General features: G+C 40.9%; 12 protein-coding genes across 19 annotated transcripts; 9 read left to right on the top strand and 3 right to left on the bottom strand.

Annotated features, from left to right (window-relative positions):
• The first annotated feature begins 3,336 nt into the window (after positions 1–3,336).
• On the top strand, positions 3,337–4,789 carry LOC115666522 (probable xyloglucan galactosyltransferase GT17). Its single transcript, XM_030588233.2, has one exon. The coding sequence runs from the start codon at positions 3,337–3,339 to the stop codon at positions 4,741–4,743; it is 1,407 nt and encodes a 468-aa protein (XP_030444093.2). The 3' UTR covers positions 4,744–4,789.
• Positions 4,790–20,398: 15,609 nt separating this feature from the next.
• On the top strand, positions 20,399–22,355 carry LOC115681279 (probable transcription factor PosF21). The gene is made up of 5 exons (XM_030605181.2): positions 20,399–20,919; positions 20,974–21,156; positions 21,324–21,456; positions 21,642–21,726; positions 21,884–22,355. The coding sequence occupies exons 1-5, from the start codon at positions 20,399–20,401 to the stop codon at positions 22,240–22,242; spliced, it is 1,281 nt and encodes a 426-aa protein (XP_030461041.1). The 3' UTR covers positions 22,243–22,355.
• Positions 22,356–26,427: 4,072 nt separating this feature from the next.
• LOC115681479 (electron transfer flavoprotein-ubiquinone oxidoreductase, mitochondrial) lies at positions 26,428–45,998 on the bottom strand. 4 transcript variants are annotated; one of them, XM_056313593.1, is made up of 19 exons: positions 45,878–45,998; positions 45,432–45,760; positions 45,196–45,272; positions 44,317–44,423; positions 43,598–43,679; positions 43,417–43,525; positions 42,225–42,271; positions 42,058–42,132; positions 41,753–41,869; positions 40,373–40,441; positions 38,458–38,550; positions 37,658–37,760; positions 36,771–36,895; positions 35,629–35,678; positions 35,473–35,539; positions 28,597–28,676; positions 27,465–27,593; positions 27,315–27,381; positions 26,428–26,680 (listed from the first exon to the last, which is right to left on the bottom strand). In XM_056313593.1, the coding sequence occupies exons 2-19, from the start codon at positions 45,757–45,759 to the stop codon at positions 26,597–26,599; spliced, it is 1,809 nt and encodes a 602-aa protein (XP_056169568.1). In that variant the 5' UTR covers position 45,760; positions 45,878–45,998; the 3' UTR covers positions 26,428–26,596. The 4 variants fall into 4 exon arrangements, 3 of the variants coding, with proteins under 3 accessions (XP_056169568.1, XP_030461310.1, XP_056169572.1); XM_030605450.2 differs by having other exon boundaries at positions 45,432–45,967; XM_056313597.1 differs by lacking the exons at positions 26,428–26,680; positions 27,315–27,381 and having other exon boundaries at positions 27,461–27,593; positions 45,432–45,968.
• Positions 45,999–58,646: 12,648 nt separating this feature from the next.
• Positions 58,647–66,820, top strand: LOC115681273 (disease resistance protein RUN1-like). Of its 3 annotated transcripts, none has more exons than XM_056318775.1 (4): positions 58,647–58,753; positions 63,790–64,857; positions 65,124–65,612; positions 65,692–66,820. In XM_056318775.1, the coding sequence occupies exons 1-4, from the start codon at positions 58,736–58,738 to the stop codon at positions 66,658–66,660; spliced, it is 2,544 nt and encodes an 847-aa protein (XP_056174750.1). In that variant the 5' UTR covers positions 58,647–58,735; the 3' UTR covers positions 66,661–66,820. The 3 variants fall into 3 exon arrangements, with proteins under 3 accessions (XP_056174750.1, XP_030461029.2, XP_056174747.1); XM_030605169.2 differs by lacking the exon at positions 58,647–58,753 and adding an exon at positions 61,902–62,537 and having other exon boundaries at positions 63,768–64,857; XM_056318772.1 differs by lacking the exon at positions 58,647–58,753 and adding an exon at positions 62,372–62,537.
• Positions 66,821–69,501: 2,681 nt separating this feature from the next.
• On the top strand, positions 69,502–71,742 carry LOC130137652 (disease resistance protein RUN1-like; the record flags this gene model as incomplete). The annotated part of the gene is made up of 2 exons (XM_056309414.1): positions 69,502–70,043; positions 70,815–71,742. Coding segments are annotated over exons 1-2 (1,431 nt in total), but the record flags the coding sequence as incomplete, so codon positions are not given.
• A 19-nt stretch (positions 71,743–71,761) lies between these two features.
• LOC130138021 (serine/threonine-protein kinase-like protein CCR4) lies at positions 71,762–74,055 on the top strand. Its single transcript, XM_056310904.1, has 3 exons — positions 71,762–71,904; positions 72,176–72,688; positions 72,767–74,055. The coding sequence occupies exons 1-3, from the start codon at positions 71,782–71,784 to the stop codon at positions 73,766–73,768; spliced, it is 1,638 nt and encodes a 545-aa protein (XP_056166879.1). The 5' UTR covers positions 71,762–71,781; the 3' UTR covers positions 73,769–74,055.
• A 3,239-nt stretch (positions 74,056–77,294) lies between these two features.
• On the top strand, positions 77,295–78,792 carry LOC115681266 (disease resistance protein RUN1-like). The gene is made up of 2 exons (XM_056319592.1): positions 77,295–77,921; positions 78,437–78,792. The coding sequence occupies exons 1-2, from the start codon at positions 77,350–77,352 to the stop codon at positions 78,594–78,596; spliced, it is 732 nt and encodes a 243-aa protein (XP_056175567.1). The 5' UTR covers positions 77,295–77,349; the 3' UTR covers positions 78,597–78,792.
• Positions 78,793–83,667: 4,875 nt separating this feature from the next.
• On the top strand, positions 83,668–91,530 carry LOC115681999 (disease resistance protein RUN1-like). The gene is made up of 4 exons (XM_056309408.1): positions 83,668–84,266; positions 88,524–89,613; positions 89,885–90,397; positions 90,476–91,530. Exons 1-4 carry the CDS (start codon positions 83,758–83,760, stop codon positions 91,385–91,387), a joined length of 3,024 nt encoding a protein of 1,007 aa, XP_056165383.1. The 5' UTR covers positions 83,668–83,757; the 3' UTR covers positions 91,388–91,530.
• A 3,980-nt stretch (positions 91,531–95,510) lies between these two features.
• On the top strand, positions 95,511–98,266 carry LOC115682107 (B-box zinc finger protein 24-like). The gene is made up of 3 exons (XM_030606247.2): positions 95,511–95,865; positions 96,966–97,268; positions 97,809–98,266. The coding sequence occupies exons 1-3, from the start codon at positions 95,683–95,685 to the stop codon at positions 98,037–98,039; spliced, it is 717 nt and encodes a 238-aa protein (XP_030462107.1). The 5' UTR covers positions 95,511–95,682; the 3' UTR covers positions 98,040–98,266.
• A 1,312-nt stretch (positions 98,267–99,578) lies between these two features.
• Positions 99,579–104,741, bottom strand: LOC115682006 (uncharacterized). The gene is made up of 5 exons (XM_030606143.2): positions 104,585–104,741; positions 102,171–102,346; positions 101,122–101,220; positions 100,878–101,029; positions 99,579–100,084 (listed from the first exon to the last, which is right to left on the bottom strand). Exons 2-5 carry the CDS (start codon positions 102,342–102,344, stop codon positions 99,697–99,699), a joined length of 813 nt encoding a protein of 270 aa, XP_030462003.1. The 5' UTR covers positions 102,345–102,346; positions 104,585–104,741; the 3' UTR covers positions 99,579–99,696.
• Positions 104,742–106,599: 1,858 nt separating this feature from the next.
• On the top strand, positions 106,600–112,576 carry LOC115683007 (uncharacterized). 3 transcript variants are annotated; one of them, XM_030607405.2, is made up of 8 exons: positions 106,600–106,722; positions 106,862–106,971; positions 107,534–107,683; positions 107,814–108,052; positions 108,504–108,614; positions 109,668–109,715; positions 110,481–110,649; positions 112,189–112,576. In XM_030607405.2, exons 1-7 carry the CDS (start codon positions 106,614–106,616, stop codon positions 110,638–110,640), a joined length of 927 nt encoding a protein of 308 aa, XP_030463265.1. In that variant the 5' UTR covers positions 106,600–106,613; the 3' UTR covers positions 110,641–110,649; positions 112,189–112,576. The 3 variants fall into 3 exon arrangements, with proteins under 3 accessions (XP_030463265.1, XP_030463250.1, XP_056165630.1); XM_030607390.2 differs by having other exon boundaries at positions 112,144–112,576; XM_056309655.1 differs by having other exon boundaries at positions 112,136–112,576.
• A 666-nt stretch (positions 112,577–113,242) lies between these two features.
• Positions 113,243–114,480, bottom strand: LOC115683032 (calmodulin-like protein 3). The gene has a single exon (XM_030607416.2). It carries the CDS (start codon positions 114,269–114,271, stop codon positions 113,636–113,638), a length of 636 nt encoding a protein of 211 aa, XP_030463276.1. The 5' UTR covers positions 114,272–114,480; the 3' UTR covers positions 113,243–113,635.
• Between the last annotated feature and the right edge of the window lie 1,288 nt (positions 114,481–115,768).

Raw genomic sequence — 115,768 nt, 5'->3', positions numbered from 1 at the left:
AATTAGAAATTTTTTTTAAAAAGTAAAAATTATCTACATTAGCGTCGGCCGTGATATGTAAGACGATCGGCGTCCATGTCAATGATTTTCGGCCAAAATTGATTGGAAATATTATATTGACAAATCGTCAAAAGATTTAGAACTAAATTGCACAAATTAAAAAATTTATGATTAAATTGACATTCATATAATAGATTTAAGGCTTTTATTTTTTGATAATTAACCCAAGTTCCCTTTTTGTAAAGCCAAGTTTTTCACCAGTTTCTCTTATATTCACGAAGACATGCACAATTTTGTGTTGCATTTCTTTCCTCGCACGAGTGCGTGCTTCATTTACTCTTCATCTGAGAAGAGCGTGCTGGTGATCGGGTCCAAAATATTTGCCGACGTGGATGCCTGCCGGCCGGAGGCCGGTCACCGGCGCAGACGTGGACAACTTTAATAATATTTTAATATTTTTTTGAATTTTTATTTTTTTTCCTTTTTTTCTTTTTTTTTCCACTTTTTTTTTTTTGGTCTCTCTCCCTCCTTCCTCTGGCCGGTCGCCGGTCCGGCGACCGGCCAGAGGCCGACGAGGTCGCTGGGCGAGGCTTGAGCCCTCGCCGGAGGCCGTGGCGAGGGCGAGCCTCACCATGGTCGGGCGAGCCTCGCCATGGTCAGGCGAGGCCCGACCTCGACGGATCTGGTGAGGTCGAGCCTCGCCCAGCGACCTCGCCGGAGGCCGCGGCGAGGGCGAGCCTCGCCTTGGTCGGGCGAGGCTCGAGCCCTTGCCGGAGGTCGCGGCTCGGGCGAGCCTCGCCATGGTCGGGTGTGGCCCGACCTCGCCGGATCTGGCGAGGTCGGGCCTCGCCCGGCGACCTCACTGGAGGCCGCGGCGAGGGCGAGCCTCACCTTGGTCGAGTGAGGCTCGACCTCGCCAGATCCGGCGAGGTCGGCCAGCAAGGCCCGACCTCGCCCGGATCCGGCGAGGTCGGCAGGCGAGGCCCGACCTCGCCGGATCCGGTGAGGTCGGGCCTCGCCCGACCATGGCGAGGCTCGCCCTCGCCGCGGCCTCCGGCGAGGGCTCAAGCCTCGCCCGGCGACCTCGCCGGGAGGCCGCGGCGAGGCCACCCTCGCCAGTGGCCAGCGAGGTCGAGCTCGCCGGCCTCTGGCCTCTGGCCGGTTGCCGGATCGGTGACCGGCCAGAGGAAGGAGGGAGAGAGACCAAAAAAAAAAAAGTGGAAAAAAAAAAGGAAAAAAAAATAAAAATTCAAAAAAAAATTAAAATATTATTAAAGTTGTCCACGTCGGCGCCACGTCGGTGCCAGTGACCGACTGCCGGCCGGAAGGCGTCCACGTCGGCAAATTCCGATCAAAATTGGCCGGAAGGACTAAATTGGCACAAAAACAAAAGGTTTAGGACTGAATTGGCACCAATTTAAAAGGTTTAGGACTTAATTGGCACAAAAAAAAGATTTAGGACTAAATTGGCACCAATGCAAAAGGTTTAAGACTGAATTGGTACCAAAGAAAGGTTTAGGACTAAATTGGCACTAATGCAAAATGTTTAGGACTTTTTTGGCACTTTTCCCGATATTTTCCTATTAAAAATTCGTCGATTTTCAAGTAATACACAGTTAAAATTTATATCAATATGGCAAATGAGTTCCCATGATATAATCTTTGGGCATGATGCCAATTGAGCTTGCTTTTGGTCAATGGCCATGCCACCATACTTGCATGCACGAGCTGCTTAAAAAAAGGTTGTGAAAGAGATCTTTTGTTTCTTAACTAGAAATTAGAATAAGCCAGGTCGTCTATATTGTCCATGGTAAAAACTAACGACAGATGGGATATGTAGATTCGAAAAGGGAAGGTAGGGAAATGAAGATACTAATGATTATGAGAATGCTGCCTTCGAAGCACGTACATCATAAGGCGACGAAGTTGTGGAAGCTTGTACTGTCTTTGTTAAATGCGAGATTAGGTATGCACTGTGGCAGGAAAGGGAAAGGAAAATGAAAAACAAAAGAGGGTACCCTAACATAAATTAGGCATTTTGTATCTCAATACATATTAATGTGTATTTGGAAAAAAATCTGAGCATAGATGTGCAAAAATTGCCTAACAAAGCGTGGTACATACAAGTAAAGTTTGCATACATCCCATCATAGTTGTTCATTGTCTAAATCCATACCAAAAAATTCATTCACTTTCTACACCTGAATGAGCCTAGACACGTCAACCTTTGACATTCCAACGAATCCTTTGTTGGGAATTTTAATCCTGACCCAAGCATCCTACCAAACATACCGCATATTAAATTGGGGAGAATAAGGAAATTTGATTCTTTATTGGCAATTATTGTCGGTTGACATAAATAGAGCCCCACCCAGTTGGAAGGATTACGAGACACTGCTTCATCAATTGATTGATTACTACGGATAGTTCTAAAACAGAGGAAGATATTGGCTGAATCTTGCTGGGGGAGGTATACTTCAGTGACAATGCCAAGACAACTGATTTTCCCTGTTCTCCTATTGCAATAACTGAACGTGGTTCTCCACACATTGACGTGCGCTGAATTTGAAGTGATCGTTCGATTTAGAGGACATAAAAAGTAATGAGTAGTTATATCATCAGATTGATCTTCGCCTAGTTATTACTTGGAGCATGTGATTGAATTTACCTCATCATGTACTGGGACGGATTACTCGAAGAATGCACAGGCTAAAATGGTCAGCAAGAACATCAAAAGTGTATTCACACTTTCACAGCCTTTTCTTAGCTTATGGCACATTCAATTTACTGGTAACTTTTATGCAATTTACTTGGAAATTGGTGGTACACGGCTGAATGAGCAAATTATGCCCGGAAATACTATCAGACTTAAAAGCGTATGCCACTCGAAGTGTTGGGAAATGTACACAAATGTATGATTGGTTCAAACATGATATGATCAATATGTATAGCTATGCGCTTATCGATCTTCTGAATGGTGTATCGTATTATACCAATATGATAAGATCAATATAAGAATATTCAGGATTTTCTATCAAAATTACCTCGTATTTTCATTAAGAGAATATAACAATAGCCCCTAATTTATTTTTCTGTCATGTCTTCTCTCTCTCTCTCTCTCTCTGGGTTTTCGTCAAAGTCGCAGGTTGGAAGCAACGTCTCGCACTTTCTCATGGTCGAATAGTGTGATCCCCAGTTCTGCTCTTCAATTCGCAGTTGACTCTCCTCTGTTTTCTTGCGCTTATTACCACCTTCCTGTTTTCTGTTCTCTCACGCCTCCTCCTCCATAACAACCCACACCCCACCCCGCTCTCTCTTTCTCTAGCGGCTCCAGCCATGTTGACCAAGAAGCACAGCAAGTTCTTGAACAGCAAACAGTTCCACAATCTCAAGTCCACCGTCATCAACCACAGATACAGTTGCGTCACCCTCTCCCTCTTCCTCTTCATCCTCTTCTGGTTCTCTTCTTTCCTCTTCTCCTTTCGGATCGGGAAGCAGCCGCTCTCCACCACCACCCAGAGCACTAATCACAACGTTGTTGCCGTCTCGACGCCTCCCGCAGCGTGCCGCACAGGGGTCTTGGTCTACATCTACGACCTGCCGCCCGAGTTCAACCTCGGGCTCCTCGAGGACTGCCAGCACCTGAACCGGTTCACCAACATGTGCCCGCACGTGGCTAACCGTGGCCTCGGCCAGCCCCTCCCTTCCTTGGGCCGTGGCTGGTTCGCCACCAACCAGTTCACTTCAGAGATGCTCTTCCACGCGCGCCTCGAGAGCCATCCGTGCCGCACCCGCGACCCCTCCCGCGCTGGCCTCTTCTATGTCCCCTTCTATGGGGGGCTCCACATGTCGAGCCGGTACCGTGAGCCCGATCCTGTGGTGAGGGATGTGCTGGCCTTGCGGATGGTGGAGCTCGTCGTCAGATTATCGCCATGGTGGCAGCGGCGTCACGGGAGGGATCACTTCATCACCCTTGGGAGGACTGCGTGGGACTTCTTGCGTGAATCGAACGGAGGCCCGGACTTTGGGGCCAATGCGCTTCTCGACATGCCGGCTGTCAAGAACATGTCGGTGCTCGTGGTGGAGCGCCAGCCGTGGACCGGGATGAACCATCATGGGCTTCCCTACCCATCGTACTTTCACCCCACCACCTGGGGCGAAATGCTGACATGGCAGGACAAGATGCAGCGCTCGAAGCGGCCCTACTTGTTCTCCTTCATAGGCGGGGCTCGGACGGGCGGGGGAGCCAACGCCGCCATAAGGAACGAGATGATGAGGCAATGCGGGGCATCGCCCCGATGCGAGCTAGTGAACTGTGCGGCCAACGGGAGCAAGTGCCACAACCCGGAGAAGGTGCTCGGGGTCATGACGAGGTCCGAGTTCTGCCTGCAAACTCCAGGTGACTCGTTCACTCGGCGGTCGACCTTCGACGCGGTGCTGGCGGGCTGCATCCCCGTGTTCTTCTCGCGCCACACCTGCTACACTCAGTACGCCTGGTTCCTTCCTCAGGACTGGAGATCCTACTCGGTCTTCATAGAAGCCGAGGGCTTGACTCCGAAGAAGATGAAGAAGATAGAGGATGAGCTTATGAAGATAACAACGGAGAGAAGAGAGAAGATGAGGTCCAAAGTCATAGGTTTGATCCCTAGAGTCACGTACGCACATCCTAATGGCACAACATTAGGGTTTCGCGACGCTGTCGACGTAGCACTTGAGGCATTGGGCAAGCATATTGTTAATTAGTCCATATGATCATGGGAAGATTTTGCATTTATAAATACAAATTCGATGGGTGTGTAGTGTACTGCGTGATACGTGCTTGATGGGAGGAGGGTTTTAGACATTGTAGCAAAATGGAAAAAATTAATTTTTTTATTTCATTAATCGAAGGATTGCCTTAGTTGCAATCGTGGTTAGAATGATCCAATTAGCTTGATTTTGTCTCTTTGGCTTTTGGGCTTCAGCTTCATTGGTTACCTCGATTTTCCAATTTATTATTAGTCCATTAATCACAAGAATTTCAAGATGTATTCACATGTACACATACCCGTTGTATCGATTTTTACGTATGTAACATAAGATGGTACTATATCTCAATCTCAATTTTCTCGTGCATCATATTTTCTTAGTGATTTCAATTTAGGATCTCCTTCCGTCAATTCGCCATCCTCGCTCCCCCATGATCTCACCTAGATCCTTCGGTCTGATTATTCCGATGCTCTCATCCCACCCTCACGTTGCTAGAAAATTGTACTTAAAATCTTAAATCTATTGCATTTTTGCCATTTCAGTCCTAAACTTTTCAACTGTGCTAATTGAGTCTTAAATCTTTTAAGAATAAGAATTTGCAAATGTAGTCCATTCGGCTAAGTTTGGCCGGAAATCACTGATGTGGATGCCGACCATCCTTCGTGACACAGCCGGTGCTGACGTAGATAAATTTTATTAATTTTTAATTTCTTTTTTTTTTCTCCTTCTTTTTCTGCTGATTGCTCAGCCTCAGCGATGGCTGGAGACCAGTCAGAGGCTACAACCTGTGAGGTTCACCCTCACCGACCTTGAGCTAGATCACTCTCGTTAGGATCTGGCAAGGGGCGAGGAGGTGAGGTCGCCCTCACCAAATCCAACGAGGTCAAGCCTCACTAAAGGCCAGCGAGGGTCAACCTTGCTGGGATTGGTGAGGGCCTGGGATTTGGCGAGGGACGATCTTGCCAGCCTTGGGCGAGGCTTGCCCTCGTTGGTTATAGCCTTTGGCCGGTTGCCGACCATTGAGATTGGGCAACAGGCAAAGGAAGAAGGAGAAAAAAAAAGAAAGAAAAGAAAAGAAAAAATAAATTAAAATAAAAAAATTGAAAATATAATAAAATTTGTCAATGTTAGTGCCGGCCATGCCACGTAGGACGATCAACATCCACATTACTGATTTTCAGTCAAAATTGGCCTGATGGACTACATTGGCAAATTCTTAAAAAGTTTAGAACTCAATTGACACGATTGAAATGTTTAAAACAAAATTGACAAAAGTACAATATGTTTAAAACTTTTTGAACAATTTTCCCCTCACGTTGCCCTTAAGTGCTACTACTTATTGCCATTCGGTTCGTCATTGTCGCTCCACAATGATGTCCTCCGGCGTGACAATCTCGATGCTCTCGTCCTCTATCCTCACATTGTTCTCAAGTGCTACTACTCACTCTAAGCATGTCTCCTCTTTCATGCGTATCTGAAAATCATATTTTATTGGTTGCGCACCCATATGGATTCTAATTATTTCACGTCAATTGCTGAGCAAATTTTGCAACATCTTATAATATAATTGTCAACACTTAAATACGAGCAACTTTTTGTTATTATCGACAAGTAACAAATTGAGTTGACAAAGACACATTGGTTGGAACAGTCGACAACTCGAAGAGAATTGATAACTGTCCAATAAAGTTATCGACAACAAAGATTAGTTATTGACGAGAACCTTCATCGGGGATGAAGTCGTTAACACCGGTATGTAATTACCATGTAGCAATATTTTCTTGTAGATAAATGTTGCTTAGTAATAGGAGATTGCAGAGTAACTTCTAGTAAAGGAAAATTGTCCAAAAAGTCCTAAACATATTGCACTTTTGCCAATTTAGTCTTAAACCTTTCTTGCCAATTGAGTCCATTCAATCAATTTTGGCCAAAAAATCGCTGACGTGGACGCTGGGTGGCCACGTGGCGCTGACGTAGACATTTTTATATAATATTTTAATAGTTTCTAAACTTTTTAATGTTTTTTTTCGCTGGATTTTAAAGCTAGGGTTGGCGAGAGTGGCTGACCAAGAGAGAGCACGCGAGCCCTCACCCAGATCCGGCGAGGGCCGCAACGGCCTCACCCATATCTGGCTAGGCAAGGCCCTCGCCAGCCCCATGCGAGGGCGTGGGGCCGATGAGGCCGCCAAGCGCCTTGCTTGGGGCCAGCGAGGGCCGCCAAGCCCTCTCCTAGCCAAATCTGGGCAAGAGCTCGCGCGCCCTTGCTTGGCCGATGAGGGCGTCACTGCCCTCGCCCAGAGCCAGCAGGGTCGGCCGGCCCTTGCCTAGAGCCGGTGAGGGTCAAACGGCCACCCTCGCCGGCTCTAACTTCAAAATCCAGAAAAAAAGAAAAACGGAAAAAAAGAAGAAAAAAAACATAAAAATGTTCAGAAATTATTAAAATATTATATAAAAATGTCAACGTCAGTGCCACGTGGCTATCTGGCATCCACATCGAGCGATTTCCGGCCAAAATTGGTTAGATGGACTCAATTGGCAAGAAATGATAATGTTTAGGACTCTATTGGTAAAGTTAAAAGGTTTATGACTGAATTGGTAAAAGTGCAATAGGTTTAGGACTTTTTGGACAGTTTTCCCCTTCTTGTAACCGCCAATAGGATTGAGAAGTTATTTGTTATTTCAAATTTATTACCGTTGTATATAATCACCAAATGTAACTAGCAATGGAGGTTATAAATACCCCAAGTTTATTCATTGTAAATGACTCCAATCAATCACATAACTCAACGTTTTTCCACAAATTTATTTTTTATTTTTACTTTCTTGCGTTTTACATCACAGACAGTGATTGTTCCCATGTTGTACTTTTAAATTCCTTGTCATTTATTTTTTCGGTCCAAAATTAACAAAGGACCCTTCACAACCTTTGTCGAGTCATATCATTAATTCATATTTTTAAAGGATATTTAATCATTTTTTGTGAAACATCTTTTTGGCATGCTCAGTTGAACACATTTTGTTGACTCGAGGAGATTACAATGGCAAGAATTAGAAATCAATAAGAGTCCAATAATGCTAATGGTAGAAACAACTTATTACCACAAACTGATAATGAGATGATAATGCATCCATTCATATATTTAAGGGAAAAAACCACCAAAAACCCCAAACTTTGCCATCTGTGACACATTTACCCGAACTTTTTTTTGTGACACCAAAAACCCCGAACTTTACTTTTTGTGACACATTTACCCCAATGTATTTAGTCCATGGGCATTTTCGTCTTTTTTGTTTTTTCTTTTTTTTTTCTTTTTTTTTTCCTTTCCTGCGAGGGGGGCCCTCGCCGGCGTCGAGCGAGGGCGGCCCTCGCCAGATCCGGCGAGGGCGGCCCTCGCCGGCGTCGGGCGAGGTTCGCCTCGCCGGCGTCGGGCGAGGTGCGCCTCGCCGGCGTCGGCGAGGTCTGCCGCTCGCACAGGCGAGCGGCCTCGCCCGATCTGGCAAGGTCGACCATCGCCGGCGTCCGAGCGAGCGGCGGCCCTCGCCGGCGTCGGGCGAGATCGCCTCGCCCGGGCGAGCGAGGGCGGCCGCTCGCCGACGCCGGCGAGCGGCGGCCTCGCCAGCGGCGAGGGCGACCCTCGCTCGACGCCGGCGAGGGTCGCCCGGCCCGATCTCGGCGAGGGCCGCCTCGGCGGCGTCGGGCGAGGGCCGCCCTCGCTCGCCCGGGCGAGGCGGACCTCGCCCGGCGCCGGCGAGGGTCGCCTCGCCCGGGCGAGCGAGGCGGCCTCGCCCGGCTCAGCGAGGTCGACCCTTGCCGACGCCGGCGAGGGTCGACCTCGCTGAGTCGGGCGAGGGCCCCTCGCGGATCCGGCGATGGGCGACCTCACGGAAAGGAAAAAAAAAAAAAACAAAAGAAAAAGCAAAAAAGACGAAAATGCCCATGGACTAAATACATTGGGGTAAATGTGTCACAAAAAGCAAAGTTCGGGGTTTTTGGTGTCACAAAAAAAGTTTGGGGTAAATGTGTCACAGATGGCAAAGTTTGGGGTTTTTGGTGGTGTTTTCCCTATATTTAAAGGATATTTCATAAATTTTTGTGGAACATCTTTTTGGCATGTTCAGTCAAACACATTTTGTTAATTTAAGGAGACTACAATGACAAGAGTTAGAACTTAGGGTTATTACCACGAAAAACTCTAAACTAGTACACATGTGACAGATTTACTCTAAACTAATTTTTTGACTATCGAAAACCCCAAACTGGTATACTTGTGATAAATTTACCCTCCATTAGTTTCCATTAAATTTTACTGTCAAATTATTTAGTTAAATGACACATGACAGTTAACGAATGTACCGATTTTTGGATTTTACCCTTCGTTTGTCATAGGTGTACTAGATTGTGATGTTTTTGTATTAATTTAATTTAATGAAGGGTAAATTTGTCACAAATGTACTAGTATATGATTTTTGGTGGTCAAAAAATTAGTTTGGGGTAAATTTGTTACGGGTGTACCAATTTGAGGTTTTTATGGTAAAAATATTAGTTTGGGGTAAATTTGTCACAGGTATATCAGTTTGGGATTTTTCGTAGTATTAACCCTAAAACATAACAAGAGTCTAATGCTACTAGAAACAATAACTTATTACCACAAATTGATAATGAGATGGTCGAGATACTTTAGCCGCTAGGAGAGTGGCAGAAGATAATCGACATGAGCAAGTTGATCTTCTAATGTATTACACTAAAGAGCAGTTAAGAGATCTTGCTCCAAATTCCAAAACAGTCTCAACTACATCACATGTTAGACGTGATCAAGTTGATCATTACCATTGTTGTGAATGACGCCCTATTGATGCCAGGATCATCCAACGGATACGTTCCTAGTCCTTCTCCATTTATTGATGCTAATAATGTTAGTCAGAGTAGTTAGCCCCCTATAAGAATTATGCAAAGGATTGAATCTTCTAATCAAGGTTAGAATAACGGGAATAATCAGGCTAATGTTGGTAAAAAATTGATGTTGGCTATTAGTATTACCTAAAAGGAGGCAAATATGTGATTTCAAGAAACTTAACTAAATATTGTGGAATTTAAAGCGTCAAGTTTGATATGAGCGTAATATTGGATATAAGTAAGCAGTTGATATACGCAGGACCAGGTTATATCAAGTGGTATAGTGCATTTCTATCAGGCAATAATGAATATAAACAGAAGGACAGAGAATGATACACTCAGAGTTTTATAATGGTTCGACTTGGTGTAAGCCTACGTCCACTCTCTTAGACTAACAGACTATTGGTAGTATTCTAAAGCTGTTGTTGCTTATACTCGAGCAAATAGATCTCACTATCATACATTTAAGCACAAATTGTATCACTGACAACACTTCTCAAGAGATTACAATTTCAGTGCACGTTAAATACAGTATAAAATCTAAAGCTTTCTTTGGATTTGGATTGGTTGTCACTCTGGATCTCTCTCTCTCTCTCTCTCTTCGGTGTCCTTTTGATCTCCTTTTATACTCCTTAGCATCCAATCTTTCAATTGGACAATCTTTACGAGGATCGATCTCCAAGCTAGTCGTTGGACAATTATTGAATAGATCAATTTAGCCGTTAAAGTCAATCAATCGGAGTTTCCATAAATTTGGTCGCCCATACAATCAAATCTTTGGTTTCTAAAAATAGATTAGATCAGCTATGGAAAGTGACTTGTCTTCAGCAAGATTATCAATCAATCAAGATGTCACGCATAATTGATATCTTCCGCATAGATATCCTTGAGATTGATGATTAATCACTTTCTTCTAAATTAGTAATCCATATCAGATCACAAACTATCAAATGATAAAATAACTTATCTCGAGATATTATCCTTTGAGTATGTAACAAGGTTGTTGTCCCAGGTAGTGTAGCTGCTCCGCTTATATTAGCAGTCTCCGGTTATATCTAGCTTCCCGGTGACATCAAACTCCTGCTTATATCAAGCTTCTGGTGATATCGAACTCCGGTTACGTCAAGTTTTCCGGTTATATCCAACTGTGTCTCGTTAGATACTTCGAGTGTCACGCCCCGAATCTCAACGGGCTTGCGACACCCCTACGACGGTCGTATCAAACGCGACGTCTCAGGACGTGTCGTCGACCCAAATGAGACACCCACATGTATATGCAAGCGGAAGCGAAATATAACAATCTAGACAATAGACAATGACGAAGGGATAGTAATAGCACAAAACAATAATTTCATAACAATGGAAAACAGTCACTTACAACATTCGGCCAGACAATCAGACATTAGGCTCCTAGGGTTAACATCCACCATTATCATAAAAAAAGGGACAAGTTGCAGGGTAGACTAGCTGGTTACACAAAAGGGGCTCTACCAAAAGCTTGTAAGCCCAGTACCCAAACACTCCTAAGGCGTCCAATCTGAATCAGACCTTGAAGACTTCGACTCTGTGTCAGAGTTAATCTCGATCGGCTCTTCCTCGTTACCCGGCTCCTCCTCGGGCTCGGACGCCATGGGCTCTGGCACAGGCTCGGGCTCTTCAAATTCCTCTTTTAGCTCGAGATCCGCAGGCGCTACAGGTTCTGGTACGGGCTCGGGTTCGGGACCAGGGTTCTCCGGGGGATCTTCGGAGTCCAGAATCTCAACATCAGGAGCATACACGTCCCTGGGCTCCCAATCCACGGCATCCTCATTGCCGTCCTGCTGTCCCTCAAAACCCCGGATTAGGCCAACTAACTCCAACCCATCATGATAAAACCAGGTCAAGTAAGTGTGACGCTGCAAGTCGTCTAGGCCTACGTCTACCCAGACCGTAGTGAGGTGCCTAATATAAGTTTGATGTGGACCTACTGGATACTCGGTCTCCTTATGCACCGTATGCATAGGGACCCCAAAACGCCGAGGTGGCGGCATGATCAAGGTCAGGGTCGAGGATCTGAAATGCTTTGCATTACAGTAATGAGAATAAATCTCAATAAGCAGACAATCTAAACTCCACCTAGGCCAATGCGTAACCAGACGAGTCCCAACATGCAATCTAGCAATCGACACAATATAATTCTCGTGCATACTTACCTCACCTCAAATCACACGCCAACTTCGCTCATTAGTCAAATCACAAAAATGCAATAATAGCTCAAGAACATAACATAAATACTCGAGCGCCACAACCACGTACATGCACCCAATTCAACCAAACACATTTCACATGCGTGTCCAACCAACTAACCACGACCCGCGTCAACACGCCTCAGGTCCAGCTCTCCGATCAATCCGGGCTCAGTCCCGCGTAATCACGCCTCAGGACATTTCTCTCGACCAGCGTAACCATGACTCAAGTCGTTTCTTGCCTTTCTAGCCACACCCGCGTAACCACGCCTCAAGTTGGCAGCCATCCGATCAATCCGGGCTCAGTCCTGCGTAACCACGCCTCAGGACATTTCTCTCAACCCGCGTAACCACGCCTCAGGTCATTTCTTGCCTTTCTAGCCACACTGGCGTAACCACACCTTAGGTTGGTTGCTCTCCGATCAATTTGGGTTTAGTCTCGCGTAATCACGCCTCAGGTCATTTCTTGCCTTTCTAGCCACACCCGCGTAACCACGCCTCAGGTTGGCAGCCCTCCGATCAATCCGGGCATAGTCCCGCGTAACCACGTCTCAGGACATTCCTCATGCACATACGCCACACATAATTCGCCAATACCAATCTAACACGTCATATTATTCAAATTCAAGTTATGCTCGCCACATTAGCCCACCAACCCAACCTTCAAGTCGGCCACAGTCAAGCATTGATTTCCCCCACAAACGCCAAAAAACCCGATCATAGAACCCATCTCAATCAATCACTTATTTAGCCACAAAAATCACCACCACATAATCTATAAACCAATCACATTCAAATAACTAATCCATACCTAACTTAGTCACTAAACCAACACTCATCAACCCCTAAACAAGTCTAATAATACCCAAAATACTAAGTAGGGTTTAAAAAGTCACTTACCTAGGTTTTGGCCCAAGGAAAACCGATAAGGGGGCCAAATGGCCGGTCGGGGTAGTGACGGGCTCGGCGCGAGGAGGGCACAACGGGCAAGCAGCTCGGCTACGGCCCGGCGAGCGGCCAGGTGTGCAAGCGAACGGCTGGACGAGCTCGGCCACGGCCGGGATGGCGGCCAGGTGCGCAGGCGATGGGCTCAGCGCTCGGCACGAGCAAGGGTAGCGGCTGGGCTGCTTGGCCATGGCCGGGGTAGCGGCCAAGCAAGCGGCGACAGTGACGAGTGACGGTGGTGGCGATGGGTGGACGAGCAGGCGTGCGGCTCGGCTGGCTGGGTGGCAGCGACAGTGGTGGCGACAGGCTCGGCCAGGCAAGCTGCGAACTGGCGGGCGGCGAGCAATGGCGACGGCGAGTAGTGGCTGGGCGACGAGATGCGCGGCGGTGGCGACAAGCTCGGCCAGGCGAGCCGCAAGCTGGCGGGCGGTGAGCTGTGAGCTGGCGAGCGTTGGCAATGGCGAGCGGTGGCTGGGCGGCGAGACGCGAAGTGGTGGCGACAGGCTCGGCCAGGCGAGCCGCGAGCAGGCATGCGGCGAGCTGGCGAGTGACGGCGACGGTGAGCGGTGTCTGGGCGGCGAGACGAGCGGCTGGGGGCGGCGCAAGGTGGACGGCCAGCGAGCAGCGGCTAGGATGAATAGTGGTCGAGCAGAAAGGGGGCAGGGGCAACGGCGAAGGGAAAGGAGGAAGAAGAAGAAGAAGAAAGGAAGAAGAAGGAAGAAAGAAGAAGAAGAAGAAGGAAAAAGGATGAGAGAGAGAGGGAGGGGTCTGCATGGGGCAGAGGGAGGGGACGTGAGAGAGAGAGAGAGAGAGAGAGAGAGAGAGAGAGAGAGAGAGAGAGAGAGAGAGAGTCAACTCCATCGAGTGCGATCCAACGGCCATGTTCAAACTCGAAGTCGATCAGACGGTCCACGAAAAATCCTAATTTATAAATTAGGAAAAATGGCTAAAAACACTAACTAAAATACACTAAAAGGGAGGTCTACTAGTCAAAATCTCCACCCGGCCCAAATTTTACTTTTCACCAATTTCGGGTAATATCGATACTGTCCAATTAAATTCGTCATGAAACTCCGAGAAATTCGGCACCAAAGTTCGGGCTCTAAATAACGGCCAAATTCGATCGAGTGCGATTTTAGCGAAATCTCATATTTAAAAATAACCCGAGAGTGATTAGTTCTGGGCGAGATTTAACTATAAGCGCACCGACGAAATACACGTTTTATAAATCCCAAAAACGGATCGAAATTCAGAATGTCACATCGAGTACGATGGTGATTTAGATCTTGTAGACTGTTCACATTGATACCTCTAAGTCTTTATGAACTCTATATTCTTCTAGACTTGTTTACGTAGGTTCTTCTAGCTATTTCGAATCTTTTTACTTTATACTTCTAAGTTCCTTTTACATGGATATTACTTGAAACGTAAACAACTCTTGCATATATCAAGCTCGTAAGGAAACATGGATTATTTTATCAACTTCAAAATATATTAGGTTCCTTTCTCAATAAAAATTCCCAAATCGGTAACAATAATTTGGCAAATCAAACTGTTCGACAGGCCGATCAACTACCAAATATTGAAAATGTAAGGCCAATGGCTCTATTGGTATTACCCAATGTGAATATTCTTGTTAGGCTTAACATCCCGATTAATGTAGATAATCTGGCAAGACCAGCATCACAGCCTAAGGCGCAAGATGGCCAACAAAATCCACACTTGAACCCTATACAAAATTTCGACAATGCTTGGGGTTTGACAAGACTGTTATTAGGGGTGAACATGGTTCCATGTTCAAAAAATTGGAGTACCGATTTCGACAAGTAAGTTTCAGGTTTCAAGCGGAACAAGTCTTTGTTTTTTTCCTGTTCCATGTCTTCGCCCAATCCTGCAGCATTCTATAGCATTCGACTATAAGTGTGTAATCTTACACCATTAGTCCGAGCTTCCATTTCCGGCGATATCCATGATTGAGACTTTTACTTTGTTAATGTTTTATATTCTTCGTGTGTCTAAATATGAGCTGTGGTCAATGGATTGTAGCAGTAAATGGTGCTTATTAAAGGTGATGATTCACTGCAATCGTTCAATTAAAGTTACCTATGGAACCTAGGTATGCCTTAGAATAGACCTTGGAAACTGTGATAAGGTAGGTTGCAGAGTATGCAGGGTAGGTTGCAAGTTCCAAAAATTTGGACGTGTAAGTTCTAGATTCCAAGTGGAATCTGGACGGACCTTAAAATTGCTTACCCCTAACTATTATCATATCTGCATATAAGAAACAACATTCTGAAGGTCGATAATCAATCTTTTCCAAGAGACTTCAAAATCCCCCCACTTTACCATTTTTACTGGCGCAAATGAACAATCAACCATTAAACAGATTGTTCATTTATGGCCCATTGTGGGTACATAGGGATAGCTGAGTTTTTAAGACTTAAGTTATTTCCTTTATCTCTGTCGAAAACTACTTTCATTTGGTACACTAACTGACCACCCAATTATGTTGGTAAATAGGCTGTGATGGACAAACAATTTCATTCTCAATCTTATAGAACGATACTTGAAGTATTGGTCAATGATTTGATTGGATTTTATCAATATAATTGCAAGTTAGTCGATCAATTTATTATTCTATTTAAGAAGCTAAAATAGATGCCTCACTTTGCTTTTAGATAAAAAAAAAATTCAAGAATTTGTCTTTTAATGGGTTAAAATTTAACCTGTGAGAAAGATTGGAAGGCCAAGACTTTTCTGATTTATTTCAATTGGTAACGAGAGTGTTGAAGTACGAGCTATTGCTAAAAGACAGAGATGATGGGCCACATGAATACTTTGTACATAAAGTGGCTTTAATGGAAATATATGAGTTGGATAATTAATCTAACCAAGAGGAAAATATTGAAATAGTTGTGGCGAAAATTTGTGCTTAACAAGAAGATTAGTAAACAAAAGGTATTGCAAATGGCGCCATTTACAGAACTATAACATGGCCAATTGTATTGTTTTTAGGAAAACAATTCAGGAGGCAATTCGTTAGGGAAAAAATCAAATTTGCCAATGACTCGAGGGCATACGATGACTCTTGGTTATCTAATTTAAAAGAATGAAATCATTGATGAATTATTCAATTCTTTTAAATGAGGCATATGTTGATACCAAAAAATAATCAACTTTTGGTTATTATCAACAAGTAACAAAATGTTGATAAAGACGGTTTAGTTAGAATAATCAACAATTTGAAGAGAATTGACAACTCTCCAATAAAGTTGTCAGGGAACAAACGCCAGTTATCGACGTGAACTTTCATTGGGGATGAAGTCATTGACACCATCATGTAATTGCCTAAACAACGTTACTTTTAGATATGTAAATTCTTGAAAATAAGTGTTGCTTAATAATAGAATACTGCGGAGTAACTTCTTGTAATTGTGAATATGATTAAAAAGTTATTTGTTCTTTCAAATTTAGTAACTGTTGTGTGTGACTACTATATGTAACCATAAGAAGAGGGTTATAAAATACCTCAATTGTATTCATGGAAAACGACCTCCAGTCAATCACATAACTCAACATTCTTTTAGATTTTTTTTTTACTTTCTTGCATTTTACATCATTGGCAATGATTGTTCCCATTGTTGTACTTTTCAATTTCTTGTCATTTACTTTCCTATCCAAAATTAACAAAATACCTTTCACAACCTTTGTTAATTCATATCTCCATTCAAATTCTTAAAAGATATTTCATCATTTTTATTGAAACAATAATATGGAGAGTTGATGATTCCTTTCATAGTATTCATTTATAATAACGGTTAATACCACAAAAAACCCCAAACTGGTACACTTATGACAAATTTACTCTAAAATAATTTTTTGATCACACAAAATCCCAAACTGTTACACTTGTGACAAATTTACCCTTCGTTGGTTTCTGTTAAATTTTACCGCCAATTTGCTAAGTTGGATGGCACATGACAATTAACGGATATGCCAGTTTAGGGTTTTACTCTTCTGTCAGTGTTTGTCACAGATTTACCAGTTTGTAGTTTTTTGTGATATTAATTCAATTTAATAGATGATATATTTGTCACAGATGTACCAGTTTTGGGTTTTGGTGGTCAAAAAATTAGTTTGAGATATTTTTGTCAAAGGTGTATCAGTTTGGGGTTTTTTGTGGTCAAAAAATTAGTTTGAAGTAAATTTGTCACAAGTGTATTAGTTTTGGGTTTTTCGTGGTATTAACCCTTGTAATAATTATGTTCCCTCCGAGTATATTCAAGTTTGGAAATATTAGACAGAATTCAGAATCATCGGACTCTATCGTGAAAGTTAAAATAAAAATAAAACCGACACGATTCTTAAAAACAATGGAATATAGTTTTGACTTAACAAACACATTTTTAGCAACGGTTAACACCAATCATTATATATGATGAAATCCTAAACAAACCGATTTCATATCATATAGAGGTACCGTCTCAATTTGTTTCATCTCCTCGTGCTCTTCATAGCAAACCTAATTATATGAAATGCGAATTTGTTTTCAACTTGTAATCGATAATAATGTATTAATGAGAGATTTAGTCCCATAGAAAATCATGCCTTCCATGAGCAAATCAGATTGTAGCCTAATTGTATGTCCTCTTGCACCTTGAATTGCATCATCAAAGTTGTCGATATATCTTAACTGAGAATATCCTCTCTCTTTTTCTCACATTAAACTTTGAAGTTTAGACAATTTTAGTACATTGGCACATACCTTATGCTTTAGCTATGGTTACCATTAAGTATTAATTTCATGCAAAAAAATTTTCAACTATTAGAGAAAAGGGAGTTGAGGTAACAATACCAATCAAATATATTTTGAATAAGTATCTGCATTAATTTACTTTAGCACAAAGTACTTTCAGTTTAGATGATTCGATGAACGAACAAGAACCTCGATTTAAACCAAGTATGAAGTGGTAAAATAAAAAATCAAGCATTCAAGAAATAAATAGAAAGCCCCAACGGTATCTTTTTCTCTAATCACTAGTTAATTAGATGGGTAAATTTCTTGTACATCACATCTAATTTAGTGAAATTCGATGGATACTCTTTACTTTCTAACAAAAAAATTTCCTTAATTAAATAATATGAATTATAAGCACAAAATACTACTTCAACAAAAATTGGTCCATTTATAATTTATACGTATTTTTAAAATTTCTCATTACGCGAAAACCATTTTAGGTATACCTATCGGCCATTGAATACCCTACTAACTTCGGGCTAGGAATATCTAAGGCAAAATCCGGTATGGTCCAAAAAATGGCTTATGAAAGTCTGACGCAGATTCCAAAAAAACTTATTTCTAAGTATGAACTTTGACATAACAAGATAGCCAAGAATCTCAACTGTACCAATGCACGGCCGACGCGCGGAATTGACCATGGAAAAGTTAATCTACCAAATGTTGCAATTTTGTGCTTTATAGAGAAGGTCTTTCCTGTACATAATAAATGCCTGACACGGCACGCACTTTGCACGTGACACGAATATACATCTGTACCTATAAATATGGCCATGTCTCAATACAAACTCACGCATTCAAGGGTTCTCTGGTTTTGGTCTTTGAGACTTCTGAGTTCACGTCTCTTACGATAAACCCAATCGTAAGTTCGTATCATTCTCATTCTTCGCCCTTTCAATTGAAGTATCTTTTTCCTTTTACACATTCACTAGATTTTGTCCTCTATTGTATACTTCCATCCTTTTTTTTTTTTTTATTATGATAGGCACTTTCACCTTAACAATTACGATGTTGATTGATAATTTGCATGATTTTGAGAAGATCGAGAGCAACATAATCATTCGAAGAATTTTTTCTTTGTTTTTTTTTTTTTGGTTGCTAGTTCTCTTTGGCCTTTCATTTGTTAGCATGATGGTAAATTAGATCCACGCACAAAAATTTATATATAAATATGTTTTCATTTTTGTATTCTTATAAAATGATTAAAATGACGGGTAATAGGTGCCGTATGGACAAATCCAAATTCGGCACATTTACAAGTCATCTCATGTTGAAATTTAATTTTAATTTTATCCTTTTGGATATAAATTCGATCGAGCACACAATTGACGCAACCATTTCAACCCATATTCAACCCCTCAATTGCTACCTGTGGTAGAAATTGGAGATTTGACTTTGGTTAATTTGCAGGATGGAACATCAACAGTGGAAATTGCAGGTCGCATTGAAGATCCGGAAAGCTTATGGACACATCAATGGTCTTGTTGGTGCTTATGATTATCACTATAATGTTGACCTCGTTAAGGTAATTAAGCAATGATTAGCCCATCCTATTTATTTACTTGTCTTAATTCTCTCTCTTTTTGCGATGCTTGCTATGGATCTTTTTCTATATATGTTCAGTGCATTTAGTGAGAAAATCCTATATGGATTTACATTAGACAACATACACACTCTAATTAGAGAAGTCATCGTGGTTTTCTATTTGATTTTACAGCATAGATTTTATTTTATTTTTATTTAAAAAAAATTGATCCTACTTATATTTTTTTTTTGTTTTGATATTTTTGCAACATTTTTCCATAATTGGTTTGGTTTTTTATTTTTCTTGATATTATTGAATGATCATATTGCACTTGCAAACTAAACAATTTATGTATTCTTTCTGGCCAAAAAAGGAAAAATTTGTGTTCTTAGATTTGATTACATTCTCCTAATTGTTAGTATAGACACCGAGACAGCGTTTTTGGAAATATATACGTGTTTGGTGTAATGTATGATTAACCTCATATTTTTATCAAATATTCACTTTTTTTGTTAACTTATCACATACATATTTATATACACACACGCTAAAAAGATTTTAAATTTCTACCATTATTAATCTGCATAGACAACCTCATTAGCATGACCCTTGTCATGATTTTTCTTTATATTATCAATTTTTACGAATTCTTTTCCGTTATGAGGATGCCATCTAAACATGTTTAAACTTACATCCTTCGACTTAAATTTCTTACCCATTTTGTCAATTGCGAAAAGGGTGATACAACTTAGATATTGCTTTTTTTATTTTTTATTTTTTATGGTTCCAAAGACGCTAAAAATGGGGAAGTGGCATTAACTTACTTGCCAATTAAAACGCTTTATCCTTGGCATTAATTAAATTTCCAATTTCAGAACGAAAGAGAACCTCGTTTCGAGTTGCCATATTTACAGGTCAGTTTCAGCTGTCTCGCATGCTTATTGATCTTACTCACTTACCAAATGCACAACTCTTGCCTACTATGTCTTTCGATATTATCCCAATTAAACTCGTCCAACACAGTCTAGCACTGCCGTATTAATTACTTACTCACTTTGGTCACACATGCAATACATTATGCCTTGTCAAGTTTCCTATATATACGGTGGGATGATTAGCACCTTATGAATGCCCTACCAACTCATAATCTTTTCCATAGGTAAAACTTTGGTTTATGCTTTTTGTAATGGTGTAGACTTTCTTCATATTCTCGCGGGTAATAGAAGTTTGAGTTGGTCGGGTTACTAGCGAGTCTAGTGTTCATGGATAATGAGATGTCCCATGTTCATGGTGGTGGAATACCATCTCCATCTGGTTGGTCCACCGGTTTTTCTCAAACTAATGATCCCTTCGATGATAATTCGGAACAACAATCGAGTTCGACGTTTCCCCAAATGATCCCCGCTCCGAATTTCGTCCCTGAGCCCTGTATTATTGGGCAGGGTGGAGGGCAAACTGATAGTAACCAGTTCGGCCCTGAGATGAGCCAAATGCTAGATGACCCGTTTAGGAATCTCGGCCATCGACGCGCCCATTCCGAGATTCTGACCCGTGCTCACAATGGCATCAACTTCGATGGTGATCTCAGTGCTCTGGGGGGCGGTTTCCAGCCTTTCTTTTGTGATGAGAACGAGGAGCCCGACTTGTATGGCATATACTTGGATATGAATAGACTTAATACATCGTCTGCTATGCCACCTATGTTTCAGGTGGGAGAACCATCCTCTGCGGCTGCTGCTGTTCTCCCTCCTCCTCTTCCTCCTCCTTCTGCTGTTGCTGCACCGTTAGCTGCAGCTACCGGATCGGCATTGGGGCTTGGGTCAGGTTCTGCTGACAGTTCAGCAGGCGAGAGACCCAGGGTGAGGCACCACTACAGTCAGTCGGTGGATGGGTTGATGACTATCAACCCGGAAATGCTCGCTTCAAGCTCCGAGGGGCCCTCAGGAGTGGAGAGAAAGAAGGCTCTTTCGTCTGCTAAGCTCGCCGAGCTGGCCTTGGTCGACCCGAGGCGTGCCAAGAGGTGTAGTTATCTCTCTTGAACCCTGTAGCTGTATTAGATACTCTTCGTTCATGTTCCAACGAATATTTTCATGTGGTTTCACTTCTATATAATGGAATAAAAATGGTTTTCTTTAGGTTATTGTATCATATCTTCAGATATTATAGTAATGGCTTTGGTGGTCTTAGGATCCTGTCGAACAGGCAGTCGGCTGCGAGGTCGAAGGAGCGGAAGTTGCGTTACATTGCGGAGCTCGAAAGGAAGGTGCAGACCCTGCAGACTCAAGCCACATCACTGTCTTCTCAGTTGACCCTCTTGCAGGTACACTCTAGTCAACTTGGTTAATTACTATACGTTTAATTATAGATAATTGATGGTGCAACATATTAATAACATTGTAATGCTTGGTCTTCTAATTTGTTCAGTGACCTTATTCTCTTTAGGATATGGATCTTTCCCAAACTATTTTGGATTATAACATTGACAATCATGTCCTTTTATTACAGAGAGACACAACCGGTCTGAGCAGCGAAAACCATGAGCTGAAGTACCGGTTGCAAACTATGGAGCAACAGGTTCAATTGCAAGACGGTAAGCATCGCCGTGTCATACCTCAACTCTGAACGGCCCTTTATGATGCTTAGGGCTTCGTTGGATTTCTTACATAACGTTTACAATTTCTAGTGGAACTTTTCCTCCCACTATATACCTAACTAGATATTGTATGTTCCCGTTGTTTTCTCAACAGCACTGAACGATGCGCTGAAGGACGAGATCGAACATCTGAAGGTGCTGACTGGCCAGGCCATGCCCAACGGTGCACCAGCCATGATGCATTTGGCTCCTTTTGCACCACGCCCGCTGTTTTATCCTCCTAACAACAGTGAGCCGCGCCCTGTTATGGCTGCGCAGCAGCTTCAGCAGCTGCAGATTGAGCCATCGGAGCTGCAGCGTCCATTTCAGGTTCAGTATCATCAGCTGCCTCTTCAACTTCAGCCGCCACAGCTGCAACAACCAACCGGTGACTTCAGCTTTCGTGGGCCCGTGCACTTGGCGATCCAGGGTGACAACCATGCTGCGGATAATTCTTCTACTATGAGGAACTGAGCAAAAGCCCATGGCGCTACAGCACATTCAAAGACTCGATATTTTTCTTTGTGGCGCTGTAGCACGTACAAAGACTCAATAATTTTCTGTCGTTATTTTCGGATATTATCGTACTTTCCATTTGGACATTGTTGTCTTTTCATGTCGGGTGTTGTGGTACTTTTAATTGGACATTTCTCCTGCCATTTCTAGTTCCCCGTTTCCGATATTATCATACTTTTTATTGGTTATCCTATTTTGTTATGGGTATGGTTCAAAGTCGGAACTTTCACAGGTCCATATAGTTCTATGTTGTTATTTCCTGATATTATCTTGCTTTCTATTTGACATTGTTCTCTGTTGTAATTTCAAGTACTATCGTACTCTCAGTTGGACACTTCTTCTGCACTTTCTAGTTTTTCCCTCTGGGGGAACTCTTTTCCCGTAATCCCATAATTTTAGACCCATCAATCTGCTATTATTTATTGTTTTGGTTGTCCGATTTCGTTATCGTCATGGTCTGAAATCGAAATTGTTACTGTCGTGGATGTGCCTAATAACGTCCCAATTGTATGGTTGTTTTTACCAACCTTAGGTAGTGACTGAAGTTATCTCTTTTTCTCCACAGTTCATCACACCGATTGATACTTGTCAAGCTATTACGTTGTTGACTTATCTTGGAAGACATGTGGTTCCTTCACATTCCTCTTCATTCTGCAGATGCTTTGGTGGTTGTTGAAGTTGTGTTGCAGTGCCAAATAACTTCCTTTACTATATATATTGCAACTTCATCTCCTGTATCAGATTGCAAACCGAGTTGTAAAATTACTTCCATATGGTAGTTTTGTTCCTTGGAACTTTGAAAAGTTACAACTAAACATGTGGCAAAACTAATAATCACTGCTTTGAGAAAACTTATTGTTGTTCTACAGAAGTATAACTATTTACTTTGATGGTTACAATTTAGAGAAGGGGGAAGGTTTTATCAAAGATCTCCCGTCGGCAAGGACTTTTATACCCGAGTACCGGCACTCTGGGAACTTTGCTACTCCATTTCCAAGCAGAGTAATTCCTCATCGGATATTCATTCGAGTATCTTGAGCATACGAAGCTACTTCCGATAGTAAATTGGAACTTCCTATATGAAATATACTAAGTCTAAATGTACATCCCAAAAACAACTAGAAAAAGAGATGACACAGCCGTCTTTTCACAAGAACGACGCAACCTCAAATATAATCAACGACCTGTTATATATATATATATCTCAAACCACATATATTTCAGATAAACTAGCATATTGGTTACAATATCAGAGTTTCTATAATCCACAAGAAAAGAATATATATAACTAGAACTCAGCCAACGCCCAAAAACTATACCCAAAATCTAACTCCCAAAAATCCCCGTGATAGCGTTCACGTATTAACAGCAGCTAGCCGAGAAACTTGGAAAAACATGAAAGATGAGCAATCACTATGCATGTATTCAAAGTAATACCAAAACTTCAAAACCCAAAATCACGGTATGAAATATATATCAAATCACATATGAGTTGTTTCATTTCAATAAAGTTTTATACAAGTCTGAAATACTCATTTAAATCCATCATTACAATTCAAATATCAACGGTCAAGTCCATCGATAAATCTCTATGAAAACCATGTTAATGGTCCATTCCATTGACTAATAGTTTGCTCAATATACTACCATGGTCACGACACAACACATTGTGACAAGGTGATCAAGATTCCCTCCTTGGCAAGGTCTCCCCTACAAAACTAGTGCCTCGGCCCATAAATATATTCTAAACTGGTATACATACCTCGAAACCCCTACCTAGGTTCACAACCAAATCGAGCATTAAACAATCATTTTCCAATAATCTACAATTCCAAATCCATAAACCATTTCATAAATCATAATATGTTTTCATAACTATTTCATAATCCATTTCATAAATCACGTTCACAAATTAATACATATACGTAAACTGTCACAACACATTTCATAACATGTTTTCTAAACCATTCTCAAATAACCGAAAGGTAGTGAATACTCGATCCCGTTTTATGCAACAAAAATGCACTTTTAAGTTCAATATATACAAAATCATTATTACTTGAAGGCATGAGTTTTACAAAGGTAGAGATAGCAACACTTACCTGAGAATACCCAAAACTGACAACACGCAACTAAACGAGTTGACGATCTTGTAATCCTAACAATTAAACAAGAATCGACGCCAAAATCAACTAAAATACTACAATAACTATGAATGGTTATAATAAGCTTAAACGCTAACAAAACGACTCCTTAATCGAACCTTGTAGTTCAAAATTCACAAAGCCTCAAACTTGTGCCTTAACCCCAAATATTACTAGTAGATGAACAAAGGGTGTGAGCATTTACCGTGCATTGCAAATCGAAGTTGAATCAGTTTGGTGAGGTCCCTGTGGTGAGAACTCCCTTTTCTTTCTTCCTTTCCTTTCCTCTCTCTCTCTCTCCTTTCATTTTCTTATGTTTTTCCCGAGCTCTCGGCTCTTATATAAGCTAAAGAGTCCAACTTTTTGCTTATTTTTATTTTTATTTTTTAAAAGTGGGTTCCGTCACTAACCTTTTAACCTGGTCAAAAAAGGTACAAATATTACACTAAAAGTTATTAACTTTAGGTAATTTTGAAAAATCGCTATTATCTCGACAAGTTACTTAACAAAGTGGTAAAATGACAGATCACTGATAAGAGAAATTGCTACCTCTATGTTGGAAAGGCCTTTTTTTCGCTTTGCTAGGAACTATTAGAGAGAGCTGCTTGTCAATGTAAATATATTACTGTCAGGTTTATTACTTATTATTCTATAGTTTCAGAAAGTTGGGTTTATATATGTAAGCCTCGTCTATAAATACTTCTTTTGATCTCAATAATAGAGATTTTCTCTTTTACCAACAACAATTACAACTAATAATCCTACAGGCCTAATACCTTAAAACCCCCAAACTTTAAGTTCGGTTCCAATTCTAACCTAATTTTTTTTTGTCCCATAAAAAACCCCAAACTTTATATCAAGTCTCAATTCTACCTTGAACCTTTTTTTGTTTCATGAAAACCCTCAACTTTAGGTCATGTCCAATTTTAACCTATTTTTTTAAGTCTCATAAATAACCATCAACTTTTACTTGAATCACAAATCTGATTCCGTTAATTGTCCCTCCAAAATTTCTCATTAACATCCGAGATATGGAAAACTCCCACGCACGAGTTATTTGAGTGTCTCGAGCCTAGTGTCCCGAGCTCAAGCTCTTCGACCACTAGAGATAGAACAATCACAAGCACGAGAGATTGCATACCAAGTGCAAAATCGAAGATTCCCGAATGAGATGGAAGGAAGACTTTCTTAAGGGGAAAAGTGTTAAAAAAAGGCATAAACCTTTTTTTGGTGCCAATTCAGTCATAAACTTTTTGCATTTGTGCCAATTCAGTCATAAACCTTTTTTTGGTGCCAATTCAGTCCTAAACCTTTTATATTTGTGTCAAATCAGTCCTTCGACATGTGAATAGTTATTAGCCAGAAGGACTGAATTGGCATTAATGCACAAGTTTAGGACTGAATTGACACAAATGCAAAAGGTTTAGGACTGAATTAGTACAAAAAAAAATTTAGGACTAAATTGACACAAATACAAAAGGTTTAGGACTTTTTTGACACTTTTCTCCTTTCTTAAGAGTAAGTGCAATTGAAGAAAACCAACCCTAATTGCTCTAGTCTTTACCCAAGTTTCAGATCCAAGAGGACGTCGTTTGAGCTTATGTGGAAATTCACTTCCAAAAGACGTCTTCTTGGGTTTGGAAGAAAACTAGAGCAATGACATTGAAATGCCACGTAGAATCACAAAAGGCACATTTAATCGGAGGGTTAATGAGGATAGATTTAAGACTCATATAAAAGTTTGTGATTTTTTATGAGATAAAAAAATGATTTTTTTTAGGGCATTAGGCCAATCCTACGTGGTAACTTAATAATATCGCTATGAACTTACGGACTTCTGCTTGGGATACACTCATTGTAACAATTTGAGACAATAACAGAATTTGGCTCGTCCGGAAATAAGCTACCCGCTCATTGCTCGATTATGATTGACGAAAACCCAAATGTAAACTGCTTAGTTATTACGTAAAAGCAGTAAAAGGTTAGACGAGAATACATGTCGACTAATGTTTTTAAATTTATTTGCTTCCAATATAATTGGTTGTATGAGTTTGTATAGAAAGAGAAAAAGGCGGCACAAGTCCTGTAACTATGACATAAAAGTTACTCTACAAGTATCAATCAAGGTCAAGTTGACATAGCATATTTACGATGGATTATATGCGAAACTACATCACTGAGTAGCCGGGACCGCCGCCTCCTTCTGGGACAGTCCATTCAATGTTCTGTTTCAGGTCTTTGATATCGCACGCCTGCAAAATATACACAGCAGGCACCATGATTTTATTGGAAGACAGCACGAGAGAGCGCAGAGATGTTCTTGAGGAAAACCCGGACTAGATATAAAAGCAAAGAAAGCTTGAACACCACTTGCATCCCAAAATAGATATAAACGCGCAAGATTTTTGTCACGACAAAGTTCAATGTTCATAGGAGTTGGAGGACTATAAGAGGCGATGCACACTTAAGCGACCATCACAAAAACAATGCATGCAAAATTGAATGCCGAAACGATTGAAAGAAATTACCATCATCACCATCTAGACTTTGCCTGGACTTACAAATTAATGAAAAAATTGTCGTAATTTTAATGCCAAAAAGCGAAAAAAAAAACGTAAGGTTATGGATTTACAAAAGTGGATTACACACAGGCACAAAGAAATTACCATCATCACCATCTAGACTTTGCCTGGACTTGCAAATTATGAAAAAATTGTCGTAATTTTAATGCCAAAAAGCGAAAAAAAAAGTAAGGTTATGGATTTACAAAAGCAGTAACAATCTTCTCTACACAGTTTGGAAGATTATGATACAAACTACATGCATGCTCAAAGTAGATGAATCTATACAAGGTAACAAGTGTGCAAATGATTATGTGAATCTTACCTTGCAGTGCAAGCAATTTTGAGCATTAATCTGCAACTTCAGTTCTCCCTTTTCATCTGGCACGTATCTACGAAAGAGGATCATAAAGCATATTAAAAGATGTTTCGCATCAATAAATCCTAAAATTATATAGAATATATTTCACATTACTCGTATACACGTGCAGGGCAATATCGCGACTCTGGTCCAGCATATTCTGGCAAATTCACTAACTCCGGGATCATAGGGTCCCTCAATCGAAGATGAGCTGGCTGGTCGTGTTCATGATTTGTGTTGCTCCTACAAAGTGGAAAGATAAGAGTCAAGAAGCATAAATATCCACGGCTAATAATCTTATGTCAAAACAGAAGCAGAATGATGATTCTACTGGGTGATATGTTACAAGGTTGTGGCTTAGTTAATTGCAGCCATAATTAGAAAACGAAAAAGAAAAGAACAATCTAAAGTTTTCTACAGCAATAGAAAATGACAAAGAGAATAACTGGAGTTGATATCTCATGTAAGAACCCCAAGAAGCGAAGTCATTTTAGTTGCATTTCCATGTATAAAAATAGAGGAAAGAAAAAATCATGTGACACCCTTCAACTATGTCACCATTAACTTTTTTGATCAAGTTTCCCTATATTTTGTTTTTTTGACAAACTTAAGAGGCTAACTGCAGCAAAAAATACCACCCGCCTGGGTGGCGCTGCTGGAGCGCGCACTCTTCCTCTCGCAAAAGGTTGAGTGTTCGAATCCCGGGTGCCGCAGGGTGACTTAACCGGTGCACGTGTGTGGTGGCTAGCACGTGTCGCCCCCAGGGTTTACCTCCCGGCTGTCGGCCGTGCGGGGGTTCCCTGGGTCATCAAAAAAAAAAAAAAAAAAAAAACTGCAGCAAAATAAACTCTGCAGGTCACAGAGTGGATTGTAACTATTTTTGCTTATTCCAGAAGAGGCAATCCTCAAAAATCAATATGTCAAAAAGGAACCGAGTCCATTAGGGATCAGCATGCGTCATGTGTCCAGTGCATTGACTTATATGATCAGCCACTAAAAGGCAGATTAAAAAGAGGCAATAGTGGGGATATCTCTCCCTTTCGCTGGTTTTCTGCTTATACCAGTATTTTATCAACTTATAAACTTTAAGCTTTTCATCTCTTAGAATTCTTCCGAGATGTGGGACTAAAACTTGGTTCAGTTTCTCATCATTTAAAGTTGGAAGGATGTCATGCAACTTATCCTTTCAGTGTACACCACAAAATTTAGAACTGCCAAACTACCAGATGAAAGCATGATTTAATACCTGTGTAATGATGTGGGCACATCAAAAGACAGAATACCATCAGCCCTTGGGTAATCAATAGGAGTGTGTAACTTTGCCACCTGCAAATGTTGAAGCAAAATGTATCAAAATCCATAGTGAAGCAGAGAAGAGGGATCCTTACTTTCTAGCATACTCAGTAATTTCATGGTTTTTAGTATCGCTGGCAAACACAGTCAGCCAGTCAATAATGCCCTTCATGTTCCAATTATTTAACATTATTTTGCAGGTTATCTATGAATAACAGTTCATTGCTACGCCCTGGTACTGTTCATTAGGAACTGTTCAGGTTTCTCTCTTGAAGGGCAGGCGATTGGGCACTGTTCATCCGCCTGGTTCTTTCACCGATTCTGGTCATTCAGACCAGCGGTTTTGGCTGATTCTTGGTGCTGGCCTTCGCCAGACGCTGTTTAGTCACTCGACTGAAGGATTTCTCCTGCGGTGGCCTCTAGTAATCGGGTGATGCTTTGCCTCTGGGCCGAAGGATTTCTCATGGGGAGGCCCCTGTTAATTGGGTAAGCAGGTTTGGGATTTTCTGTGTGTTTGCTGTTCTTCTGTCCCTGTTCACCCGCCTGGTCCTCCTGCGATTCTGGTCATTCAGACCGGTGATTCTGGTTGATTATGGGAGATGGGCTTGGCCAGTAGCTGTGCTGCCTCTTGACCGGTGGTTTTCTCACGGTGTGGCCCCTGATCGGTTTTGGGATTTTTCTGGGTTCTTGCTGTTCTTCAGTCCTAGTTCACCCGCCTGGTCCTCCTTCGTTTCTGGTCCTTCAGACCGGCGATTCTGGTTGATTGTGGGAGCTGAGCTTGGCCAGCTGCTGTGTTGCCTCTTGTCCGGCGGTATTCTCATGTAGTGGCCCCTGTTCGGGTAAGCAGAATTGAGATCCCTCTGGGTTTCGCTGGTCTTCAGCTCCTGTGCTTTTCTGGGGATTAACTGTGTCTGTTGGTTGAGCTTCGATTAGAACCCGCACCCATATTGCCTGTCACCCCATTCGCCTCCTTCCCCCATTTTTCCTCTCCTCCATGACATGGTAGCCCTGGTATGACGGATCCCACAACTGGAAATCCCATACAAAGGGGCTCACTCTCCACGTCAATGGCACAGAAGGAATTGGCTGTAGCTGTGGGATCTTCGAAAGGTGTTGATCCCCTGGGAAAAAGGCCACAAAGGCGTGGTCGGAGCAGGGGACGTTCTAAGTCCATCACCCCCCACATTGCCCCCACTGCTGCTGTTGGTATAGCCACGGCTGATGTTGGGACTTCCACTCACATTCAAGGTGTGAAACTACCTATCTCTGGACAAGGCAAAGGGCCTATCCAAACAAAACAGCAACTCACTCAGAGATCCTGGGCTACAGTTGCCAAGACGGCGGAAAAGGGGTACGGCCTCTCTTATGTTCCTCCTACCATGGTTGATGGTAAACCAGTTGTCCATATTTCTGAGCCTATCTTGGAAGAGGCAAACCCGAAATGGCAGGAATGCCTGGTTGGGTACTTTGTGGGGAAAAAACTGCCCTTCAAGCTAACTGAGACTGCTGTCAAGAATGTCTGGGGACATAATGTCATTGATGTTCTGGCAAACGTGGATGGATTCTTCTTCTTCCACATTCCGGATGGAGCTTTTCGCAGGAAAGTCCTACACAGGGGTCCAATTACCATTCTTAGAGTGCCGATGATACTGCAAAATGGAACCCCGCCCTCAAGCTTGTAAAGGACCAACACAAGTTCCTTCTGGTTTGGGTAAAACTCAAGGACATTCCTTTTGCCTTATGGTCAGCCCCCGGCATCAGCGCTGTTGCTAGTGCGATAGGAAAACCACTCCATGTGGACCTGCAAACCGAAAGCATGAGGATGATCTCATATGCCAGAGTTTGCATTGAAATAAAGGCTTCTCAGAATCTACTCGACACAATTGATGTTATGCTCAATGGTGAAATCTGGCAGATCAGAGTTGAGTATGAGTGGGGTCCTATATCATGCCGTCCTGTGGCTCTTTTGGACATAGGTGTGCGGTGATCAACAAGGAGCCCTCAGCCCCTGTTAAGATTCTGCCTACACCTTCTATCCCGGATGCTGCTCCCCCTCTCGTGGAAGAGCCTTGGCAAACTGTTATCAAGAAGAATGGGGCTGGGCGTTCCAGGAATGTTAAGGACGCCCACCCTACTCCAGATCCTCCTTCACCGAATCCCTCCCAGGTGAATATGGACATCAGCCCCCTCCTGGCCATTGCTCAGTCATCTCGGCTAGCCTCTCCAGTCTCCTCAGATTCAGAAGAATCTAAAGAAGAATTGGTCAGTAATGTGTCCAGTGACTCAGACTCCCCCCCCTGGGGGGCCTTATGGCCGGATGCTTGCTTCATTGCATAAAAAAGTGGGGACGGCTTCTGGTAGCCAAACTCCTCTTTTTGTCACGCCTATCTTGGATTCCCCTATGGTGGATACTCTCCCTACCCGTCCTGAGAAGGGAGAATGTGTATCTGCCTCGCCGGCTCCGTTTTTGAATGCTCCCATTCTGGAAAGCAGGCCCCCCGCGTCTAATCCGGCCAACCGGAAACCCAGGAAGCGGGATGGCACTAAAAAGCGGTAAGTGCCCCTCCTTTCAACCTATGTTTTTTGTCGTTTGGAATATTAGGGGACTTGTTGACCCCCTCAAAAGGCTGAGATCCGACACCTCGTTAGATCTCATAATATCTCTTGTATTGGCATCCTTGAGACAAAGGTAAAACCGACACTTTTTGGAGAAATTTCTTCTGGATTATTGCCGTGTTGGGTTTGGATGAATAACTATGTCCATTCTCCCCTTGGGAGAATTTGGATTGGATGGAACCCCCAAGACGTGGAACTTGCGGTTCTAGCTACATCTGCGCAGGTCATTCACGGTCATGTCCGTATTTTGACTCTGAATAAAACCTGTTTCTTCTCGGTTGTCTATGGTGAGCACACCTTCGTTGCACGGCGATCTCTATGGGCCGATCTTCTTAGTTCCAGTACTCATTATGAAGCTGAAGCCTGGTTGGTGGCTGGTGATTTTAATGCCATCCGGGATAATTCGGACAGAATGGGCAGCTCAAATACTTGGATCCCTGCGTTTGATGAGTTTGACTCTTGCTTAAACCAGGCTGGCCTTGAGGACCTTCACTATGTTGGGCACAGGTTTTCTTGGTCGACATCCTCTGGTACAACTCGCAAACAAAGGAAGATAGACCGTGTTTTAATTAATGATCAATGGATCAGCTCCTTCTTCTTGGAAGCTACCTTCCTGGCCCCTGGTGTCTCTGACCATTCCCCAATGATCATCAGAATCGCTCCTGTAGCTGCATCCAGGAAGCCATTCAAGTTCTTCAACGGTTGGATGTCTCATCCTTCTTTTCCAGCCATTGTCTCACAGGTTTGTGACTCTCACTGTGATGGCACACCAATGTATATTCTCTGCCGGAAACTGAAGCTCCTTAAAGGTCGCCTCAAGCAACTTAACAGGACTTCCTTTTCGGATATAGCGAATCGTTCTGCTCGGGCCAGGTCAGCGCTCATCGCTACTCAGGATGCCCTCACCTTAGACCCTCTTAATTTGGGGTTAGCTATTCTAGAAAAGGAGCAACTCCAAGAATTCTCGACTCTTCGTCTTCAGGAAGAGTCTTTCTTCAGACAAAAATCCCGTATCAGATGGCTAAATGATGGAGATAGAAACACAAAATATTTCCATCATTTTGTTAAAAAACGGCAACTTCAGAACCGAATCCTCTCAGTTACTGATGATGATGGTGTAATCCTCCCTGATTCTAACTTGGTCCACAATCATATCGTCTCCTATTTTGAGACCTTATTCAAGGCTAGCCCCGACACCTCTCGGCCTGGTGTGGAAGAGATTAAGCCGACGATTGAGCGGTCCCTCAATGATCAGCAAGTTCTCCTCTCTCGGGAGGTCACGGACTTGGAAATTAGGAACTCTATGTTCTCTTTAGCGAAAGGTAAGGCCCCTGGCCCTGATGGATATAATGTTGATTTCTTCATCTCGTCTTGGGATGTGGTTGGTCCCTCAGTCATTCTGGCTGTCAAGGATTTCTTTCGCTCTTCCTTATTGCTAAAGGAGACCAACACCACCATTCTCACTCTTGTTCCGAAGGTTCCTAATGCATCGGCAATGAGTGATTTCCGGCCAATTGCTTGTTGTAATACAGTCTATAAATGCATTACAAAGATATTGGCTAATAGGATTGCTTCTGTCTTGCCCTCCATCATTGGTACTTCCCAGAATGCTTTTGTTAGAGGCCGAAGGATAGGAGACAATATCCTACTTGCCCAAGAGCTCTTTGCTGGGTTTCACCATAACCCCTATCTTCCTAAGTGTGCCATCAAGGTAGACTTTCAGAAAGCTTATGATACGATTGACTGGATATTCTTGGAAAAGATCCTGCAATCCTTTGACTTTCCACAGAAATTCGTTCGGCTCATTATGGAGTGTGTTACCTCCCCCAAATTTTCTGTGGCCATCAATGGGGAACTCCATCGGTTCTTTGCTAGTGGAAGAGGTATCCGTCAAGGTGACCCTCTATCCCCTTACCTATTTACCCTTGTGATGGAAGTGTTCTCTGGGATACTCAATTCCAAGACACGACACCCGAGCTTCAAATTCTTCTGTAGATGCAAATCTTCCTCTATCACACACCTATTCTTTGCCGATGATGTGCTGCTGTTTGTTGAGGCAAATAGGGCTTCTGCAACTCTTATGAAGGAAGGCCTGGGTTTATTTTCTGCTTGGTCCGGACTTATACCGAATGCCAACAAAAGTGAGATTTTTTTCTCAGGTGGATCTAATGAGGTTCGATCCCAAATTCGGCACATTTTCGGATTCAATGAAGGTACCCTCCCCTTTAGATATCTTGGTGTACCTATCATTGCGACTCGACTAAGCAAATCTGACTGCATTTCCTTAGTAAACTCCATTACTGCTAGAGCTCGTTCGTGGTAGCAACGCTTCCTATCTTTTGCGGGTAGGTTACAACTTATTAAATCGGTCCTTCATGCTATCCAAGTTTATTGGGCTTCTGTCTTCTCCCTTCCTCGGTCTATGCTTTCTAAGATTGAAATGATTTTGAGACAATTCTTATGGAGAGGCCCGGACCTGGGAGCCGGAGGGGCTAAAGTGCCATGGAGTATTGTGTGCCTCTCAAAAGTCGAAGGAGGGTTGGGCATTCGTCGGCTCCTTGACTGCAACCGTGCAGCCTTACTCAAACGCATTTGGAACCTTTTCTCTGACAAGGAATCGCTTTGGTGTAAATGGATTCACTCCATTTTTTTGAAGAACAAGAACTTCTGGGTCGCACCTAAGCCAACTGTTTGCTCTTGGACTTGGAAAAAACTCCTTGACCTCTGCCAAGATTTTCAGTTACACTTCTTTTGGCGCCTTGGCAATGGAGCTGACACCTCCTTTTGGTTTGATCATTGGCACACTAGGGGCCCTCTTTATAAACTCTTCTCTGACAGGGACATTTACCGATCAGGAATCCCAAGAAAGTCCTCAGTGAGAGAATTCTACTCCTCGGTATGGCATCAATCCCCAGTTTTGGATACGCTACACTCCTGGCCACTTGGTTTATCCCTAGATGAGGATGGAAAGGACCATCTATCTTGGCAGGGTCATCCCTTAGGTGTTTTCTCCTCATCCAGGGCTTGGGATTTGATTAGAAACAAGGGTCAGGTAGTCCCCTGGAGCTCATTTATCTGGGATTCTTCTATTTCACCCAAATATGGTTTTCTATTGTGGCTTACCACGCTCAATAGGCTTCCCACTCAGGTACTTTTATTGAGCTATCATAGGATTGCGGAAGGGGTTTGTGCCTTTTGTCATTGTAGACCGGACTCCATTGACCACTTATTTTTTGGCTGTAACCTCACGGGCTCCCTTGCCCTCTTTTGGGCATCCAAGTGCGGCCTCTCCTGGCGCAATAGACCGTGGCAAGATAATCTCCGATGGGCCATCTGTTTTATTGGGGGCAACTCTTTTCACCATCGCATCGCTCGGTTTTCCTTCAGTGCTCTCTGTCACATCATTTGGTCAGAAAGGAATCACATCCTTTTCAGAAACAAGAATCTCTTCTTGCCGGCCATTCGTAACCACCTTGTAAAGGTCACAAGAGATAGAGGGCTGTCCTCTAAGCCCGTGGAAGACACTACCCGCAACCGGAGAATCCAAAACAACTGGGGCATCCCAGCAACAATCTTTGAGTGATCTTCCTTTTTAGATTGTCGGTTGCTCTTGTTTTCCCTTAGCCATTGTTTTGGCTATCCTTTGCTCCACTTCGATCGCGTTTAGCTTTGAATAGTCGTACACCTTTTACCCGTTGGAACACCATTGGTGTCCCATTAGGTACGAGGTTTTTGTGTACGACTAACCCCTCTTTGTAAGTGGTGCATTAAAAAGTTAATATACATCTTACCTTACCAAAAAAAAAAAAAAAACAGTTCATTGCTTATGATACAGTCTCGCTGTGTAGACATCTATCCAATACGTCAATATTTAAGATCTGCTTAGCACTATTGAACCAATTCCAGCGTGTAAAGAAATGTAAATTTTCGTACTGTTCCAAAAAAAAGAATCTCTAGTCCTCAAAGAATTGAGGAAACAGGAAAATAAAATAAAAAATATAACAAAACAACAACAAGCCTTATCCCGTTAGTTGGGGTTAGCTATACAACCATTTCAGATATATTTCACGGTTCAGAGATACAGTTTCTCATATTTGTCACCACATGATTAAGTTTGCATTGCTTGAAGATAACATAAGGAAAGAAAAAGAATCTGAAGTTCATGACTAGACTTTCAACAAAATATCACAGTTTCATGGATAATGTTTCTCACATTTGTTGCCTCGTGATCAGGTTTGCCATGCTTGAGGGTGAAGGGCAACCTTCCTTTAAATAGATAGCTACAGAAATCAATCAATTTTGTCACACAGAGATAAGAGCTCTCATATAGGTAAACAAAAATTTATACAAATGAAAGATGAGTTCTTACTGCTCTAGACCACTTATTGCTAGTCCAGGAAGAAGCCCATATTCAAATGCCTATGGGGGGAACAAAAGTATCCATCAGATAGAAGACCAATGTGCCATGAACTGAAGGGAACTCCAACATGTTTGAATTTTTTATCACATTTTTTATTTAATGCCGGATTCTATCTGTTGGGTTAGTGTTTATATTAAGCCCATCACGCCTAACTTCACCTCTGATAGTAAAAGCATGTAAGTAATAGGTATGGCAAGCTGGGACATAACTAAAACTATTTTCAGAATTATACAACACAAGTTTGGTCTCACAAAAACAATAAAGTGAAAATAAACAACAAAGATCGTATAGATTCTTCGGTTTCATTACCATTTGGTATATCAACAAAGAAAGCACCTAGTTAGTTAAACATAGGCTGTGTACATTAATCATTGTAGCACATAAATGAATCTATATCTATAAATGCCAGAAAAGTTTAACTGAACTAAGCATTTGGAAAACATTGTAAAATAGTGGTCTTTGAGGGAATGTGACTAATTGACTGTGTATCTACTCCAGCATTAAAGGAACTAAAAACAAGCAATTTGTTAAACCAAAATAGTTTTATACCACAAACTTGTCCCCCAAAACAGCAAATTTAGTTGGTATCTCAATCTTCCATCCAAAGAAAAAGAAAAGTAGCTCAATCTCAATTTGTCGGACACTTCATCTCTACGAATCTAACTGGAACAAGTTAAGCAGTGAATCAAATTAGTTCTTTCTAGCTATCAGTGTATCCATATCAGATCAATAAAGTATTTATGTCTACCTATGATGGCAACCCATACACCTCTCTGGTTGGCATAGCACCATCCTGACTATTACCGTCCATAAACTTGGTCAAATTACCGTTTTCAAGGTAGGTACTACATGACCAAAAAATAGGTAGATACTTCACAATCATTCTTCATGGCATGCCAGTTTTATTCAGCCTATGAATCCACCAACTAACAACATAGAACTAAAGAAGATAGCATCTACAGCTAAGGAAGCTTTTCTTTGTTTAAGGCTGTGGTTGCCTAAGAAATGCTTAGTCGTCTGCAATGAAGATCACAAAATAGCAAGAGAAATCAAATCCAACAAAAAAAGACAAGTACGAAAGACACACTAACCGGTCGATAGTTGCGAACTTTCTTCAGTTCCTCCCATATCCATGACTTCCTTAGAAAATCCCAATAAACCTCTATGCTTGATCCTTCAGTAAGTACAGAAAATGCAGCCTCTGCAGCTAGCATCCCTGTGAAATCAAGTGTTTTGAGTCTCATTGGTATGATGATTTTTAAGATGGAGAATGCATTAAATATTCCTGAGCTTCCTGAACGTTCCTTTGTACAGCAAAAACATTGTGGAACGCAAAAATTTGTATAGGTTAGTATCATAATCAACGTCATACGGTCTATGTCAATGAAACATTTCAAAAAAAGAGTGACCAGCTCATAGCAACCATATATGAGGACTAATTCAAGAGGGGCAACAGGATGTAGTGCTGACACATGCATTTATGTTCTTAATTGCCTTCTTGTTTTTGCTATAGGATGTAGTGCCCTGACACACATACATTGATGCAATGCAACGTAAACAACCAGACTTCTTAATTGTATCATCTAACGTTTTCATTTGATAGAAAATGTCAATTGATATCGACAATTTAATCATCTTTCTATTGGTAACACGGTGCCAGTATGTCAAACGCATATGAAGATTAGAATAATTATGTAGAGGAATTATTCTGTAAGAAAAGGAAAAGAGGAAAAGATGAGAAGGAAGTTTATTCTTTGCTTGAGATATGGCAACAAATGGAAAGCTGGGCACCATACTGGGTCTTCACTTCTCATCTTTTCCTCTTTTCTGCAATAACCTCAGATATATTATCTAGACTCCACTTTGTAGTTATCTAGATTACCAATAGAATTATGCACAATCACTTCACATTCCAAACACTTCATTAAATACTCATCAAGGTCAAATAGATGTAGTCCATATGATATACTAGTTATACCTGATTTCATTGCGGTGTGTGTTCCCTTTATTTTTGGCACATTTAGAAAGCCAGCTGAGCAACCTACAATCACTCCTCCCGGGAAAACTGGATATGGAATAGACTGAAATTTAACTGGCATCATATTCACATTTGCATAACATGCTATGGTTAAAGTAAAAATGTGCCACATATAACCGGTGAAACAGCAATGAAAAGATTATGTCAAGCCTCCTTCCATCTCTATATCTTCATATCTGAAAGCTAGATACTGAGCAATGCTTAAGTTAATCCTGGAAAATTGTTTCTAGCTGAAATTATGACATGCACAAGGGTCAATTAATGAGAGGCATCAAAACTTAGGTAGACTGCACCTAAACCCCATATCATCAATCTGAACAATCAAAACCTGCACTTTCCATGACAGTTCCATAGACCCCTGACTTTAAACTTCTTGGAATCCCTCATGCACCTCAAACATTTACAACCGTATAAAAAACCTTCCTTTGACTTGTAGTACTACAATGTTCAAACTATCTTCTCGATTTTCACCCTTCCAAGATCGAAACTTGTACGAGCCAGAAAACAGTCTGCTCGTATATATTATACTTGAAATCACAAATTAACTTCAGGGTTACTTTTCTGAAACTTATAAAACCTCAAGTTGTCACATGCAAATAATGCATTCAGGTACCTACACTGTGATTTACCCTTAAAAATTAAAAAATCAAAAGACAGTTTGACTCAAACAACTCTTAACATATTAGATCAGGTTCGCAAAATGCTATGGATTCCTTTCTTTTAATAAGAGGATGTCTCACCTGGAAACCTCCTTCATTCAGCGTGCGAGCCCCATACTGGATAACTGTCCCACCTTCTAGTAATGATTTGATGGCAGGATGATGTTTGAATTTCTATCAAAAGAAATTATCACAAGTTAATGAGATTAATATTAGGAAAATCTCAAATAAAGGCCTAAAGTAGGGTTGTTTTCTCAAAAGAGGGTCCGGATTGGACCTCGTTTCAAATAAGGACCTGAAGTGGCCAACTTCATCTCAAATAAGGGCCCGAACTCCTTGGGCGGCCTTATCTTTAGCAGTCGGCTTCTTCCAACAGCCGGAGCAGGGGCACTTTTGTCCAAAAAAATTCTGGATAAAAAATGGAGGTCTGAAGAGTGAGATGCTCGTGAGGAGTGACTTGCTGTTGGGATAAGCGAGTTTTTTCTCTTCATCCGTGAAATCATTTGAGGAAGAAGACGAGCCGTGGACTCGTTTTTTCCTTTTTTTCTCTTGCTCTGTTTTTTATTCACCCCAAAACCTCTCTGGATGCTTTTCTTTTTTACTCTTTTTCTGCCTCTTCACCTGCACACTCACTCACACATACATCAAACTCTCCTGGACTCTTTCTTTTTTGTTATCTTTTTTCCTTCTTCACCCGCACACTCACTCACATATCCATGAACCTCTCTCTGCCCTCCCACACACTTCAGCACACATGCACGAGCATCACTCTTCAGACCTCCCTTTGTTTTCCACTGCCGACGAGGAGCGTTTTGCTGTGATTTTCTACAACAAAGACGACACTTGTGCGGGTGTATCAGATCAAATCAAGTGTATGGAGATCGTTCAAGAGGGAGAAAACATGAATCGGTGAATTTGATTTGGGGCTTTTTGATTTTTAGGGTTTTGGCCATTCTTCAGTTGGTTAGCATGAACCCTAACTTCTTTTTTTGTTTGGTTGGAGAAGAAGAAGACAAGCCGTGGACTCGTTTTTTTTCTTTTTTCTTTTTTCTCTTGCTCTGTTTTTTATTCACCCCAAAACCTCTCTGGACGCTTTTCTTTTTTACTCTTTTTCTGCCTCTTCACCTGCACACTCACTCACACATACATCAAACTCTCCTGGACTCTTTCTTTTTTGTTCTCTTTTTTTCTTCTTCACCCGCACACTCACTCACACATTTATGAACCTCTCTCTGCCCTCCCGCACACTTCAGCACACATGCATGAGCATCACTCTTCAGACCTCCCTCTGTTTTCCACTGCCGAAGAGGAGCGTTTTGCTGTGATTTTCTAAAACAAAGACGACACTTGTGCAGGTGTATCAGATCAAATCACGTGTATGGAGATCGTTGGAGAGGGAGAAAACATGAACCAGTGAATTTGATTTGGGGCTTTTTGATTTTTAGGGTTTTGGCCATTCTTCAGTTGGTTAGCATGAACCCTTACTTCTTTTTTTGTTTGGTTGGAGAACCCTAACTTCAATTTGGGTAAAATCAAAAAATTTTGAACAAAAGTACCTTGCTCTGGCTGTCAAAAGCTGGCCGGCCAAATTTTCGCCAACTGGAGAGTTAGGGCCCTTATTCGAGACTAAGTTGCCCACTTCAGGCCCTTATTTGAAACAAGGTCCACCTTGTGCCCTCTTTTGAAAGAACGACCCCACTTCAAGCCCTTATTTGAAATTTTCCTTTAATATTACTAAGTCAAAACTCCTCAAAGCAATGACCTATAGGTGATTTCAGTTCTCAGCAATATGTGAGGATGAAAGAAGTATGACATATCTCGCTAATTCTATAGTTTCTGAGATAGGGGATACTGTTGCATACAACAGCCTGTGCCATTGTATTAACATGTTAAACAATCTCAGAAAAGATTTGTGAATTTTATGCATATTTATGGACCTTCAACTGGAAATAAAAAGACTAAGAATAAGAGTGACCAAAAAAGCAACAGAGATTACCTGAAACTCCTCATAGGGGTTTAAGTAAGGGTTTTGATAATTTAAAGCAATCACAAGGCCAATAGAAACCTGCCAAGAATAGAAGCCCAGAAATGTAGATGGTACATAATAGCTCTTACTAGGCACATAATATATCATCGTCATGATATTCCCAACAACAAAATAAATGGTATTGGAGTACCTATAATTAAAAGAAAGTACCTAGAATTATGTAAACCAGTGAATCTGTTAGAATACTAAATACCAACCACCCACCGTTCAGCAAGATTTGTTGCAATGTGTGTTAATTTCAAGAGGCAATTCATAGCCTTGGAAAAGGACGAATAAGGAAAAAGAACCGGCTGCCCCATTGGAAAAGCGACAAGCAATCTTATTTGTATTCTTTGCTTTCATTTAGTTCTTCCTCAGTAAGGTTTGTTTTTCCTCTTTCAACGTACATTTTTAGTAGCCACTGGAACCACCTGAGGAACATTATATTATTTGATGTCAACACAAGGAATTTAAACTCAATGATGCGCATAGGTACTTCGTCGAGACATATTCCTCATTGTAAGTGCACTAGACAAATTACCAAAACTCAGTCGGCCATTTATGGCTTCCAATCTGGTAATTATACAAACTATATTGAGTACTTAGGTATCATGTCCTCCATCTTTTGTTAGCTCATACTATAAGCTTCTAATGCAGTTCACATAATACCTGAAGGTCAAGAACTAACAGGAGAATCTCCTAAGAAGCACATGCTCGAGATAGGAAGTACTATTTGGTGCTTCATAGCTAACAAAAACACTAGGTTCTGTTAAAGTAGTAGAAGGCCAGTAACTGTTCCCTCTCCAAAGCCTTCATCAGGTCAAAAGGCCCATAGTCCTGTCATCTGTAACCAAGTAGAATTGGACTGGTATATGACACCCGCACATGCATAACAGTTTGATACAAACATTAATACCAAGAATATTTTCTGTATACATGAAGAGTCTTTGCCTGACGAAGAGACAAAAAAGAAAAAGGACTATTAAATGCGAGTGTTAGAATAAACCAGACACAAGTCGTCATGTTTGATCCATGAATGATTAGATCACGCAGTATCTTATCCCATTGCATGCTCAATCCAAAAATAATCATATCAACTTGTCAAGCAATGTGAGTTCACGGAAGTAATTTCCCTCTGCGTTGCATAAGCTCTGACTATATTAACAGCTCCAAACGCACGTGTTTTGCGATATATATCTTTAATACTATAAGAGGAGTGTTAAAGTATTACCCTACGTCATTTGACTATTGGGTTCATTAGCCTAACACATGGTCTCCCTACACCTAATAGCTTCAAGCTTTTGGGTTGGACTTTCTAATAATGTGAATTTAGGAAAAGCTTCTACTCACCTGTCTGTCTTTCATGTGGTACAGAAAAGATCCACCGTATGTCTTATGATCTAATGGCCAGCCCAATGTGTGAAGCACAGCACCGGGCTCATGCTTATTCTCATCAATTTCCCAGACCTGCGCATGACAGTGGTTAGAAACATAAATAAGCTGAAAGGAAAAGAAAAAAGGAATACAAGTTTTCAACATGAAGCAGCCACCAAATGCATTTTGTCAGTAACTAATACAGCCATTTGATTAAAGAGAAAGAGGAAGAAGATAACAAAAGAAATAAATAAATATATCTGTCAACATGACTGACATACCTCTTTGATTCCTAAAGCATACGTCTGATGTTGTGCCTGCACCTTTCTCCTTAAGTTGTATTTACTTATAATTTTCTGTTGAACACGAAAACTACAACTCACTTGATTCATCAACACATTGCACATGTAAACTTCAGGCACTAATTGCAGCCATGAGATCTCCTAACCTCGGACAGCGATCCCCGGCAACCCTCAGCAAGCAGCGTTAACTTTCCTGTATTCCTTTCTATAAGTAGTTGCCACTAATATCAACAGACATAAAACACAGTGACATGGAAACTGAAAGTAATGACACTCTCCAAATGACTGTTAAGAGTGGTTGCAGAACATAACAAAATGGATGTGCAACTACCAATGATATTTTCTTCTTTTTCTTTTTTAATAAAAGAGAAACAGTTTAGTGAAAAATGGGAGAGACTCCAAAACCTTTTACGTGTGTTTACCAACTGAAAGGAGAAGAGGAGCATGAGCTAGTAAAAAATACAGCATGCTTCATTATGAGAAACATGGTAAGCTTGTTTACTGAGATTACAAATTCCCCTGGAATGATAATTAAAGGATTATCTAACATCTATTCTAACATGAATTTAGAAAAGTAGGTAGAATGGAGTTTTGTGGTAAGCCACATGTTACATCATGACAAAGCTCCGTTATACTATGACCTTAATTTCGACAAAACAAAATAATTACATTGTACTGGCTCTAACATTAGTCAATCAAGAAAAGAGAAAGAATCCGATAATTTATTTTCATATTCTAAGGTATGGATTTCATAAATCTAGAAGATCCGATATAAATGTTAGTCAAACAAAGTCATCCTATTGAAAATTTATCGTACACCAAAAAGAAAGAAAGAAAATTTAACTTAGGGTGCGTTCGTTTCACGTAAAATGAGTGATTTGGAAAACATTCTCCGAAAAATGATCGCTTGTATTGCTTGCAAAAAATAAATAAATAGAAAATTTTTTCATCCCTAAGAAAATAGTTAGGCATAGATTGTTATCAATGATGGAAACATTTTCCATTGACTAATTTTTCTAAATGATATAAGCATTCATTTTTTGGAAAAGATTTTTCAAATTACTCATTTTCTGTGAAACGAACGCACCCTTAGTTTTCATCTCACAATCTGATAGAAAAATATGCATTCGCACATTGTTGTATAGTAAGGTGGTTTTATGATAAATACAACCGCAATAAAAAATTCCAAAGTCAAAATAGTTTTGAAGTCGTTCGTCAAATGAGACTTCAGCTAGTGAACGCTCTTCAAGGAGCGGATTTTTGTGAGCGGATGGATGCATTGGTGCATGCTTCCTGTGGAGAGAGAGAGAGAGAGAGAGAGAGAGAGAGAGCATATACCCTTCAATTCCACACCATGCTGAAAAGTTTCCTTCTTTGAACCATCTTTCGAGATGCCCATGTCATTAGTACCAATTCCAACAACATTGTCATTTGAATCATAAAGTACCTGAATAACTTTAAAACATCATGGGACGTGGGTGCACGAATTGCTGTTGATAAAACAGGAGAAAAATCATACCTCTCCAGCTGCAAAGCCTGGATATATTTCTACACCAAGTTCTTCAGCTTTCACACCCATCCACCGTGTCAACTGACTCAGACTGCATCAATCATCAAGATAACCATTTTCTTACCAGAAGGCTGATAGGAACTCAATGCTTAGAACCAAAAGGATAAATAGATGAAAGAAGTGCTAGAGGGAAAATGTCAGTATGTTGTGATCCAGATGCTGTAATGGAACAGGTAATTGGTCCAACGGTTTGAGGAACTCTCTATCTCTCTCTCTCTCTCTCTCTCTCTCTCTTCCCCCTTAGAAAAGTCAACTAATGCTCGATGAGAACATTACAGACAGTATCTGAACAAAATTTTGAGAGGCTTAACCACCTGGTTAAGACTAATGTGTCATGCATTTGGTCATGCTCCTTTACTTTGATGACTGAATCATGTTGTAAACTGTAATATTCAGAAATGAATTAATTGAAGGTAAACTGTCGATGCCTGATCTGAAAAGAACGGGCCCAGATTTTTCTTTCAAAAATACTTTACAACCTGATAGCACAAATCTATGATTCACAGGACAGTATCATCTTAACTGTAATGTGGCGGAGAAGAGTCATTGTATCATTGAAACATGATATCAAAGGCACAAAAACATAAGTTGGGTTTCTGGGTATTGACAATCAGTTTCAAATATCAAGAAGCATGTACACAGCCCGAAATAAGAACTGAATTTACTACCTAATAACATAGTTTCCCCTATTCTCAAAAGGGCAAGGAAGTGCAATTGCACGATCCTTTGTGAGGTACCAGAACTTGTCTGATGAAACAGGTACATCAACTGGAGCCTGCAGATATATTTTAAGAAGATACATTAGAACAAAACATGCTCATCATTCTTTTGTAAAGCACCATGAGTTTACTGTTCCTTTTTCAATATTAACTTTTAAGAGCCATGATTGGAGCAATAAATCTTCTAAACTACCCTTCTGTCAAAAAATAGTTTATATTCATCAATTTTGAATCAGAGTACTATGTCATTTCCTAGGAGAGAATATCAGTTACCATTAGCAGTTACTAGGAGCAGCAAAACCTATCCTTGTATTTAAAATTTCACCCCAAAATTCTTATAAAAGCACAAATCATGTCAAAGTTCCCTTCAGCCAACAACAGCTGCCCATGTTATACATGTTAAAAATTGGCAAAAGTTCCGTTGAAATCCGAAAATCAGCTGGCAGCCTAGAAACACAACAGCCCACTACGGCTGAACAAGCCTAACAGCTAACTAGTTGCATGGAAGAAACATTTGGAAGAGACCAAAGATACGGAAAGAGCACTAGCCTGCATTCTGAAATTTGAGTTAAGAGTGCAGACCACAAGTAGAGGAGCTTTCAAATTTCTAATCCAGCATTACCATTTCATGCAGTCATCCGGTAATTGCAATTATACCAAAGAATGGCAACAATTTTCTGAAGGAAAAAGCCTACAAGAAATCGACGTACATGGGAGGACTCAATCGAACACCAGAATTCACGTAAAAGCCAAGGTTTTTCTTCAGATATCCACTAATACAAATATGTACTGGACCACGGATAATATAGTACGAGAATCAAGTTCAACCTCTTCATTCCTCCAGTCAGGGAGAAGTTCATTGAGTGCCCGAGGCTCGAAAACATTTCCAGATAGGACGTGAGCACCTAAAATCACCCAACAACCATCAAAAGAGTGGGCAAAGCATGCCCTCTTCATAGCACTATACCACAAATCAAACACACTCAGCATCTGAAAGCCAAGAAAAGAGGCCCAAAGGATTCTGAAACTCGATTGCAACTCGAAGCAATGGGTAAAAAGCATACCAACTTGGGCTCCTTTCTCCACAACGCACACCGACAAATCGAAGTCTCGCTCCCGGCACAATTGCTTCAACCTTATCGCCGCCGACAAACCAGCAGGTCCAGCTCCGACGATGACGACGTCGTACTCGATCGATTCGCTCCCGCCGGTCTCGCTGCTGAAGCTCTTCGCTCCGCCCAAAAACCACGGAGCTCTCAACAACCCACTTCCCGATACTCCCGGTATGTGACCCGGATTGCGAAAAGGCGAACACCCATTTGGAGAGACGAACCGGGAGCGGCTCGCTCTGCTCCTCGAAGCCCAAATGATTCCCGATAATAGCCTCCCCATGCTGATTCGAAGACGAGAGAGAGAGGAGTAATTGGCAAACGCTACTGCGAATATGATCACGGAGTGATATGTATGGAATGCGGTGCGACAGGGTGCTGATGCGGCAAGCTCATCCCACCTACGATCGTCCTCGCCGTCCTCGCCGTCGCGTCAGTGGAACGCAGCTGGAGCTGGAGCTCTTATCTCGCCGCCGCCAAATGCCCAAGGAATCATTAAAACGAAGAGACATTGCTAGCGTTTGCACGTGCACATTTTGCTCCGGTCTCACCGGAATTTTTCTGTTCGAAATTTTTTTTTTAAAAAAGTTGTACGAAAAATTAAAATGAGAAGGGTTTAATATTATGAAAAACTTCAAATTGACGTATTTATGATAAATTTATCCCGAATCAATTTTTTACGATAATTAAAAATTTCAAACTGATATATTTGTAACAAATTTATCATTTGTTACTTTCCGTTAAATTTGATTAATACCACGAAAAATCACAAACTGTAAGAAAAATCCCCAAAATTGTACGTTCATCAACTATCACGTATTATCCAACTCTGCAATGTGACGGTAAAATTTTAACAGAAACTAATGGAAGGTAAATTAGTCACAAATGTATCAGTTTGAGGTTTTTTACGGTCACAAACTTAGTTTGGGATAAAATTACTATAAATATATTAGTTTGGGATTTTTCGTGATATTAACCAAAATGAAAAACAAACTCTAGAGATAGAGGGAAGAGAGGCAAGGAGAGAGAGAGAGAGGTCAGGTCGAAAGAGAAGGCTGAGTGGCTGTGCTTCCAGACCTAGAATCGGTAAGAATCCGATGTCCCACGCTTGGCTAAGGCACATAGAGCGACCTTGCGACTGCCGCATTGGATTGGCCATAAACGTTAAAGCATGAAAAATGCGACCAAGTTCTCCACCTTGATTGATATCTTTTGGGGCTCAATCTTCACTAATTATTGTATTACCACTTCGTACCAAATGTTAATTTCTCCATCTTACACAATTCCTGTATAATTCAAGAATTTCAACCTAGAATTTCTAAGGAAACAAGAAGAAAAATACGTGGTAAAGGTCTCCAATTTAGTGGGACGATTGGAATTTTTCTCAATAATGTCATGGGAGTGCTCTCTCTCTCTCTCTCTCTCTCTCTCTCTCTCTCTCTCTCTCTCTCTCTCTCTCTCTGCATGCACGTCTTGTGTCTTTGCTTTTTATTTAAATTTCACAAGAGAGTTTTTTTCACGTGTCATGCTTCGCAACCAATATGTGAGACCTCAAGAGCCATTGCTTAAGAATAAATGATAAAAAAGAGCTATTTTATCCTATAACAAATAATTATCAATAAGAAAATTTGGGCAGCCGTTTGCTCTTTATATAAAGACACAATTATTGAGAAAAATTGATTAGTTAAATATAATTAATTATAATCAGATGCAAGTCATTAAAGTCAATAGGTCAGAACAAATGCTGCACATTGAGTACTAAATATATGCAGCAAATCCTATGTTACAATGCATAGAAGGCTTTCTTAGTTATCTAAAATCTTAGGTGGCATCAAAAGAGGTGATTTTTTTAGCAATACATTGTTATTAAATGTGGATTTTATCAACGAAGGTGCGCTTGTTAAATAATTATTTAAGAAAATTTTACAAATTCCAATGCAAAATCGGTCTCGTGTTTTATTCCATCACAATTATGAAAAAGTATACTTTTTCGCATTTATTATATTTAGCAAGTGCCTGACGACACTCGTTAACATGACCCATTAAATATTCATATAAGGTTTTTTTCTCAATTGGTATGGTTTACCTTAGTCACTTGAACAAGAGTTGCTTAATTGTGACCTCTGATCAGATTCCTAAGGCCAATGTCTCTAGGTAGTGACCTATGTCATGCAACTACGGTCTCGACAGAGGTGCGTCAACCCTATCACACAGGTCGACGTAGGTGTTGGTCGGCCACCCCATCATTCTCTTTCCTAGCTATTTTTTCTCATATTTTATATTCTTTAAACATGGTTTTTTCTACTATCAAGTTGATACCTTAGTATTATTGTAGATTCAGTGACTATATCAAGAAAATTGGTAAATTATGAGATCCCCCTTTCGTTTGGACAAGAGAATGCATAAACAGAGTTGTTCAAGTAAATGACGCCATCCACAATATATTTGTCTTTGGAACCATCTTATAGGCCATGTTACTGATGTATGAGGGTACCTTTCATTTGAGAATTGTGGAAGTATTTTGTGACATTGATGGTGGGTCTAATAATAATTCAAACACTAACACTTATATGCGCAATGTACGAATCCTATAGGTAATTGTAGGAAAAATTATTCAAAAAGTCATAAATCTACTGTACTTTTGTCAAATTAGTCCTAAACCTTTCAATTGTGACAATTAAATCCTAAAGATTTTCACATTTTATCAATTGAGTTCATTCGGCCAATTTTGATTGGAAATCACTAATGTGGACGCCGTCTATCCTACGTGGCATAGCCGGCGTTGACGTGAACAATTTTTAATATTTTTTTTCGAATTTTCTATTAATTTTTTTCATTTATTAATTTTTTTCTTTTCTTCTCTTTTCCTTCTTTACTTTTTTTCTTGATTGTACTTAATTTGATTAACTTAGATAGTCATTTAATAAAGCATATAAATAGGGTCATGTACTTTTATTAATAAAATGATTTTTATAAACTTGGCTAGGAGGTTTTTGCCTTAATCTCTCTTTGACTTTTGAAAAATCAATTAAATTGTCACTTTCCTTCACAAATCCGAGACTAGATTTATTGTAGTAAGGAATTTGTATAGAAAGAATATACTTCAATGTTTATGAACCTTTTGAAAATTTGGAAGTAATTTCTGAAAATTCCTTTTTTAAAACAACATTTTCTTTGGAAAGTAAATCTCGATTTTCCTTAACCTGATGGAATTCTTTTTGAAGAAAATTGATTTTATCTTTTTGTGAAATATCTTGTTGCCTTAGTAATGAATTTTCCTTTTTCAATTAAGAGATTCTTTTAAGAGCAGCCTTAAATTAAAAAAATAATTCATCAATGTAATTTGACACTTCAATAGGAATTTAAGGATACTTTACCTCATTTTCGACTTCAGCATCAGAATCTGAATTAGAGTCTGAATCTGAGTCTGAGTCTGATGTGGCCATCAGACAGAAGTTTGAGATATCTTCATCACTGTCTTCACACTCTGTATCACTCCAGGTTTCTGCTTTTAAGGCTTTCTTTGCTTTCTCAAATTTGCTCTTTTTCTTTTTCAGAAGTGGATAGTTTGGCTTGATATGTCCATGTTTCCTGCAATGAAAGCAGATTACTTTTTTTGATTTTTCTGTTTCATCGAGGGTCTTCTTCTTCTTAAAAGGCTTCTTCCCTTTGAAGTTTCTTCCTTTAATTTTCATTTTCTTGTACTTCTTTATGAAGAGAGCCAGTTCTTCATCGTCAACATCTTCATCTTCGGAATCTGCATCATCAGACTCAATATTAGATTTTAACGCAATTGACTTTTTACCTCTGGATTCATTCTCCTCATTTAGTTCTTCAGTCTCATATGATTGAAGAGTTCCAATTAGCTCATTCACTAATAGAGGCATAATCCTTTGAGTCTCTCGAAGTGATGTTTTTATATTATCCCGCTGCTTAGACAGTTCTCTCAAAAGTTTGTTGACTTTCATCGCATCTGAGATTGGTTGTCCTTGATATGCAAGACTGTTTACTATGTCAGCAAATCTGTCATACATATCAGCAATTGATTTTCCAGACTTCATTCTAAATAATTCATATTGACCAAGCGATAGATTGATTTGTGTTTCATTGGCTCGATCTGTTCCTTCATACATAGTGTAAAGAGTATCCCAGATATCCTTAGCTAATTCACAAGAAGCAATTTTCTTATATTCAATAGGTGCTAAAGCGCAATAGAAAGAATAAATTGCTTTTGAATCTAAAGCTTCTCTTTTTGATATCTCAGTTTGAGATAATTGAGGATCTGCTAGTGTGCTTCCTTCTATCTTTTCTTTTGAATCAGAAGGTTTTGATTTGACTCCTCTGATGATAACATCCCATTGCATGTGATCAATTGACTTGATGAATGCTTTCATCTTATTCTTCCAAACACTATATTCCTTGCCATCGAAATATGGTGGTATGTTGTTACTTTGTCCTTTAATGAGACCTGGAGCACTCAAGCTAGCCATATAAATCGTTAGCTCAGAAGTAATACACTTCAATAAACGAGCAACCTGCTCTGATACCAATTGATATAGCTAGCAAGAATCAATTAGAGGGGGTGAATAGGTGATTTAAACAATTTTGATCATTTTATAATGGAAATGATCGATCTCAGTAGAATCTGAATAAAATTCAGATTCAAAACAATTTATATAGATAGTGCTATTGATGTGCAGTATGTAAAGCAGGAAATAAGGGATAGAAAAATTGCACACTAATTTATAGTGGTTTGACTTATAGCAAGCCTACGTCCACTCTCCCACGTTGACAGCCTACTGGCTGGATTTCACTATGTAATCAAGAGGAATTATAGATTCTGAGTGACAGCACTCTTGTGTATGATAGAACTCTCTATCTCACACAATCACTCTTATAAAGTATCCCTCAAGATCTTAGTGTGTAGCTCAAGAAAGACAAGAGAAAGGATCGGAGTATGCTCAGACTTTGAATTTGTTGATTCTCGATTTCGTTCTTCACCTTTTGCTCCTCGTAAATCTCCTTTTATACTCCTCCACTTCCAAACTAGCCGTTGGATAGTCTTCAGAGAATCAACTTCCAATCTTAATCTTGGACAGATTTGTATAAAATGGATTGAGTAGTCGTTGATTGACAAAATCTGAATCCCGCTGATTCTGGTTGACCATACAATCAAAATCTTAGTTTCCATAAGTAGAGCTTTATCCGTTGTAATGCATACTTATCATAGTGTTTGATTATCAATCAATTATAATCTTAGATTGAGATAATCAAAACTTTCATTCTGTGAAATCCATGCCAGATCATTAGCTGTAATGTTTCATTCTGAAAGGGTTTTGCTTCTGCGTCTACATCTGTATAATCTTTGCGTCTGCGTCTGCATAACTTATGCGTTTCTTTCAGAACTTTTGGTGGGATTCTTTTAATCAGATATGAGCCTAATTCTCATAGTGTCTTAAGTTCTTTGAAGACTTAAAATAGAGTCTGGATGACTTTTATGGTAAAGTCTGAACTTCTCATTCTGAATCTAAACTTTTAGTACTGAGAACTTGTAAAGTTTGATATTTCCTTCTAAACTTCCAGAATATATTAACCTGGAATGGAATACATGTCAGATTCACAATATAAACATAGAAAGTTTTATCAGCTTCAAAATTCATTAGGAGTTTTCCTCAACAGGTTCTAGGTTCCAAAGTATGTAGGGTAGGTTCCAAGTTTCAGGTGGAACTTGTACAGAATATGGAACCGCTCACTCCCAGTTGAGAAATGACTTAAGAGGTCAACCATTCTATAAGAAGAAAAAAATTAGTGCACCGAAATTTTAATTTTTTTTGCAAAAGTGCAATCAAGTCTTACAACTTGTTTAATTAGTGTAATTAAGGTATTATGTTAGCTCCGTCTAATTTGAATAACGGAAAATGTTGACGTGCCACTTTTAATATATTTTAGGGACATAAGGGGGTTATGTGGTGCCAAATACGCACCACATCAGGCCAATTCTTTTTTTTTTTATTTTAAAGAAGAGAGAAGAATGGAACATGGGAGTATTGGCACCTAAATTTGGCACCCAAAGATCTCTCTTGCATTTCATAAATATCATGGATCAAACCTGCCAACAATTATGGAATTTAACCCCTCAACAAAAATATCAACAAAATATGATCTTATTGAAATATCCCACATCGTTTGACTATTGGGTTTATATGCGCTTTATATGCAGTTGTTTCCCTTCAGCTAATAGTTTAAGTTTGGGTTATTAACACGAAAACCCCAAACTAATATACCTGTGATAAATTTACACCCCATTATTTTTTGTTAAATTTTACCATCAAATTATTGAGTTAGATGACATGTGGCCATTGACGAATATACTAGTTTGGGATTTTATCCCTTTTTTTGTTACAAGTTTATCAATTTATGATTTTTCGTGGTATTAATCCAATTTAACAAAAGGTAAATTTGTCATAAGTGTACCAATTTAGGGTTTTTTGTGATCAAAAAATTAATTTGGGAGAAATTTATCATAAATTTACCAGTTTGAGATTTTTTATGGTATTAACCCTTTAAGTTTTTGGGTTGGATTTTCTAATACGGTATGGGAGTCAGTTTCTGCCCTAATTTATTTTGCATGTGATCTACTTTCACCGTTGAATATAAACATAGGCGATATTATGAATTTTTTTTTATTGGCCCGACATACGATCCAATCCCAAATTCAGAAAAGGGCTATAAACTTGTCTCAACCTTCAAGATTGAGCTTCCAAAAGCTCGGCCTCTCTCCCTTGTTTTAGCCGAAATGGCGTGTGTAACTGCCACATATGGATCACTCCAAGCAAGGAAAGAAACAAAAGGGGATTTCGGCCGAAATTGGTGAGGAAAAGAAGAGAGGGATTCTGGCGGAGTGAGATACCAATTAAATCCCTAATCAAACATTGTAAATTCAAAGAAGTGAAAAGTGGTCGTAGCATTCATATTTCCAATTGTTAAGAAGTATTCATGTAAATGTTAATATTGTGTAAAAGGGCCAAGAATGAAGACAATGTTAGACATCACCGAAGTGTCATAGTGGGGAAGTATCAATCCTAAACTTATTGCACTTATATTAATTCAGTTTTAAACTTTTCAATTGTACTAATTGAGTCATAAACATTTTCACGTTTTGTCAATTGAGTCCATCGGGCCAATTTTGAATGAAAATCACTGATGTGGATGATTGTCATCCTACATGGCACTACCGGCATTGACGTGAACAATTTTTAATAATATTATTTTATTTTATTTTTCTTTTCTTTTCTTTCTTTTTCTTTACTTTTTTTCTTTTTTTTTATTGTTAAGGCCGGCAAGGGGCCACCGGCCACTGGGCAAGGACCTACAAGCCCTCGCTAGCCGCGGGCCAAGGCCTACAGATGAAATTTTTTCCCTAATTTAGCACTAATCTACATTTTTTTTTATTTTTTGGAGAATTTCCCTATTTTTTATTTTTTATTTCGTTATATATATTTTTTAAAATAAAAATTTATTAAACCGATCTATGCTTGATTTACATGAACATAGACCAAATCAGAACATGAATATCACGATAACCAAGCTCGGATCAACATTTTCAAGATTCAAACTTGGTTTGGGCATTTTGTCGAACACTTTGTGCACATCACATTACCCACACTAGTTACCTCAAGCCATGTTTATGGCTTTCAATCTTGATCTATAGAAGATCTTAAGCAGAAATAAAGTATCTATGCTATACTAAAACATAGAGGGAACAAGATTAACAAGTAATTTCATTCTAAAACACGCACTAACCCAATTGAAATTAGCCTCAAATTCACGAGTTTGACTTTTTTGAAAATTTGGGTTTGAACCCAGGTTAGGCAAACAGGTTGCCTGCCCGAATTCAAGTCCAAATAATTATCACATGCATGACATACAAGAAATATATGCTAGATATAAATACAAGTATGTGACATGGACCTTCAATTGCAACAAGTAGATCGGAGAATGACCAACTAAACACCTTGAACCATCCTCTCAAAATAGCCTACTCACAGGGTTCACTCTAGCTAGCCATGAACCAGTATGGATCAACTAAATTTTTAGCTCAAGTTCTAAGCGATCTCATGGTTCACACAGGAATATGAAGACCAAACTAAGCTGACCTAGGCATCATTTGTAATCCATATACCATCCGTCAAGCTCACAAAGATAGGTAGTGCATGAAAAAAGGCATAGCAAGTCAAATATGCAAAACTTTTAGAAATGTGTGAAGTGGCTCTTGACCGAGGAAGCCATGAGATTGTCCTTTGGCTCCTCCGAGTTGGAAATGGGATTTGCAAAGCAAAATAACTAACAACGAGGGTTTTTGTTGGTCTCCAAGACCAAAATCCAGGACCTCGTTTGTCCACTCCATTGACACCAACACCGACTAGATCTATTCTAGTTTCACTCCCAAGTCTTGTTTTTCCTCAGATGTCCCTCATTTTTCTAAAAATTTTCAATTTGCCCTCCACTTGACCAACTGAGCTCAACACCTGCAAAAACTTTATGGGTTTTCTAGGTTTATGGGCTTACTCCAGTGCATTCTTCTCGCCTTAATGCGAACAAATCTAGAGCTGATCAAGGGATAAAGCCAAGCTTTTCTTAAGTTAGAACATTCCTACTTTGATCACTAGTAATTTTTTTTTGTTCAACATTCTAGTGTTTCTTTCAAAAGCTCACTACTTTCCAGGCTCGTGACCAATCCAACAACACTAGGAAGAATTTCAGACGTCTTCCATTGCCCGCGAAATGGGTATTTTTCGGGGACCTTTAGGAGGCCTTCCAATCTCCATTTGGGATGTGACACCTATAATAGGAAAGATCTTTGAGTTTACTTTCACTCTCTAGTTAAAGGATTTTGCTAAATTTGTCTAAAAGTTAGTGAAAATTTCGCTTTCCTCTCAAAGGGTCAGTCTAAAATTTATGTGCTGAAGTTGTTTTTTTGAGTTGTTTTTGGAGGCCGTGGACAATTCTCTCAAGTGCCTCTTGTCTCCAACCTTTTATGCCTCAAAAGAGCGTGCTTCGGAAAGCTTATCCACTAAATTAAGCAAGCTTTCGGTGGGTCGTTGCCTACCCACCAATGCTGCCACCAACTCTCTTTAACTTAGATTTTCAGACTTGTACTGCTGCTAAGCTGGCTGATTTGGTTGAGATTTTCGCACCCCTTCGTCAGCTTTTCCATGGCCAATTTTTTGTCTATTTGCACATCTAATGGTCGCCTTCCACCTCAACCAGTGATCAGGCTTATTGGGCAGCTGAATTGGATATAGTGGGGCCACAAGTTGCTTATTCAGTAGATTCGAATTGTTACAAAATCGTGGACTAGGTTTTGGTGGCTGGTTTGAGTGCTTTAATCCATCAATTTTGCTGGAGTTTTTTTAATCAATTGGCAAGTTCGTGTATAGTACGAATAAGGGCTTGGGCGAATTTTGCAAAATATGCAAATTTGTCCCCCAACTTTTGAAAATTGCATTTTGGCCCCAAGTTGATGTTTCAATTGCAATCCAACCCCCTTAGGGCTTGTGGCTAGTCACATCCAGACCTTGCCCCCAACTCTCTTTTTTTTTGGAAAGTAGATTTCGAGAAATATACTAAATGCCTAGGTAAATCTATATGCAAGAATTTGACATGAAATATTTTTGTGGAAAAACAAGATCCAATTTTTTCCGAAATATGTGAACATGATCTTTGGGCAAAAATTTAGGTGTCAACAAGACTGAATTAGAAAAAGTAAAATAGGTTTATGACATTTGAGACAATTTTCTCATGAGATTCCAACAATTGAGATTAAGTTTGCCTTCCAAAACAAGAGAGAGTGCAATACCATCATTACTTTTCTTGGGAGCAATTCGATCCTGAAAACTTATATATTACATAAGCAAATGTATCATTGCATAGCATGTTTATTAAGCAAAGGAAAGTGAAACCAAGAGAGGTGGAAATTAGGGGGACTAGAGGGAGATGGTCTCTCCAACAGAGAGGATTTGGAGATGTTCGTTTAGGGACGAGCGAGCGAGCCCTCCATCAGATCTTCTTGTGAAACTCGTACGCCCATTGATTGCGGACGCGACAAATGATTTCCGGAAGTAGAAAACCTGCTAGACTTGCCAAGATCTCCAATTCTTTCCTCTTCCTTTATTTTCCCCCCGGGAGATAGCTCAACATCACGACATCGGAGATGAATATGCTCCTGGAAAGGACGTCTGTCTCAGGATATTCCGGCAATACTGTATCGACTATCACAAGCTTTCCGAACTCCAGCAACGCCTTCCAGCAATTTCTCAGCAGCTTCACGTACAGGTTGTCGCTCCAGTTATGAAGTACCCACTGCATCAAGCAAAGAAATTTGATCACTTTAGTATGAGTCTACATATCAAATGATGGAAACTGTTGCCATTTCCTTCAGTTTGTGAAAAATATATATGCTTGTATTATTGCGTTACTATGTCTGCCATTCGAACAAGCGACGTGCAAAACTGCACCTCTATCTACTCTTGGGACGAATGGTAACAAGTAAAATAGTTTCGGTAAACTCTCAAAAAGAAATTGAACCCTTGCTAAACAAGAACTCCTGTGCTACAACCACCCTATTCTAAGGTTTTCTGGTGCAATCGCAATACATTTCTACGAAGAACATTAGTGATAGAAAGCTTTATTTTTTTTCCTTTTTTTGCAGAATTTGTCATTAGTGACTCCAAGTTCAAGAAAATATGAATATATATATATATATATATATATATATATATATATATATATATAGCTAGCTCTGACATTAGACATACTTTCTTAAGAAAATATATCAATACCTACAGAGGAGATTCAATTCAAAACTATTATATGTCCAAGGTCCAATATTAAAATAATTTTAGAGGCTTTCCCCGACTAATCTCTCCTGTGATCTCTATATCGAAGCTCGCCCTATTTTTCATTTTGCCATCATTCACTTGTTACTCTGATATAGTAATGCAATTTGGTTTTAAAGAGAAAAAAAAAGAGCATAACATTGGCCAGTGAAAAAGCATAAAATGGTAAGAGCAATAAGTTAACTATCCACTTTCCACTGAAAAGTGCAATAGAACTCTCCCACAAGATGATGAGTGCGGCCTCTAAGGTTGTACTGAGAGCAAGACCTTTAATTTGAACACGAGATTTACCATATCCAAAACCGGGGATCAACCATTTAAAAGATTCTTTTTGGGTGATTTTTCTTTGGTTATCTTGGAAATGTGCAAAGAGAAAACATTGTATACTTCTAAAGTTGTAGTTGAAGATCTCACTCTCAAAACATAAAATTCCCGATTTGCTGTTAATTGTGACTCTCAGGAACACGGATGCCTTGGACAAGCCACTCTCCATGTTGCCCATGCCAGGTTTGCAACTCAATTCGATCTGGGCCAAAGTTCGTATCGGTAGCCTAAAAACAATAGCCCCAACAACCTCCATCTTAGGATTCAATTTCAATATTTGTTTGTGTTGAAGTTGTCCTACATCGGTTGTGGAAAGGGTTACTGATCGGTTTATACCTTACCTTTTAAGCTAGTTTTTGGGATGAGATAAGCCCAAGACCACCCAACACCAGTATTAGAGCCCAGGTTACCGATAAGTCTAGACCTAACAGTCACACGGGAGAAATATAGGTTGTTGCGGCTTCGACATAGAGCCTGATGTGTGAATGGGAGATTGTTGGGGCTAATGGTCAGTTTATAAGTGTTAGGGAAAGTCTCTCATTTTGAGCTAACTATTGGGGTGAGAGAGGCCCAAGACCACCCAACACTCATTGTTGAGATACACGTGTAAATTATGTTAGAAAGTCTCAAACCGGAGAATTGATGTGGTGGGAAGCAGTTAATATATCCTAATTGGCCCATTACTCATTGGCTTAAGCTTTTGAGTGAAGTTAGATCCAACTAGATATGCTAATGAGCTGAGACTTGGGCTCCCTTTTTGGCAATTTCCCCGGGTGAAGGTATTAAACTTCTACTGCGTGCTCCCGACAAATGGTATCAGAGCCGATGGTTGATTGGTGGGCCCCCTCAATCTATTTCGGTGTTTGGTGAATATCTCAAGGAAGTAATCTGGTCGCCAATGCGATTTCCGAGCGATGGACATTATGGAGTAGTAACGTGGTCCCAATGGCAGCCTTCATGGATCGGTCTAGAGAAAGAGACTAGCGATGAAGGCGGACATTGATGGAGATTCAAGCTGAGATATGTATATGTTGGTGAAAAAAGATACATGGATTAAAGGACAGTAGACCTAACACTGAGTTCACATGTGAGGATGAGATTATTGAGATACACGTGTGAATTGTGTTAGAAAGTCTCAAATCAAAGAATTGATGTTGTGTGGAGCAGTTAATATATCATAGTTGACTCATAACTCATTAGTTTAAGCTTTTGAATGAAAGTGGGTCCAACTAAATATGTTGACAGGCTCGGACTTGAGCTCTCTCTTGAATCTCCTTAGTAAAGATATCGAACTTCTAATACACATTCCTAACAATTTGCAACCGCAGTCGCACTCTTGCCTGAGCAAGCATCTACTGCAGGGGGAATCCTCAGGTGGACTCGATCTTATAAGGATCGCGTTCGGTCAAGAATTTGTCAACCGTGAAGATAGCCATTATTATCCTACCTGATCTTATAATGGAGTAAAACAAATTAAGCAAATCATTTTCCGTGCAAATTCCATACAGGGATCGTCCCTTGGTCTCCATCGACTTTGCCCACTTCCCATAAAAGATGGCCACGGCCCCTTTCTTTAACGGTCTTCCATGGCCACTCCATCCTCATCTTGTGGGACTTCGATGTCTTCCTCAGCTTCCGAGGCGAGGACACTCGCGCCGGCTTCGTCAACCACCTCCACATCGCCCTCCACTACTGTCGAGTCCGCCTCTTTCGTTGACAACGAGCTCCGGTGGGGAGAGAGGATCTCCCTTTTGCTCGAGCGGGCCATCGAGAGCTCTAGATTCTCCATCGTCGTCTTCTCCCCCAACTTCGCGGCCTCCACCTGGTGCTTGCATGAGCTGACCAAGATTCTCTAGCTAAAGGACTCGAGAGTGCAATTGCTCCGGCGGTTTTCCTCCGCGTTGACCTGAGCGATGTGTGGAAGCAGATTGGTGTCCTTGTGGAGATCATGGCGAGGCATGAGGAGGTTTTTGGTGATGGTTCGGAGAGAGTGAAGAAGTGGAGAGACGCGCTCCGCAAAGCGGCTAACTTGTTCGGATGGCATTTAAGCAACGGGTAATTGTCTAATTATTCTCGGCTAATTGATTGGATTCTCTTGATTGCTGTTTGTTTGGTAGAAATTTATATTATATTATACTAGATTAGAACTCGCTAGAATCGATAAAACATGAAACTTGTTGCATAAATTTGGCCAAATTATTTGAGAAATGGAAGCTCTGTTTTATTTCGCTGAAAATGAATAATTTAAAAAATATTTTTCTAAAAATGATCGCTTATATCGCTTGAAATAATTAACCAAATAAAGTATTTTATTATAAATAACAATTTATGTATAAATATTTCGATAGACGATGAAAATATTTTTTATTCATTCATTTTTGTAAATAATATAATTGATCATTTTTAAAAAAATATTTTTTTAATTATTTATTTTTCGCGAAATAAATAAAATCGAAGTTTCAATTTAGTTTGCTTAGAAGAAGGAAGCACAACTGTGGTTGGAATTGGAAATCTCACTTTCAGAGTGTCATTGTTCCTATTGTAAAATATTATAATCCACCAAAATTTGACATACGTAGAGTAGATTGGGTCCCACCGAATATTTTTATTAGGAAATATGTGTGTTCCCTTGCTTTTGTTCGGCCAGTCTGCCAAATTGAAGTACAACTCTTCTTTTAACTCTTCTTGATCTTGGTCGAACTTGGATGGAAGATCACACCGCTGTACTTCTTCTGCCGAATCTTGGATTTATATATATTCATTATAATCCAAGATAAATATCCGTAAAAGCAATACCAAAATTTTGAATTTTCCAATGAGTATGGATTTCATACACGTCTCAAACTCGTGACATAATTTAACAATTCTCTACATTGACTCGATGTTTGAAACCAAGTAACAAGTTATAGTGCTCATCATCCATGCTACTCTCCAATGCTCTAACGGGCGCTCACTCTTTACAGACGCCAATTGAGCTCAAGCAGAACTTGAGCTTCACCAAAGGACATGCTTATTCATCATATATGATGGATTCTCTGCTATAACAATTTTTTCCGCAACAACTTTACCCTTCGCTAAGACATCTCGAATGAAATGATATCTGATGTTGATATGTTTTGTTCACTTATGATAAATTAGATTATATGCCAAATATATTGCACCTTACTAAATGAAGACTAGACTGCTAAGTTTCGGATTTTGGACTTTCTATGCTTCTTCCTAAGGGTGAAGATTACTATGAGGATTCTGTTGTCGACACCTGGGATTGTTCGGATCCAAAATACGTCAATACCAGAAGACTAACGACTAAAAGCGATGTGTATAGCTATGGTATTGTGTTGCTTGAGTTGTTATCTGGACGCAAAGCGGTAGATAGGAATGAAGATGGCTGGAGATGGATTGCAAACGTCGTAGTTCCGAGCATTAGCAAAGGACCGGAGAAACTTTCCAGTTATGAATCAGGTTTCATTAATTAAAATTTAGAACATCCCTTTTTCGAGCATTAGCAAAGGCTCGCCCTCGCCTGGGTCGCGACGGCGAGGCGAGGCCGACCTCGCCTTGCCCAGCCAGGGGCCGGCGAGGCTCACCCTCACCGGTGGCCGGCGGGGCGAGCTGAGGCCTCGCCGACCCTCCCCTCTGGCCGGCCGCCGGTCGCCGGACCGGCCAGGGGGGAGACAACAGAAAAAAAAAAAAAAAGAAGAAAAAGAAAAAAATATATTAAAAAATTGAAAAAAATAATTAAAAATTGCCACGTCAGCGTTGACCGGATGACCAGCGCCGGCCGGTGGCCACGTCAGCGCCGGCCGGCCAAAATTGACCGGAAGGACTGAATTGGCAAGAATTAAAAAGGTTTAGGACTGAATTGGCAAAATTAAAAGGTTTAGGACTGAATTGGCCGTCGTACAATAGGTTTAGGATTGATTTGACAATTTTCCCCTTTGAAAGTTACAAGATGGCTGGGCTCTGGACCCAATCATGCCAATTCCGGCCCCGTTCGTGATGATGGCAGTGGCAGATATGGCGTATGTCGTTGTGGATTGTGTTCAGGAACAAGCTGATGACGGACCCTCGATGACTTTGTGTAGTGGACCGCCTAAGGAGTGCTTTAGCTCAATTCTCATCTGTGATGACATGAAAACTAGTGAATCTTGAAAATCAGGTTTAATGCTATAAGAAGAAATTACCAGAGAAATCACTGAGAATCAATAAGAAAATAAGAGAAAATGAAAGAAAAAGGAAAAGTAAACAAGGAAAAGAGGAGTAAATAAAAAAGAAAAATTTTAAAAGGCTCATGTAATATTTATTATACTATATACAAAAATATACATGAGTTAGACAATTCTTTCCTCTTAGTTTTAGAGCTAGACAATCTAAAGGAAATTTTAATTGCACTTGCATCTTGAGTCCTCTCTTTGCCTCAAATAAAGTGAAGGAGATGCGCTTCAGGTGTGCACTCGATGTTCATTAGATGCTATGTGCACTCAGTGTTCATCAGATGCTATGTGCACTCAGTGCATTCAAAATTTTCATTGGATCATACCGCTCTGATACCAAGATAGGAATAATACGGAATAGAGAAATGTGGAATTTCAATTTATTTTTGTATACATTATAATAAAAACTACACAAACCTATTTAATACAAAAATAATATCATATTCGGTCCTATTATTGAAAGCTAATTCATGCGGCGCTTGCTTTCAAATAGTTCCATCTTCTTTGAACACAATCTACTTGAAAGCTAATTCGAAGGGCTTTCACGCTCAATTTGCAGACAATATTATTGTCTTACCACTAATTCTCTTTTCTCTTTTCAAATTTCATGGATTGACATTCATAAATTGTACCGGGTGAGATTAGCTCCTCTTCGAGGTTGTATTGAGAGCGAGACTTCTGATTTGAACACGAGATACATCGTATCCAAGCCAAGCAATCAACCACTCAAAAACTCTTTCTGGGTGATTTTCTTTTGTTATCTTGGAAATGTTTGTATGCTTCCAAGTTCCAGTTGAAGATTTTCGCTCTCGAACGTAAAAGTCACGATTTGGCATTAATGGCGACTCTCGGGTACACTGATGTGCGTGGACAGGCAATTCTCCATGTCGCACTCGCACAGGCAACAGGAAAGTCAGCCCGACCGTGACTTGTTTGCAGCCCCAGTCGCAATCCTGTCTGGATTGCACAGGCAACATGAGATCAAAAATGGGAGGGCAGAAAGAAACAGGGATCATCCCCGCGTCTCCATTGACTTGTGCCCGCGTCTCCGTCGACTTTGCCTGCTTCCCATAAACGATGGTCATGCCCGCTCCCTCTCTCCAACCCTCTTCCATGGCCACTGCGTCGTCATCTTCTTCTTCCCCATCTTGTGCCGCCGTCCCTCGATGGGACTACGACGTCTTCCTCAGCTTCCGAGGGGAGGACACTCGCGCCGGCTTCGTCAGCCACCTCCACACCGCCCTCCGCCGCATCGGAGTCTGCGTGTTCATTGACGACGAGCTCCGGCGGGGGGAGAGGATCTCCTTTTCCCTCGAGCGGGCCATCGAGAGCTCCAGGATCGCGATCGTCGTCTTCTCCCCCAACTTCGCCGCCTCCACCTGGTGCTTGCAGGAGCTGACCAAGATTCTCGAGATCAAGGACTCGAGAGGGCAACTAGTCCGGCCGGTGTTCTTCCGTGTTGACCCGAGCGATGTGCGGAAGCAGACCGGCGTCTTCGCGGAGATCATGGCGAGGCATGAGGATGCTTTTCGTGGTTTTGATGGTGATGGTTTGGAGAGAGTGAGGAAGTGGAGAGGCGCGCTCCGCGAAGCGGCTAATTTGTCCGGATGGCATTTAGGCAACGGGTAATTGTCGAATTGCTCTCGGGTAATTGTCGAATTGCTCTCAGCTAATTGACTGGATTCTCTTGATTGCTGTTTGTTTTGTAGAGAATTTGCATCAGATTATATTAGATTAGAAGTCGCTAGAATTGGTAAAGATGAAACTCGTTGCAAAAATTTGGCCGAATTGTTTGTGAATGGAGTTTCAATTGAGCCAGCTTAGAATAAGGAAGCAGAACTGTGTGTTTGGATCTGAAATTCTCACTTTCACAGTGTCATAGTTCAATTATATAACGCGGATGCATCATCACCTTATGCTCCTGAAGTTGCTAACGTTTGTTGTTTCGAAGTTTAAGGTGCTGAATTATAAGCCCCTTTTTGTTTTTTTGATGGCCAAGAATTATTAGTCTCTAATTTGATCAACTAGCTTCGAATCATGTATACCTTACCTTACTATTCACCGTGCATATCTCTTTGTGTAAGCACTTTAATAACTGATAACATGATACTTAGGGATAATGAAACAAATGGTCTATGAATTTTTAATTTTTTTAGTGTGGTCCCTGAACTTTAACCCAATATACAATGTGATCCCTGAACTTTTCTTTTGTTTAATGAGGTCCCTATACTTTTGGTACATTTTCAATAGAGTCCCTGAACTATAAGAAAATGTTCAAATTCCTTCAATTAATTCAAGATCAGGGATAACAATTAACATTTTCATATAGTCTGGGAATTAAAATGAACATGTACCAAAAGTTCAGAGATTACGTTGCATAAATTAAATTTCAAGAACCACATGGCATTTGGCTAAAGTTCAGAGACCACATTAAACAAATTAAAAGTTTAGAGACCGCATTGTATATTGGACAAAAGATCATGAACCATTTGAATCATTTTCCCTAATACTTATCATAACTTTTATGTCTAAGTCCAACTCAAGGGCTGGTGTCTAACCAATTATTGCGGCTTAATTGATTCATATGTTCTCGGATCAGGAGGAAGCTGCTATTTCCGATAATCCTCCTCATCAGCTTATTTAGTTTAGTTTAGCAGAGCATGTGATCACTTGTACCAGATTAAGGAAGACAGAGTAAATAATTTAATCTTTGGAGAACCTTATGGCTGTTGTAAGATACATCATTTGGATATCTGGTACTTCTTAAAGAGCTCTAACAAGTAAATATCAAGTTCTATTGTTTAGTCTTGTGGCTTGGCAGGCTGTCACATATTTTTAGTGATTGCAATTGGCAGTCTTGAATCTGAACTCATCCAGAAAATTGTTGAAGAAGTGTCAAGCAAGCTGCACCGCCCGTACTTGGATGTCGCGAAGCATCCAGTTGCTCTTGACAAACATATACAGGCTGTAAGAATGTTATTGCATATAGAGGATGATGGCATTCGCATTGTGGGTATCTGTGGGATTGGAGGAATAGGCAAGACAACTATTGCTAAAGCTATATACAATATGATTGCTGATCAATTCGAAGGTAGTAGCTTTCTGGCAAATGTCAGAGAAATTTCTTGGCAGTATGGCCTTGATAAACTGCAAGAAGCTCTTCTTTGTGACATTTTGGGGGATAATACCATAAAGATTGGCTACATTCAGACAGGTGTAGATTTGATCAGGCAAAAGCTTTGCAATAAAAGGATTCTGTTAGTTCTTGATGATGTCAATAGCACGGACCAACTAAGGGGCTTATTGGGTGAAAGAGGTTGGTTTGGTCAGGGGAGTAGAATAATATTAACAACAAGAGATGAAGAAGTACTGGTCGCTCACAGTGCAGAAATCTATAAGGTCGGTGAACTAAATTATGATGATGCTCTTCAACTTTTCAGTTGGAATGCCTTTCAGGAACCATCACCTGCAAGAGATTACCAGCTTATCTCCTTCGGTTTTACTCACTATGCCAAAGGTCTCCCTTTGGCTCTTATTGTATTGGGATCTTTCTTGAGTGGTAAGAGTATTCAGGAATGGAACTGTACATTAGAAAGATTGAGAACCATTCCTAACGGCCAGATTGATGAGATTCTGAAAATTAGTTTTGATGGATTGGAAACTCATGAACAATCTATCTTTCTTGACATTGCTTGTTTCTTCAAAGGGGAAGATAAAGATTATGTAACAAAGCTGCTTGACCGTTGTAACTTCTATCCAGACAGGGGGCTTCAAATTCTCTCTCAAAAATCACTTATATATGTGAACTCGAACAAGATATGGATGCATGACTTGCTTCAAGAAATGGGTCGAGAAATCGTGCGGCAAGAATCTCCTGAAAATCCCGGCAGGCGCAGTAGACTCTGGCATCATGAGGATATTATGAGAGTGTTACGAGAAAATTTGGTAATTTTCCATTCAATAAGATCTGTATTTTCTTCTTGTTTAAATTTTACTGGAGTTATGGCACTACAATTACATGATGTGTGGCGCTTTACCGTTGGTTTGACAATTTAATAGCATAGGTTCTTGCATGAAGACCCTATAAATGTTCATTAATAAATTTATGACGTATCTAACTTTGTTGTCTTGCACTTAAGGGTGCGCGCACAGAGTATTTTGTCTACTGAGTGTGATTAACTCGTGCTCGTATGTTTGCTTTCGATTTGAAGGGAACGAACTCGGTTGAAGGCATTAAATTGGACATGCTTGAGCCTGAAGAGGTGTTTATGGGTGCAAAAGCCATCAAGCAGATGAAAAGGCTTAGAGTGATTATGGTTCGCAACATACATATATCTGGATGCCCCGAGTATCTTTCAAATGACATAAGGTGGCTTGATGTGCATGGAAACAACTTGCCAGCAACTGTAGAAAGTTATGGTCCTGCGCAACCTAGTATTCATCATTCCAGTCCCACCAAACCGTCTAAGAATAAGAAACATCATGGTCTGATCAAAACAATTTTACTTAGATTTGGATGCAAAGTTGTAGCAACAACAAACTGTCAAATTAATTGCAGAGATGCGCTGTCAAACTTTAGATGTATTGTCGCTACCCCACATAAGCTTGCCCAGTTTTTACGCTTCAAGAGACGCAGGGATTATAGTCATAACAATGGCGAAGCAGATATTTACAGTGATATGCTGTCGGAGGAATATTCGGTATATCCTTGTCATTTCGATGGCTTTATTTCTCATTACTTCATTTTACTGGAATGCTTGCTGATAGATTTTGCTTCAGGTATTCAAAAAATTTACAAAGGCAGAGCTGGTTCATGCAACTAATGATTTCTCCGATGACAATAAGATTGGAGTAGGCAGCGCTGGTTCAGTGTATTGCGGGAGACTGTATGATGGACAGGTAGTGGCCATCAAGTGGACAAACTTACCCAAAGAAGGCTTTAAAGACTGCATGTTCATCAACGAGATCAAAACTCTCCGTCATGTGGATCATGAGAATCTTATTCACTTTTTGGGATTTCATGCAAGCCGTAGTGAGTGCGCCCTAGTCTATGAGTACATGAATCATGGCTCGCTGTACTACCACCTTCACATGATTGGAAGCTCAACTTTGATGTCCTGGAAGGCACGGCTCAGGGTGGCACTGGATGTCGCTAGGGGAATCGAGTACTTGCATGAATTTGCAGGTCCTCGAATAGTACACCGAGATGTGAAGTCATCAAACATATTGCTAGATAAAAACTGGACTGCCAGAGTTTCGGATTTTGGACAATCCAGACTTCTTCCTAAGGATGGTTCTGATTTGGAGGAAGAATCATACTTGAATGCTGCTGTTGGCACCTTTAATTCTCAGGGTCCAGAATGCAATGACACCAGAAATTTTACGGGCACCAGGGGTTATGTGGATCCAGAATACTACGTCACCAATAGACTAACGACTAAGCTCGATGTGTATAGCTATGGCATTGTGTTGCTTGAATTGTTATCCGGACGCAAAGCATTACATAGGGCTGAAGATGGCTCAATGGGTCATATCACGGACACTGTAGTTCCATGCATTGCTCAGGGCGAATTTGATTTGGCTCTGGACCCAAACATGCCAATTCCGGCCTCGTTCGAGATGGGGGCAGTAACAGATGTGGCGTACCTCGCTGTGGATTGTGCTCAACAACGTGCTGAAGACCGACCCTCAATGACTTGTGTAGTGGACCGCCTGAGGAGTGCTTTAGCGCAATGCTCATCCACATGACAGCAAAACATCACCAGCTTGTCTTTACTATAATTTCAAGTTCCCCATTTTTGCTATTTAAGAAAGAATGTGAAATGTAAAGTACAACTAAGCGATCTTTTACTATAAAAGAACTATTAATTTATTCCAGCAATATATACTTTTCAACTTTGAAGTATAATTTCACTCGAACTATCTAAATAAAAAATATGCAATTTCTCTATTAGAAATAGTTAGGATATCTGCCTTGATTCTTCATATTCTCATGATGTGCATATATCTATGAGATTTTCCATATCTCACTTTGATTATGCTTATCTTTATTGATTTAGTTACCTTAGATAGTTATCTGATAAAGTCTATAAATAAGCTCATGTTTATTATACTATATACAAGAACATACATAAATTACCCAACTCTTTCCTCTTAGCGTCAGAGCTAGATGATCTAAAGGAGATTTTGAATGCACTTGCATCTCGAGTCCTCTCTTTGCCTCGAATAATGTGGAGGAGATGTGCTTCAGGTGTGCACTTGGGTGTACATCAAATAGCTTTAATATCAACATAGAAATAACGTGGAATAGAGAATTGTGTAATTTTCGTATATTTCTGCATCCATTATAATGAAGACCATTTAAGCCTATTTAAGACAAAATTAATATCATCTACCTGGAAGTTGGAATTGCACGGCGATTGTTTTGAAATGGTTCTAGTTGCATTCCAACTCTGTTTATCGAAAGCAAATTCATACAGTGCTTGATTTCAAATAGTTCCATCTTCTTTGAGCACAATCTACTTGAAAGCTAATTAGAACGGCGTTGGTGCTCGATTTACAGACAATGTTAATGTCTTATTACTGATTATGTTTTCTCATTTCAAAATTCGTGGATTGCAGCGAAAGCATTGACGGACATTCATAAACTCTACCGAGCAAGGCTAGCTCCTCTAGCAAGATGGTGAGGGTAGTTGATTTGAACATGAGATACATCGTATCCAAACCATGTTATAATATTAATAATGTGATCCCACATTCAGTTTATTATTCCCACATTCAGTTTATTTTATTAACGTTTATTGTCCACATCTGAGAATGTGGTGACCGTCCAAAAGTCACGATAACGTCTTCCATCAAGATATTATATGAAGGGGTGTGAATGGATATAAAAAAGTTTTCTAAGCTAAACCTTCTTATAATGAAAAAATACACCATCGACGTTCATAGGGCAAATTGGCTAGAGATACCTATTCATAGACCATTCAATGCTCGACGATTCAAGTGATCAATCGAACTACATTAATGGCCGGAGGTTAACAGGAATCTTCATGTGTCCACAATCGATTTTGATTATACATGAGTTTTGTTCATTCATGAATAATCAAGCTCTTCGGTCTTTAGTATTTCCAACATTTGGTATCATAGTGTGGTTAAATCATTGTCTTGATGAATTTTGTGGGATTTTGACTGAATTGTAAAATCGGCCAATTTGGGGCCAAGAGAGAAATTGTCGATTTCGGCCAAATTCCAACTGCCCACCGCCTAGCTTCGGACCCGTACGGTCATACCGCCATGGGGAAGAAAAGCCCTAAGTTCATTCGGCATATCGGTAATTGCCAGAGGCTAATTGCAAGGCGGAAGTTGCGGTGGTTAGGGTTTGCGTTTTGGTAGAATTTTGCTTGATTCAGGCAGATGTCTTGGCCGTTTTCGCCAATTCTTGGACCTATGTGGTTGCGCCGGTGTGTTCTCCAAAACCCACCACTCAATTTGGTCTAAGGTGGGCAGAGACTGGAGCAGGTATGTGAGCAATTGAAAAATCGCGACATGCACGCGCCCGTGTTGGCCCTCAAGTGCTTACGCGACATAGGCCTATGCGCTGCCTCAGGCGCATGCACGGTATGTGCCCGTGCATTAAAAAAAAAATTGGGGCGAGTATGCTCTTTTGGCAATCTTACATTTCTGCCCCTCTCCGCGATTTTACGCTTCTGCCCCCTCTCCTCTCTGAATTTACGATTCTACCCTTGGTCGATTAATTTAATATTTTTCCCTGCCGGCATTAATTTACCATTTTTCCCTTCCGTGCAATTTGGTGAATGTTTGTGCACGTGATAAATGTCTAGTGATCCATATACAATTTTGTTTAATTAGAGATTAACAACGGCATCTCTAATTGTCTTAAATTATATATATTAAGAGGATTTGGATTGCATATATAAAAGGACATTGGTTGTAATTAATCGTATTAATATAATTAATTTTTTACCATTGGAATTTTTTATTATTTTGATATCATTAATTAGAATGAAATAGCATATTATATTTCTTAATTTACCCACAGGGATTAAGAAAAAGATTATGATTATAGTTACATCATATAATAATTATGAATCCATTTAAATTACAAACTTAGTCTACAGGCAATTTTTATGTTATGTGATTCATATTTTACATTGGTAAAGCATGATGTATATTTGATTTGTCTCAAATTTTGTGACATAAGTATGTATGTTTGATATGCAGTTTTATAACCTGTGAATTTTTCTAAATTTTAGAATGATCTTCCCGTGCGGAATGATGAAAACTATGAAGTTTGGAAGGAGTAGATCATTCTTCAATTGGGGTGTATGGGCATTGACTATGTTCTATATGCTCTAAGGAAAGACGAACATCAGCAAAAATTTCGACTAGTATCTGTGGTTCCACCTGTATGGATCGCTTTCAGTAAAGAATTTGCCGACCTGGTTCCGATGCGAGTAGCGATACCCGCAAGAAGAGAATAACCATTTTCCATGCAGATTCCGAGAAGGAAGCATTCCCCCGTCTCCATTGACTCGTGCCTGCGTCTCCGTTGACTTTGCCCTCCCATAAAAAAGATGGCCATGCCCGCTCTCTCTCCAACCCTCTTCCATGGCCACTGCGTCGTCAGCTTCTTCTTCCCCATCTTGTGCTGCCGTCCCTCGATGGGACTACGACGTCTTCCTCAGCTTCCGAGGGGAGGACACTCGCGCCGGCTTCGTCAGCCACCTCGACAAAGAGCTCCGCCGCAGCGGAGTCCGCGTCTTCATTGACAACGAGCTCCGGCGGGGGGAGAGGATCTCCCTTTCGCTCGAGCGGGCCATCAAGAGCTCCAGGATCGCCATCGTCGTATTCTCCCCCAACTTCGCCGCCTCCACCTGGTGCTTGCAGGAGCTGACCAAGATTCTCGAGATGCGTGGCTCGAGAGGGCAACTTGTCCGGCCGGTGTTTTTCCACGTTGACCCGAGCGATGTGCGGAAGCAGACCGGCGTCTTCGCGGAGATCATGGCGAGGCACGAGGAGGTTTTTGGTGGTGATGGTTCGGAGAGAGTGAGGAAGTGGAGAGACGCGCTCCGCGAAGCGGCTAATCTGTCCGGATGGCATTTAGGCAACAGGTAATTGTCGAATCGCTCTCAGCTAATTGACTGGATTCTCTTGATTGCTGTTTGTTTTGTAGAAAATTTATATTTGATTATACTAGATTAGAAGTCGCTAGAATTGGTAAAGATGAAACTCGTTGCATAAATTTGGCCGAATTTTTTGTGAAATGGAGTTTCAATTGAGCCTGCTTAGAAGAAGGAAGCAGAACTCTCTGTTTGGAACTGGAACTCTCACTTTCACAGTGTCGTTGTTCAATTATATTACGGGGATGCATTGAGATACGTTGTTCACCTTATGCTCCTGAAGTTGCTAACGTTTGTTGATTCGAAGTTTAAGGCGTTGAGTTCAATGTCTCATTTTGTTTTTTTGATGGCCACGAATTAGTAGTCTCTTATTTGCTAAACCATCTTCGATTCGTGTAGACCTTACCTTGCTGTTCCCCGTGTATATCTCTTTGCTCGAGCACTTTCATAACTGACAACATAATACTCATCATCACTTTTCAATTCTAAGTCAAACTCAAGGGCTGTTGTCAAACCAATTCTTGCGGCTTAATTGATTTATATGTTCTTGGATAAGGAGGAAGGTGCTATTTCTGATAATCCTCCTCATCAGCTTATTTAGTGTAGTTTAGCAGAGGATGTGCAAAACTGTACTTGAATGGGAAGATCATTTCAATATCAACTAATTTTCTTAACGAGCTCTAACAAGTAAATATCAACTAATTTTGTTTAGTTTTGTGGTTTAGCCGGTTGTTACATATTTTTAGTGATTGCAATTGGCAGTCTAGAATCTGAACTCATCCAGAAAATTGTTGAAGAAGTGTCAAGCAAGCTGCATCGCCAGTACTTGGATGCTGCAAAGCATCCGGTTGCTCTTGACAAACATATACGGGCTGTACGTATGTTATTGCGTACAGAGGATGATGGCATTCACATGGTGGGTATCAGTGGGATTGGCGGAATAGGCAAGACAACTATTGCTAAAGCTACATACAATATGATTGCTGATCAATTTGAAGGTAGTAGCTTTCTGGCAAATGTTAGAGAAACTTCTAAGCAGTATGGCCTACATAAACTGCAAGAAGCTCTTCTTCGTGATATTTTGGGCGATAAAACCATAAAGGTTGGCTACATTCAGACAGGTGTAGATTTGATCAGGCAAAATCTTTGCAATAAAAGGGTTCTGTTAGTTCTTGATGATGTGGATCGCACGGCCCAACTAAGGCACTTATTGGGTGAAAGAAGTTGGTTTGGTCAGGGGAGTAGAATAATTTTAACAACAAGAGATGAAGAAGTGCTAGTCGCTCACAGTGCAAAAATCTATAAGGTTGGTGAACTAAATTATGATGATTCTCTTCAACTTTTCAGTTGGAATGCCTTTCAGGAACCATCACCTACAGGAGATTACCAGCTTATCTCCTACGGCTTTACTCACTATGCCAAAGGTCTCCCTTTGGCTCTTATTGTATTGGGATCTTTCTTGAGTGGTAAGAGTGTTCATGAATGGGAATGTGCATTAGAAAGATTGAGAGCCATTCCTGACGGCCAGATTGATGAGATTTTGAAAATTAGTTTTGCTGGATTGGAAACTAATGAACGATCTATCTTTCTTGACATTGCTTGTTTCTTTAAAGGGGAAGATAAAGATCATGTAACAAAGCAACTGGACCGTTGTAACCACTATCCAGACAGGGGGCTTCAAATTCTCTCCCAAAAATCTCTTATATATATTGACTCGAACAGAATATGGATGCATGACTTGCTTCAAGAAATGGGTCGAGAAATCGTGCGGCAAGAATCTCCTGAAAATCCTGGCAGGCGTAGTAGACTCTGGTATCATGAAGATATTCTGAGAGTCTTCCGGGAAAATTCGGTAATGTTTCATTTTTCTTGTTCTTGAAAACTTTTAAAAATTACTGGACGTATGACCCTACAATCATTTGAGAGTGTGGCCCTTTGTCATTGACTTGACAATTTAATAGCACATACATTGGTTCTTGCATGAAAACCCTGCCAATTTTTAGGAATTTATTTATGATGTATCTAACTTGTTTCCATGCACATAAGGATGGCATACAGATAAGAGTATTTTGTCTTACTGAGTGTGAATAACTCCTGATTGCAAGTTCGCTTTGGATTTCAAGGGAACAAACTCTGTTGAAGGTATTAAATTGGACATGCTTGGGCCTGAAGAGGTGTTTATGGGTAGAAAATCCATCAAGCAGATGAAAGAGCTTAGGCTGTTTCTGGTGGGTGACATACATATATCTGGATGCCCCGGGTATCTTTCAAAAGATATTAGGTGGCTCGATGTGCATGGAAACAACTTGCCAGCAACGGTGGAGAGCTGTGATCCTGAGCAACCTAGTATTCATGACGAGAGCTGTGATCCTGAGCAACCTAGTATTCATGATTCCAGTCCCACCGAACCTGCAAATAATGAGCAACATCATCGTCCCATCAAAAAGATCTTGTCTAGATTTAGATTCAAAGGTGCAGCATCAAGAAACTGCAGAGGTGCTCTGTCAGACTTTAAAAGTATTATGGCCACCCCACTCAAGCTTCCCCAGTTTTTACGTTTCGAAAGACACAATGGTTACAGTCGTAACATTGGCAAAGCAGACTTTGACATGGATATGCTGTTGGAGGAATATTCGGTATATCCTTGTCATTTCATTGGCTTTATTTCTCATTTTATTTTCCTGGAATGCTTGCTGATAGATTTTGCTTCTCAGGCATTTAAAATAGTTTCAAAGGCAGAGCTGGTTTGCGCAACAAATAACTTCTCTGATGATAATAAGATTGGAATAGGTAGCTCCGGTACAGTGTATCGCGGGATATTGGGTGATGGGCAGGAAGTGGCCATCAAGCAGATAGAATTAACTGCCCGATACAAAATTGACGCAGTCATCACCGAGGTCAAAACTCTTGGTCATGTCAAACATAAGAATCTTATTCGGTTGTTGGGATTTCATGCAAGACATAGTGAGTGCGCCATAGTGTATGAGTACATGAATCATGGCTCGCTGTACTACCACCTTCACACTATCGGAAGCTCGACTTTGATGTCCTGGAAGGCACGGCTCAAGGTGGCGCTGGATGTCGCTAGGGGAATCGAGTACTTGCATGAATTTGCAGGTCCTCGAATAGTACACCGAGACGTCAAGTCATCAAACATATTGCTAGATGAAAACTGGACTGCTAAAGTTTCGGATTTTGGACTCTCTGTACTTCTTCCTGAGGGTGAAGATGACTTTGAGGATGATCCGAAAGGCACCTTTGGTTATTTGGATCCAGAATACTTCAATACCTCAAGAATAACGACTAAGAGCGATGTGTATAGCTATGGCATTGTGTTGCTTGAGTTGTTATCTGGACGCAAACCACTTGATATGAATGAAGATGGCAGGAGATTGATAGTGGATGTCGTAGTTCCATGCATCGTTGAGGGTGAAATTGCCCAAGCTCTGGACCCAAACATGCCAATTCCTGCGCCGTTCGAGATGACGGCAGTGGCACAGATAGCGTACCTCGCTGTGGATTGTGTTAAGAAATATTCCAGAAACCGCCCCTCGATGACTTGTGTAGTGGACCGCCTAAGGAGTGCTTTAGGTCAACTCTCATCCGAATTCTGTGATAACATGGAAACTAGCGGATATTGCAAATCAAGTCTATACTCATCTCAGTTGAGTGATGACACAGAAGATGACAGATCTTGCAATTCAAGTCTATACTAATCTCAGTTGAGTGATAACGCAGAAGATAATGATCTTGCAATTAAAGTCTGATGCTAGAAGAAGACATTACCAGAGAAATCGCCAAGAAACAATATGGACATTAAAAATTTACGTGGTGATAATTATTGTAAATTTATTTTTAGAGGTGGAAAGATTTTCATAGGTAGCGGATTCTGCTTCCACTTATCGTTTTGATAGCCTTGAGTTTTAGATTTATTTTCTCTTTGCCCGAAATAAAGAGACAAGTTCATGGTCCATACTATATGATCGAACGAAAGAAGGATGATATACAATCCGTACGTAACAATGTGTTGAGCTTGGATAGTACCGGTGAAGCTGACAGAATATCATGTACTCACCAAAAGCGAACTCTCCTACAATGCCTTTGGCTATTCCAAATTTTCAATAGCCCGGCCATCGCTTAGAGAATTGTCCTGGGCTCTTTCCAAAACAAGCAAAACTCTCTCGCTCGCGTGCATGAAAGAAAATTGAAACGATTTTCTATCAACGACTCATGGTTAGGGTTCAAAATACCATTTTTAACCAAAACATCTTTACCTAAGAAAAGGAATGACTAGGGAAAAGAATACTAGAAGTGCCAAAAGTTTTTTTTGGATCACTTAAATGCCAAATCGAAGAAAAAATGATCACTTCAGTGCCAAATCGGAGAAAAAGCGATCACTTAAGTGCCAATTCCGGCCAAATTGATTACGTGGCATTTATAATTAAATTTGTTAATATGACTTGACATTTTCTTTTTAAAATTCGGTCCATGTGGACATCTAAAACGACATCACACAATCCAACTGGCACTGAAGTGATCTTTTTTAACAACAACTAGCACTGAAGTGATCACTTTAAACAAATTTTGGCACTCAAATGATCACTATTTACAATTTTTATACGATGTCGTTTATAAGTTATATACTGACTAGGCATGCCAACGAGCCATGTAGGACTATGAAATTAATAAAATATTGTCACGTCGGATTTCCGGCAATTCAGATCGGATTTGATACTTAAATAATCGTTTTTTTAAAAAAAAGTGGCACTTAAGTGATCCGAAACAAACTTTTGGTGCTAAACTGAGCGCCGTACACAACTTTTGGTACTTCTAGTGTCTTTCTCCCGAAATGAATGTCTTACATTAGCGTGTTTTTGGTCATTAACCAAATGGATCAACTAAAAGTTATAAGATAGAGGCCTATATGGTAGTAATAGCAAATAGAAACGATTTTCGCTCGTCGCGTAACCCCTTGATAACATCCTATTCTAGCAATCTTCTAATCTACCATAAAATGCTTCAAGGATGCTTCACTTAAGAAGTAAATAGCAACGCTTCGTCGTTGATACTCTCTTTATGTTTCTTGGAGGATACGTAGTCTAGTTCATGATGTGCTTGCCAAATCAGCCAAACCTAGACTTAGGAACCCCCTATTTGGTTGTCATAAATGTGGATATAATTGACCAAATGGAGTCATTTCCTATTGAAAACACTTGCCAATTACAGCTTTTCCAATCATATTTCCTTTCGTGCATGGAATGTGATGAGTTTCCTTATACATTGGATGGTAAGCCGAGTCTCGTTTCCATCTAAATAACATGCTCCCAAAACATTATAAGGAAAGGAGGAAAAAAGGAAAAGAGAGAAAGAAAGAAAGAAAAAATAAAAAATAATTAAAAAAACCGCTTCGCATTAAGGAAAGTTGCCTACATGAAATCGTCTGTCGTGAAACATGGGACGGCCGGTGCTAATTGGAACGCCACGTTAGAAATTTCAAGTGACACTTGGCCGGAAGACTTGATTTCATTTTCATTCAAAAGTTTAGGACTACATTGGTTCAATTAAAGATTCATGATTAAATTGAAATCCATATAATAAGTTTATAACTGAAAATGCAGTTACTACTGACATGAAAGAAAAATGTGCAAGTGGATATCTAGACGTGCCCTGTCAAACAAGGCGAACGATGTTGAGAGGGGGACGAGGTATGCTTCAAGCGTTCACTTGGGTGTGCACCGAATCGGGTAGCTCTGATACCAAAATAAGAATAATGCGGTATAGAGGATTGTGTAATTTCTGTATATGTTATAATGAAAGCTACATGAACCCATTTAAGGCAAAATTAATATTATTTACCCAAAAGTTGGTTTTTTTGTTAATCTTATCCTACTCTAACTCTCGACTCACTCTCAAACTTTCGTCATGCCTTTTTGCAGATTGCGAGAGTCGAACCCCACACATGAAACTAAACGTTCCCATCCCCCACCCTTTAAGAAGGTGAGAATTCGAACTTCTCATCTTGCTTTTCCCGTGTAGGAAAGATGGCCACCGAGCAACCCCAAGTGGTTCCAAAAGTTGATTCGCATGATTGTTTGTTTTGAAATGGTTACAGCTGCATTCTAGCTCGTTTATCGAAAGCTAATTAATACGACGCTTGCTTTCAAATAGTTCTATCTTCTTTGAACACAATCTACTTGAAAGTTAACCAACCGCATTCATGCCCAATTTTCGGACGATGTTATCGTCTTAAAGACTATTGATCAGTTTCTTTCTCATTTCAAAACTGATGGATTGCAGCAAAAGCATCTACGGACATTCATAAATTGTGTCGGGTGAGGCTAGCTCCTCCTGCAATACAGTCGGCGCGGCCTCGAAGGTCTTATTGAGAGTGAGACCTTTTAACTTGGACAAGAGATTTATGGTATCCAAATCCAGCAATCAAGTGCTCAAAAACCCTTTTTGGGTGATTTTTCCCTCGTTATCTTGGAAATGTTTAAAAGAGAAAACTTTGCACACTTCAAATTCTAATTAGAGTTAATATCACCAAAAAACCCAAACTGGTACATATATGACAAATTTACCTTCCGTTAGTTTCCGTTAAATTTTACCGTCAAATTACTGAGTTGGATGACACGTGGCTGTTGACGGGTGTACTAGTTTGAGATTTTACCCTTCTGTTTATCACATGTTTATTAATTTGTGATTTTTCGTGGTATTAATCCGATTTAACGGATGGTGAATTTGTTACAATTGTACCAATTTGAGATTTTTTTTGGTCAAAAAATTAATTCGGGATAAATTTATCATGAAAGTATCAGTTTGGAGTTTTTTGAAGTATTAACTCCAAAGAAAATTCCCAGTTTGCCATTAACGGTGACTCTCGGGAACGCTGATGTGTGGGCGGGCAACTCTTCGATGTCGCACGTGCCAGGTGTTCGATTCGGTTCGATCCCGCCCAAAGTTGCGCTTTTTTTCGGTTTGTGTCGGTGGCCTATCATCGTTAGCCTCGAAAACCTCCATCTCTCGGGTGGATTTGTTTGCAGCCTCGGCTTGCAACACTCACTGTCAGTGTCTGAGCATACGCTTCGACGGCGAGGTGAACCCTTGCATGGATCGCGTTCAGTCAAGAATTTGCCGACGGCGACGGTAGCGATGGCCCGCGCCCGTTGACCGTGCATGTTTCCAACATATTCCGAGCAGGGATCGTCCCCGCGCCTCCCTTGACTCGTTCCCGCACCTCCCCTGACTCGTTCCCTGGGATCGTCCCCGCGCCTCCCTCGACTTCGCATAAAAAGAGATGGCCAGGACCCCTCTCTCCAATGGTCTTCCATGTTCCACTGCATCCTGTTCTTCTTCTTCTTCTTCTTCTTCTTCTTCTTCTTCTTCGTCTTGTGCCGCCATCCCTCAATGGGACTACGACGTCTTCCTCTGCTTCCGAGGCGAGGACACCTGCGCCGGCTTCGTCAGCCACCTCCACACCGCCCTCCGCCGGAGCGGAGTCTGCGTTTTTATTGACGACGAGCTCCAGCGGGGAGAGAGGATCTCCCTCTCCCTCGAGCGGGCCATCGAGAGCTCCAGGATCGCCATCGTCGTCTTCTCCCCCAACTTCGCTGCCTCCACCTGGTGGTTGCAGGAGCTGACCAAGATTCTCGAGATGCATGACTCGAGAGGGCAACTTGTCCGGCCGGTGTTCCTCTACGTTGACCCGAGGGATGTGCGGAAGCAGACCAGAGTCTTCGCGGAGTTCATGGCGAGGCATGAGAAGGTTTTTGGTGGTGTTGGTGATGGTGATGGTTCGGGGAGAGTGAAGAAGTGGAGAGACGCGCTCCGCGAAGCGGCTAATTTGTCTGGATGGCATTTAAGCAACAGGTACTCGTCGAATTACTCTCAGCTAATTGACTGGATTCTCTTGATTGCTGTTTGTTTTGTAGAGAATTTGTATTAGATTATATTAGATTAGAACTCGCTAGAATTTGTAAAGGTGAAACTTGTTGCATAAATTTGGCCAAATTGTTTGTGAAATGGAGTTTCAATTGAGTCTGCTTGGAAGAAGGAAGCAGAACTGTGTTTTTGGAACTGGAATTCTCACTTTCAGAGTGTCATTGTTCCAATATATAAGGGGGATGCATTGAGAGACATTGTTTCGAAGTTTAAGGTGTTGAATTATGAGTCCCTTTTTGTTGTTTTGATGGCCAAGAGTATTAGTCTCTTATTTGCTCAACTAGATTCGTATGTTCTCGGATGAGGAGGAAGGTGCTATTTCTGATAATCCTCTGTAGTTTAGCAGAGGATGTGCACACCTGTACTTGTATAGGATGTGCACACCTGTACTTGTCACATTTTTAGTGATTGCAATTGGCAGTCTTGAATCTGAACTCATCCAGAAAATTGTTGAAGAAGTGTCAAGCAAGCTGCATCGCCCGTACTTGGATGCTGCAAAGCATCCGGTTGCTCTTGACAAACACATACAGGCTGTACGAAGGTTATTGCATACAGAGGATGATGGCGTTCACGTGGTGGTTATATGTGGGATTGGCGAAATAGGCAAGACGACTATTGCCAAAGCTATATACAATATGATTGCTGATCAATTTGAAGGTAGTAGTTTTCTGGCAAATGTTAAAGAAACGTCTGGGCAGTATGGCCTAGATAAACTGCAAAGAGACTCTTCTTCGTGACATTTTGGGGGATAAAACTATAGAGGTTGGCTACATTCAGACAGGTGTAGATTTGATCAGGCAAAAGCTTTGCGATAAAAGGGTTCTGTTAGTTGATGATGTGGATCGCACTTCCCAATTAAGGGACTTATTGGGTGAAACAAGTTGGTTTGGTCAGGGGAGTAGAATAAACAAGAGATGACAAAGTGCTAGTCGCTCACAGTGCAAAAATCTATTATGATGATGCTCTTCAACTTTTCAGTTGGAATGCCTTTCAGGAACCATCACCTACAAGAGATTACCAGCTTATCTCCTTCGGCTTTACTCACTATGCCAAAGGTCTCCCTTTGGCTCTTATTGTATTGGGATCTTTCTTGAGTGGTAAGAGAGTTCAGGAATGGAATTGTACATTGGAAAGATTGAAAGCCATTCCTGACAACCAGATTGATGAGATTCTGAAAATTAGTTTTGATGGATTGGAAGCTAATGAACAATCTATCTTTCTTGACATCGCTTGTTTCTTTAAAGGGGAAGATCAAGATCATGTAACAAAACAGCTGGACCGTTGTAACTCCTATCCAGGCAGGGGGCTTCAAATTCTCTCCCAAAAATCACTTATTTATATGGACTTGAACAAGATATGGATGCATGACTTGCTTCAAGAAATAGGTCGAGAAATCGTGCGTCAAGAATCTCCAGAAAATCCTGGCAGGCGCAGTAGACTCTAGTGTCATGAAGATATTCTGAGAGTCTTCCGAGAAAATCCGGTAATGTTTCATTTTTCTTTTTCTTGAAAACTTTTAAAAATTACTGGATGTATGACACTACAATCATTTGAGAGTGTGGCGCTTTGTCATTGACTTGACAATTTAATAGCATATACATAGATTCTTGCATGAAGACCCTACCAATTTTTAGGAATCTATTTATAATGTATCTAACTTGTTTCCATGCACATAAGGGTGCGCATACAGACAAGAGTATTTTGTCTTACTGAGTGTGAATAACTCCTGATTGCAAGTTCGCTTTGGATTTCAAGGGAACAAACTCTGTTGAAGGTACTAAATTAGACATGCTTGAGCCTGAAGAGGTGTTTATAGGTAGAAAAGCCATCGAGCAGATGAAAGGGCTTAGGCCGTTTCTGGTGGGTGACATACATATATCTGGATACAGCGGGTATCTTTCAAAAGAACTTAGGTGGCTCGATGTGCATGGAAACAACTTGCCAGCAACTGTCAAGAGCTGTGATCCTGAGCAACCTAGTATTCATGATTCCAGACCCACCGAACCTGCAAAGAATGAGCAACGTCATGGTTCGATTGGAATGATCTTGTCTAGATTTAGATTTGAAGGTGCAGTATCAAGAAAATGCAGAGATGCTCTGTCAGGCTTTAAAAGTATGATGACTACCCCACACAAGCTTCCCCCGTTTTTACGTTTCGAAGGGCACATAGGTTATAGCCGCAACAATGGCAAAGCAGATTTTGACAGTGATTTCCTGTTGGTGAGATCTTCGGTATATCCTTGTCATTTCAATGGCTTTATTTCTCATCACTTCATGTTACTGGAATGCTTGCTGATCGATTTTGCTTCTCGGGTACTCAAAAAATTTGCAAAGGCAGAGCTGGTTAGTGCAACTAATAATTTCAACTATGATAATAAGATTGGCGTAGGCAGCACCGGTTCAGTGTATCGCGGGCTATTGAATGATGGGCAGGAAGTGGCCATCAAGTGGATAAATGTAACCAGAGAAAGCTTTCAAGACGATATGTTCATCAACGAGATCACAGCTCTTTGTCATGCCAATCATAAGAATCTTATTCGGATGCTGGGATTTTATGCAAGACGCAGTGAGTGCGCCCTAGTCTATGAGTACATGAACAATGGCTTGCTGTTCTACCACCTTCACTGTATTGGAAGCTCCACTTTGATGTCATGGAATGCGCACACGGTTCAAGGTGGCGCTAGAGGTCGCTCGGGGAATCGAATACTTGCATGAATTTGCATGTCCTCGAATATTACACCGAGACGTGAAGTCAGCAAACATATTGCTGGATGAAAACTGGACTGCTAAAATTTCGGATTTTGGACTCTCTCTACTTCTTGCTAAGGATGAATACGTTTTGGATGATATTGTCGTTGGCACCTTAGGTTATATCGATCCAGAATACTTGGCGACCAGTACACTATCGAGTAAGATCGATGTGTTTAGCTATGGCATGGTGTTGCTTGAGTTGTTATCTGGACGGAAAGCATATGATCGGGATGAATATGGCCAGAGAGGTCATATGATGACCGTCGTAGTTCCACACATTGATTGGGGTCAAATTGGCTGGGCTCTGGACCCAAACATGCCAATTCCGGCCACGTTCGAGATGATGGAAGTGGCAGATATAGCGTACCTCGCTAGGGATTGTGTTCGGTATGATGCTGGAAAACGTCCCTCGATGACTTATGTAGTGGACCGGCTAAGGACTGCTTTAGCTCAATGCTCATCCACGTGACAGGAAAACATCGCCAGCTTGTCTCTCGTCATTCTGTGGATGAAGGTAACCCAATATGTGATGTGTAGTCCGTAAGTTTTGAGAGTGTGCATCTGCTTAGTTTTGAGTATAATCTAATAAAGTAATGTTTTAAGGTCTAGTGATTTTCGTAGGTAGGGAACTGTGTTTCCACTTCTCGTTTGACAGCATCGAGTTCAGATTTATCTTCTGTTTGTCCGAAATAGAGAGACAAGTTCATGTTCGTTACTATACAATCAAACAAAAGATGGATGCATCGATCCTTAATAAGGCGTTGAGCTAGGACTGTACTGGTGAACCTTACAGAATATCACGATCTCGCCAAAACGAAACTGTCTCTTACAGCTCTTGTCGCTAACGACCTGTTTGGCTATTCCAAATTTTCAATAGCCTGGCCATCACTTAGAGTATTGTCCTGGACTCATTCCCAAACAAGCAGAACAATCTCCTCGAGCCCGTAATAAAATTGAAACGATTTTCCGTCAATGACTCGTGGTTAGGGCTCAAAATATTATTGTTAACGGAAAAAAATTACCTAAGAAAAAGGTTAAATGTCTAAAATTAGCGTGTTTTTGGTCGTTGACCAAATGAATCAATTTAAAGTTATAAGATAGAGGCCTATATAATAGTAATATCAAATAGAAACGATTTTCCTCTTCGCATAACCCTTTGATGAAATGCTTCACTTAAGAAGTAAGTACCAATGCTTTGTCGTTGATACTCACTTTAAGTTTCTTGAAGGATATGTAGGCCCGTTTAGTTCAGCTTTGGTAAGGGGCTTTCGAGCTCGAAAGGTTCAGCATTTAGGGAACCAACGGTTCAGCATTTAGGGAACGGAAAGCCGAAAGTTAGCATTTGGGATGCTGAAAGCCCAACGCTGGTTTTCAGCATCCCACAAATGCTGAAGCCTATTTTTCCCTTCACAAATTGCCCTCACTCAAATTTCTTTATTCCGGTTTTGCCCCTATTACTGTTCATCTTCTTCAGCGTAAGGGTGGCCAGCGAACGGCCGGCGAGGGCGGATCTGACCGGCGAAGGGCCGGCGAGGTCGCCCGACCCAGGCGACGGCCGCCTGGGGTAGGGCGACCGCCCAGGCGCCGTGGCCTGGGTCGCGCGACCTCAGCGACGCCGGCCTAGGTCGCGCAACCCGTGTGGCCGTCGCATGGGGTCGCGCGACCTCGGGCGGCCGTCGCGCGACTCGGGCGACGGCCGCTGGGTCGCAACCCAAGCCGTCGTCGCCTGAGGTCGCGCGACCCAGGCGACGGCGCCTGGGCAGTCGCCCAACCCCAGGCGGCCGTCGTCTGGGTCGGGCGACCTCGCCGGCGCTTCATCGGCCACCCTCGCCGGCCAGATCTGCCCTCGCCGGTGAAGAAGATGAACAGTAATAGGGGCAAAACCGGAATATTAAAACTAAAAATTGCCGAAACTCTTTGCAAAAAAAAATTTATCAAACACTACTTAGGCCAAACACAAAATATTTTTTATCAAATACCACTTACATTTTCCCAAGTGACTTTTACCTAAAGGTATTTGCATTCCCCCAAGTTACATTTAAAAAGCCGAACCAAACGGCCCGTAGTCTAGTTCATGATGTGCTTGCCAAATCAGCCAAACCTATTTGGTTGTCATAAATGTGGATATAATTAACCGAATGGAGTCATTTCCTATTGAGAAACACTTACCAATTACAGCTTTTCCAATCATATTTCCTTTCGTGCGTGGAATGTGATGAATTTCCTTATACATTTGAAATTAAGCCGAGTCTCATTTCCATCTAAATAACATGCTCCAAAACCATTACAAGAAAAGGAGGAAAAAAAAAAGCAAAGATAGAAGAAACCAAAAAAAAAAAATAGAAGAAAAACGGAGTCGCATCGAGTGAAGTTGTCAACATGAAATCGTCTGCCGTGAAATATGAGACTGCTGGTGATGACTGAACCGTGACGTTAGAAATTTCAAGTGATAAAGGGTCAAGGAAAAATTAATTTTATGTTCACTCAAAACTTTGGGACTACATTGATTCAATTAAAGATTAGATTTAAAATTGAAAATGCAATTTTCTCGTTGCTTGGCCATTGGCCACGATGGATAATACAATTCATGGGTCTTGCGCTCAAAGAGCGAAGGCAAAGTGAGTTACTAAACTTAATGCAAATTCATAGAAGATGATGATGGCCTGCAGTAGCTCGACGTGACTTGAGCGTGAAAGGCGTCGCCTATGTATCTACGTGTGGCTCTCTCGGGAAGTCTCGATGTCGCGCACGCGCCATGTACATGCGACTCAGGTTCGACTGGACCCAAAAACAGTTCCGCTTTCCTGTTTGTGTCGGTGGCCCAGAAAAGCCAGCCGGACCAACCGATTTGTCTGCACTTTGCAGCTCTGTCTGAGCCATGATGATGCGTCCACGGCCAGAAGAAATCCTTGCATGGTTCGATCGTCCCCTTTGACTCGTTCCCACGTCATCCTTCACTTCGCGCGTCTCGCATAAAGCAGATGGCCGTGGCCCCTCTCTCCAACCCTCTCCCATGGCCACTGCATCCTCCTCTTCCTCTTATTCATCCTCGTCTTGTGCCGCCGTCCCTCGATGGGACTACGACGTCTTCCTCAGCTTCCGAGGCGAGGACACCCGCGCCGGCTTCGTCAGCCACCTCCACGCCGCCCTCCGCCGCGTCGGAGTCCGCGTCTTCATCGACGACGAGCTCCGGCGGGGGGAGACGATCTCCCTCTCGCTCGAGCGGGCCATCGAGTGCTCCAGGATCGCCATCGTCGTCTTCTCCCCCGACTTCCCCGCCTCCCCCTGGTGCCTGCAGGAGCTGGCCAAGATTCTTGAGATGCAGGACTCGAGAGGGCAACTGGTCCGCCCGGTGTTCTTCCACGTCGACCCGAGCGATGTGCGGAAGCAGACCGGCGTCTTCGCGGCGATCATGGCGAAGCACGAGGAGGTTTTTGGTGGTGATGATTCGGAGAGAGTGAAGAAGTGGAGAGACGCGCTTCGCAAAGCGGCTAATTTGTCCGGATGGCATTTAGGCCACGGGTAATTGTCGAATTGCTGTCAGCTAATTGACTGGATTCTCTTGATTGCTGTTTGTTTTGTAGAGAATTTCTGTTAGATTAAATCAGATTAGAACCCGCTAGAATCTGTAAAGATGAAACTTGTTGCCTAAATTTAGCAGAATTGTTTGAGAAATGGAGTTTTAATTGAGTCTGCTTAGAAGAGGGAAGCAGAACTCTGTGTTTGGAACTGGAATTCTCACTTTCACAGTGTCATAGTTCAATTATATAACGCGGATGCATCATCACCTTATGCTCCTGAAGTTGCTAACGTTTGTTGTTTCGAAGTTTAAGGTGCTGAATTATAAGCCCCTTTTTGTGTTTTTTTTTTTATGGCCAAGAATTCTTGGTCTCTAATTTGCTCAACTAGCTTCGAATCATGTATACCTTACCTTACTGTTCACCGGGTATATCTCTTTGTTTAAGTACTTTAATAACTGATAACATGATACCTAGGGATAATGAAACAAATGGTCTATGAACTTTTAATTTATTTGATGTGATCCCTAAATTTTAACCCAACATATAATGCGATCCCTAAACTTTTCTTTTGTTCAATGTGATCTCTAAACTTTTGGTACATTTTCAATGTAGTCCTTGAACTATAAGAATGTTAAAATTCCTTCCATTAATTCAATATCAGGGACAATATTAAACATTTTCATATAGTCTGGGAACTAAATTGAACATGTACCAAAAGTTCAGAGACTACATTAATGCTTGACGATTCAAGTTATCAATCCAATTACATTAATGGCAGGAGGTTAATAAAGAATCTTCCCGTTTCCACAATCAATTTTGATTATACATGAGTTTTGTTCATTCATGAATAATCAGGCTTTCGATCTTTAGTATTTCCAACATTTGGTATCATAGTGTGGTTAAATCTCTGTCTTGATGAATTTTGTGAGATTTTGACTTAATTGTAAAATCGGGCAATTTAGGGCCAAGAGAGAAATTGTCGATTCCGGCCAAATTCCAACTGCCCACCACCTGGCTTCGGACCAGTACGATCGTACCGCCATGAGGAAGAAAGCCTTAAGTTAATTCGGCATATCGGTAATCGCTAGAGGCTAATTGCAAGGCGGAAGTTGCGGTAGTTAGGGTTTGCGTTTTGGTAGAATTTTGCTTGATTCGGGCCGATGTCTTGGCCTTTTTTGCCAATTCTTGGACCTATGTGATCGTGCTGGTGTGGTCTCCAAAACCCACCACTCAATTTAGTCTAAGGTGGGCTGTTGGAGCAGACCCAGGCGACAGAGACTGGAGAGCAATTGAAAAATCGCGACATGCACGCGCCCATGTTGGCCCTCAAGCGCTTACACGACATAGGCCTATGCGCTGCCTCAGGCGCATGCACGGTATGTGCCCGCGTATTAAAAAAAAAATTAGGGCGAGTATGCTCTTTTGGCAATCTTACATTTCTGCCCCCTCTCCGTGATTTTACGCTTTTGCCCTCTCTCCTCTCTGAATTTATGATTCTACCCATGGCCGATTAATTTAATATTTTTCCCTTGCCGACATTAATTTACCATTTTGCCCTTACATGCAATTTGGCGAATGTTTGTGCATGTGATAAATGTCTAGTGATCCATATACAATTTTGTTTAATTAGAGATTAGCTACGGCATCTCTAATTATTTTACATTATATATATAATGAGGATTTGGATCACATATATAAAAGGACATTGGTTGTAATTAATCATATTAATACAATTAATTTTTTACCACTAGAATTTTTTATTATTTTGATATTATTAATTAGAATGAAATAGCATATTATATTTCTTAATTTACCCACAGGGATTAAGAAAAAGATTATGATTATAGTTTCATCATATAATAATTATGAATCTATTTAAATTAGAAACTTAACCTACATGTAGTTTTTATGTTATGTGATTCATATTTTACATTGGTAAAGCATGATGTATGTTTGATTTACCTCAAATTTTGTGACATAAGCATGTATGTTTGATATGCAATTTTACAAACCGTGAATTTCTCTGAATTTGAAAATGATCTTTCTATGCTGAATGATGAAAACTATGAAGTTTGGAAGGAGTTAATCATTCTTTAATTGGGGTGCATGGATATTGATTATGCTATAAAGAAATACGGCAAAATTTCAAATAAGTACTCAAAGTGGGGTCATTTTCTAAAAAAATGGTTTAAAGTGGACATAGTGGCAAATAAAGGCCTGAAGTGACAAATCAGTTTCAAATAGGGGTCCGAAGTGTCCAAGTAGTCTCAAGTAAAGCTCTGGGTTCGCCTTCGGTCAAATGCTCACCGGCCGGCGAGCACGTCACTATTCCGGCGATCTAAACAAGGGCAATTTCGTTTTTAACTTTTTAATTTTTTTTTTATTTCTTTTATTTCTCTTTTTTTCTTTTCCTTTTTCCTTTTCTTCTTCTTTTTCTTTTCCTCTTTTCCCTCTGCCGGCCTAGCCGGGGCTAGCGAAGGTTGCTGGCCTCGAGCGAAGGCTACCCTTGCCGGCGAGGGCAACCCAGGATCGGGCGAGGGTTGCCCTCGCCTGCGTCGGGCGAGGGTTGCCTCGTCTGGGTTGAGCGGGCGAGGGCGACCTCGCCAAATCCGGTGAGAGCAACCCTCGCCCTCGCCGGATCCGGCGAGGGTCGACCCTCTCCAGATCCGTGCTTCTGGATCGCTTTCAGTCAAGAATTTGCCGACCGTTTACAAAGACTAACCATGTTTACAAAGACTAAAATTTCTCTCTGTATCCGTGCTTCTAGATCGCTTTCATGCGAATTGCGATACCCGCGTCGGATGTGACTACGGGATCAAAAAGGGGAGGGCAAGAAGAGACGAGCCATTGTCCATGCAGATTCCGAAAAGGAAGCATTCCCGCGTCTCCATTGACTCGTGCCTGCGTCTCCGTCGACTTTGCCCGCTTCCCATAAAAAAAGATGGCCATGCCCACTCTCTCTCCAACCCTCTTCCATGGCCACTGCATCGTCAGCTTCTTCTTCCCCGTCTTGTGCCGCCGTCCCTCGATGGGACTACGACGTCTTCCTCAGCTTCCGAGGGGAGGACACTCGCGCCGGCTTCGTCAGCCACCTCGACAAAGAGCTCCGCCGCAGCGGAGTACGCGTCTTCATTGACAACGAGCTCCGGCGGGGGGAGAGGATCTCCCTTTCGCTCGAGCGGGCCATCGAGAGCTCCAGGATCGCCATCGTCGTATTCTCCCCCAACTTCGCCGCCTCCACCTGGTGCTTGCAGGAGCTGACCAAGATTCTCGAGATGCATGGCTCGAGAGGGCAACTTGTCCGGCCGGTGTTTTTCCACGTTGACCCGAGCGATGTGCGGAAGCAGACCGGTGTCTTCGCGGAGATCATGGCGAGGCATGAGGATGCTTTTCGTGGTTTTGATGGTGATGGTTCGGAGAGAGTGAGGAAGTGGAGAGACGCCCTCCGTGAAGCGGCTAATTTGTCCGGATGGCATTTAGGCAACGGGTAATGGTCGAATTGCTCTCAGCTAATTGACTGGATTCTCTTGATTGCTGTTTGTTTTGTAGAGAATTTCTATTAGATTATACTAGATTAGAACTCGCTAGAATTGGTAAAGATGAAACTCGTTGCATAAATTTGGCCGAATCGTTTGGGAAATGGAGTTTCAATTGGGTCTGCTTAGAAGAAGGAAGCAGAACTCTGGGTTTGGAACTGGAATTCTCACTTTCACAGTGTCATTGTTCAATTATATAACGGGGATGCATGGAGATACGTTGTTTCACCTTATGCTCTTGAAGTTGCTAACGTTTGTCGATTTGAAGTTTAGGGTGTTGAGTTCTATCTCCCTTTTGTTTTTTTGATGGCCACGAATTAGTAGTCTCTTATTTGCTCAACTATCTTCGATTCGTGTATACCTTACCTTGCTGTTCCCCGTGTATGTCTCTTTGCTCAAGCACTTTGATAACTGACAACATAATACATATCATCACTTTTCAATTCGAAGTCAAACTCAAGGGTTGTTGTCAAACCAATTCTTGCGGCTTAATTGATTTATAAGTTCTTGGATAAGGAGGAAGGTGCTATTTCTGATAATCCTCCTCATCAGCTTATTTAGTGTAGTTTAGCAGAGGATGTGCAAAACTGTACTTGTATGGGAAGATCATTTCAATATCAACTAATTTTCTTAAAGAGCTCTAACAAGTAAATATCAACTAATTTTGTTTAGTTTTGTGGTTTAGCGGGTTGTTACATATTTTTAGTGATTGCGATTGGCAGTCTTGAATCTGAACTCATCCAGAAAATTGTTGAAGAAGTGTCAAGCAAGCTGCATCGCCAGTACTTGGATGTTGCAAAGCATCCGGTTGCTCTCGACAAACATATACAGGCTGTAAGAATGTTATTGCGTACAGAGGATGATGGCGTTCGCGTTGTGGGTATCAGTGGGATTGGCGGAATAGGCAAGACAACTATTGCTAAAGCTATATACAATATGATTGCTGATCAATTTGAAGGTAGTAGCTTTCTGGCAAATGTTAGAGAAACTTCTAAGCAGTATGGCCTACATAAACTGCAAGAAGCTTTTCTTCGTGATATTTTGGGCGATAAAACCATAAAGGTTGGCTACATTCAGGCAGGTGTAGATTTGATCAGGCAAAATCTTTGCAATAAAAGGGTTCTGTTAGTTCTTGATGATGTGGATCGCACGGCCCAACTAAGGCACTTATTGGGTGAAAGAAGTTGGTTTGGTCAGGGGAGTAGAATAATTTTAACAACAAGAGATGAAGAAGTGCTAGTCGCTCACAGTGCAAAAATCTGTAAGGTTGGTGAACTAAATTATGATGATTCTCTTCAACTTTTCAGTTGGAATGCCTTTCAGGAACCATCACCTACAGGAGATTACCAGCTTATCTCCTACGGCTTTACTCACTATGCCAAAGGTCTCCCTTTGGCTCTTATTGTATTGGGATCTTTCTTGAGTGGTAAGAGTGTTCATGAATGGGAATGTGCATTAGAAAGATTGAGAGCCATTCCTGACGGCCAGATTTATGAGATTTTGAAAATTAGTTTTGCTGGATTGGAAACTAATGAACGATCTATCTTTCTTGACATTGCTTGTTTCTTTAATGGGGAAGATAAAGATCATGTAACAAAGCAACTGGACCGTTGTAACTACTATCCAGACAGGGGGCTTCAAATTCTCTCCCAAAAATCTCTAATATATATTGACTCGAACAGAATATGGATGCATGACTTGCTTCAAGAAATGGGTCGAGAAATCGTGCGGCAAGAATCTCCTGAAAATCCTGGCAGGCGTAGTAGACTCTGGTATCATGAAGATATTCTGAGAGTCTTCCGGGAAAATTCGGTAATGTTTCGTTTTTCTTGTTCTTGAAAACTTTTAAAAATTACAGGATGTATGACCCTACAATCATTTGAGAGTGTGGCGCTTTGTCATTGACTTGACAATTTAATAGCATATACATTGGTTCTTGCATGAAGACCCTGCCAATTTTTAGGAATCTATTTATGATGTATCTAACTTGTTTCCAAGCACATAAGGATGGCATACAGACCAGAGTATTTTGTCTTACTGAGTGTGAATAACTCCTGATTGCAAGTTCACTTTGGATTTCAAGGGAACAAACTCTGTTGAAGGTATTAAATTGGACATGCTTGAGCCTGAAGAGGTGTTTATGGGTAGAAAATCCATCAAGCAGATGAAAGAGCTGAGGCTGTTTCTGGTGGGTGACATACATATATCTGGATGCCCCGGGTATCTTTCAAAAGATATTAGGTGGCTCGATGTGCATGGAAACAACTTGCCAGCAACGGTGGAGAGCTGTGATCTTGAGCAACCTAGTATTCATGACGAGAGCTGTGATCCTGAGCAACCTTGTATTCATGATTCCAGTCCCACCGAACCTGCAAATAATGAGCAACATCATGGGCCGATCAAAAAGATCTTGTCTAGATTTAGATTCGAAGGTGCAGCATCAAGAAACTGCAGAGGTGCTCTGTCAGACTTTGAAAGTATTATGGCCACCCCACTCAAGCTTCCCCAGTTTTTACGTTTCGAAAGACACAATGGTTACAGTCGTAACATTGGCAAAGCAGACTTTGACATGGATATGCTGTTGGAGGAATATTCGGTATATCCTTGTCATTTCATTGGCTTTATTTCTCATTTTATTTTACTGGAATGCTTGCTGATAGATTTTGCTTCTCAGGCACTTAAAATAGTTTCAAAGGCAGAGCTGGTTTGCGCAACAAATAACTTCTCCGATGATAATAAGATTGGAGTAGGTAGCGCCGGTATAGTGTATCGGGGGATATTGGGTGATGGGCAGGAAGTGGCCATCAAGGGGATAGATGTAACCCGAAAAGTCATCCCCGATCGCAAAACTGACACATTCATCACCGAGATCAAAATTATTGGTCATGTCAAACATAAGAATCTTGTTCGGTTGTTGGGATTTCATGCAAGTTATAGTAAGTGCGCCCTAGTGTATGAGTACATGAACAATGGCTCGCTGTACTGCCACCTTCACACTATCGGAAGCTCAACTTTGATGTCCTGGAATGCGCGGCTCAAGGTGGCACTGGATGTCGCTAGGGGAATCGAGTACTTGCACGAATTTGCAGGTCCTCAAATAGTACACCGAGACATCAAGTCATCGAACATATTGCTAGATGAAAACTGGACTGCAAAAGTTTCGGATTTTGGAGTCTCTGTACGTCTTCCTAAGGGTGAAGATTACTTTGAGGATTCTGTTGTTGGCTCCCTTGGTTATTTGGATCCAGAATACTTCAATACCTCAAGACTAACAGCTAAGAGCGATGTGTATAGCTATGGAATTGTGTTGCTTGAATTGTTATCTGGACGCAAAGCATTCCAAAGGGATGAAGATGGCCCGTTAGGTCATATCACGGAGGTCGTAGTTCCACGCATTGTTGAGGAAGAAATTGGCAAGGCTCTGGACCCAAACATGCCAATTCCGGCCACTTCCGAGATGATGGCAGTGGAATATATGGCGTACCTCGCCGTGGATTGTGTTCAGATAGAAGCTGGAAACCGGCCCTCGATGACTGATGCAGTGGACCGCCTAAGGAGTGCTTTAGCTCAATGCTCATCCACGTGACGGGAAAAACATCACCAACTTGTCTCCACTCATTCTGTAGATGAAAGGTAACACAATATCTGATGTATAACCGATAAGTTTAAATTCTGAGAGTGTATATCTGCCGAATTTTGAGTATAATCATTATAAATTAGTGTTTAAAAGGTAGAAAGATTTTCATAGCCTTGAGTTCAGATTTATTTTCTCTTTGCCCGAAGTAAAGAGACGAAGTTCATGTTCGATACTATAGGATCAAACAAAAGATGGATGCAATAAAATCGATCCTTGATAATGTGTTCAACAAGATGGTACCGTACTGGTGCACCAGACAGAATATCATGAACTCACCAAAACCAAACCGTCTCTTACATCTCCTATCGGTAACGATGCGTTCAGCTATTCTAAATCTCCTGTCGCTTGGAGAATTGTCCTAGACTCTTTCCAAAACAGCAAAACTCTCTCTCCCTCCCTCTTTTGCGCATGTGAGAGAGAATCGAAATGATTTTCCATCAACAAAAGGTGATTAGGGTCCAAAGTACCATTATTAACATGATACTTTACCTAAGAAAAAGAATAAATCTCTTAAATTAGTGTGTTTTTTATCGTTAACCGGACGTAAACGATTTTCCCTCGTCACATAACCCTTTGATAACATCCCATTAGAGCAAGAGTCTAATCTACCATGAAATGCTACACTTAAGAAGTAAATGGTAATGCTTCATAGTTCATACTCTTTAAAGTCTATTTCATGATTTGCTTGCTAAATTAGCCAAACCTAGACTTAAACCCCCGGTTCGGTTGTCATAAATGATGGATACAACTTGCCAAAATGTAGTCATTTCCTAGTGATAACACTTGCCAATTACAGCTTTTCCAATCACAATCCTTGTCGAGAATATATTGTGATGAGTTTCCTCGCACGTTCAACATGAACCCGATTCTTAATTCCACCTAAATTACATGCTCCAAAATCATAATCAGTAGGATCATCAAAGCAGTTCGAATTGCGAGAACCTAACTCCTATACACTCTTCACGCGTGTCTCAAAATAAATAGAATGCATCGATGCATAAGTTTGAGATAATAATGTTCTTTTTTAGGAAATCGAGGTTCGATTCGACGCAAGTTGTCCAAGCCCGTGTCGGAAATGCTGCCTCTCGCCAAAGTCCGCGGGAGCCCAGACCGTGTCGCTTGTCGCATGTCCGGTCACTAAGATAATCATTTCATTGAGGAGACTCCACGTGTTAATAACGATATGCCGAAAAAATCTATTGGTCCTCGAAATCAATCAAATTCAAATTACTTCATGCCTTGGTGCCACGATTGCAGCCGCGCCACAGCTCTCCTCTTATCGCAAGTGCCCGACCACCCTTGTCGGTGCCTGGCCGGCGGCACCCGTCTTCCCTCCCTCTTCTCTCTCCACATGAGGGTTTGAGCTCTCGTTTTTTTGCTTCCCAATTTTCTAGTACTTTGATTCTCGTCAACGTCACGGGCCAAATTGATTAGAAAGCCGAGAAGATCAATATCGCCCTTAAAAAGCCACCTAATTGATTAGAAATCCAACGAAAGGGACTCGTGTGGTTCACATCCACCCCGGCTGTGTGTCGACACACATACCTACACGCCAAACTCCCTTGATGTGAACTTCCACGCAAGTCTTTGCAAATCGGCCAAAAAAGCTTGAGATAGAACGGAAGAAATCAAGATGGATAATAACACAAATGGTCTGTGCTCAATATGTAACGTGATCCCTAAACTTTATTCTAACGCGCAATACGATCTCTAAATTTTACTATAACGTGCGACGTGGTCCTTGAACTTTTAAATTGTTCGATGTAATCTCCGAATTTTTTTGTACATATTGTAATCGACGAGACATCTAACGAAAGGGACTCGTGTGGTTCACGTCCACCCCACCCGTGTCTACACACATACCTACACAACAAACTCCTCCTTGATGTTGAACTCCCGGGCGCTGTCTTTGCAAAACAGCAACAAGAGGAGCTGGAGATCAGAATGGAAGAAATGTCGACACACTGGGGGACGTGGTGGGGGGTGCATCGTTCATGGTCGCCTCATAAATGCCAACAATGGACAAGCCAGCCAACTCCCATTAGAAAAAATATCGAAATTTAATGACATCGTGGGTCACGGTCAAATTTGGGAACCCCTCCCATTGATTATTGTTACTTTTTGCAGCTTTTCCTTATTAAAAAAGCGATGGAATGAATAAATAAAAGGAAATGAAAATTTGGTGGCCACAAGTTTCCCACGGCTGCAAATCAGCCAGTGGCCACTCGTGGGGTTGGCTGGGGCCCCCACCGTCGCACGGTTGGATCCACCAGATTTCTCGGTTTTGATTTGAGAAGATCCTAATCCAAATAATAATTAATAATTAAAAAAAAAGAGAGAGACATGAAGACCTTCGTATCTTCAGGGCCTCGGCTCTCCTCCACCAATCACCTCCGTGCTTCGCGGCACGGCACCAGGAAATTATTTTTTTAATTTTCATTTCCCAGTTCCACACGAATATTGAAAAATGAAAAAGATAATGCACCCTGCACCCTTCCACATTAGCACATTATAAATTCAACTAATGATGATGATGATTCCGTGTCCTTACGTTTTAATTTAGTTGACTATATTTAAAAGAATATATCTTTTTCAAAGTACTTTCAAATTGAAAGAAATACATCACTACGAGCTTATCTTCTTCTTTTTTTCCGGTCGTATTGACGAAGCATAATATATCACGTTGACAATTACTTAATGCAACGATTAAATTAACTAAAGAAAGGAAAAAAAGTTAAAATGGGTCAAAAATTGTAAAATCTACAGTTTTGAGGGATTGTAGGTTTTTTTTTCCTCGAAAAAGAAGCATATGCCTTTCTAAAATTGTATTCGACGAGTCTTGTCGAAAGTCCTCTGATCATAATTTTTTTTTAGATTAAGACTCCGTTTGTTTTACGGGAAATAACTTTCTAAAAATATTTTCAGGATTTTTCGGTGTTCATTTCACGGAAAATAACTTCTCACGAAAAACGTTTTCTTTTCCACGGACAAAATGCCTTCACTTTTGAGGAAAATGATTTCCTCTTTTCATTTTTCTTCTTTTTCTTCCACCATTTGTTTTCAATATTTTTTTTTCCTTCTTCTTCCTTAGCTGATCGCCGGCCAAGGTGGCAACCAGCGACTAGCGAGGCTCCAGCTCGCTTGATCCAACGCGGGCGAGCTCACCTAAGGCCGGTCGGGGGAGCTCAGGCCTTGCCAAATTCGACGAGCTAGAGGTCGCCAAACGTTGGCGAGGCTCTGGCGATCTTGGGCAAGGCTCAAGCTCGCCGGATCTGTCAGCATCACCCGAGCTTGGGCCTCGCTAGATCCGGCGAGCTGGGCGAGGCTCGAGCCTTGCCTGAGGTTGCCAGACATCAGTGAAGCTCTGGCGAGGCTCGAGCTCGCCCGCACCGGATCAGGCGAGCTAGAGCCTCGCCACAGGCCGGCAAGGCTTGATCTCGCCGACTTGCGGCGAGGCTTGAGTTGGCCAGTCGCCGGCTGCCACTATGGTTGGCGACCGACTGAGGAAGAAGAAGAAAAAGGAAAAAAAAAAGAAAAAAAATATTTTTAATGACTTCCGGGAAAATTAAAAAATATTTTTCGAAATTTTTTTAGATTTCAATCGAACACCGGAAAATTGTGTCATTTTTCAGAAAAATGACTTTCGAAAAAATATTTTTCATAAATATAATATTTTTCGCGAAATGAACGGAGCCTAAATGATAATTCCTTTTCTCAATAAATTAGCAAAAAAAGGAGGAGAAGAAGAAGATCTAAATAGAGAAAGTGGGGCTTTGACTAGACCTTGTTATTCCAAGAGGTGGGTGAAATCATGGAGACATGGAAGACACTATTGTAAAAGTAAAAATATAAAAATGCATGAGAGATTAATGACCTGATGACAAATTTTTTGTCATTTTGTAATAATATTTCAACCACTATTTAATTTGGGAACCTACAATTAATTATTGTTAATTAACAACAGTCAACTAATCTCTCTCTCTCTCTCTCCCGTGTTCTTGGCTACTTTAGGCAAAATCCTTAAAGGAACCCATGTTTCTGTTCTCTCTCTCTTCTCTCTTCTTCTTCTTCTTCTTCTTCTGCAATCGCTCCCGTGACCCGCCATTGGTTCGTCACTGTAGGTAGCGACCCCCGAGCTCTTTTCCCTTTAGCTCGGCTTCTGCTTCTGCTTCGGCTTCGGCTTCTTGGCTCTCCTAGGTTCCTGGAGTTCCCGAGGAAGGAAGAGAAAAACCAAGAACCGGAGGATGAAGATACAGTGCGACGTGTGCGAGAGAGCCCCGGCGACGGTGATCTGCTGCGCCGACGAGGCCGCCCTCTGCGCCAGGTGCGACGTCGAAGTCCACGCCGCGAACAAGCTCGCCAGCAAGCACCAGAGGCTCCTCCTCCACTCCCTCTCCGCGAAGCTCCCCGTCTGCGACATCTGCCAAGTGAGTCCGTCGCTTCGGTTCGATTTCTCAGTTTCTCTGTCGATTCGTCTTCTTTTTCTTTTTTCGTTTCTTTTTGGGGTGGTTCATGTTGGAGCATGCATGAGATTGAGCGACGTGGCGATGTTCTGGCTGCTAAACTTATGCCTTAAACGCATCGCTTCTTCTTCTTCTTCTTCTTCTTCTTCTCTCTCTCTGTCTCTCAAGCTATGAGAGAGCTTATACTGGGGATCTCTGTGACTGGTTGTTGTTGAGGAAAGAGGGTTCACAAGCATGTTTTGGTACCTGGGTCATGTGTAGATTCAGTTGATTTGGGTCATTGATAGGTTAAAAAGATTTTTTTTTTATCAGCATCGGCTTCAGCTTAACAGAGTAATAATGCCCAGGGGGTTGTGTTCTGATGGTTGGGTCGAGTGTTGATGTGTGTTTGATTTCAAAGGTTGGTCAAAGTTGAAACTTTTTTATAGCCACATACTCGTAGAAAGGGAGAGAAATGAGAATTATGCCTCAGAAAGCAGGAGAGATTGCGGTATGGTTCCTCTGTTTTCCAGATCGAAGGTCATGCTTTGACTAGGAATAGTATGGGGGAAGTAGCGGCGCAAACCGCGAGCTCGAATCGATCTTTTGCCGGAATCATCGGCTTTCTGCTCTGGGAGAGTGGATATCTGTTTGATTGTGGCCAGATTTTAGGACCTGGAGGTGACTGGATCGAGTTGGGGGGGAACAGCCTCTAGCAAAACATTGATCCGACCCAAAGTGGTCCGACCCTTCCCCGGATCATCGCTGGACTTCGTGCATCAAGGGCAGTTATGGAAAGATTTTTAGGAAGAAAGTGAACGGTACCATGAAGATGCTCATTTTTACCCTTAAGAAGAAAAATGTATTGGACTAGTTGCTTGTTTGATGTGCTTTAGAATCAATGAAACATGAAGATACGCTAAAATGGATCACAGCAAGCATCAAATGAGTGTATGAGAAACCTAGCATGGGGCAAAGTAGAAATATGGCATTTGATACAGTGTCTTCGATTAATTGAAAGAAGATTGTGATGCAAGTCGGTTATTGTTAGTGCTCTCTCTCATCATGACTACATTGCTGTACAGGAGAAGCCAGCTTTCATATTCTGCGTGGAAGACAGAGCTCTCTTCTGCAAGGATTGCGACGAACCAATTCATCCCGCCGGAAGCCTGTCTGCAAATCACCAGAGGTTACTGGCAACTGGAATCAGAGTCGCTCTTAGCTCTAGCTGCACCACAGATGCTGAGAAGATTCAATCTGAGCCACCGAGCCGGAATGCACCTCATACGTCGGTGAAATCGCCCCAACAGCAAGCTTCCAGTATCACGCCTTCATGGGGTGTTGTTGATGAACTGCTACAGTTGTCAGATTTTGAATCCTCTGACAAGGTAAGAATTACAATGTTAATACTGGACCTTCATGTGCTTGCACGGTCTTATTTTTACCTAAAGAACCTATAATTACTCAAATGGAAAGCCACAACCTGCTGTCCGATGATCATGAAGCCCCAAAAATCTTTGAAATTCTTGTTCACGTCGTTATTCTCTTTGCTCTACTGTGCGGTCTGCAAGAGTCATAAGCATGACCACTGATTGAAATTCTTGCTTGAGGACCAGAAAGCGTTTATCATATGACTGGATCAAATATGTGATATTTTCTTTGAGAGATTTGAAGGTAGAATTGCATGTGCTATAGATGTAGAACGAGTTTATGTTTCTGTAGCAAGTACAGCAAAGTTTATTCAATTACAGGACTACATCCTTCTTATGTTGGAAATCATATGCTATATCACATACATGTCTCAAATAAGTATTTGATTTATGTTGCAACTGGGATCATTGAAATTAATGTTATCTTGGGGAATGGCAGACATCTTCCTCTCACATTGTTCTGGCTCCAAAAACTAACAATAACCTTTATTTTTGCAGAAGGAACAACTCGAGTTTGGTGAGCTAGAATGGCTCGCTGATATGGGTCTCTTTGCTGATCAGCTTCCTCAAGAAGCCCTAGCAGCAGCTGAAGTTCCTCAGCTCCCATTGCCATACTCGAGCAACTGCACTTCATACCGAACCACAAAATCCCAGATGCCTCACAAGAAGCCAAGGATTGAATACGTAGACAATGACGATGAGTTTTTCACCGTTCCCGATCTTGGCTGATGAGAAAGGGATACTGATGCATCCTTTCTGCACAGAAATATGTGTATCTATCTACATATATTTGTAGGCATCTACTTATGTGTAATGAAGGAACCTTAGATTGAGAATCGTCTCGTGATGTGTGGGGATTAACTGCGTCCTCTCATTTTTTGGGTCTTCTTGTAATATCCTTTTTGTGATCTTTTGGAACTACAAATCAAATGGTCCATCTTGTTTGGTTTTTGAAAGTTGCTCGGTGTAAATCTCACCCCTTAAAAGTCATCCAATAGTAGTTCTTTCCATCAACATAATCCTTGACTGTTATTTGAACTCGTGGACGAAATTATTACCATTGAGAGATGATGCTAATGCTTGGCTTGAGAATGGTAATTGCGTTCCTTGGTTTTAACAAGCTAAACTAACTTGCATTTCGGGAAGAGTCGACAGCAACCACCAGAAAAGACTTCCACTTGCTTCTTTATCTTTTAATGTTCAACTGTCAATCCACCAACCATTTTTAGAGAAAGTTGCTCGGTGTACCTTATCTGCTTCATCAACTCGGGTAAAAAGAAAATGATTGGCTGCCAGTGTTTTGGCGTAGCTTTACCATTTCAAATAGACTTCACTCTTCGGAACACTCCTGTGAGCCTTAATTTGGGCTATGTCAAGGACATCCTTTCGGCTCGATAAAATAAAAAAAGAACATCCTTTCGGCTCAAATGGCAGAAAAGAGATTATTTCCCTAGAAGGATAAAAGAGAGATGTGCGTGGATTGAATAGCTTCTCCTCCTGGTTGGATCGAGCTCGACACCGATGGGGCCTCTAAAGGCAACCGGGGTCCAACTTCCGTAGTTGGAATTCTCCACAATGAGTCAACCAACCGACTTGCTGGTTTTGCCCAACATGAAGCAGTGTGCTCTTCGTTAAAAGCTGAACTTTGAGGTCCTTCTGGACCTTAAACGGCAATCTCTCTAGGCATTTCCAAAATTATAGTGAAGGTCGACTTCCAAGCGACAATTGCACTACATAAGAAAACAACTATCTCTCGCTATTTTGGCGACATCCTCGCCCTTTGAATTTGGAAATGTTAAAAATACTTTCAATAAGTTAGAATCCTTCATACTTTTAGGGAAGGATATTTGTGCAGATTAATTAGCAAATTGGATTATTCAACCCTAACCCTGCAATGTAAATGCCATTCCAACATTAGATAGGCTACCGATAGGTTCCCTATTTATAGGAGATCAGTCTGGTTTAAGATTTGTTAGGCACGTGTTAATGTAATACTCGGGCTTTGCCCCTTTTCTTACCCAACATATATAAGATTTTCCAATATCGACATAGTCCACTATCACGACTGAGGAAAATTGTGTACTATCATTTCTGGTACAACGTTCCGTGATTAAGAATACATCACTAACGCTTTTGTCTACTCTTTCACTAACCAAGAAGTTGAAGAAATTCTCTACAGCCATCGAATCCGCAGCTTCAGTTCAATCAGGTGGCACAACTACTAAACCAATGCAAATCGTACTCGAGGGAGCAACAGAGACAACAAGATTTAGCAACCAAATGAATTAAAGCAACAGCTAGATTGCCAGCCTCTATAACCCTTGAGAATCTGCTAGAGACGTTTTCTACATTGCTTCTCAGAATATGACACTACAAGATTCATCAATTAGAAAAGCCAATTGACACTGATATTGCCAAGCCATATGAAGAGCGGAAACTGAGCAAGGGCAATAAAGAGCAACAGATAGTGGTGCCTGCTCGAATCATAACTCCTCACCTCCGCAAACAGAACTCGCTTCATGGTCTTCACCAGAAAGATTCCCATGCACAAGCAGGTCCATGGCATCAGCACAAAGTACACGTATCTCAACACAATCTTCCCAAGAACTGCCAAGCACAATCCTGTGAAAGTATAACCAGCGTACGCCACAATGTCCAGCAACGGTGCCTCACCAGTACCCAATGACATTAATGTTACTTTTAGCAGTGCTACTTGCATACACCAGCCTAGCGATCCTTTGACAAACAGCCAGTTTAAGGCTTCAGGGCTAAACCTGCAAATAAGTGATTCATGAAAAAAGTGAGGGAAAGAATGCGTAGGTTCAGCAGCAAAACAATTGTGAGAACGGGAGACCCTCGGAAGATATTAAATTAAGATCTAGAAAAGAATCTGGAAACTCACTCCTTCCATTATCACAGCATTCAAAATGGCCAACGGGCGCAAAAGTAGAACAAGAAATACCAATTTAAACATGCTTTAGCTACCTACTTTGTCCTGTGCCTCAAGCAAAGAGCAAGAAGTTCCAATTAACTCAGAATAAAAACACAGTGGGTAGAAGCCCAATAAAATAAGAGTTAAAGCAGAAAGGGGAGTACCATGAACCATGAAGAAATTATGTCTGACATTTTCCAATATCACAACTGAAAAATGCTAGCTCGTTTCAATCAAAACGATAACATTGTAACGAAAAATGTGTGCACCTTCTCTGTACTCATGGCAACCTCTTTCCATGTTTTTCAAAGAATGCTTTGGAAAGATTGTCGCTGCAAAGATTGCTTTCTGTGGTGTAGATTGGTTTTCATTTTCATCTGATATATGGCTTTCCAATATAAGCCAAGGTGTGGAAAAACTTCAATGTCGAAATGAATAAACTTGTCTATGAAGGTTTATTCATAGCTAAGCATAAGAAACATCTTCATTAAATTTTGTCCTAGAATGACACTACGAGTACCAAGAGATCAACAAAACTGGGAGTAAAAGTAGCACTAGGACCAGTCATTTGATGAGAATAACTCTAGCAAACAAGCGATCTATTCAGTGCAAGATACAAACTCTTTATCACTTACTTCCCCTGAAGACCCAACAGCAGGCCAGCAAGAACAACGTAAGTACCAAATGCCATAAGCGGAATGTACAAATCTGGAGCATTAATATCATATATCGGGGGCTTATATGACAGCCTGCCTCCCACTGGCTCAGTAATTCGTGTCCAGTGGCCCTGTGGAAATGGTATATGGTGGAAAAATTGTAAGTAGTCTGAAATTTGAGTGCAGGTGCAGCAATTAAGTTTGATGCGATGTTAGGGCTCACCCTATGGAGGAATGGAAACAAAACCACCTTCAACTTGTTCCTCACATATTGTTCATTCACTTGGAAATAGTACTGGGGATCAGAAAAATACCTGCTAATCTGTCGTCAAGAAAGGATTGATCATACTGTTTCAGTGAAACGAGAAAAAAGAACGATATAACGATTGACTATTAAAAACTATATCTGCAGATTCTCACTCATCTAAAGACATCCAAAATTGCTGCATCAGTAGGGAAAAGCACCAAATGCGATATACATGGTTTAACTGATATTCAGACTAACCAAAGCATTCAAAGAATTGTTTATCCACTTCCCAAAGAAGTTAAGCGCCAAGCGGTACATTAATGTAAATGAAGAATACAAATTCAAGGAACTTCATTATCTTCATAAGAAAATTATTCCTTTCGATATTAGTGATGGAGCCTCTTTGCACTTATAATTTAAAGCATCAAAGTACCAGTGTAACAAAGCAATTCAGTATATTATGTGCTGCAAAATTCACATATTTAAGAACTAAAGTGCAAAGGCAATCAAGTAAATCACAGACAACTGAATGATCAGGCTCCTGGGGAAGCCTGCTCAAGCCATGAGATAAGTCCTGAAGTGCAAACAGAGCGAATTCAACTAATACGGACAACTTGGTCAAGAAAAACGGACTTCTGCATAATATAGGTTACTGCCCAAGAAGCAGAGAATCGTCGCACATCAAATACTTTGCAAGAAGCAACCAGGTTTGTCGCCTGCTCTGTTCTCCTTTTGTTTTACTTCTTTGTTTGTCTTTTCTTCACATGGTGTTTAGGGAAGAGTGTGGTTTACCTCTTGCCCTTAACCACGTACTCAATTTGGCAAATTTTCTCTTCATCAAAAGACAAATATATACAACCTCCAGGGTGCTATATTGATGATGAAATTTCAAAAAGCATAGCCCGTCCTTCCTCATAAAGGTATTCAATGGCAATGCACGACATAACATGAACAAGCTAACTAGCATCATTCAGCTTGTCACTCACAGAATACAAATGAATGTATAGGTGAAGCCTCATACTTACATTACTTTGCACGTACTCAGAGCTAGATCCTAAAATTTTTCCTCCATAAGCACCAAGCCCATTACGGATAAGTCCTGAACCAGCACCATAAAAAGCATTGCCAAATGGGGTGGGCTGAGGATTTGTTGGAGGTATGGGAACCCCGCCAGGCTGTGCGGCCGGATTGTTATACATTACTACAAATTGACATACAATTAAGAGAATTGGAAAGAAAAACAGTCAGAACAAAATGGGCAGAATAAGTAGAAGCCGATGTGATGATAAATAGATGCAATCATGTCCTTCACCGCTCTTGTAATGCTAGCTCATCCCACCAACCTTAAAAATCTTAAAGAACTCGCACATTAACACCAACAGTTATGTTGAAATAGACTTCCTATAAAAATTGTCGAACTACCACAAAAAGACAATAATGCAGCGCTTAATCATTGATATCAAATGCGAAAATTTACAATCATCAGGTGATCCTTCAAAAGGACTAGAACTACGGCTAAACATCAACAGAAGTATTCTATCTCAAGCTCTCAGAAACTGATACAGCCATCAAAGCCAGCATAAAAGTAAAATAATCACGAGACACACACAGAAGAGCAGCTGATAACATATATACAGAGACCAGCACCGGGAAGTACACAGTTATCCCAGTAAAAACCAACTAAATAATTTTGAATGGACTGCCAGCTTTGATTTTACAAGCAATCAAACAAGAAATGGGAGGCCCTGCTTTATTGAGGATTGCTGCTTTCTGAAGCATTCTGGTAAGCAAGTAGAGGTGTGGATCTCTAGACTGTTCAGAACAGTTTGAAGGAAAGGACTAGTTCCGCCTATAAAAAAGAAGGAAAGGAATCAGAGGAGGACCTGCTGCTGCGCTGCCAACTTACATCATCTCATCAGCATATGGCGCATCTTCATCAGGGGTGAAGTACATCATGGAGAAAACAGTCAAGGGACTGATCAGATGCTAACAGAGCAGGAACATGCAGATTGACAGAACATTTAGGAAGGTGACGACACATTTTTGCCTCTGGAACATTTTCCTTAAACTGAAGGAGCATTGATGCTGAAGCTTCACAAATCCAGAAACTGAAGGATTTATTTCTGTAGAGACACTCAGGCTGATCTTTTTTGTTTCCTTATACTGCTACTAACAAAGCAATGCATACTTATTGTATTCTTAATTTTCAAATGAAGTCCATTCAGATTTTGAATTAATCCGAATTAGAAAAGGAACGACTCGAAAGAAGATAAATCTGTCCTCCCTACCTCTCTAACCAAACCCAATGTATTTGTATGGCAGTTGAAATTGAGCAAAAGCACTCAATATAATACAACTCCATGATATTAACAATTATATGGGCCACAGGTTTATTGAAGCAAAATGTTTGTTAAGATGTCAACTTACTTATTGGCATTCTTAATAATAAAATGACTAAACAGGTCCCCATGATTTTCTTCATAGTTATCAAGCATATCCAACATTATCAACAAGGTCCTGAGGTCCTCTTACACGCAAAAGGAGAAGATTTGAGAGGACCAAAAATCCTTTTATGAACTTTATTTCATTCAGAATATCATCAATTCCTCTCGGCAATCTCTCGCAACTTAAAAGTTTACTTCTCCAATTTTTAGCCAGTTTGTACTCAGTCAAACCTAATCCCCAGCTTCAACAACAAAACCTTTGTCAGCAATCCTCAGCAAAAGTCCTAGGAAACATCTCCACATGACCTACTCTCTTTACTCGAGCCCGCCATCTCCACATTGCTAAGGAACACCTACCGCGCCGTGACGCACGACCCTTAACCGCCGAAACCCCCATTTCCCAACCTTCATTGCGGTAAGTCCGACAGCAAAAAGCCCACTAAGCTTTCCACAACCCGCCCTCCTTATCCCTTAAAAAAAGGGCCTCGCATAGCCAACAAACATCAAGCATTATCTTTCCCCACAGGAAAAACCTAAAGCACATCGCCGAATAGCCATCAGGGTAAATCCTCAACAATCTCTCCCGCTCAATCTAGTCACCACCAAAAGAGCACCCATTTATCGCAATAACCAGCACTCTCGACCTCGACCGGCAGTACTCCCACAGCCCTAATAGACTCTAACCTCCATAGCTCCTGAACTCTATCACCCACAAGGAATCACGCAAGCTCAAACAGCCTCGAAGGAGCAAAATTTCGCCGAACGATCGAACTCGTTCTCGCAGCGAACCCAGAGCCTAAAACCAAGGGCGAAATGGCACGACGACGATCATGAAATTCCGGGAAAAAAAAGAGCAAAAACGCTGCGAAATCCATGTACGACGCGGGACACGCATTGACAGAATCCGGCACATACGAAGACGAACTCGAGATTCGAATCAACAGGAAAAGAAGAAGAAGAAGAAGGAGAGAGAAAGAAGGAGGAATCGAACGAACCTCGATCTCGACCTCGAACTCGAACTCGAACTCGGATTTTGCAGAGAGTTCGCGAAGGAGGGAGCAGATCAGATCTCAAAGCTTTGGAGAGTGGAGTCCCCCGTAAGAATCGTCGGAGGGAGGAGGCGAAGAAGATGGTGACGGTGAAAGAAGACTTAAAAAAAAAAAAAAGGACTAAAAAAGGCCGGGTGACACGTGTAATTAGATTTTTCGAAAGGTGGTTCCTTATTATTTTTTTAAAGGAAAAAAACCACCAAAACTTTTGATCATTGCATTATTTGCATTTTTTTGACACAAAACTTTCTTTTTGTGACAATTTATCTGTATTTAGTCATGTAGGCATTTTCGTCTTTTCTTTTTTTTTTTTTTTTTTTTTTTCCTTTCCGGCGAGGGGGCCTCGCCGGCGTCGGCTCAGCCGGATCCGGCGAGGGGGCCCTCGCCGCGTCGAGCGAGGGCGGCCCTCGCTAGATCGCGAGGGCGGCCCTCGCCGGCGTCGGCGAGGTTCGCCGCCCGGGCGAGCGAGGGCGGCCCTCGCCCGACTCGGCGAGGTCGACCTCGCCGCGTCCGCCCTCGCTCGCCCAGGCGAGGGCCGCCCTCGCTCGCCCGGGAGGGCGACCCTCGCCGGCGTCGCTCGCCCGCGAGGGCGAACCTCGCCGACGCCGGCGAGGGCCGCCTCGCGGATCTCGACGGCCGCCCTCGCTCGACGCGGCGAGGGCCCCTCGCCGGATCCGGCGAGGCCGGACGCCGGCGAGGCCCCCTCCGGAAAGGAAAAAAAAAAAAAAAAAAAGAAAAAGCGAAAAAGACGAAAATGCCCATGGACTAAATACATTGGGTAAATGTGTCACAAAAAGAAAGCTCGAGGTTTTTGGTGTCACAAAAAAAGTTCGGGGTAAATGTGTCACAGATGGCAAAGTTTGGGGTTTTTGGTGGTTTTTTCCCTTTTTTAAAAAAATTCTTCAGTATTTTCAAAATTCGACAAATACGTATTATCAGTGTCGGTTACTCATCAAGAATCCATAATTAAAAATCTCCAACTCTAAGACACAAAAAATAGAATCTCGAAATGGATATAAATAGATATTTTCGGGAGAGAGAATTCACAAAAAAAGCATTGAAAAAAATATTATTAAGGATTAATATCATAAAGAAATCACAAATTATGCCCACTATATTTAGAAAGTTCTAGTATTTCTTTTATTCTCACATAAATGTTTTACTTTTCGGTAAGATGAAATTAGAAATCTGCTCGCCCATTCGAGTGACATTTATAGAACCTCTTAACCGAACGAAATTGAACAAATTGCTTAAAATTTAATATGGAGAACATACATATGAAGAATATAAAATCACCACGAAGAAAAAAAATTACCTAAACGGAGAAATAATTTTTTTAATAAGAAAGGCACTTATCGCAAGGATTTATAGTTTTGCTTTCTCGTGTTATCTTAGAAGGCAAACGGCACAATGGAAGAAGTTGCCTTTGTTTAGAAAATAATTTCCATTAAAAAATTTATTGAAATAAGTTAAGGATAAACCAATAAGAGTCAAGACAATTAAACTGATTAAATGCGGCCTTTCGAAAAAATCAATAAATATATAATTGATTAATCTCACGAAATAAGGTACTTTGTTAATAAAATAAGGAACTAATCCGCGACATATATGCGATCATATGATTTCTTCATACCTCTTTGCGACAATTATTAATCAAGTTTAGTGCTCTCCACGCCATGGCTCTGGTTGTGAAAAATAAAATAGAATGTCAAACTACGCATCAAAAGTAAATTAGCTTTTAGAAATTTTTGTGTAATTGATATTAAAAAAATTGGGTAAATAGCATTCCAAGAAATTATAAATGATTTTACATGTTGATATTTAAGAAAAAAAGTGAAATTGCAACTTCTATGAATTTTTTCCAAAGGAAAATCGAAATTAAACGGTCATTGTGTTGCCTAGCAATTTCCGCCGCCGCCGTCACTTTTCGGCCGCCGGAGCTCGCGCTCGCACTTTTCGAAGCGGAGCGTCGATCATGGAGGCCGCGGAGTTCGACGAAGCGCTAGCTCTAGCGGTGTTGGAATCCGCTCTTACCCATGTCCAGTGGCGGCTCAAATCTTCCTCCAAGCGCCGTCTCCAAATAGGTTCTCCTTCTTCATCTCTGTCCCCCGACCCTGTCGTGTGTGTTTGTTCTTCCGTTTGATCTGGTTGTTCATAGTTTTTTGCTGTCGGAGGATGGTGATCCTGATGTGGGTCGAACTTTTTTTTTTGGTTTTATGGCAGATGTGATGGCTTTGTGCGCGGGGATTAGGCCGGTGGTTATGGTGGACTATGGAGGGAAGCTGCCCGAACTGCAACAACACTTGTGCGCTCTGTTGAGATTCTGTCACAAGGTTGGTCCTCTGTGCTCAAGTTTTCGACTCTCCGAAAGTTTGCGAATTTGCCTAATAGCCTGCGGAGTTTGCGCCATTGGCTTGAAACTCAGTTTCATTTCGCTTGTTCGTTGGACGCGTGACGTATTAGCGTTTCATTTCCATTTTCTTCTTTGTAGAGCTGGAGTGAGTTTGTTGATTGTTGGTCCCCTGTGCGTTGTGTGATGGCCTGTACTGAAAGCCATAGAAGGGCAATTCTTGAATATCTAATCTGAACTGTAGATGGTTTATTCGCTCAATTGCTTGCCTTACTAAATGCATATGATAACCTCATATCAAGCTGAAATTTGAACTCAGTCACTATTGGTGAGTGATGGGTGTTTTTATCTTAAGTTGTTGTGTTCATTTGTCCAGGCTCAACCCATCTGGCGTGCCGATGTCATACAAGTTTTCATGAAATGTTGCTCTTTAGCCTTACATGTATTTCTTATTTGTGTTCTTTATCATGATGTTTTATTTTTGGCTTCAGATTTCTGTTTCCCTGACTTGCTTTTTATTATGGTTTAACATTTTTTGGATCCAGGAATCACATATATTTGAGCATTTAAGGGTAATGCTCATAGAGGACATGATTTATTTAGTACATAGAAGAGGACTTGCCGAACTTGTGAGATCTAGCTTGAACTCAGAAGCACAACTGTTCTTTGTGGACCTTGAACAAGATCCTCCTCAGGTTGATTCCTTGCTTGTGCTTGTTTCCTTGACACTTCTTGGTATAATTTTATAGTGCGTGGGTATCCATATTGTCTTTCTTTTTTCTTTGGTTCCATGTGGTTAAAAGCTCTTTTCCGTTTCCTCCCCAGATGATAAGAGAAAGAGAAGATAATGTTGCAGCAATTCAGCTTGTTTCAGTTCAGAAGATCTTCTCTCTGCATTTTCCAATTATAGAACAGAACAATGAAAGCTTAACATGTAATAAGACAGGCATAGTAAGCACTGATACGTCTTCAGTTGATGATTCTACTGCCCTGGGGAATCCTGACTGTATTGATTTGAGTAGCTGTCTGCAAGATACAAAGATTAGCATCCCAACATTGAATGGGTAAGTTGTTGCATTTATGAATGCTTCTTCTTACAATGTCAATGCTAATTCTTCATCGTCATTCTACCCTTGTTCTTTCATGTTGTTTGAAGCAATCTATATTACCCATTCCAAAACATGGCTGAAGCCTTTAAAAGGAGTACTCAAAGCTGGCATTTGTTTGTCCGTCTCCAAGTTATAATGTAGTACTAACTGTATTAAGCAATTTGAGACTTGGCTTTCAGAGACTACTACATAGTTGTCACCATCCTCAGGACACTGACTAGCATGTCACAGTTGGTAAACACTTGCCAGCAAATTATTTTCTTATATCCAGTTAATTGATATAGCATTGACAAGTGATTATTGGGTTTACTGCGGATGGCTTCTTGGTTATCACTGCCAGCAATTTATTTTCTTATATCTTATTAATTGATATAGTGTTGACAAGTGATTATTGTGTTTACTGCAGATGGCTTCTTGGTTATCCAGTTGTGTATTTGTTCAGCACAGAGCACATTGAAGAGGCGATCTATAATCTGTCTACCAAGTCACTTCGTGTCTTCAGAATTCTATTCTCTAGGTTCTTTCTCTGTCTTCGTGTTTTATGCTATTAGAAAAGAAGAGTTCGATTAGACCAATGCATGACAGCTCCACCTGTGCAAACAAATGCTTTCACCTGTTTTTTAACTTTGATTTTCTACTTTAATGTTTTCTTTTACCTTGACTGGAAAAATATGATTTGGAGAATTATATGAGCTTGTCAGATGGAAGAAGAGAAGCAGACTTTGCAAAAAAGATTTGATGCAGTAAATTCATGATGTAGTCACTTTATGTAGGCCAGGTGTAGGATTTTTTCTTGTCTTTATTGCTACTTGAGTTTCCTGGAAGCCTTTAATCTGTGGCTACTCTAACTCCTTTTTCCTCCCTATCTGTTTAAAAATAATAAGCGAGTCTTCCTACTGGCCTATTCTTCTTTGTAAGCCCTGAGATTGTCTGTGCTTTCTCGGGGCATAGCCATACCTATGCGGTCGTTGAACTAAAGTGAGTCGTCATTTAATTTGGACAAATATTGATGGAACATCCTTGATTCGAGTTAACTATGTGGCACTTGGGTAAGTAGCGGACATATTCTGCATTGAGTATTGGTATACTCTTCAACCTTGGTTTGGTGAATCTCACTGTTATCTTCATCTCATTTTGAATGATTGTAATTTGATTCTCTCCATGTCCCATAGTATCATTTCTTCTCTATGTGTCATTCAAATCTGTCATCTCCCTTGACACTCTTCTCGTGAGCCCTAGCTTCATCAATTGATATATCTTTCATCTCTTTCATCAGTGTCTTTTCTCTCAATTTGTTGATGGTTTCCTGTTTCTTACTTCTTTTTGCTTGAATGTTTTGGTGCATCCGAACAAACATTCTATATTAAGAAGCCAATTCTAGATAGAGTTGAGTTCGCGTCAGTGTATACTTGTTGGGTTAACTTGGTTGATATGAACAAGTACACTTTCTTGGATTTGGATGATATTCATGAACTGGTAGTGGTGACCACAATTTGACTATTATTAGATGTATTATATGCGACAACAATCTAATCACTGCCTTATCAAACCCTTTATCTTGATCATGCAGGAAAAAGACCCGTGCAAAAGTTACTGAACCAGAAGAAGAATTAATGAGGTATCACTTTCTTGCTGCATCCTCGTGAATATATTATCACATTGCCTTTGAAGCAAAGAAACAAATCATGAACCCTAGTCTCTTAATACTTTAAAGTCCTAATCCAAGGAGAGTCCTTGTTTGATGTTTCTTCCTGGGACAATGTTACCAAATGAAGTGTTGCTTGATGCTAGATGGATTAACCAACCGGTTTCTTGTTGTGAAGGGATAATGATAGGAAGAAGCTTGACTGTTGTAAGCTTCTCAAGCCAACAATATATCAATGAACACAATTGTAAGTGAATTAGAAAATTTGGAAGCTCCAAAAATCACAAAATCAAGCATTTGACCCAAAAGGAGCCAAACGTTCTTAGATTGAGAAGTTCTTCCTTTAGAATGATGTTATGCCCTAAACTTGTGCTCTAAACTTTCCGAATTACTAATAGTCACAATGAACACAATTATAAGAAAATTAGATGATTTGGAAGCTTCAAAAACCACAAGATCAAGCATTTGACCTAAATGTGGATGGTTAGGTTGACCATGATGATGTTTTAGATTGACTCGTACGTCAACTGTACGCAGTTGGTTTACTAAAATTCTGTGAGTATAGTCCAGAAAGGGGTCTTCTCCCTTGATGTAGCATTAGGTATTTGGATTGTATTCAGGTCTTTATATTGTTAAAGTTCAGTGGACTGATGCATGAGACTTCGGAGTCGCAAACATGCGGATCGTTCTATAATCACTATCCCCTAGTTGGCTTAGAGGTTGCAATTCACTTGGCAGCTTCTCAGTGCCTTATGATCTGAGCATGGGTGGGAGTCGTGAGCCGTGGGCCGAAGCATTCTTGTCTGATATGCACGAAAGGTGGGGAACATGCAAACCTGCTTGGAGTGGATTGCGTATGGAGGTCACCGAATGCTATCCGCAAGCCATTGTGCTGTAGCATAATTGGGTAAGTATACATTGAGAATTTTTTGAATACCTCAGTGCACGATATCAAACTACTGTATCAATAATCATTTTTCCATACGAATGATTTATATCTTGGTCATTCGCAACAAACTGTTTTCTATATACCAAACATGCTCAGAGCTCGAGCAATGCAGCAACCAATGATCCACTATTCTTGCATCACAAAATGAACACAGACGCAATCAGGCATGTGTTATTGTGAGTAAAAACCGTAAAAAGAAAAAAAGGAATCAATGACTTAAATCACTTGCTAGAAACATGTGTTCTGCAATTTGATGACTCTCTCACTCTCTCTCTCTCTCTTTCTTTCTCTCTCGGTAAGTTTCATCATTAGAGTCAATTTCAGGAAGTGTGATCACGAGTTTGATCATTAGCAAAAAGCAATTTTCTGAGGTTAGTTCAGGGGCCACTAGCCTTGATAGTTACCTGGATATTGTGGGACAGGACTATCGTGACTCAAGGAGATAAATTAGGTGCTGTGAGAGGCTCGGATGCTTAGTCTCATAAAAGAAAGTATACCATGCCTTTTTTCTTTATCTTAAAAGCATGCTTAAGAACCCCTAATGTATAGACTACTAAATGAAAAAAGAGATAAGTGCAATCGAACTTCTAAAACTTATCACGAATATGCAATAAAGTTTTAAAACTTGTTTCATTATGCAATCAAATACTTCAGTTAGCTTCTTTAATTTTGAGTAATAGAAAATGTTGATGTGACTTATTTTATTAATTTCTCTTTGCCATTACGTTAATAAAGAGTGCAACAATGGCCAAAGAAATGTTGCTTATCAGATTAAAATGTAAAAAGAAAAGAAAATGCACTTAGCCGGAGGGGCATTGCTTTAAAAAAGAAGAATATGTTCATTGGAAGTCTTAAAACTTTTTATGAAAGTGCAATTGAGTCATAAAACTTGCAAAAAGTGCAATTAAGTCCTAAAACTTGTCAGATTGTTGTCAGATTGGTACAATTAAGTCTTTCCGTTAATTTCGTCAAACTTGGCTAACGGAAAATACTGACGTGGCTTTTTTTCTTTTAATATTTTCTCTCACACGTGGTGATGATGTGGCTAAAACGATATTGTTTTGGTCCAAATTTAATTTATTACAAATTTTTGTTTAAATTAAATTATAAATAAGCTAAAAAAAAATTTTGTTGAACCAAGCATCGAAGCCCTTGCTGCCGCTGCCCCACCATCGCCGGGAAGGGCTGGCAAAGGTGGGGAAATGGGGGCCGGCGACCCTTGCCGACTACAGGCGAGGGCTTGCTTGCCCTTGCCTAGACCTGGGCAAGGGTTGCCCGCCCTTGTCATTGCTGCTGTAAACCAAATGTGTTGAACTAATCTATGAGTTCACGTAGGAGAGAGATAAGAAAAACCGAGAACTGTCTCTTGAATTGTACCATGAAAGGCGAAAATGCAAACGGAAATGTGCTGCATATGAGGAACAACTGAACATGATTCTGAAAGATTTGCAGGATCACACTGATGACCTAACAAGAAAAGTTGCTGATGTAACTCAGAGAATCAGAGAAATTGACGAGGACCGGTTAGAGAACTCGGAGACCATAGGGGTTTAACCCGTGGAGTGCAAGATTTCCCTTGTTTGAACTTTCGGCGGTTCTCTCTGCTTTCCAAACCACTATCAGAATCCGGTTCATGACTGCTATATTATGTTCAATTTGGGAGAAGATATTTCAAGGTGAATAGAGCTTGAAGGCCTCATTAGAAAACTGGAATATCTAGGGTCAAGGTGCTTACATCGGTGCGTTGTGCTCTGGCCACTTGCATTATTTCTCAGTGTGTTCATTAAGAAATGTGAAAACTGATTGAAGTGAACGCTGTCCATATTCTTTTTATTCCGCATTGTGCCACTACATTGAAGTCTAGTCGATTTAAAAGGACTGTTAAATTATCTTTCCCAATTTCAGTCCTTTTCTCTGGCTTGTTGCAAGCATTTAACCGTAAACCAGCAGGATTTTTTTGACACACTGACCTTCAGATGTTTATCGTTTGCCTGTGAGACCATTGTCGCGACTGCCTCTAGGAACTTGACAAGCTGCAGTCATTCATTCTTTCATGTGTTTATCGTTTGCCTGTGAGACCATTTTCTAATACCCTTTTGTGTCCCGCCTAATTAGAATGCAATTGCAAGAGTTATTTCAACCACATACAGATAGAGACCTTGGTTTTCCCTTATGTAGTGATGTTGTTGTCACTCTGTCTCGGTCAACATTAACATAGTCATATCTAGGTATTGTATAGTGACAATGTTCATAGTAAGAGTAAATCCAAGTCAATATACCAAGAGCGAAAGGACAAAAAGTTGCCAGGGATTGGGGAGAGTAAGGAGACGATTTTGGAATGATGCAGTTAATCGTTGCTGTCCATATTGCGGAAGTCCTTGCACATAAGCGAGATTGAGTAAAACATGAAGTACATTTTCCCTTTGTTTGTCCCATCTTTTCTGGTTTCCTTCCATCAAGATTTCTTTTCCCAAAGGAAAAATAAAAGAAGTAAGTTACCATGACAATCAATGATAATGGGGCTATCAAAAACCAACCAAACAAGTGAACCATAAACCCACTTGCAAAAGATTTATACTCACAATCACATGAATCTCGAATCCTTTCCTTCCGTGTGCTCGACTTTGCCGCATCTCCATCGTGCGCCACTTGATTAGATCTCCATCCACTCGATCCATTCGTATCAACCACATGAGAGATCTATCGTGCATTGCACCTCGAATTACTTGATCCATGTGATTAGTGGCGACGGAGACTCCGGAACCCTCTCGCAATGTGCGATGAAAACAAATGACACGAGCAACCCCAATCCTTTCGATCTCTCCCTCCTTTTCTTTCCCCTCCCTCACACATCCACCACCATGAAAAATATATACAACTTAATGAAAATTTAAAGAAGAAAAGAGAGAACGATAAAAGAAGAAGAAAAAGAACATGACGTGGGTCAACTCAAAGCACTAAAGCCACCCCCTTTCATCATTTGCTTGAACTCCTTGAAGTTGACCATCCCATCACCATCCACATCCACCTTCATGATCATCCTCTTGCAATCCTCCAATGTCCTCCCTTGCTTCAACCCCAGAGAGGCCAGCACCGACCTCAGCTCATCCACCGTGATGAACCCGTCCCCGTTCTGATCAAACACATTGAAGGCCTCCCTCATGTCCTCCTCCTCGTCGCGCTCCTCCATTATGGACCGGTACAGCGCGCCGAACTCGTCGATGTCCACGCAGCCGTCGCCGTTGACGTCGATCTTCTCGATCATCTCCGCGAGCTCCTTGTCGGGGATGTATATCCCGAGGTTCTCGAGCGAGTCGCTGAGCTCCTTCTGTGTGATCCGCCCGTCCCCGTTGCGGTCGAACATCTGGAAGACGCGCCTGAGCTCCGCGGCGTCCATCCGGGCCTTCTGCAACGAGAGGGAGCGCGGCAACGGCGGCGGGGCCGGCGGCGGTGTCGGGTCGACGAGGAGAGGGGACCAAGAAGGAGGGAGGCAGACCCTCAGCTTCTTGGGGACCAAATAGTGGAACCAAGTGTGGAGGAGGTTGTAAAGGAGGAAAATCCTTGTGATTATGGTTGGCATTGCTATAAGAGAAAGAGAGAGAGAGAGAGGAAGAGAGCCTGTGCTTGCCTTCTTTGGTTTGGTTGGTTTGTTTTGGGGTGATGGGAATTGTGTGGTGAGTGTTTGGGGAGTGATGAGAAATTCTTGGGGAGACACAGAAAAAACTTGTGTGTGAAGTTCTTCAAATAGAAAGTGGTGGAGGGAGGTGAGAGTGTTTATTAGAAAAGTTTCATGGAGGATCATATCATATATATATATATATATATAAACATGATCATGTCATCAATGTATGGTGAGTTAGGTCATGGGGGATTCACGCGTTTTTGGTATTATTATTATTATTGTTGCTGTTGTTTAATTGTTATTTTTTTGTGGGCGTCGAATTTCAAAGACGCGTTGTTATAATTGCTGTTGTTGGTGGGCAAACCTTGTGTTATTATATTCTCCGTTGTAAAATAATGTGCAATGAAGGGTGTCCGTTTTTGCCCTTTTTTTTTTTGCCCTTCTTCTTCTTTTTTGTGGTTGGATGTGAGAATGGGACCGTTGATAACGGATCTGAACTTTTAAGGCTCTTGTTTTTTTTCTTTTCTTTTCTTTTTCCTTTCGTTTTTTTAGTAACGGTAATGGGTATGGGAGGCTTTTCGAGTACTCGAGTAGCTCTCATTGAGCGTGGCAGCTCCTCTCTTCGCGCGCGCAAAGTAATTGCTAAAGTATCCAAGCTCGAACCCTTAAGGAAGGTCGCGTTATGGTTCGGAAATGAGGCGATTTCAAACTCGGACTTAGGATGAAAGTAGAGGAACATGCTGGTGATTTGGACAAAGAGTTGATATGAACTTGTAGCTTTTCTTTCGATTGTAATGGAATAGACGGATTGCAAATGCCATAAATACAATTGCCCCTAGATATTACCATGAGGGTCGTATATTCGATATAGAATATTCGATTTCAACGAGCGTTTCCGCACTAGAGATGATCTAAACCAATGGGTTAGTGACCCATGCACCTCAGTCAACTTGAAGGTCAAAATGTGCTTGTCTAAGGCTCCATCTATTTCGCGAAAAATCAATGATTTGAAAAATATTTTTTTAAAATAATTTTTTATATCTCTTACAAAAATGAATAAACCAAAAGATTTTCACCGTCAACGATAATATTTGGATATAGATTATTGTTGATATGAAAATATTTTTCATTAACTAATTATATCAAGATATATAAGTGATTATTTTTAGGAAAATATTTTTCAAATCATTTATTTTTCGCGAAACAAACGGATGCTAATTACATAATTTCTTTCATGAGCTCGATTCGATCACCTTGCTTTACTCAAGCCCATATAGGTTGCCCTCATATGAAAAATGATATTATTTAATAAAAGGCAGGTCGCTACAAGAATTTTTAAGGCAAATAATAAAGTCAGTATTTCGGATCGATTAATTATTCAAGTCTGGATAAACCCTCTGATTTTGGAGAAATATAAAATAAAATATGCCTTATTTCTTACCTAATGATCATTTG

This window comes from Syzygium oleosum, unplaced genomic scaffold, assembly GCF_021117445.2.
Source record: "Syzygium oleosum isolate NSW1041296 unplaced genomic scaffold, Sole_v2.1 Sole_v2.01, whole genome shotgun sequence".
Taxonomy (NCBI): Eukaryota; Viridiplantae; Streptophyta; class Magnoliopsida; order Myrtales; family Myrtaceae; genus Syzygium; species Syzygium oleosum.
Note: the sequence above shows the minus strand (reverse complement) of the source record. Positions and strands in the feature narration are given on the sequence as shown.

Excerpts from the sequence above, each read along its gene's own strand:
- LOC115666522 (XM_030588233.2), top strand. The coding sequence starts at position 3,337 with ATGTTGACCAAGAAGCACAGCAAGTTCTTGAACAGCAAACAGTTCCAC.
- LOC115681279 (XM_030605181.2), top strand. The coding sequence starts at position 20,399 with ATGGATAATGAGATGTCCCATGTTCATGGTGGTGGAATACCATCTCCA. Across the intron at positions 20,920-20,973 it reads CCTTCTGCTGTTGCTGCACC|TTCAGCAGGCGAGAGACCCA; the intron begins GTTAGCTGCAGC and ends TTCTGCTGACAG. Across the intron at positions 21,457-21,641 it reads CTCAGTTGACCCTCTTGCAG|AGAGACACAACCGGTCTGAG; the intron begins GTACACTCTAGT and ends CTTTTATTACAG.
- LOC115681479 (XM_056313593.1), bottom strand. The coding sequence starts at position 45,759 with ATGGGGAGGCTATTATCGGGAATCATTTGGGCTTCGAGGAGCAGAGCG. Across the intron at positions 37,761-38,457 it reads TGAATGAAGGAGGTTTCCAG|TCTATTCCATATCCAGTTTT; the intron begins GTGAGACATCCT and ends GTTAAATTTCAG. Across the intron at positions 27,594-28,596 it reads GTGCCCACATCATTACACAG|GAGCAACACAAATCATGAAC; the intron begins GTATTAAATCAT and ends TCCACTTTGTAG.
- LOC115681273 (XM_030605169.2), top strand. The coding sequence starts at position 61,990 with ATGGTCATGCCCGCTCCCTCTCTCCAACCCTCTTCCATGGCCACTGCG. Across the intron at positions 64,858-65,123 it reads GAGTGTTACGAGAAAATTTG|GGAACGAACTCGGTTGAAGG; the intron begins GTAATTTTCCAT and ends TTCGATTTGAAG. Across the intron at positions 65,613-65,691 it reads TGCTGTCGGAGGAATATTCG|GTATTCAAAAAATTTACAAA; the intron begins GTATATCCTTGT and ends ATTTTGCTTCAG.
- LOC130138021 (XM_056310904.1), top strand. The coding sequence starts at position 71,782 with ATGCATGACTTGCTTCAAGAAATGGGTCGAGAAATCGTGCGGCAAGAA. Across the intron at positions 71,905-72,175 it reads GAGTCTTCCGGGAAAATTCG|GGAACAAACTCTGTTGAAGG; the intron begins GTAATGTTTCAT and ends TTGGATTTCAAG. Across the intron at positions 72,689-72,766 it reads TGCTGTTGGAGGAATATTCG|GCATTTAAAATAGTTTCAAA; the intron begins GTATATCCTTGT and ends TTTGCTTCTCAG.
- LOC115681266 (XM_056319592.1), top strand. The coding sequence starts at position 77,350 with ATGGCCAGGACCCCTCTCTCCAATGGTCTTCCATGTTCCACTGCATCC. Across the intron at positions 77,922-78,436 it reads GGATGGCATTTAAGCAACAG|AAAATTGTTGAAGAAGTGTC; the intron begins GTACTCGTCGAA and ends GAACTCATCCAG.
- LOC115681999 (XM_056309408.1), top strand. The coding sequence starts at position 83,758 with ATGGCCACTGCATCCTCCTCTTCCTCTTATTCATCCTCGTCTTGTGCC. Across the intron at positions 84,267-88,523 it reads GGATGGCATTTAGGCCACGG|TCTTGAATCTGAACTCATCC; the intron begins GTAATTGTCGAA and ends TGCGATTGGCAG. Across the intron at positions 89,614-89,884 it reads GAGTCTTCCGGGAAAATTCG|GGAACAAACTCTGTTGAAGG; the intron begins GTAATGTTTCGT and ends TTGGATTTCAAG.
- LOC115682107 (XM_030606247.2), top strand. The coding sequence starts at position 95,683 with ATGAAGATACAGTGCGACGTGTGCGAGAGAGCCCCGGCGACGGTGATC. Across the intron at positions 95,866-96,965 it reads CCGTCTGCGACATCTGCCAA|GAGAAGCCAGCTTTCATATT; the intron begins GTGAGTCCGTCG and ends ATTGCTGTACAG. Across the intron at positions 97,269-97,808 it reads ATTTTGAATCCTCTGACAAG|AAGGAACAACTCGAGTTTGG; the intron begins GTAAGAATTACA and ends TTATTTTTGCAG.
- LOC115682006 (XM_030606143.2), bottom strand. The coding sequence starts at position 102,344 with ATGTATAACAATCCGGCCGCACAGCCTGGCGGGGTTCCCATACCTCCA. Across the intron at positions 101,221-102,170 it reads CTGAGTACGTGCAAAGTAAT|ATTAGCAGGTATTTTTCTGA; the intron begins GTAAGTATGAGG and ends TCTTGACGACAG. Across the intron at positions 101,030-101,121 it reads TGTTTCCATTCCTCCATAGG|GGCCACTGGACACGAATTAC; the intron begins GTGAGCCCTAAC and ends CCATTTCCACAG.
- LOC115683007 (XM_030607405.2), top strand. The coding sequence starts at position 106,614 with ATGGAGGCCGCGGAGTTCGACGAAGCGCTAGCTCTAGCGGTGTTGGAA. Across the intron at positions 107,684-107,813 it reads TTGAACAAGATCCTCCTCAG|ATGATAAGAGAAAGAGAAGA; the intron begins GTTGATTCCTTG and ends TTTCCTCCCCAG. Across the intron at positions 109,716-110,480 it reads CCAGAAGAAGAATTAATGAG|CTTCTCAGTGCCTTATGATC; the intron begins GTATCACTTTCT and ends TTCACTTGGCAG.
- LOC115683032 (XM_030607416.2), bottom strand. The coding sequence starts at position 114,271 with ATGCCAACCATAATCACAAGGATTTTCCTCCTTTACAACCTCCTCCAC.